The sequence below is a fragment of the Cyclopterus lumpus genome, chromosome 22 (assembly GCF_009769545.1).
Source record: "Cyclopterus lumpus isolate fCycLum1 chromosome 22, fCycLum1.pri, whole genome shotgun sequence".
Classification (NCBI taxonomy): domain Eukaryota; kingdom Metazoa; phylum Chordata; class Actinopteri; order Perciformes; family Cyclopteridae; genus Cyclopterus; species Cyclopterus lumpus.
The window spans coordinates 13,039,296-13,181,058 of record NC_046987.1 but is presented as its reverse complement, the minus strand read 5'-3'; the positions used below and the strand labels follow the sequence as shown (position 1 = coordinate 13,181,058).

Sequence of the window (141,763 nt, the reverse complement as noted above, 5' to 3'; positions counted from 1 at the left end):
TGTTCTGGATTAAAATCATTCCTGTCACCCCCCCACAAAACACCTGCACATCACACAAGAGGAAAGAGAATCAGAGAAAGAAGAGATGGTGGCTTTGTATTCCTGAATGACTGGTTGATGAAATAGAAAAATGCTTCTTGTGGCAGACGCATTGAGTAAAAATCAGCCCATCTTTTCTTGACAGAGTGTTAGAGAAAGGTGGGCCAGGAAAAGAGAAAATCATTGTCAGGAACAAAGCAGCATCCCTAAAATAATGAAAAAGAATGGATGAACAGGAAGATCTACTATATATGATGAATGCACTGAAAAGAGGCTCTCCTGTATTTTCTGGCACACACACACATTCTCATTACATTTTTTGTTCTCCAGTCAGACTGTAAGTAAATGACAAGTACAGTAAACATATGGTTTAGTGTCTTTCTCTGACAGCAGCAGGTCATATTAGATGTGAACTCTAATCCTGTAGCAAAATCTATGGACAGATACAGGACAATGATTTGCATCCGATTCAGGCAGTTTAACTTACCCGTCCATCAGGCTGTCTGTCTGTCTCTCTCTCTTTAGACGCTTGTGAGCCCGTGGATGTATGTAATCTTATTCTGGCTAAATGCAAACAGGCAGTTGCAGATTAAGAAAATCGTATTGGAACAATACTCCATAATAGACTCCAGCTGTATGCCGCCGGCGGGGTGGCACCCCTATTATACAGACAAGTGGAGCAAGTCCCAGGTCTGTGTCAGCAGGATTTAACCGCTTTAAGGTAAAGACCCATCACCAAAAACAGAAACAGAGGTGCCATGTGGAGCGATATGCCATGCTAATGTGTTTCCACAGGTGCAGTGAGAATGCTGAAGGCGTAGAAAAGGACGATTTTTCCTGAGGAAGGTGAAACATTTAAATGGAAATAAATTCTCTACTTTTTTTTCCAGTGTCATCCATCGGTCTTTTAAATTTAGTATTTTCAGTATTCTTACATAACTTAAAGGGTCGAGTGTTGCCTGAATGGAACATTTATCTTTGTTGCGGATATAATTACATCACTAATATTTATATCGTTGTCCGCCATGATGGGAGAAGCTCCAGTCCTCTGTGACAGTCCTCTCTTCATAAAATCAATAAATGGATTGATATTCTCACCTTGTATTTTCTTTTTTAACACCTGCATCCATACTTTAGTTCATGCATGTTCTGGTATTGTATTGCAAATCATCCACATTTTGAATTAACTTTATTACTAAAAACATTGATAGTTAGTGATATCGATTTCAATATAGATACATGGATCTTCTAGAGAACTTCGGAAAACAAGCTGAAGTTCAAGTGCTCAGCATACTATGTGCCCATAGTAGGACAGTCCATCGCACGTGTGATCTGTTTGGTATCACCCATCTGACTTGATGACAGCACTCTGTTCTCCCATGGGTCGATGTCATTGAACACATTGTAACAAACAAGGTGAGACAGAAACTCTGACATGCGTCTTTGTGAGACTTCCTGCTGTGTCGGTTGTCTTCCAACATGACACACTACACAGGATAAAACAACCACATATCTTACACAACACACGTTCTTTGTTCTCTAGGCAGCATATCTGTTCAGTAGATATTTATTTTATTTGGATCAAAGCAATACCTACAATTTCCATTTCAGGTAACAAACTCAAACCTTCAGGATTAGCACAAAAGTGATGATGTTGATGCTGCATGCCCCCTATAGATGAAGAGGAACATACTTAGTACCAGACCTCCTCAAGAGAAATTGTAGGAAGAGGAGCCTTTATTGTGAAGGCAAATACTCACCACTTTCAATGCATCTGAGCCAAGTTGGAAACCTGGAGGAGATTTAAGCTGATCGCTATATAAGAAAAAAGCTTTTACATCCCTCTGTTTCAGTAGGAACGTGTGGAGCATTTTCCAAGAGCAGTGGAGTCCAAATCAAAATGTAGGAGGATATTTGCATCAAGGACAGGCCTGAAATAGATTACTGCACGCTCCTGCCAAACATAATGGGAGGAGAAACAAAAGGCTATAAGCTTTAGATTGGTGTACTACGAACTGTGTATGTATGTAAGTGTGTTGTCTGTGTATGTGTTGCGGCATTTGTTTTTCACTGGCCATCCAACATATTTATGCAGTCCCTTTTCTTGGCAGCGCTTCACCTCAAATGCTATTAACTCCCTCTGAGCGGCTATTCATCATTTGTAAGACTTCCACAGGGTGTTTTGTTTTTACTTTTTAATCAAGGGTTGGATCCCATGCTGAGAAGCTTATTCAGCTGTGAAACAAGGCCCTGTCGTCCATGGCTAACGACACACATCCTTAACAGAGTGAGCTGCCCGCTGACAAATGAGCTCAGCTCGAACACCAGTGGATAGGCCACTGAAAAATGAACACAGGGGCAGAAATGAGAGGGAGAAACCTTGCTTGATAGACAAACACCACCAGGGTCCAAACAGGCTAGCTTAATCTTTTACAGAACACCAGTCCTTTCATATACCACTGTTTGTTTGTACATGTGTTGTAGAAAAGCAGCAGGGTTTTGTAAATGACTTAATTAATGTAATGGAGTATTGTCATTAGGGCTGTTAATAACTAATGAGTACGACAATAGTGAAAAATGCTGATCACCGTTACCCAGAGCCCTTGGTTCAGTCTTAAAATGACTTTTCTTGGCCGTCCAACGGTCCAAAACCTCAAGGTATTACATGTACAAAAATCTAAAATAGAGAAACGCAGAAAATTCCTTTAGAAGCTGAAATCAGCAAAAGTCTGGCATTTTAAGTCACATGATCAACATGGCTGTTGAGATATAGTGATGGTAGCCTGTCGGTTGAACACTTTGGTCTAGCCCGATAGATCTTGACAAATACTTTATTGGATAGGTTGACATGAAACTTAGTAAAGACATTCATGGTTCACACAATGGTCCCTAGCACAACTTTTCCACTAGCACAACCATCAAAATAAAATAAATGATTTGTCCAATTTGTTGTCTTATGCTAATTAGCATGACGGGCAATGTTGATATGCTTACAAGCTAAACTAAAATACTGAAATTAATGAGTAAGTATACATAAACAGTAATAAACCTATTGATTTCTCCTGTAATAACGTAGTGAATTTCTTTAGAATAAGCATTACAGTCTCACAGAACAGCTAGCATAGCAATCGACTATTATTCTTGTTTCTTCATAATTTACAATGAATCAATTTCAATTGTTGACCATTAATTTATATCAATCTAATAATTAACAAATAGTTTCTACGCCCATGTAAACAGTCCACAAATTGCTGTGGGACCTTCATTCAGTGTTAGCCTTAACCTGAGAAATAAATGTCTGTGTGCAGCATTTGCCTGCATTTATAGGCTATATTCTGTTTATAAGTGTATTTCCCATTCCCATTACTGCTACATGTATATGATTTAAATAGTAGAATGCAAATCAATAAGGAAATGGAGTAAACCAGTACAGTTTGTCCTTGATTATTCAGTTATGCGTCTTGAGATATTTGGTACATGATACGCTTTTTGTATTTTATTCCATCCATGACTATATGTGAAATCTTGGCAGTGTCATAAAACACACCAATAAATGGTGGGTCATTGGTTTAATCCTCCCATCAGCCAGATCAATCCCTTTTAGAAATGTACACATTTTTTCAAATGTTAATAGCCGTAAGATTGCAATGGTGTCGCTTAATCCTGCATTTCCCTGGTGAAATGTGTAGATATAAAGCTTTTGATCAAGCACTATAAGAGACTATAAATCTTGAAGTCTTTTGGCTTTGAAAATATTACTCCAGCTTCAAGTGATCATGAGAAAATCCAAGATAGTCGTGAGTCTGACGAATGAAGTCCGGGCCTCCAGGGGGTACTGGTAATTTTTTTGTGGCAGGTTTGTCATGCAAGACAGAAGATCTTAACCGCTTGTAAGGCAGCGAAACGTATTCACTGAATGAGTACATCTCAATGTGTCACCTGGTTTTGTGGGCCGTGAGCAGAGCAATCAGCAGTAGCTGGAAATGTATGACACTTGAGGAGAAGAAGAAGAAACGAAGAACTCCACCGTTCCTCACTGACTAACTGACTGCACAGATATAAATGATCAGATGTATCATGTTGTTCAGTGATTCAAATCAAGGCAGAAAGTATAAACCAAAATGTATCTCAAAATAGCACAGAGCCCTCTCATATTATGTATTGGTCCTACTAAGAAAGAATGCAAACAGTAAGACCAATACAAGTGAAGTGAAGTGAAGTGATGTGCTTCCTATTTCAAAAGGAAATATTGAACTTTGTACATTTTATAAAAAAAATAATTCTTGTTAAGTTTATGTTTACTTAGAACCTATACTTGATACTTCTCGTGCATTTTGCTAATAGTACCTCTGCACTTTACCTTAAGTTCAATGCAGTACTTTTACTTGTAATGGAGCTGTTTCCTATCCAGTAGACAGATCAACATTATCATTCATTGGAGTCTGAGTCTCTGGCCACCTGACCAATATAAATACTATATTTACTATAGTATTGTTCTCCCGAAGGAAATATCTGACTGTGCAGAGGATAAATGTTCCACTATGTTCACCAGCAAGTTGCTTAACCTTTTCAATTAAAACAGCTAAAGTTACAGTGAAGTTGTTTCGTAGGCCGTCACTACGGGCAAACCCTTTAACACACCAGTTTACATCAATAAAAAAGATAAGTAAATGATGTGAATACTTCTCCCACCACTGACCACTAAAGACAAAAACAGATGAAGCTTTGATAAAGTGATAAGTGACTCTACGCTATACGGATATTCAAATTCACTTATTTTTATACATCTCTGAAAACTAGGATGATAAAACAAAGTGTTGTAATATGGATAGGTCGCAGCTGCAGTAAAAGCTGTGCTCCAAAGGTATTCTATCTTTTTCATACTTTCTGCACCTCGTGCTTTTTTCCACTTCGCTTCATGAAATATGTATTAACTTTGTAACAACAAGCAAACTTGATATAAGCACATTCCAAATGGCCAAGTTAAGGCATGAGATTGAGTGCTGTGTACTGAATATATGGTGCAGGATGTCTGCATGCAACATTTAGCAGTGTATGAAGCCTTAAATTGAAAAATCATTTAAGTTGCTAAAGTTAAAGTTGGAACTGTATCGCGTAGTGTTGACCCAGGGCCACAAATTCCACTGTATGATGCAACTACATTACAGCTGTATTGATGTAAAAACTCACACATGCATAGATCACTGTATGTCATACTCCAGTCAGATATCTGATGTGTGCAGTAATGGACAGACTGCACCAGTGTAAGATACAGTCAATAACATCTTAAGCCAAGAATAAAAGCCCTGCTGGTCCATTTCCTGTCTGAGCTATGTTTTATTTAACAACCAAAAGCAGAAAGTAAAGCCTCCGACTGTGTAGATGAAAACATGCGTGCCCTCAGGAAACCAAAAACTACCACTAGAATGATGGTCGACTCAAAAGCAATGTTTTGGTTGGACACAGACCCTGTGGATTATTTAAGCAATAAGGTACAAGAGGCAGTACTGTATCGTCAATAATGTACTGTTTAAGGATGTTGTTCCCGGCAAACCCTTAAACAGTACATTATCGACAATACAGTACTGCCTCGAGTACTTTATTTTTTTAATGATACGGTTGCCTGCAACATTATAAATAGTAAGCTGCCTTTCAGCACAAAATAGTTGTAGCCACCAAACGTTGTGTATTGCATTTCAGTAGCCTAGAGTAGCCTATGCAACAGGCAAACAGCATTGGGAACATCACGTTTGTTAGCCTAGCTAGATCTCGCACCATCTCATTCATTCACATTGTTCATTTTATAAAAGTTGCCATTAAAATAACAAAAATGACAATTGAACACTTTCAATAAAATAATATTAAATTTAAACATTAGGTCTTAACATTCTAAATCAATCATAAATGCTTCGTAGGCACTGGGTATAACAACGTTAGGTTAATAAACGTAACCTATAACCTATGCTGTTTAAACTTAATAAACTAAAGTTACGAGTGACTTGGGACTCGATAGACCAACATTAGGCTGTTGTTAACGTTTGTTTATGTTGATTTGGATATCTTCATTAATTGTGATCTGTGGAAAATGTTTCTCATGTCCCCCCCGTCTCTGATGATATCGCTCCAGACGACTCTTTTAGGAATTTAAGAGGTTTTACTGGCTACCCGCCCTTTGGCTTCATGTGTTCTTTGCCACAATCATTACATTTAAATATGTAAACGTTATTTCTAGAACACAGAGTAGCCCGGAGAGTACTACTGCATTTGTCTGGGGGTTGATGAAAAGATCGTGGAATAGATTCCTTCTCCAGTAAGGATATTATGCTGTCTTTCATTGAGATTTGGTGCCCAGTAGCTTTCGTATTTATGTCCACTCACTGACATGATTTCTCTTGCTTCCAACCTAGCATTAGAGAGAGTTTGCACCAAGGTGCTGCGCAGGCAGTGATTGCTTGAAATGACAACTAACAGTCGCACAAAATCGACCTGCTATTTTGAGTGCGCACTGATATGGAACGCTCAGACATTCTGGCTCAATACAGTACACCCTGTGACTCACTCTCAACTTCAAATAGTATTTCTTTGTCCACACTATTGGCTGTGGCAAGCAGGATGCTGCAACCATGTATGCTTTACTGTAAGCCTTTTTTCCCCTACTGTTCCTATTTGTGTATTTCTATTCCTCCAAACCACAAATACTCTATATTTTGATATCAAATCATAATTTCAATTTTTTTGTTTTTATTAAGTTGATCTATTCCACGATCTTTTCATTAATCCCCAGTTAATGCAGTAGTACTCTCTTTACATATTTATATGTAATGATTGTGGTAAAGAACACAACAAGCCAAAGGGCGGAACACAGAGACAGCCAGTAAAACTTCTTAAATTCCTAAAACAGGCAGGCAGAAGAACAATGCTGGACCACAAAGGCAGATGCAAACTAGATGACCTGGCAGAGAGCCAGCGTAAACGGGTGGTATATATGCTGCTCGCCTAATTGGGCGAAATGAGAATCAGGTGAGTGAGTGGGCGGCGACGGTGATGGGGTGGATACAGCAGGAAAGAGGTTGCTGCTGGGCAAGAGGTTGTGGCTTTGACATTAAGAGTGAGACTACGGTCAAATAGTCTTTTTCGTTCGTCACTGAGTGAAATGACCCAGAACTATTTTAGTGGCAGCCATAATAAGAGCTAGTCAAATTATCTAAATGCAAAGGAAAGGTGTGTCAATGCTTTCTTTTCTTATCTCCTTCAGCATAGGGAACACTGGACCATCCTTTACGAAAGGAAAGAAGATAATGCCGTCCCACAATTCCTTGCGGCAGCAACATTGAGGTGTCAATAATATCCACTGTTGCTGTTTAACTGGACATTATCTCATCATCGATACATAAATATAATTATAGCTGGCTGTCACATGTGGTCCATGCACTTGACATTTTGACAAGTCAAGGCAAACTGAAATTTGAATGCTCCTCACTTTGGATAAAACAAATAAATAAATAAAAGATGATGATGCTGATATTGTGCATATTTGACCATTATTCAGAGGATTATTTGTGGGACATGCTATTGTAAACAGGCATAAATGATCATCAATGACTGGCCTCTGAGTGTGTGGAGTGCTACAAACAGGAGCCTATGAATGTTTACACAACTTTGTATCCTTTTTCAACAAGCCGCGTGCGTGTTAGCTATCAGACTCCTACTCACACCTTTATTACATCCCAACTAGATTGTTGTGATGCCTTTCTCCTTGGTGTACCCACTAAGGGGTTAAAAAGACTACAGTTTGTCCTGAAGTGTTCTCTGTCACATGCGGTCCAGGGAGCACATCCCCCCTACCCTTCAGAAACTGTACCAGCACATTTGTTTAAAGTACTTCTCCTTGTTTATAAATCTCTCCATGGCTACTATACAGATCCAATCTTCTCCATCATTAAACACCAACGCGCTCACTACATTCCTCTGATGCCCATCTCCTCTCCACTACCCCCTCCAGGTCCTGCTCTATGGGCGACGGGGCCTTCAGTGTGGCCTGATCACCTCTGGAATGCTCTCCTTCAGGGTCTGCGCCAGAGCACGCAACTTAAAACTCACCTTTTTAGATTAGCCTTTCCTGGTGCTTCATAATGTGATATGATGTCCACCAGAACATAATGAGATTGGTCATGTGTGCAGACGAGTGTGTGCGTGCCTCTATTTTGTCATAATCCTGCGTCTGTGTCTCTGAGTTTTGCCAGATTTGGCTTAATAGAAATGTGGGACTATTACAAGCGAATCTAGTCCTTGTAACACTTTTACTAGAGCTAGAAAGTGCAGTGAGGTGAACAGATTTGCTTGATTTAACTGAACTCACCCTGAGCTGAAGTGCATTTCAGGAGTTATAAGATTAAGTCTGGCCACAAAGCGTTATACATAAGCGGCGCCAGGAGGGCATTTGGTAGGTTTAGCTACCTGTAGGATAGATAGCTTCTAGCACCTCCAAAATATGTCTCTGGTTTAGTAGAATGGTTTGATTTTTTATATTTTATGGAGACTGCATGCACTTTCCTTCACTCCACTCAAATCGCTCACCGCTTAAAAAGAGTGCGTTGGATTTTTAATTGGGCTGTACCAATTGTCAATGTATTCATGTTTGAAGCTTCTATGAAGGTTTGATTATCTTCTACCCCCATAGCACTATCGAAAGTCAATCGCTGGCGCCGCCACTCGATGTGTAAACCTGCAGGGAGAATGAGGGCTTGTCTGGGAATGGAGAGATGAAAAATCTGTGCCGGCATTCATACTGGAGTAGCAGGCGTTGTCAGTAATCCTTCAATCTAAAAGATAAGTATTATGAATGGGGTTTCGCCTTTACTCAACAGTCTTCATGTATTTGGCAGATTTGCATCCGAATCCACCGCTGCACATGGAAATTACGTTACTTTTCTGAAAATCCTCTCTGCTTTGTAATTAGTAATTAGTGTTGTTGTTGTTGTTGTTGATGAAAACCTTTTTTTCTGGACTAATCCAGTGTGTGTGTGTGTGTGTGTACTGGTGTGTGCAGGTGTGTACAGATGTGTACATGGATGTGCGTGGTCCGTTTCCTCCACACCCGACAGGAAATTAACTGACTGCTGATCAGCGGACATCCAGGAAAAGGAGAGATGACTGTCTTATTAAAAATTTGTCAGATGCTGCAGGTGGTGGATTCAGAAAGTTGCCAGACTGAACTGCACAACATGTCTTTGCCATCATCACTTTGTGGTTTCAACATTTAATAAACACAGAAAGACACATTTCTCCCTTCGTGCACATGTTTATGTACCAAACTAATGTGATCGCCTGTGATCTGATTACCCACCAGAGCAGGAATGGAGTCAGCTATCTGGACTCTCACTCCACTGCTCGTCTTTCAAAAAGGACAGATGGCTTCTGTTATCAAACAGAAAAAAATACTTTCTTTTCCTCTGGAAACTATACAGTAGAAGTTAATGCAACCTCTATTACTTTTTAGTTCAACTAAAGCAGCTTTGCAGAACCTGCAGCTCTAGTACCATATCTATCTTGGCTCAAACACTTCTTCGACAATTATTTTTTATCTAACTCCATTACAGAGAGTTGATTCCTTTTACAGAACATGTTTCGGGTGCTTGCCATAGTTTATTTTTCTATGTAACCTTTACAATGATCTAGACCGTTTTTATTACCTGATCCCAAAAAATTATTTCACTGCACCTTCTGTCTCAGCACTTCCACCACGGCTGCAATCTGAATGAAAGAAATCCAACATCGGCCACTGCCACATTTCTATAGATATGAATAAATCATCATTGTTTTATTTCTTTAGTATGTTGAATTTTATCAACAGAAAAACAACATTTTTCAAGGGCATAAAGTCATGGTCATCCCGAACAGGGTTAAATTGAAGATTTTAAACCTCAGAATAAAAATTATTTAATTTAATTTGACTGAGTTAAAAAATATAGCCATCTTCAATCTGTTAAAAAATAATTTGAGCAGTGTAACTACATCACATTGTATAAGGTGTGAAAGACATTTTGAGCAGAAATCTATTGTGCATCTAAACAACCCTATTGTGAAAATGATTTATTTAAGTCTTTCTTTGTCTTTTTTGTCCATTTTGGACGCTCCAAGTACCACTGACATGCTAAACGACCTTTTGCATAGAAGTCGGAATGCAAAATGCAAACAAAGTTGTCATAGAAGTCGGCAGAGCTTAATGCTCTGATTTACTTTTTGTAGAGTAGACGGAACTGGACATGTGTGTTGAATTTCAAGTTAATCGGTCATGATGGGTGTGACCTTTCAAACCTAAAAACAACTTGGTGGTTCTCTAGCTTTAAACAATACAGTTTCAATAGGGCCTTCGCTGGCACGACGTTCTCGGTGCTCGGGCCCTAATAATAATTTCTCTAAATAATTACAACAACAAAAAACGGAACAATCCCAACAAACAAAAGGAGAACAATGCAAGACAGCAGATGTAAAAGTTGAAGGTTGAAGCTCCAGCTAAACGGACGTGAGGAAGCTCGGTGAAGAAGCCCTCGATTCTCCAGTTTCTCTGTGGTTACAACCTTTAGGTATGAGATCCAGGTAGTGACGGAAATGAAGAGATCAAGAATTTAAGAGGCTTAATGAGTTTTCTTCTCACAGAGACTTTTCTCTCCCTAAGGAACGGGATGAGCTCAGATATCAGAGGGAACTCTCACTACTCACTGCATGTTAATCAAAACCAGTTGAGACAGTTTGGGAACCTGTTGAGGTATTCCAGGCATGCCCAGCGGAGAGAAGACCCCAGGGCACTGAAGGGATTACATATCCCGTCTACTTAGCAACGTCCTAGGAGTCAAGTGAGGAGCTGGAGGACATGAGTGAAGGACATTAGATTTATGCAACTTAAATGGCCAAAAATGGACGGACGGAGTAGTGACAGACACGTTTATAAGCATTGTGCATTATTTTCATGTTCATACAGACTCCACCTTAGATAACCATTATCTTTGTTTACTTGTTTATGAGCACATAAGAAATGTATATTTCCATTGTCCCAATATTATCTACTTTTTAAAACAAATATCAAAAGGTGAACTTCGACACACTTTGAGACTAGACTGCCCGACAAAACCCAAAAGCAGTCGTTTCTTAGAAAAAAGAAAGTGCTGTCATAGCCTTGGTAATTGAGTTTGTTACGTCACGTACATCGACAAGGATTGGGTTGTCAAAAAACAGAGTACAGTTTGATTTAATCTGATTTGACTTTTTACAATTTTATTCTATTAGACTCTGGCTGAGCCGCTTTGAAACTTCAAACCGTATTTTCTCAAATTCACTGTTTCTTTAGTTTCTGCTATCTGCCTTTGTAAGGCAGAAGAGATCAATATGTGAAGATAAAGGTATGCTTTTTATAATACATCTGCAGAGAAAGATATGGTGAATACCTCTAAAATAGTTATAGCGATAGAATATGAATGTTATGTGTCTGCACTTTTCCTCTTTCCCGTTCCCAAAACCTCAAAGCTGCTCCTGGCCTAAGGCTTTGATGGTTGGATAATACTCAACGTAGTTAACCTTGTGCACTACAGAAAAAGAGCGTACCAGGGAGACCAAAATACTGGAGTGTTTTAATGTTCATCCCATCTCCAGGTAACTCATTGCCTGAAATGTTATCCCTGAAGAAAAGAAAATATTAATATTCTTATATATTCATTTTATAAACAATATTTTTGAAGTATGTAAATGTCAAGAATGACTTGCTTTGCCCTTTTTACAGGAAATGATTCTCCACGGCACATTATTTATTTTGTGTGTGAGGATGTGATGCCTCAAAAAGGAAAAACAATGATAACCTCAGTCACCAGTTCCTCCAGTGCTCTAATTAATTGCTCAATAAACAAGCCTGAGGAGTAGCTTCTGAATAAATAAATGCCCATGACTCATGAGGCTAAGATGTGTAGATTATAAATCACAAAGTGCATTTTCAAATTGATAATTTTTAATTGAGATTTGATTAAATAACTGCCCACTTCATTCCCCTGGTTATTGGTAACCTCAAACTCCTGCCACTGATTTCCAACTCTGGAAACAACACGTTTACAAGTGGGTGAAGAAGACGGTTACGTAACAGCTGGTTCTGGTCACCGCGAGCTGAATGTAGGCTGGTTCTGCTTCCCACACTTCTTATCCACCTGATCATTCGGCCACCGCGATGACTCAAAGCTTGTTGTATGGCGACTTGGCACACTGTCACGCCCACACAGCTGTCAGATGAAAGCGTTGTCTTCCGTTATCAAACTGTAAACTTCTAAGGGAATTTAGAAAAATTCAAAATCCAGCATATTTCCGTCAGATTGGCTACAACAGCGATTAGCATGTCGAAGCCAGACCTCGAGACTTTGAAGGCCAACATGATGCAATCTGTGAAACACAAGCCTTCAGTACTCTGCTCCCCTCGCACGTACAATCAAGAAGCCTGAGCCTCAATAATATGTTTAAAAGAGCAGATTTGGACAATTAATGGCTTGTTTGTTTGTAAAATGTAATATCACGACAGAGTTATCCATTAAGGCTCCGGGCTTTAGGAAAATAAATTACACTCTAAAGCTTTCACATTGATCAACCAGATTAATCAGAAAAAGGATCACCAGGAGATCAAACCTAGTAATGGCACTTCCCTGTCTTAGCCGTTGAAGATCCGGACGTAAAAAATCTATAGGTTTATATAACTATTTGTCTTTCTCAATATCTGTTTGTGTTTGGCTTTCACAGTTTGTAAACAACGATGCCAAATGTAAATCTGTGCACGTAGTTTGATGACGGAAATTCAGTGGATTGCAATAGTCAAGCTATGCGACTATGGGGTCAGATCAGTCTCAATAATTGCAAATGCACACAGAGAGATTTACAAATGCAAACACAAAGATTTACAAATGCGCACAGAACAATTTACAAATATGTTCGATTTACAAATGCACACAGAAGGATTTACAAATAAATTAGACTCACAAATGCACGCAGAACGACGTGTTTATTTATTTATCAATCGCACTGCATTTGTTTGTGGATTGCTTCACATGTGTGTGGGGGATTTATGAGACTCCCCTGCCGTGGCTAGATTCGCAAATACATTTTTTTTTTAAACAGATCTGTAGCCAATCAGATGTCGCCCTCTGACCCCATATGCGAGCGCATTAGCAAAGATCGCAAATGCAACCAAAAGAAATTGACTTTCCAGATCCGGGTGCAAGTAGTGAGTGGGTAGAATACATTACCGACAAACAAATACCTTAACGAGAGTTTTGTGTTTATTGAGTTTTTAAATGGGTGCTACAAAAACACAAGCATTTTTAATCAGTCCAGTCATCGAAGTTTCAGTTTAACATTTTCCTTAGAATATACTGACTGATTTCTATATGTAAAGTTGTAAATAGAGTAAACCTTTGCCCATTAAATGTCCTGGTATGGGACAGGCCAATAACAACGGTTTCTCTCCATGTGCGGGCTCGTACGGGGGGCCCACGAGAGGATAAAGTGCTGTTATTGGACGCGGCTCCGGAGGAGAGAGCAGGGAGGTATTACATTATGGAGGAATATAACTCGCAACTGCAAGTCACATTCTGGAGCCGTTTACTGGCGGAAGGAGAACTTTGAACACCATCAGCAGCTGCAGCAACAACTTTGGATTGGTTCTGCTTTAACTCTTTAAACTCTATAATCAGTCTCTAGTTGAGCAAAATGTTTTGAGACCGACTTGTGAATCTACCAAGGACACAATCATTCTACTTGTTTATTTCTCTCAGGTCAAATTGCAGTCAACGCCTCTTCGTCCTTCCACCACCTCATGGCCACTGTTGTCAGCGCCCCATATGGCTACTAAAAGCTGCCGTTTATATGGTGTTGTCCCTATCAACCTATAGTCAATGGAGTCCATGCCAAAGTCATCCTTTTTGTTTGTGGTGTCTTTCCTGATTGGACTTTCCTCCATATAATGTTCCTCTTTTATATTTATGAGTTGTAGTTAAAAAATAATGCCCATATCCGGATAATTCTCCAGAGAAGATAAATAAATCCTCCCAGCACAGATAAAGTGCATTACGAGTTACCAGTTAAACTTGTTTTCCCCTGCAGGTTTGCGCAGCACAGAATAACAGGTCACCAAAACGTATTAGTTATCTCTATGTCCATGTCACTCCAGATGTACAGCTCTTGGTTCGTTTGGTGGTCTACAAACATAAACAGGCTGAAACTAAAAGGCAAAACAACAAATATTGTTATGCTTTGGTCTAAAACAAGAGAACATTAGTACAGATGTGAACATAGCGGCAGGTGTGTGAATGCATGTGTCTATATGTGTACATGTGTGTGCAGAGACATTCCAGTTTACAACGCAACAATTATTTAGATTCATCATTATAAGGGTTGTAAAACCTTGAGGATGCTAAAAAAAGAAAGAAAGCTGAGGACAAAAAAACTATTTCTAGTTATCATCTGGTAAAGTGCATCAAAAGACAAAAATAGCAATACAGATATATTTTCCTGTGGTCTACGGATGCCACTGAAAAAATATTTTACAACCAAATAAAGACGTGTGTTTACTACAGGGTGGCAAAGGCATCGTCTATAAAAGGTTTTTCATGCTGACATAAAAAGAAACTAAATCATGGATTGATTTGTCTCGCAAACAGACAAAAATGTGAATTACATCAAAACAAACCATGGAAAATTGATAAATCTGCCGACATAATTACCACAAGGATCAAACACAGCTGTAGAGCGTGTTTGAGCCTCAATGTTCTGGATTTTACTCTTATTGCTTGTATTTGCAGGCATTGGAAAATGTCCTCAGGGTGTTGGAAGGCTTGATTAAACATTAGCAGTTGTTTTGGGTATTTGCATGTTGAAGGATTTTTCTTTGCACTTCTAAATATTTTTGACTAAATATTGATGAAAATCAGGATAATAAAAGTGATGAAACTGTTTAGCTTTCTGCTCTGTGGTGTAATGAAAAAGGACTCCAACTCCACCAGTGCAACCTATATTCTACCCAGACTCGCTGAAATAATAATAATAATACATTTATTTATATAGCACCTTTAAAAACAGGGTTTACAAAGTGCTCTACATAGAAGCAAGGTAAAAACATATATATATATATATATATATATATATATATATATATATATATATATATATAGAGAGAGAGAGAGAGAGAGAGAGAGAGAGAGAGAGAGAGAGAGAGATATATATATATATATATATATATATATACATATACCAAGTAATGGTTCTATCCGGACCTGTGACCAATTTCTAAGAATAAATAAAAATCTTTCTTTTTCAATACAGTCACAGCTAGTGTGTAGACTGCAGCTGCAGCTAATTCAGTTAATACGGTAATAGCTTCGCTCAATTCAGCCAATGCTGATGGTGTCATTTGCATTGCCATTATATTATGCAATCAAAATGTACTTCATAATAATATGTTGAAGCAAAAAATGTCGCCACTTTCAACATACTTTTCAGTAGATAGGATGACCTTTGGCCCCGATACTGTTAAATTACTTTGTCTTCATTCAGAACAATTAACAGCACTGGAATACAAAATTACTTTTTTAATTCGAGTGAATAAAAAAGTCAGTGTTTTTCAAAGTCATCCATTAACTACAAAGGGAATGATATAGTTTACAGATTTATTTTGGAATAAATACAACAGTCTCACACTGTATGCCAACAAGTCTGGACCGAACTCTGGTTTATCCTATAGCCTCTGAGCTGAGTATGTTTGTGTTGTGTCTTCGTGTGTGTTCAGTACCCTATGAGGCTCCCTGAATCATGTATGAGGTTCATACTTAGCCACTTTCACACAGCATGTCTGATTGGCACGCTCACTTTTAATTGCTCTCACAATTACGCATCTCCAGTAAGACATTGAAACTGCTTGTATCAAAACACCTGAAGGTCCAAGCTGGATGACTGCGGATTTGTCACATGACAAACATGTACCCAAGTGTCAGACTCATTAAGGCCTCCATTCATTCTCCATACTCCCTGATTATACAAATATATTCAGTGGACAATTAAGTATTGCACTCAGAGTGGAAAGTTGGGGAAAGACTCTTTGTCACTGGCAAATGGAAAAACACTTCATCCCGCTCTATTCTAATGTCAGTTTGCTGTCTGTTTCCAGTACCGTATCCTCTTTTATCGTCTTTCCACCACCAACACAAAGAACATGATTTGCATTTGAAGACATGCTCATTTCATGATATTTCAAGAGCCTGCAGGCTGCCTGGAGTTTAGCAAAGAGGAAGACTCACAGCAATAGAAGCTAATTGGGCAGAGGGGCAAGTATTTTTTGAAAATTGCTATCAAGATCATACGTTTTCTCTTTTTTGTTTTGATTCTGTAGTTGGCCTGCTAACTAATGTAGTCCAGTGCTCTTCTATTCAAGGAAACGCGTTGAAGTGGCCTCTAGTGTACACTTTCAGTAAAGAAAAACATGATGCTGTGCACTAATCGGGGCTCTTAAAATGGCAACAACTTTATTCAGCAACGCTGCCCTATATGCTATAAAAGGTTTGGAACCGTGAAAAAAATATGTATTTTTAGTTGCCCCTTTAGAAACTATTTTAGTTATTGGCATTCGTCATAGTTAATGTTTATTTTCATAAATTAATAGGGAGTTTCTGGATAATGCCACACAACTAAATGTTCACTTGCGCTTTAGCTCATGAACTTTGTTTTTACCCGCCGCCATGATTGCAATCAGTACTGCGCATCTGCACCTTCTCAACAGAGATGAGTAGGAAGTGAGATGACATTTTACTTACCGCAGACAAGCTGCAAACCTTATTGTTTAGCCTTCCTCTGTCACTGCATTTCCATACGGTTACATTCTGAAAGAAGAGAGGGTGTATAGGGATGGGATGTATAGATGTGAGTCAAATTCAACCTTCTGGAAACAAATTCCTTTGGCAGCAGTGAATTGAATTACTTCCTCCCTCTGTCACTGATTCCATCTTTCGAATTGTATGATAGGAAATGTAGAAATACATTTCATGTAAGAAAAGCTGCTACGCAGCAGGAACATTTTTATGCAAAGTGATTCACAGTGGGTATCCATGTATCTCAGGTGGCTCCAATGTGCAATCCAAACCATCTTGTATATCGTTTGTGTATAATGAAATCTGGGAAAGAAATTATGGTATAGTCAGTTCGTGCATCTCTAGGTTTCTCAGTTTCAGGCACATTTAAGTTTAAATACTCTTAACTTTGTGTTATCTGCTTTAGTAGTGACTCCAAACACATTTCCTCTAGATATACATGTCTGTGTGATTACTACAGGGAGTTCTCGGTCTTGCCGCTTACACATTGCAGTTCCACACAATGTTTACAGCAGTGAAATTATCGTTTGCTTGTAACCATAGCAGGTAAGACTAATTCAATGCCAACTTCTTTTTTATTTCCTAATGACATTATAAGTAGTCAACAGTAATTGCACATATATCATAATCTTCTCAAGTAAAAGAGCAAATATAGAAAGGCTGAACTTAAGCGTAAAACTGGAAACACAGGAATTAGGAAGTCTTTCCTATCTGAAGATAAATGTATGTGGAGAAGAAGGTCTCTGCTGTAGTTTTCAGGATCCGCCTTTTATTAAATGTATCTTTACTCCAAGATTTCTGATACAAACGAAAACGGATCCTGTGCGAGTTTCACCAAATTTGTGCCGTCCAAGCTCTGTTTGGCATGATATCGTTTCCTCTTTGACTTTGACAAGTTCAACGAATCAAAAGCCAACACCACACTTGCAGCCCATGTGTGATCATGCAAGAATCCTCAAGGACACGTGAATTGTATGTGATAATCATTTCTGAAGCATGTAGTGGAGGCTCTGGAGTTCCGTCATGGACAATTAAACTGCCTGAGGCTTGTGATTGAGAGAAGCTAATGTGATTTGTTATTATTGAAGGTCACCCACATGCTGATGATCTATTCCTTGAGCTAACAATGTATTCACCGTGCTTCTTTTCCATTTAGCGTTGCGTCCAGATTTAATTTGCCCCTTTGGTCCCCACAGATGCGTTGGCCACCCTTAAATGCACTGCCTGCGATGCTGCAATTGTTCTTGCTATTTTTATAGAATAATTAATGAGATCTTTCATTCAAGTTTTCTATAAAAGTGACACATTTTCTTTTCTTATGTGCTCAAGCTTTTTCACCCTGCCTTGTAAATTGCTTTGTTTAATCTCAATCTCAGTCTTGTCAAAGCTTTTGCTTGTTAACACCAACTGTAGTTCCAGTACTTGGGTCTCCATCGTTTATATTTATATTGATGACGCTCAAAGTCCTGCCAAGCGAGTGTAATTCCTTTTTAACTATTGTGTCACTGACAGGGATTTACTGTAGTGTATTATGGGGCATATATACTTTTTCTACAGGAAAAACAGATTACCTAGCTTGTTGTGATTAATGCTTTCCAAATCAAGTCACATACAGAGAAACGAGAAGGAGAGAGGAAGCTTGTGAGAGAAAGACAGGAGGACAAGAGAGAGCAGCGCTAATGAGAATGCAGGAATAGGGAAGCGATAGGAAATGTTCACAGCGCAGACCACAATCAGCTGTCATGATTTATGGTCCGAATTGTTTTTTCTCTCACCTCATCTCTCTTCTCTCTTGACTCCTCCCTTTTCTTGTCTACGGATTAAATAAATATGTTTAATCACCTATTAGCTCGTCCATCCAACCAGTACACCCACTGCAGCAGTAAAGAAGAAGAAGTTGGCAACTTGACAAAACACTAACTCAGAGACTAACTCAGATTTGTTTAAAAAAATATATTGAATACGATATTTTCAATCCAGGATTTGTTTTTGTTTTTAGATACATTCCTACAGTAGAGGTTTCTCCCGAAAAGGGGAATGTATACTAGCCTATGTTCCAGCCATCATATGATGATTCATTTTTGCTCGTCAAATTAGGAAAATAAAACCCAGAAATATATATATATATCAGAAATATATTTGTCATCTGCATTTTTCAATGTGGGTGAAATAATTCACAAAAAAAACAATGCATTGCTTTTTTGTGATGTTCCTATTAGTAACTAGACTTGAAACCAGAAAAGACACATTGCCCCCAGCAAAAAAAGAATTGATCTATGCAGTCAACAGAGTGTCCCCTTCAGCAACAGCCTGAAAACAATGAGATGACACTGTCTGAACCAAACCACCCTTCACTTCTATCTCACGTCTGTCTCTCCAGGGTTGAAAGCAAATTCAACAAAGCGAAACACGGAAATCAGTTTTCTCCTCTCGCTACAGTTTCCAGGCTTCTCTTTGTCAGACAGAACAACAGACCGTTTGTCATTTTGCTCAACAGAAGGGATTTTTCCTCTTTTTAAGTTGCAATCTGTAAGATCTGGACAGAATTTTTGTTCAAAACATTCAATAATAGAACTAACAATATAAAATTAATGTGAAGAGATTATTGGGTTGACATTATGTCAAAGATGTTTATGTTTGTGTTGCAGAGATAGCTACTGAAATTAGCATGCTAACCAGCTCGCTAACTCATGACTGTACATTTAGATTGTATGGATACAGTAATAAATCAAATTCTACACATTGCACCATTACAGTAAATTGACAATGGATGACTTAAATAGAGCTTGCCTCAAGGGAGGCCAAAATAAAATGTATAATATATAGATAATATTCTAGGATTTAGATGATAAAACTGTACCAAACACACTTTTACTCAGGGGACCAGTGTTCGCGTCTCGTGTGAAACCAAAAGTGAAGTGATTTTTACTGATGATATTATTTCCTGTGACGTTTTTTCACAAAGTCACATGGCTCTAGGGCCATAGCTTACGTTGCATTACAAGCGTATCTATTTGAAGGCAAACCATTTAGTGGTTTTGTTGCCTAAACCCTAACCTCCACTGTTTCAACAATGTTTACAACGTGTTACAACGTTAACCAAGCACAAATGTTCAGCATCAAGTTACTACACAAAAGGCTTCTGCCACACACACATCGTCGCCTAAGATTGATCTCCCACTTCTTCTTCTACTACTTCTTCTTCTTTCACCAACACAGTTCATGTCTTCAGGGGCCTCTGAGACAGAACTGAAGAAAAACTTAAACATCAATATCTCGATTCATTCAAGGAAGGGAAAAACCTCAAGTTCGGTATGAAGTTATAGTTAAATAGTGATTTCAAAATAACCTAACCATTCATCCATGCCAAAGCTGCTGCTGCTGGCTATTTGTGTAAATTTGCAAAAAAACTCCCAAATGCGATCTTTAGTTCTCAGTAGAGTTGCTCGTGCTAGTCAGCATTTTTTGCCTTGCACAGCAATGAAGGCATGAGAAGTGAGTGTAAATAGAAATACATTGAAAATGAAGTATCCATACAGGCTACAGACACAACATCTCCACCATACAGCAATGAGGACTCCCTCCAAATCCCTCCCTGAGCTCCCATCCCAGAGGAAACCCTTAGATGGACTACTGTTGGCACCTCTCAGGTACAGAGCATGCAGTTTCCACTAATAACAATGGCAGAGTTACTTTGTATGTTGGGTACATGATATTCGACATATTACCACCTGAAATGACAACTGTAACTAGTAGATTGTATCAACTATAACAAGCTAACTAATCAACACTAGCTCATAAGTCCATGTAAAAGTTTCTTAAATATGCAAGACTGAAGCTGAAGCTAATTGTCAGGAAAAAAGTCAGCATCCTCCCTTATATGATTCCAGTAGAAGACGTGGGAATAAAGGAGCAGCATTGCTCTACTATGGAAAGGTTGAGTCCAGGTTTGTGACAAAACCAGCCCAGTGGTTATTAAAAACGGTGCAAACTAAACAGCCCAATGCCAACACCATTCACGTGAACCATGCCAGTGTTAAAAGCAGTTGATGCGAAAAAAAAATGCATAGATAGTCTGTTGTACATGTCTGCAAGTGTGGGAAAGACATCTAAGGAGGATGTCAGCATACGAATGAGTATTCGAGCCATATGTAATAAATATGCATTTTTCTGTGCAAGCACGTCCTCTGCCTCCATCTCTCATTCTCACCTGGGCTTTCACTTCCCCATGGGTGTTCCTAGACTTTAAAGATGTATGTTGCATGTCATTAGACCCTCACAGCCTCACACAGTGACAGAGAAGAGAGTGGATTGAGACAGAGAGAAAATTGAAACGGCAATGGGAATTTTAAGTATTAGACAGGTAACAAATCACACATGGACACACAGCTGATTATCTGCTCCTGCCATTACCTTTAAGATCTGCACTACCTCTTCATTACTCTCCTTCTGTCACCTCTGTGTTTGAACAACCGCCACCATTCCCGTCTCCGTACATAACTGGATCCAACAAGGGCCGAGACTGGAAAGGCGGTCACACAGATAGCTTCTCACTAGGGTTTAAAAATGGGAGACAGGATTCCCGGGCAGTAGACATCCAAACTATTTGCTGTTACCCGATAAATATAATAACAGTATAACAGGAAAAAAATGTTTTACGTTCTAGAAAGGAAACAAAAAAGGCTGACACATGCAAAATATAGGCTAGGTATCACCACAGAAATATGTAAATCGTTTACGAGTGGCTGCGATCACATCATGCAGTTTTGGCCTCTGAACAGAACATACTACATATAGTGTCTCAGCATAACAGAATTACTCTGAAAAGGCGAAATGTATCCATTCACAAATTAGTTTGGTATACAATGAAAAATAGTCAAATATCACCTCCATGAGGCTGTTGTCAGCAGACAGATCACAGACAATTTTATTTTCCTCGCAACTAAAGTGAAGTTCAAGTTGCGGCCAAACCTTGTCAGGATCTGTAGTGTTGTCGTGTTTCCTGTTTTATTTTGAAGTCCTTGTCTCTCGTGTCCTCTGTTTCTATTCACTTCCTGTCCCTGTGATTGTCTGCCCTGTTCCTGATTGTTTCCTCCTGTGTCCAATCACCTGCACCAGCCCTCTGTATTTAAGTCCTGTTCGTGTCATTCCCCTTTGTTGGTTCATCTTGTCTAGATCGTGGAAGATCGCGTGTGCGTGCGCTTGTGCGCGTGCGTGCGTGCGTGCGTGCGTGCGTGCGTGCGTGCGTGCGTGCGTGCGTGTGTGCCCGCCCGCGTCCGCGTCCTGTTTTTGTATTGGGTGGAGCAATAAAGTTGCTTTTCCATCATTGACGGCGTTTGGGTCCTGTGTTTCGAGCTGCACATAACAAACCTTATGTTTTCGATCAATCGGTTTATGTGTCACACAAACTCGTACACGGTCCAACTACAAACAGTGATGTATTATTGAGCAAAATATTGATTACAGTACATTCTCTAAAATGTGAACGGAGCTGAAAGCAAAACAGAGCTGCTGTCCGAAAGATGCGGTGCACGTGTAAGCATGAGGACAGCGGCATAACTTCACTGATTATTTCAGAATCTAAAAGTTGAGTTTCTTTTGTTTATGCATTATTCATAATGAGCACACGCCGCCTTCTTCCCTTCTGCCAGAGTCTCCTCTCTGCCAGAGTGGTAGACAGAAAAAGAGTCGCCTGGTTGAACTGCACTGTCCTCCGGCACCCCAGGATCCAGCCAAGTCTCATCGAAACATAGGACACTGCAGCTCATTGTTATGTTGACTAACATGAATTACATTCTTTTGCCTTAACAATTATTAATACCACCAAAGAAAACACTTAAACGTTCATGTTTTGCATTTAGTATTGAAATATGTCCAATTTGTCTTGACTGTAACTGAAGTTGTGCTTCTGCTCCTAGGAAAGAACATTTCTAATTTTCAGGAAAAATGTGAACCCCTACTTTACACTACTGTAATGATGCATTTCTAATTCCTCATGATTTGCTTTTTAGTGCTGCAGAAATGAGTCCTAAAACCCAAAGTGTGAGTTAGCATCTTCAGCTTATCTCATCTCAAAGTGTATGGGCTTTTTGAATGGGTGTTTGGTTAAATGCCTGAAATAGTCAAATACATAATTAAATACTCCACTTGTGAATTTTGAAGCATTTACATGTCTTAAAAGATGTGGCTTGATAAGAAGGTAGAGGTCGTCCGAGACATTAAATCCTCATGCCGACTTACATTCTCTTAATTTATTGCTGTAACATTACATGTTAGTTTTGTCCCCCAAATACATGTATATATCTGGCTACTAAATATTGGCCCAATTGTCAATGTATTCTATCCAATCACCATGAGAGCGCAGATCAGGAAAGTTAATTTATTTTGGTTGCATTTGCGATGGTGTTTGTTAAAGCCCTTGCATCGCTGGGCAAGCTGTTGTACTCTGCCATACTTCTGTTGCCAAGCTGTGTGCAAACATTGACTTACGTCACCATTGTTTACTAGCTGTAAAAGAGTCTATAGGGAACGTGGCTTAACATGCACAAATGACACACGATTGGCTGAAAAAATTGATACAAAATAATGTTGTGTGAGCAATACTGGTAGATTTCAGTGCTTATCATTGGAAAATCTCACGTTACTGTTTTGCTCCATCTGCTTTATCAAGCAGCGCAAACTAGTCAATAGTTCGCAAAGTGTTTTATTTAATGGAAGCTTTTCAGAGGCTTAAAATATGGAGTGTGGAATTCCACAAGAAAGTTTTCTTTTTTTCTTCTTTTTTACTAATGATCTTCCACTTACCCTTTAAAAAGCCTGTTTGTCTGGATTAGCTGATGATAGAACAATAAGCAACGCTAAACAAACTATATGGTACTGTTCATGAATTTGTCTGAATAAATGACTAAGAACATCATATACTGTATGGTCCAAATCACTCCTTGAGCTCTGGATCCAAGCAGAATTTGATGATGAACATGCAGAACATCAGCTATTGGGGATCCTAATAAAACCCTAAACTTGTAATGACGCATCTTTCCAGTGCGGTCATTTTATGTAAAGTCATATCTCTAAATATTTTCTTAACCTCTGTCAAAAAAATCATAACATTATGGGTCGATACTTGACACTCGACACTGCACTTCCTTGGGACCACACCCACCTAGTGTGAAATCAATTGGATGAATGGTTGCTGAGAAAATCGACAGACAGACAGAAAGACAGACAGACAGACAGACAGACAGAGACTCATTCTATTTCAGTTAGATATCCCTAACTCGTCAAGAAGTTAGCCAGCATCTTCCTGCTAATGCATCCCTCAGCTAACACACTTTACTTTTGAGTTTGAGAACTAATTCCACCTCCAGAGGGAAATTAGTTCTCTCATTTTCTTTCTTTCTCATTAAGTTCCTTCTGCTCTGAGGGAAAACTCCAGAGAAATGAATGGGGACAGGGGCCAGAAGAAAAAGGTTTCTGGGAAAGACATTATTTATTCCTAGCCATTTCCAGGTGAACATCATGAATACATTCAGAGTTAGGTCAGCATTTTGACATGCCTCTCTAAATGTGTCAAACAGGGGAGGTATTACTATTCACGATATGTGCATATTCTTATCGTGGAGCTTCTGCCGTAAAATAAATATTGTATACTGATCATTACTGTTATATCAATTTTTTTGATGCAGAGGAGGTTGCCCCGTCTGGCCAAAAACCTCAATTTCCGGGCACTTAAAATAAATGATCATAGTCAGAAACACACAGTGTGTCACAAGAAACTGGGTACCATCATTTCAGAGATTTAAAACTTGTAGCAGAAAGGGAGAAAAAGAAATGCACAGAATAGCCCTTTCCACCGTGGCAGGAAAATAAGGGAAAGTGAGGAGATAAATGAGACATGCCTGTGAGCTGGGGGAGGGAACAATCAACTATCAGAAGTAGCAAGGAGGAGATCAGAGAGCGAGAGGGGCTAAAGGAGGAGATCATTTAAGTAATATTCAGTTTCTGGACATCTTAAGCTTAAATAATAAAACAGTAGATGTATACTAAACTAAACTGAGCAACAAGGAACCCAAGAACTGGCTGGTTTTGTGAACTTCTTGGACGACAAGGCAATGAGGAGTGCGGATCCTCGGAGCAGATGGTTTCCAAAGAATCTTGTTCAGCTACAGCCTGGACCTTAAGATAAGTCCCTCCACGGCAACGCTCCAGGCTTTTCCTTCTTTTGCCCAAACAACACACACACTCACAGTAAACTGAAATGGATTGACATTAACTGCTCTCCTGGACACACACTCACCCTGAACATGGGACTGAAATAAACTTCCTGTCATCAGACCCACAAACTTTGACCTGAACTATATTCATTCAGATTGGAAAGGACCTGAAATCTGATTGGATAAAAGTCCCAATTTATATGCTGCACCGGAAGCAGTGCAAGTGAATGAGAGAGTAATGAAATTATTTCAAACAACCTTTTTAAATTACAACACTGAATAATGAATATAAATATGTAATTAAAAAAGATATTATACATTTTATATATTATAAAGATTAGAACATTATAGTTATAATTCTGACGAGCTCTAGGTCAGCAAAGACCTCTGCAGATCATACTGTGTGAGTGCTTATCGGAAATACCTTTTTTTTGCAAAATGACCGTACATTTCTGCATACATCTTTCAACAACATGCTTTCAAATCCCTTTCTGTTCCACTACACTTGCATACATGGACTTTGAGTTTCCCAGAAATCTATCATTGCTTGTTTTCACCCAGAAACCAGATTTTTCACTCATTGATTGTTGCACCATTGTTCCATTTCTGTCCCATACGTATCAAAGAGGTAAGATTTAAGACGTGAAGTGTTTAAAGGACCTCGATGCTAAGTGAGACTGAAGATGTTGGGTGTCTGGGTTGACAGAATACAATTTGAAGTTAGACATTGACGATATGAGAACAGGAGTAGGTTGCCTGCAGTTCTCTTGTATAATTCATTTTAGTATTATTGTAATCAATTATTAATCAACTTATTTTTTGGAATTTTACTTGCTTTTAACATGCACTTAATTATCTAGCTTCTAATTGTGTTCAACCTATTTTTTCTGTTTTTATCCAATTCCCTAGATATTAAATTGTGTTTAAACTTGTTTCTATTTTAATGGTGCTTTATGGAAGATGGAGTCGTTATGGGTAAGCATAGATGTCTTTCTTTGTGAAGCAGTTTGGAGCAAAAGTGCAAACGTGTTTACCTTCGAAGGTGTGAAATGAAATACTTGAAACTTATAAATTGTCCTGGTTGTTTTATTGCTTCTCAAGATGTGTTGCAATGAAAGCAGTTTTACAACAAAGATTCAAGCTTTGTTTTGTCAGCTTGAACTCAACTGAACTTCACTAACCTCAACTCAAAGTAATATTAAGATATTGTTCCATTGTACAAAACCTTTTTGCCGAACATGGAAAAAACAATGTGTCCATTTTTCCTTACGGTTACCAGAGATCATTGCAATAATGGAAACAGTTTGCTTTACAACTTTTTATTTTTTATATATCCATCCATTTTCAATACCGCTTATCCTCATTAGGGTCGTGGGGGCACTGGAGCCTATCCCAGCTGACATAGGGCGAAGGCAGGGGACACCCTGGACAGGCCGCCAGTCCATCGAGGGCACATGTAGGGACATACAACTCACATTCACACCTATGGGCAATTTAGAGATCAATTAACCTGCAGCATGTCTTTGGACTGTGGGAGGAAGCCGGAGAGCCCGGAGAGAACCCACGCTGCCACGGGGAGAACATGCAAACTCCACACAGAAGGACCGCTCCGACCGGGAATCGAACCCGCGGCCCTCTTGCTGTGAGGCGACAGTGCTAGCCACTACACCACCGTGTATATCATTTTTCTAAAGCCTCTCCCGAACAAAAGAGGAAATTACATCTAAAGCTGTCTTATTTTGGTTTTATTGGTATTTGTGTGGAAATAAAACTAATCTGGAAACTTTTCAAATATATTTAAGATTGTATGGAAAACTTGGACAAAGGGACCTTATTCTCACAAAATCCACTGAACGTTTTCTTATGTTGGTGAAAGTGAAAATCTGTATTTCCATTCAGGGGAAAAAGCAAATGCTGTTTAATGGTTTGATGTGGGGAGTTAATTGGCTTCCTCAACAACTCACTCATCTCACTCACTCACATAGTTCCAATTACCTTATGAACACTTCAAATATATTTTTGTTTTTTGCGTTTTGCTCACACTCTCTGTCTCTCCTCGTCATAAGAAAACAGTGTATGTTGTTGCTCTTCAAATATATAATACTGGGTTTTTAATGAGGTTTGAAGCGACCATTAGACAATGTATACACCATCAAAGAATAAAGGAGAGAGAAAATAATGAGAGTGTTAGGTTGCTTGTTTGTTTTGTTTAAAACAATATCTAATTTTTAAACTACTTAAATTTACTTTATTAATACCCTGTGAATGACCATCAATGATCAAACAAACACAGGACTTTAATACAGGGGACCAGCGTTTGTGAAACCAAAAGTTGAGTGATTTTTACTGATGGTGCTAAATCCTGGGATGTTATGTCACTGAGTCACATGGCTTTACTTCCCTAGCTTAAGTTACATTACAAGTCTTCTTATTTAACCAAGTTGCTTTGTTGCCTAAACATAACCACATTAGTTTTCCAACGTTAATCGTGACCATTTCATAATGTTAACCACATGCAAATCTTCTGCGTCTAGATACTGCCTAAAGCAGCACAATAGGACGAGTAGGGATTAGATCCCATTGACTATGAACACATGATCAACACTGGATTATCCTCAGGTCAATGGGTTCACATCATCCTTGATGTAACAGTGAATAATCAAAAGAGCAGTTATACTGTTGTCTCTACCCATTCTGTTTCTACCCCAGTATCAAATGGTAGAACGTTGTACCCTTTTTTCTCAACGTTTTCATCATTAAAAATAAGTAAAAGTGAAGAAAGGAACATCAAAAAAGAGAGAACTGAAAAAGAGGATAAAATGGACAGAGAGCTAAAGTGAGAGGAATAGTAGGTCTTAAAGGCTGTTGCAAGACGACCTCTATGCTTATTGGAGAATTGATTAATGGAGGTAAAGCCAGAACAAGGAAAGAGCAGAGTGCCCTGTGACTGTACTGCAGTGCACACTGGACATGGAGACACTATTCGCTTGTACAATCATGAATGATCGTCAAAGAGAGGCTTCATTATGACTGCAGTGTGTTACTGGAGAGAAAATCAATTCTCAGCAACTCAGTGAGCGTCATTACGAATTATCACGATCAATTTACAATTCTCTGAGCACTCCGTCGGCCTTCCTTATCTGTGCTTATGAGTATCATGTCCCTATTTGTTATAATAAACAGGAAAGCATACCTTTTAAATCATTTTTGCCAGCATGCAGGTGGCTCTGTGGGAGTACAGCGCCTTGCTCCGAGTATAAGGATGCACCGCTGTTCTTGTACACAGCCTCATTAGAGCTGCTCATCACCGCGTGAGTTTCTGTATTCAAACATCTCTCTTTGCCTCTGTATGTGTCATCTAAGATTCCCGGCAAGTTTTGTGCAATGAACAGAAATAAAAACCCAGTTTGGCAGCGGGTTGTCGGTTAAACTCTTCTCATTTAACTGCTCGCTGCTATATTTGGTTTGTCAATGAAGCTCGTCTCTTCTCCTCTGGTGCCTCAGAATGTAATCTAATTAAAATCCCATACATACAGGATTTGAATACAGATACAGTTCACTGTCCAGTGAGATGTCTAATGCCTTAAAGTCACAGTTAAACAGCAGTTAGAGCGTCTTTAGCTTCAGTAAAGTGACGTATTTTTTAAGGAAATAGAAAATCGAATGAAAGATGTCACGATTTGCTGGAGGTTACTTTCCATATTGTAAGACAACAGCATCCACTACAGCACTCGATATTCAACCTAGTCTCAAATACGGCACCCTGAGGTGTTTGTGTGAGACGCACCGGGCTTTCAACTAACTCCAATGTAAACCCATCCACGTCATTATTAGACGCTCACAGCAATGGAAATAAGAGTGTTAAGAGCGAGAAAGTCCTCCAAGGGTCGGCAGGAGGGGCAGTTATTAGGTCAAACCAACACAGGACTGGTTCACAGTTATTTTTGTATCCTAAATCTAACCATTTCACAAGGTTACAACGTTAAGCATGTGCGAACCTTCTGAGTCCAGAAACTACGCAAAAGGTTTCTGCACAAGTGGAAAAATCTTATGTTAAACTCCTGAAGTTCGCAGACAACACAACGGTCATCGGCCTCATCAGGAACATGACAGTGGACTTCAGGAGGAGCCCCCCAACACTACCCCCCCCCCACCATACTCAACAGCACAGTTTTCTGGGATCAACAATCTCCCCAGGACCTGAAGTGGGCCTCCAACATCAACACCATCCGGTGGAAAAAGGCCCAGTGGGGGTTGTGCTTCCTGCGCCAGCTCAGGAAGTACAACCTGCCTTAGGAGTTGCTGATCATGTTCTACTCCGCCATCATCCAGTCTGTTCTCTGTTCTTCCATCATTGTGTGGTTTGGATCGGCCACCAAACAGGACAGAGACAGACGACAACGGATAGTCAGGTCTGCAGAGAGAACTATTGGTTGCAGACCCTTCACACCCTGGACACAAGCTGTTCAAACTCCTCCCCTCTGGTAGGTGCTACAGAGCACTGTACGCCAAAACCACCAGACACAGGCGCAGCTTCTTTCCACTGGCCGTCACTCCGATAATGTTTAGTGTTTTTAGAATGTTCTGTGTTTTTAGAATGTTCTGTGTTTTTAGAATGTTCGGTGTTTTTAGAATGTTCAATGTTTTTAGAATGTTCGGTGTTTTTAGAATGTTCTGTGTTTTTAGAATGTTCAATGTTTTACAACAATGAATCACCTCCATCTGCACTAACATCCCCAATTTATTGTCATTGTTGTTATTTTTTATATTGTACATACATGTTACTACCCTGTTGTCTTTAATGTCTTGTTATATTTATCCTGTCATTTGTAATTTAAACATGTATGTACAACGAGAGCGTACGTGTAACCGGAGTCCAATTCCATGTGCACACATACATGGCCAATAAAGCTAATTCTTATTCTGATTATGAGTAGCTTTGAGATCACGTAGTGATATTAGAAATGTAAACCTTTCTTGGAAGTTTTAAAGAACGATGACTTTGTGAACTCCCATATTAAAAAAAGGACTTGCTCGTGGACTTGTTTCTTCTGTCGAATCACGATGTTCATCCTGCAAAGGTCGACAGCTTTTGGGAAAAAACACCGTCCTTATTTAAAGATACGAAGCAAACCACACAACAAGTTGTTGAGTCAGTTTAGGATTTGTTGACGTTAGCGTCTTTACAAATGTAAGTGGGACTTTGATATTGCTCTGTTTCCTACGCACACTACTGGTCAAGTGTGCTTTTATGCTGCACTAGTGCAGCACCTGTTCGAGGCGGCTTCCACAATGGGCACTTTTCGCTTGTTTATAAAGAAAGTGAAATATTTTGGAATCTCCAGCAAGACAAGCGCCAAGTGCTAAGTCGATCGGATGAACGGTTCTCGAGATGAGTGAAGAACACACAGAGACGTCTAGATTCCTGTTAGATGATGGGCTGTGGTTGGTTTTCATGATCACAATAATAGGGTAGGTTTATGTGACTGCCCCCAAGTTGAAGATGAGTTTTCAAAACTTTACTTTTACATCAAAATAGATTAGCATTTAACTTGAAATTCATCAGCATAAGGTCAAAGGGTTGAAGTGAAAACATTATGTTTAATTTGAGTGTATCTTGAAATAGTTTGAGGGATCCTTTCAGCAATTACTCTTCTTGTTATATTTTGTATATTATAAAATTCACATACAGTATATTCAACATCTGCACACACAAATATTTAGCGACAACCTGCCGGCAGATGGGATGTTATGCAAATGAAGTGCTTCAAATGGTGTTGAGCTTTTACGGGATTGAACTTCTTTCAACTCCAGCTTTCAAACGAAGTCTCTTTCTTTATACTAATAAGCATGAGGACGGTGCAGATTGATGTCAACACTGAAGAACATCTGAAGTCGCTACCCATCCAGCGGACACAAACATGAGCTGCTTGTGCAGAAAGCAGATGGCTAGAAGTTATGAGGAAGATCGTTATATTACTTATGACCTTATAACAGGGAGTGTATAAAAAGAGCTTTTGCGAGTATTGCGTGCTCTGGCAGTAGTGGATAACCAGTACACTCAGGGGGATTTGTGCATTGACATATTTCTTTAGAGCAATTCCATATCTTGCTCATATTCCCAAATGTGTGCATGTATGTTGATTAGTTAGGGAGTAGGAGGGGATGACTGCATATTTGTGTGTGTTGTCTATCCCACAATTCTCTCAAGATTGTTTTTTAGTAACCCTCATACAGTACGTATCACCGGAAGATCTTGTCTGTGCAAAAATGTTACTTATGTCTTGACCTTCCTCAGCTTGTCTGCAGACATTTTATCTGAACAATGGTGTTTTTTGTAGTGAGTAAGGACATATTGGTGTGACATTTGTCCCCTGACATCAACAGCCTCACTCTGTATCTCTCATTACAAGCAAAACAGTCTCATTAAAGCTGCGACAAAGAAATATCATTTTACAGTTCACATTGATCAGGGTTCACATTGATTAATTAGAGGTGCCGTTTGTTCTGGAGGCACTCCTTCAAACGGGGTAGTTTATAGTGTATATATGCGTGTATATGTGTGTGTGTGCTTTGGAGGTGGATGACTGCATCTGAAGCCTTAATGGGTCATGTGCTGAGAGGCTGAGAGGTCATTCCTGAGTATGTGTTGAAATGCCAGTTTTAATTTACTGAGATTTGGCAGCAGGAATGCCTCCCAGATGCGTGTGGAAAGAAGCATTAGATCTACGTGAAATGCACTTGTTCCGCATAGCTCCAGGCTAAATGTCTTCTCATTTCAAGATCAACCACTTAAGACGCTGTTTTACATAATGTACCAGGATATTTATCTGAACAAGATCAGTTCCTTTAGCTGTAATATCACCTATGTTGCCTCTTTATTTGCAGGTATGAATAGAAAGCTGCGCTGTAGCCAACCAAGAATCAATACACAGCAATTGTTTATTGTTCCATGGAGAACAATAATGAAAAATAGCTTCTGTCCTTCAACTTTGATAACCCTGCTCTTTACCCTCCTGTGGAGAATCAGGTTCCATAATCAAAGGGGCAGCGGAGCAACTCGTAGCTCCCTAAAGAACCAATGGTTCCAAAAGATGAGGGAAGAATTCAGAGACAATTCAGGCCACATTCAAACTGTTTGTCTAATATTTCTGAATTGAGAAAGGCATTCGTTGTACTTATTGCATTATCTTGTATTTCCTCTCTTTTGTCTTTGTTCTTGTCTCCGTATGTGATTTAATATGTCAGCTAAAACTTTGGGTCATTTAGCATCCATTTCTTTGTGTTTTACCTTCTAAAGCTGATTTAATTTAATTTTTTCTCTGCCACATACATGTATGTATGTATGTATGTATGTATGTATGTATGTATGTATGAATGTATGTATGTATGTATGTATGAATGTGTATGTATGTGTGTATGGATAGATGGATGGAAGTATGTTTGACATACAAGGAATTTGTCTTGGTGGGTGGCGCATAACATTGGACAATAAGACAATAAGACAAATAAGACTAATAAACTATTTCATCTATTGTTTCATAAGACCAACTGAGATGTTTACTAAAAATGAAAGGTAGTTGAAAATATTATCTCGGCCACTTTACTGACACTTTTCATGAAAAAGATTCCAAAGCTACAACCAACAAGGCAGTTACACAAGTTCAGCAACATGTCTGCTGAATGCCTGACAGTCAACATATTTACAATATTAAACACCCATCGGCAGTATAATCAATAATTAAATTAGAGTTGCAACGCAATAATTAAATTAGAGTTGCAACACTCAGAAAGCTTTTTAAAGCCCATAATTAATGATGAAGAAAACTGCATTCACATCACTGATAAACACAAATAACATGATCGTAGATAAATGGCACTAAAGACCTCAGAAATTACCAGTTTTATTTTAAGAAAAAAAGAGTATTATCAATAAAACGTCCTTTTAAATAAAATAATTGTTGAACTAAAGTAACAAAACATGGATGTGAGATTGACCTTTTGGTGAGATTGATTTGTCATCTGGTATTTCAAGGTGAAGAATGGACTTAAAGATGTCTCTTACACTTTTTGACTGACGTAGACAAGAAGTTCTTAAAACCCTTAACAGCCTCCTCTTCCTGTACGACATTTGCCCTCGAGATCCTTACGACCACTACTACTACATTACTTCATCCACATGCGCTTTTGTATGAGACACGATAGTTTGCAGTGATCATATGCTTAAATAATTTAAGCAACTTGAAAGCAATACATGAGGCTGCTGCTGCTGCTGCTGATGTAATCGCCGCTGTAAAGACTCGTGCTTCATCATCAACGCTCTGTCAGCTTCATTTACATGCCGCCATGCTTCCCCAGAAGACACTCGTCTGTTGAACCAGAGGAAGCTCATTTTGTTGTCATGGCTACTGTGTGCACAGAGAATGGAGAGGCCCACTTCCACTTCCTCTCGTCTTTGGTTTACGAGCTCATGTGAACGTTCGTATCGTGTGTGTGTGCGCGCTATACATCAGAGGTGCTTCATTACGATGAACTTGATAACGGTCTCTGTGATTGGTCGTTCCCGGATCTCAATTTCTGAATCCAATTGGTGCCTCTGAAGAGCCCAATTGCAATCTCTCACCGCCGCAGTCTTGTCTGAATTGTACAGCTGCTCTTATCTGTAAATGACGTAATGACTTCAGCATGACTGAATGAATCGAGTTTGCACTGCTGTCATTCTAAATCACTTCAATTACACTCAGAGGTCAGTGAATATAAACAAGGCGGGGACATGCCCGACTCCATTTCATGTTGATAAAAATGCTGCACAGGTGCATACATCAAGTAAAGTGGTTGTTTATACTCATGACCTGCCATCAACGGCTTGGACAAATGTGTGTTTGTCGACAGTATATTGCAGGGATAAGCAAAATGTGAAGACGGATATGTACATGCATATGGTTTATGTATACTCTTGCCTAGTGATTCCCAACGAAGGTACTTGTAACACAGTATCCACTTTGGTATAATCAGTGGTATTAAATAACATTCTGTTTAAAATCAATTCAAATGCAATTTTTATTTTATTTTAAAGGAAGGAACCACAGTGATGGAAGGCAGATCATTTTACTACGGTGTTATTTGTAAATACTTTTAGTCAGTGCAACTTTACAACAAGGAAATATAATTGGCACTTTAGACATCATGATTGATCATCATCACATCAAAACTAAAGATGAGAACATGTCAAAGGGCTGTACCTCAGTGACCAAGGAGGGCAATTTTCTGTCTATTAATGTGAGGGGCATCAGAAGAGGGCACTTACAGGACATCAGCACGAATACATCATATGAATCTATATCTATACTGAGGAGAAGAACCAAAACTATTGATCTGAGTACAGTGGCCGGTCTATCTATGGACAAATAATGGGACTTAAGTTAAATTCATGTGGCAGTTTTTGTTTTGCAGATTTTATGGGTATCCGAGGTTTGCTTCTCAGTCAGGTCTGCGATTTTCTAAATTCTTTCTTCGGTATTATTCCTTTGACCAAACTCCAACTCTTTTTCCAAATCTCTTTCTCTTGCTCTTTATCTTTTTTGTCATATTTTCTCAAATCAGACTTTTGAGACACATAATAAATGTGTTCAAGGGTGACATCAGCAGAGACCGGAACAACTTTACCCTCACTGGTCAAAGGAGGGAGTTGGCTTCACAGACCCACACACAGAAATGTAGCATCTTTTCATCAGGAATAAATTAGGTGTGATATTCAAACTGTGCACCCCGATGTGATCCTCTTTGCTAATCTGATTTTAAATCTATCCTTGGGACCATAATGACTCAAGAGCATAAGGTTGAGAACAGACTGAGTAGTAATGAGACGTCGCTGAAACATCAAATGAAGGCTTAAAATCCAATCAGCTGGTGTTGGCATATGGGAAAGCCTTTACATCGTCCTCATTACTCACACGGTTGGGCTTTGGATGTGGTATAATCTTTCAGGTGTGTCACAACAAGAGCAGATAAATAAAGGTTAGCGTTGTTCGACTAAAATGAAGTGAGACTTTAAAGTAAAAATGAGTCTTTGCTCAGAAATCAGTCTCTATATATGTGTAGGGTTCTGATGTGTTGGAGGCTACTCAACCACACAAGAACACATTTAAATAGTATTTACTTTTTTGCCACACTAGTGTTTGACGACACACGTTTAAATCCCAGAATAACCGGAGAAAGACAGCTAATGCAAGATGAGCCCCAAACACCGTGTGCGGGAGCTGCCGATGACTCAGCAGGTTTCGACATAACATAAATGACAGGCAACATCTGTTATTATTAGCAAGCTAGGCTAATTAGCTTCCACTTTCTGAAAGGAAGATTCTGAGCCGAGCCTGCTCTTCCACACGCACAGCCTCTCTACTTCATGTTTATATATCGAATGTTGTGAAGGAGATTAAATCACTGACAGTAGATTGTCGGCACTGTGGGCTTGCTTGAAAAAGGGGAAACATTTCTTTTGTCAATGTTTGTAGGCTTCAGAGCTCTGACGTGGTCATGGCATTTAAAAGCACACCAAAGAAGTTGGCAATATATAACGATGCCAGCTTTCATGGGAAATGCTCATCTACAGTCCTGAAGCAGATGCTGTACTAATATGTACAATTTGAAAAATATGCCAGAAAAAATCAGTATATTTTATACATCCATTCTGAGACTGAACACCAAACACCAGCCACTTAAAGGAGGAGGAAGAGGAGGAAGAAGAGGAAGAAGAGGAGGAGAAGATCTCTTGCCCATGATTGTTGGAGCCCATAACAGACTGGGCCCGCGGGACCAGTGTCAGGCAATCATGGTCTTTTCAGTCTGTCTCGGATTGTGTGATTAGAGAACGATTTACTGCAAGCATCATACACAAATCTCTTTTTTGGAGCCGTGGCAGTGATTTCTCCGTCTGTGTGCTGAAGACACAGCGTCCCTCCTCCTCTGCAGGTAGACAGGCGGCAGGTTGGCCTCCCGCCTGATCCTCAGTGGGCCGCTTTTAGGAAGGGCATGTGTGTTTGGAGACTATATGTACATGTGACACAGAAGGAGGGAAGACAAACATATAAAGTGTGCAATGTCTTGCCAGCTTTGGATAATACAAGACATCCTCCACACAGCATAGGCTTTAATTTAGAAGTTGGAGTCACTCAAAATGAAAAATGCCATATGACACAAATACAACTAATCACTTTAAGACATTGCAATGCTTGGAGGAAGTGCAGAGGCAGGTTTTTGTTGATGGACTTCCTTCAAGCGTTTCTTCTCAGTATCAGAATCCAAGTTCAGCAAATAGAGAGGATGTACATGCTGGGTCTGAAGGCGGCATGTTTGATACATCAAAATAATTCTTCACACACCTTCTTTGATGTCAAAATGAGATTAAGAGGAGAGAGCGAAAAGGGAACATGAGGCGACCTCAAAATACAGTTCATCCATTTAAAAAGAAGCCTTCAGAGTTTATTGAGATAACAAACTGAGCAGTTATGAAGATTGACAGTCAACAGTTGAATGATTTCAACAAGCATTACTACACATAAAAAAAATTAACAAATTAAGATCTCTGAATTATATTTAGTTTAAGAATTTAGCAGCACAAAAACACAATGAAGCTGCAGCATACTCAAGGTCCCAGGTACGTTTGTTTAAAGGTCACCAACCTTTTCGTCATGTGCCGATGCCTCTCTAAACTTCTCAAATTGTTTCATTTTAATACTTTTAGAGACCTGTTGCGATGAAAGAGTTTTGAGTACTTTGCAAGAAACAAGGAAAGCCATACACTGGCTCCCCGTCCCACAACGGATCCAATACAAGCACCGGACGTGGGGTGACAGAGCCTTCTCCATATCTGCCCCCTCCCTCTGGAACTCTCTCCCCAAACTCATCCCAGACTGCACTGATCTTTCCTCATTCAAATCGCAAATCAAAACCCACCTGTTCAGAACTGCTTTTAATGTGTGATTGTTTTTTTTTGTTTTCTTATCAGGGTCCGAGCGACTCAAAGTCCCTATTTATTTGTTTTACCTGTATTTGAGCTATTCTTATTTATTTATTTTTAGCTTTTAGGATGTTTTAATTATGTGAAGTGTCTTTGAGTACTATGAAAAGCGCTATATAAATTAAATGCATTATTATTATTATTATTATTATACGAGCAGATCTGTTGACTGTACTTCAGCGCAGCAGTGCTTTGAGCATGCACACACTAACAATGTTCAGCTGCAATAATGTTTATGGTGTCAACACGCCACAATTTGCTAACTAAAGTTAAAGTATATCTGAGGCCGATGGGAATGTCGTTAGTTTTGCAAGTGGGCTTATTTGGTCTGGCAACCTGTAGTGCGAGTACCTCAAGAGAATTAGCTTTTTTTGAGAGAAAAGTCCACATTATCAGAATTGAATTATTTAACTTGACCAGGTTCATTTTTCATTTAAAAAACACACTTTACGAAGATTATATCCATCCATCCATCCATTTTCAATACCGCTTATCCTCATTAGGGTCGCGGGGCGCTGGAGCCTATCCCAGCTGACATAGGGCGAAGGCAGGGGACACCCTGGACAGGCCGCCAGTCCATCGAGGGCACATGTAGGGACATACAACCATTCACTCTCACATTCACACCTATGGGACATTTAGAGATCAATTAACCTGCAGCATGTCTTTGGACTGTGGGAGGAAGCCGGAGAGCCCGGAGAGAACCCACGCTGCCACGGGGAGAACATGCAAACTCCACACAGAAGGACCGCTCCGACCGGGAATCGAACCCGCGGCTAGCCACTACACCACCGTGCAGCCCACGAAGATTATATTTAGTTTTAAATTAATGTCCTCAGTGTAGAAGAAAAACAGTAATCTGTATTATTTTCTTTAATTTAGCGCTTCTGTAATCAACCTTTTTAAAACAGAAATAATTTTCAGCGTTTTTATTTCATTTTTTTGGGATTACTTTGAAGAACCATGATCCCACACCACATGAAGTCAAGTATAACACTGCCATCTGCTGGTAAAAAGGTTCAACTGCAGTTGAAAGACTACTTCGGTTCAACAGGTCACCTGATTTTCATGGAACTCTGGTTCCCATGAAAATGTTTGAATCGACACAAGAATATTATTTAACTGTCTTTAAATGTCTCATCTGTAAAATAAAATGTAGCAAGCGTGTAAATACTGCAAAGGCAAAAACCGCATTGAACTCCCATAATCCTAAAAAAGGACTATTCAAATTGTATATGGGTACCCTTTTGAGATTCACTTATGACCAATAGCAGCTGTTAAGAATTCTTAACTTGAAATCTCCAGAATTCAGTATTCTGTTAATTAAATTTCTGAACATTTTAAAACCTCATGCCAGAAACCATATTCACACCATTTCTGTCAGAATGCTGTGAATGCTGCTGGCTTTACAATATAAACTAATTTACTTTGCCAGAGCAGAAAAAATATTGTTCAGCAGTTTCTGGAAGTATGCAGCATCTTTCCAATTACATGCAAGATAAGGTTTTGAAAGTGTGATTAAAAGTGGTGCAGGGTCCAATTAATGCTGTTCATTAGAACCTTTAATTACACTAATAACCAATGCATGAGTTACGTAGTTATGGCCCTAAATGCTTCGTATCTCAAGTGCATGAGAACTTGAGTTATTCATTACAACTAAACTGACTGTTTGAAAACTAGGCCTGTGTTACGTGTCCCTCTCCATACTTTAAGATCTTATCTATAGTCAACATTGTTATTAGGACAGAACTTAAAAACGAACCGAATATCAACTGTGTGCCGTTTTCAGCCAAGATAAGGAAAAAAAATCAGTACACTTTCTATAAACATTTATTCATCTTTATTGGCCAGAGACAACCAGCTCAAACAAGGACTCCATATTGTTTCAAAACGTCCGTGTATTTTGCAATCTTGCTCTCAACGTTCTTTACTGCCAGCTTGGTCAGCTTGATCTCTGTCTTCTTCTTGCCATAGCGGATCTTAGCCTTCTCCTTCCTCTTCTCCTCCAGAGTGGCTGTGATAGCCTGGTATTTCCAGCCGACCTCATGTGCCAGACGCCCAAGGAGGGCGAACTGAGAAAGAAAGTGTGACGGTCAGTAAGGGGCAGTGAGTCACTGGCAGGTCTAAAGTTAATGCAGGAGATATTACCATGAACAGGTCAACATTTACTGCTGCAGATATTTCTTTAAAATGGGGAATTTCACACACAAAAAACACCACGTTCTTTGATGATGGATTAAAAAAATTAGTTTAAAGCTTTAATATAAAAAAAGCACAACTCGAATCAGTAATCAGATCCAAAAAGCTTTTGTCTCATCAATAAATGATCAGCTTTTGGGGGGGGGGATCATCGCCACAGCCAAGAAAGCACTGGTGTGGGAGGTAAATTAAAGCATTTGCCTTATTTGCAAATGTGTGACCCACAAAATGATATGTATTAAGGTCACCACTGAAATAAAATATTTGAGGCTCACCTTGCGAGTGGGCTTCAGACGCACAATCTTAAGGGCAGCTGGAACAACCATGCGCTTCCTCTGTGGAACAAAAGCCAAAATCAGATAAAGAAAACACCACATCTAACCATTGACAGGATAGCATGTCTCAAATTTTAATTATTTTCAAATAAGGCTGGTAAGGGAAATACATATCACAGAGGAGAGTTAACATGTATAGGTCAAACAGGGAGATATTGTGGCCCTTTGATGTTAATTGAGATTCACCTTGTCATAGGGCGGGGGGATCCCGTCAAACACCTTCAGCCTGTCCAGAGCAGCCTGTCCTCGCTTGGTTTTGTGGGGCAGCATGCCTGGTTAGCAGGAAAAAAAATACATGTTAAAAACAAAACATTTTTAAATAGCAACAATTGCAGTTGTAGCAACGGTTTAATTTGTCAAAGCACAAATTACTCAACTCAGCAATCAGATCCGAAAAGTGTCTCATCAAAGATGATCAGTTTGGGATAAAAAGCTCATCACTGTCAAGAACTTGTGCTGGATCAAATTAACGCAAATATCTCACTTTACAAGACGTCGCACTACTCCATAGTATTTCCATCCAACTCTGGATCATTGTTGGGTTCTCTTAAAAAAAGGTCCTCTATTAGATCAATAGGACATCCAAGCCACATATTTTGCAATGCCCTTTTTACGTTACCGAACTAATAAATATTGCATGGGTTAAGATAAATGTAATGCTCTTTTCATTCCACTTAAAAGCACATTTACGCCTCTTGAACTGAGCTCTGCAAAGAAGCATTGTCTACAAAGTACATATACATTATATTTACACTGTATATGTATGCTACATGCTATGTTTAATAATCTTTCGTCAGTATTATAATATATTTCCATGCTAACGTCACAAACTCGCCTCTAACAGTCCTCCAGAAGATCCTGCTGGGAGCTCTGAAGTGGAACGGTCCACGAGAGGGGTTGGTGTTCATCCTCTTCCGCAGGAAGGCCAGGTACTTCACTGTGGAGGGGTGCATAATACAGACATTTAATCTGAGTTACAAATACTGCAAAGCATTAGGCAGTGGCAGCCATTTAGTATTCAATGTCTCAGATGGTAGTGCATGCAAGGTAGTCTCATGGTCATTGAAACTCGAACAACAGTGGTAAAACATCACTGACAAGCATATCAAGGAGGAACAATGACAGAAGATAAATTCAGGCATGTGCCCTACTTACGCTTGTTGCGGTAGAAGTTTCCGGAAATGTTGATTCCTTCACATCTCACCACCACGACTTTGTGTCCTAAAAAACGAAGTTGATTTAGCGTTTAGACATCAAACAAATCCAGTCATTTTAATGAATACTAGCACCCTGTCTCAGATGGTAGTGCATGTGAGTTTTCTCATGGTCGTTAAACTCAAGTAAAACTGTTAATTCATCATCATTGACTGAGGCAACATATATATGCATGGCTTGAGCAAAAACTGTTCATTCACATTTGACCGTTACACAAAAACTTACCGAGCAGAACCTGTTTGGCCACAAGGGCAGCGAGCCGTCCGAGTAGGTGGCCCCTGCCATCAAGTAGCAGAACCTACAGGTTTAAAGAAAGAAAAGTTTAACGGCGCCGTTTCTGAAATAAACTACTACGTTAGCTTTCCTATCAACTAACTTGGAAACATATCCTAAATCAGACGGGAGCTTCACATTGATACTTGAACGTTAATAAAGTTCCCGGTCAGATTTGATACAATGAATATTTAAAGCAAAAACACGTTCAATAACTTTGAGAAACGTTTTTGCCAACATGAGCATTTCGATAACTGCCACATGTAACTTGCCGAAGCGGACATAGCATTAGCTTAGCATCAACGTAAAGGCACGACGACACGTTAGCTAGCATTATTATTTAAAGTTCGTGGTTATAAGTTTAACACAATGCAGCCTTTACAATTAATGTTACAACATTAGCGCGTAAGTTACCTGGATCTTAAATATGAACAAGACACATGTTTAAGCTAGCCAGCTAACGGCATTGACTGGATCGGGAGGCTGCCATGATGAAGGCATGTACTCAGACAAGCAGTCTCAAACATGACCTGAAATCAAGTATTAAGAGTAACACCGAAAACAACCAAGAGGTACCGTAGTTGTCCCCTGTAAATTATCTAAAAAATATCGGACTCAACTTGCACTAAATAGCTAATAAACAGATAATGATTCCGCAGCGGTTGCACACCTTATTGAACCGGTCCGCCATGATGCGCGAAAAGAAAGACAGACGGGGTTGCTCGTGCTGAAAGGCAGGGGTGGGCGGAAGTGACGAAGTTTTTATTTCTAGTGGGAAGTGTGCACAAGCGTTGGATCGCCACCGTTCGTTTGGAGGGAGAAGTTTACTTACAATATATGTATATATAAAACGTATATATTACATATATATATATATATATTTATAACAATTTGATGCTCTCGTGTTTTTTACTATTCTCAATTTGTGTTCTCAGATTTAAACCTCGAGCTTTGGTGAAAAGAGTTGTTACTGCTAAAAGTGTTGGGTCATGTATTTAGAGCTCATGCACACTCATTTATTTATTTCTGAAATCCTGTGTGTGTGACCTGTGTGCTTCAAGGACAGATTACCAATCGAGCGAAGTGAGCAACTACTTCAGGGCCCTCGTTGGCCCCATATTCACGACACCACTGTGCAAGTTAGTTTGTGGTTATTTGATTTTTTTGGCGGTATGCACTACTAAAACAGAATATCAACTGAAATGACACACAATCACAGGTTTTTGACACAAAAAGTGTGTCAAAATCGACACGGTGCATATTCCTAAATATTCCCATTCTTATCCCTAAGCAGCATTGAAGCAGCATCACTTGGAGGAAATTGACCACCACAAGTTCCAGTATGCACCTACCCAGCCAGACACCTCTACTACTTACTCAGATTGCTCATGAATGTATGGGTAATTGTTCTGCAAATGTTTGAGTTATTAAAATCGTTCATAGAGTAATTATTGTGTTCATGGTGTGTTGTCAATCAAGTTCTACAACTCCCCTAAATATTCCCAATATCAGTTATTCTATACTTTTTACTGTAATTCATTATTGAACAATTTTACCATGACATATATAATATGTAAGGCCTGCAACTAATGAATAATCACTTCATCAGTGGATATGACAATTATTTATCAGCTTCTGTGAAGACAGCATAGCCAAAAATGGTCTGTTGATATATGGTGTAAACTGAAGTTACGAACTTATTGTCTCATAAAGAATAGCTTTAGTGCAGAACTTTATGTGAAGTAAAACTTAAACAAAAGTCAAAGATCCCGCACAGTTACGCTGAGGAACATTACCATTAGTTTTAGAGACTGGTGGAGGACAGAGTCTGTTTGCTGTGTGAGCTCGGGGAAATTGAGAATGAGGTTCACGTTTTGTTTAACGGTACTATCTACGATGGCATAAGGGATGTACTGTTTAGTAAAAGGATTTCAGTTTATGTTGATTTCTTTTGCCTGGATAACTGTGAAAAACTTGAGTTGTTCTTCAGTAAAGGAATCTTTTTTATATTTGATTTGCCAGACCTGGGAGAGAAGGCAGAATGTTTTGTTTAAGATATAGCGGTGAAGTAACCTGTACATTTCTAAATGAACGAAACTATATGAAATGTGCCTTATAAACCCATGAGGGTTGGACACTTTATGTTTTTGAAATAAAAATAAAGATATCTATCTATCTATAGAAACGTTTGTTATATTTGTTTTGTTTCAGAAGAACCATTAAATATTACTGCCAGTGGAACCTGTTTGTTAAAACATCACTAACAATTAATAATAAAAAAGTATTATGCACACAAGTTATCAAAAAGCATTGACAGCACTTCAAAGCCAATATCTTTTAATACAAATGTGTCTACGCTATTTTTCTTCCCACAGCACACCTGTGTAGTCTTTTTGCAATTATTACAATATACAGTAAGTCAAATGCAAATCTTTTACTTCATGATCTCGGCCAAATGCTTGAGTTTGACATTGCTGTTTACTCCCAAGATGCACCCATGCTCACTGGTCCAACAGAAGCCACAACCTTTGCCTCAGAATGTGTCTGGTACAAAGCCCTGACATCTCTCCCTGCAAACAGACAAACAAACATGGTCAGATTTGAGTACATATTGCTCCTTTAATTCTGCAGATTATTAATTTGCTACTCACGACTTTTTCTGGAGCATATTGGTTCACAGTACTGGCCTCCTGCAGGAGTGCACACAGCTGTACTGCAGTGAATGTACACCTGAACAAAGAAAGCCATGTAAGCAGAGCAATACAAACATATTTTCTCAAATCAGTTTATCATCAATGGATTACATTATTACCTGTTCCCTCATGGGTTCCAGTGACTTGGAGTCAACAAAGGTAAACATTTTGAAAAAGAAACGTCTGTAGTGACTGGGTAAGTTCAGACCAGAGGAGTGACCGACTGGAACCAGTGAGGACAAGAAGTTATCATTCCTGCATGGACACCTGGATGAAAAGAAAAATTACATTATTTTCTCTATCACTAATCCTATTGAGCAGAACTGTAAACTCTGACAAAACTGCAACATGTCAATATAAGGACAGTGTTAAATTGGTGTTTTAGTTACCCGTCTGTCAGAATGTCCCACTGCGGCAGACTGTGAGGGTTGGGGCTTGTGGTCGCCCAACAGCGACCAAGAGTCAGGACAAGGTTGGGATCTGTCTTTTCAAGGAGTTGAACCTCCACGTACACAGGGTCCCTCAGTACTTTGGACACAGGATAGTCAGCGTCCGTGTAGTACGAAGTATAGGCCACATCCACTGTGAGAGCAGGAACCAGTTAGCATGACAGCCATCTACAAACACAGCAGCTTGGCCAGGCTGACATTTACTTACCTTCATAACAACCCTTTGCAATGCACTGTCCATTACCCAACCTCAGTTCTACTCTGATGGGTCCCAGAAAAGCAAATGCTATAGGTTCTAGTATTCCTGTTGTCTCTACAACCACAGATTGAACAGTTGTGCCGATGTACCGACACTGGAAGAGCAATCTGAAAAGAGAAAACTGGCATTATTTTGCGTGGTCAGATCTGTTATTTAGATATTACAATATTACTTTAAAAAAGCATCACTGACTCATAGTGACTGTCCCTGGTAATGACTCCACGTGGCCCGGTTTCCACTTCATATGAGGAGAACATTCTGTTCTCATAGATTATAACACCAGGCTCCTCCTACAAAAGGTAAAATAAAATGGCTTTATGGAGTAAAAATGTAACTTTTTTTTAACTGGTGGAAAAGTTGAGAAACTCAAGGTCTTACCAAAACAACGGTGCCACATGAGGTAACAGCAAAGTTATAGATGGCAAATTCTGAATTAGAGTCAACATGTGTACAGCCTGGAGTTTTGCTCAAGAGTGAGATTGACTGGAGATCAATGTTGGGCAGAGTGGCATCTCTCGCCACGACGACAATGAACTGGCCGTCCTTGGTGCACTGAACGGTCACTGGTGGCATAAAAACAAGCATTGACAGGTTTAAGATGTAGATCACCTTTTTGCATCCATCCTTATGGTCAATTGCATTACATTTTTTTCAAAACTCACCTGCCTTTCCATAGAAGCACTGTTGGCCATGAAAGCAGCAGTTTATGGCTTTGCATCCATCAGGAGAGATCTCAGGAAGTCCACATTGGATTCTTGTGTTTTTTGCCACTTCACAACTATCAGCAGAAGGATTCTGTGCGAAATTTGGTTTGAAAATGGAAGATGGGATTTTGGAGCTCTGCTGATTATGATCATCGAATGCTAATTTAGGATTGTTCAAAATTGATGGGTGGCTGTGGTGTTGACCGTGGTGATGACCGTGGTGATGGCCGTGGTGATGGCCGTGGTGATGGACGTGGTGATGGCCGTGGTGATGGCCGTGGTGATGGCCGTGGTGATGTCCGTGGTGGTGGCCATGGCCGTGGTGATGGCCGTGGTGATGTCCGTGCCCATGTCCCTGGTGATGGCCGGGTTGATGGCCAAGTCCCTGCTGATGTTCCTGCTCTTGTCCCTGGTGATGGCCGGGTTGATGGCCAAGTCCCTGCTGATGTCCCTGCTCTTGTCCCTGTTGATGGCCGGGTTGATGGCCAAGTTCCTGCTGATGTCCCTGCTTTCGTCCCTGTTGATGGCCGGGTTGATGGCCAAGTCCCTGCTGATGTCCCTGCTGATGTCCCTGCTGATGTCCCTGTTGATGGCCGGGTTGATGGCCAAGTCCCTGCTGATGTCCCTGCTGATGGCCGGGTTGATGGCCATGTGGTGATTGACCAGGTTGTTGGCTATTAAGGTAAATGTCCTTTATACCAGGACTCACCAACCCTTGGACCTGAGCTTCTACCTCTGTCCCAACTAGGCATGCTAGCAGTGCTAGTGCCACAAAAGAGGCGACACCCCCGTGCTTTGCCATGGTTCAACAGAAGTTTGACCCAGACAGTCCCTAAGTGTACAACTTGCTGCCACATTTATACGTGACTAGGCGTGATGGTTTTAAAAAACCCTCCTCTGAGGCATACTAACCACCAATTACAGCTTCCCATCTTTTCAATAGCCACTTGAAAGCTTCAGGGGTGTATTGTGTCATGTTTTTAAAATATAATTTAGGGGGATGATTGGATAAGCCTTTTGGCAACTTCACCAGATCAGACACATGTCCTATTAGATCAGGTCACCTTTTATTAAAGGTCTTTGTGACCTCAAGAGTTATTTGTCCCCGAATGTTTATTTTGCTCGTGCAAAATGGCAAACATATTGATCTTTTCTTTGGATCTGGAACACATTATTTTCAACATAACCATGTTGCAGTTTCCCAAAATGAGGAGCTTTTAATCCACTGAAAGACGAACATGCTTTGAAGGTTAAAAGAAATCTTTCAATCTAGAAAGACTTTTCTAGACGTAATATATAATACATACGTACGGTATTACATAACAATTGTAGCTTGGGAGGTAACAGATGAAAAAGGGGAGGGTCTTTTATGATATAGTTATAATAACTGGTGTGGTGGCAAATTTACCTTACCCAGTGTTAAGTCTTTTTAAGCTGAAATGACAAATATCGATATACAGAACTTGTCTATGAAATAATGTATTCTTGCAAGTTAATACAGTTATACAGAGTGGCATGGAGTCTGTAGAAGTGAGCACTAAGTCACACAAAGTTATAGAGGGAGTGACCAGGGTAGGGGCTGTAATGGAACATGATGCTTTAGGCCAGTGGCAGACAAAAAGGAATGCTAGGTCAGCATGGTCACAAATAATAGAGATGTATACATCCTGCCTTTAACATATGACCTGTTCACATAAGTACTTTATTACTTAACAGGAAGGAGGATGTGAATGCTACTTAGGTAGCTGCTGCATGACCCACGAGTCACCCCATGCAGGCATTGATATTATGCACAATAACAGTGTGTATACCAGTTCACTTAGATAATAATTTAAAATACAACAAAAATTATAAAATTGCCATTACATTCCTCCCTTTTGATCATACATTTGTCAAGTCAAACATAACAATTCAAGTTGTATTGTCATCAACAAAATGGGTATGACAATTATGCGGCCTAGAAATAGTGAACAACACATTGTGCATCTAAGGCCACATAGTCCGACATGTCGAAATGGGTGCAATGGGCGTGGTCGCTCCACCGTTGGCTGTCGTCAGTGAGTAGGTTATTCTGGAGTTGCTTGTATGGTGTATATGTTATTCAACGGTGCAACAGAAGTGGCACTTGGTTCACGCTTCCTGTTGTGTTGAGTCAGTAGGTGCCTGTGTGGGTGCACTCACCTTTTTATAGTCAGTGATTGAGTCTGTAGGTGCAGGAACCTTTTTACCTTCCAATGGTTTTGGCTCAATGAAATCCATCATACGTTCAAAAGGGTCTTGTCGGAGGTGGGTGTGCTGCCTGTTGAGAGACTTTAACTAGTCTGCCCACATTGTGCGTCGCACAGGCGATGCAGGCATGACTGTTTATGCGCATAGGCCGAAAAAACTTTAGTGAACCAATTTGTTGTTATCATTTCAACAATATTATCCCTTCCTTCATGGGCTTTATTGTGGAATAACTTAGCATAGTGAGAAAAGAAATGCTTAGGGAGACACGGTTTACCATCGGATTTGAGAAATTTACAATGAGCCCAGGTGGCACCAAAATGTGCTAATAAATGGTGACTGTTTTACCCTCTGCAGCTTTACATGCTTATGTAGAGTTAAAACGACCAATTTGGCTGCCTGTGTAGAGAAATGGTGAGCAAGAGAGCCTGTGGATGTGTCAGGTGAAGCACAAGCGTGACGTTTTCTGCTCAAGGAGAATGCGTGATACTGCATGAGGCACGAGGAAAGTTACATGTGCATGACCAATAATATCTCTAGAGCAGACCTGGGAATTGTACGGCCCCTGGGCCACACCCGGCCCTTTGGCTGTCGCTGACCGCCCGGTCAATTAGGAATAAAACGTGAATAAGTGTACATCATGCACAGAATACAGCTCCATTGCATTCATTTTGAAGGCGAATGTTCAGTCTATCGGTCCAGGCCTCCAAAACAGTCTGTTTCTCTAAATAATCACCCACCCCGGCTCTTAAGATAGTGGAGGAAACGCAGCCCCAACCGCACCCATCACCCTCTGTGACTCCATCAACGATGTGGAGTCCTTCCGCTTCCTGGGCTACACCGTAACCCAGTTGCCTTAAGTGGGCGCTGAACATCAGCTCCATCAGGGCGTCTCAGCGAAGGATGTTCTTCCTGAGGCAGCTGAAGAAGTTCAACCTGCGAAAGACCATGATGGTGCACTTCTACTCCGCCATCATTGAGCCCATCCTCTGCTCCTCCATCAGCCTATCAGTTGCTCTGAGAGGGTGATTGGCTGCAAACTGCCTTCCCTACAAGACTTGTTCACCTAAAGGACTCTTGAGGCGGATGGAGAAAGATTGTAGCCGACCCTTCTCACCCTGGACACAAACAGTTTTGAGTCCCTTCCCTCTGGGAGGAGGCAACGGTCCATCATGGCCAAGACCTCTCACCACAAAAAACATTTTCATTCCATCAGCAATTGGGCTCAAATAAATCCCAGGACCCACACTAACTTTATTTAAAAGTGTCAGCACCACTGAATAGGACAAGCATAGTGGATCAGTAATTTGCCATTTTTACTCAAAGTAATTCATTATCAAAGTCACTGGATTTTATTTACCAACTAATCGTTACGGCACTAAAAGATGCCATTTATATACCAAAATGTATTTATACATAACAGGGAAATAAGTAGTTGTTGCCATTTGAAGCATTAATATCTAGTCATTTTCACTTGTGTTTTGCATGGAACATACATCAGTGACAAAAAGAAGAAAGGGAAACAGCTTGGAGTTGCACAACTTTACTCACCATAAACTGTTTTAATAACTCAAGCATTTACAGAACTTCCCATAGATTCATGACCGTGACAGTGCATGACGCAATCTGAGTAGAAAATGTGTCTGGCTGAGTAGGTGAGAATACTGTAACTTGTTTTCTCCAGAGGTTTTCACTCAGTCGTGCTTCAACTTCTAGATTTATCCCTTGTGGCAGTCAATTTCCTCCTGGTGATGCCGCTTCAATGCAGCCGGCTGCGCCCCCTTGTGTGCATATATACAGATACAGGGCTGACGACTCCAGCATTAAGTCGGTGTGATGGGACAGACACAAAAATTCACTACGCAACCAAATTTGATTTAAAGTAACAATTGAATACAGGGTGAGGAATAATATATCTCTTCGAAATGGCCTCAAGTTTCAGCGTGACCCCACACGTTCTCTACGCAGCTTCTGTCATCACATTGACTTCTGGCGTTTATTATTAACATGTAGATTTACCAAATATTACAATAAATTTCAGTCAGGTTTTAGAGCAGTTCACAGCACAAACTGCCTCTGTCAAGGTTATTGACCTCCTTTTAGCATCAGACGGAGATTAGCTTTTGACAGTGTATATCACACCATTTTAAAACCTGGGTTGTCATCAAGGCCGCTGCACTTAGCTAGTTACATCATATTTACCTTTTAGAAAGAATAGTTTTTGAATGGATTTTACTGAGCACTTTTAAAGCATGCCTGGGTCTGGCCCTGAGCTACTTTGTTGAAATGTTAGCCCCATATAAGCCAGTTCGCTGCCTTAGATCCTCCGTGGGCCCATCTGGCTGTTCCAAAGTCTAGGTTTTAAGTCAAAAGGTGACCGTGCCTTTCCCATCAGGGCCCCTCGACCTACCGGAGATAAGGCTCGCAGAATCAGTAACTTCTTAAAACTCATTTTATTGACTTGCTTTAAGTGAAGTCGTCTTATGCAGTTCTTGTTACCCTGAGTTTGTTGGTTGTATTTTATATTCCATTTGCTCTTTGGTTGTTTGTGTGTTTTCCTGCTTTCGTTGCCTTTATAGCATGGTCTTTTCCCTTCAGTTTTCTTGAATGCTTACCTGTATTGACTTTATGCATGTCTATATAACTTGCTGTGCTATATAAATTAGTGATATGTCCTTTCGTGTCGAGGCTTCGAGTGTCCCGAGTAATCAGGAGGATTTTTGTGAAGCACGTATCGAGGCTTGTGTTGACATGTGATGATTAATAAGGTGTGCACATAGTAATAACCATCGTAAAATATTCTCTCTACCCCAGCGTCATCTGTGCCCTGTGAAAGGGTATTTTCATAAGCCTAGCACTGTGGACATGTTATCATTTTAAATAAAAATGTTGTCCCTAGTAACATAAGCACAGTCTGCAATTTCTTTTTTCTTTAAGTGATCAATATAGTTAAACTATGAACTGATATCATCCTTTTAAACAAATGCCTTTTTTTAAATCTATATCATTTTATGGATATGTTGTAAATTGTCAAATTCTTCCTTTTGTCTTCAGCAGGTCAAATTTAGAAATTTCACAAACATTACATTCGATTTGCTTAAAGCTTTAATAACATTTTTAAAAAAGCACAACTTTTATCTAACTTAACACTGATCAGATCCGAAATGTTTCTCATCAATAGATTATCAGTGTCGGAATAAAGTTCTCATCAGTCAAGAAAGTACTGCAGCAGGTAAATTAAATCATTGTATTTATTTGCCAATTCTACAATTCAAATCCACATGTGACTCAAAAGCCTATTTGAGTCGGCATTGAAATCAAATATTTAAGTTCACCTTGCGAGTGGGCTTCAGACGCACATTGCATCTAATCATTGATAGGACAGATATTGATATATGATGTCTCAGATATTGCATTTCTTCCCATTAGTTTTTCAAAAAAGGCTGGTACGGTAAATCTCATCAGACGGCAGAGTTTAATATGTATAGGCCAAACGGGGCGATATTGTGGCCCTTTGATGTTAATTGAGATTCACCTCGTCACAGGGCGGGATACGTAAACACCTTCAGCCTCTCCTCGCTTGGTTTTGTGGGGCAGCATGATGCCTGTTGAGCAGAGATAAAATGCGTGTTAAATACATTTTCAAATAGCCACACCTGCAGTTTTATCAACAGTTGAATCTCAGATATTGTATTTCTTCTCATTAGTTTTTCAAATAAGGCTGGTAAGGGAAAAAAAATATGTATCATCACAGACGGCAGAGTTTGTGGCCCTTTGATGTTAATTGAGATTCACCTCGTCATAGGGCGGGATACGTAAACACCTTCAGCCTCTCCAGAGCAGCCTGTCCTCGCTTGGTTTTGTGGGGCAGCATGATGCCTGTTGAGCAGAGATAAATTGCTTGTTCAATACATTTTCAAATAGCCACACCTGCAGTTTCATCAAAAGTTGAATCTCAGATATTGTATTTCTTCTCATTAGTTTTTCAAATAAGGCTGGTAAGGGAAAAAAATACGTATCATCACAGACGGCAGAGTTTAATATGTATAGGCCAACCGGGGCGATATTGTGGCCTTTTTATGTTAATTGAGATTCACCTCGTCATAGGGCGGGATACGTAAACACCTTCAGCCTCTCCTCGCTTGGTTTTGTGGGGCAGCATGATGCCTGTTGAGCAGAGATAAAATGCGTGTTAAATACATTTTCAAATAGCCACACCTGCAGTTTTATCAACAGTTGAATCTCAGATATTGTATTTCTTCTCATTAGTTTTTCAAATAAGGCTGGTAAGGGAAAAAAAATATGTATCATCACAGACGGCAGAGTTTGTGGCCCTTTGATGTTAATTGAGATTCACCTCGTCATAGGGCGGGATACGTAAACACCTTCAGCCTCTCCAGAGCAGCCTGTCCTCGCTTGGTTTTGTGGGGCAGCATGATGCCTGTTGAGCAGAGATAAATTGCTTGTTCAATACATTTTCAAATAGCCACACCTGCAGTTTCATCAAAAGTTGAATCTCAGATATTGTATTTCTTCTCATTAGTTTTTCAAATAAGGCTGGTAAGGGAAAAAAATACGTATCATCACAGACGGCAGAGTTTAATATGTATAGGCCAACCGGGGCGATATTGTGGCCTTTTTATGTTAATTGAGATTCACCTCGTCATAGGGCGGGATACGTAAACACCTTCAGCCTCTCGCTTGGTTTTGTGGGGCAGCATGATGCCTGTTGAGCAGAGATAAAATGCGTGTTAAATACATTTTCAAATAGCCACACCTGCAATTTTATCAAAAGTTGAATCTCAGATATTGTATTTCTTCTCATTAGTTTTTCAAATAAGGCTGGTAAGGGAAAAAAATACGTATCATCACAGACGGCAGAGTTTAATATGTATAGGCCAACCGGGGCGATATTGTGGCCCTTTGATGTTAATTGAGATTCACCTCGTCATAGGGCGGGATACGTAAACACCTTCAGTCTGTCCAGAGCAGCCTGTCCTCGCTTGGTTTTGTGGGGCAGCATGCCTGGTTAGCAGAAAAAAATATGTGTTAGTTAAATACATTTTTAAGCAACAATTGCAGTTTTAGCAAAGGTTTAATTTGTCAAAGCACAAATTACTCAACTCAGCAATCAGATCCGAAAAGTGTCTCATCAAAGATGATCAGTTTGGGATAAAAAGCTCATCACTGTCAAGAACTTGTGCTGGATCAAATTAACGCAAATATCTCACTTTACAAGACGTCGCACTACTCCATAGTATTTCCATCCAACTCTGGATCATTGTTGGGTTCTCTTAAAAAAGGTCCACTATTAGATCAATAGGACATCCAAGCCACATACTTTGCAATGCCCTTTTAACGTTACCGAACAAATTAATATTGCATGGGTTAAGATAAATGTAATGCTCTTTTCATTCTACTTAATAGAACATTTTCTTGAACTGAGCTCTGCAAATAATGTTTGAGCATGATCTACAAAGTACATTAAACTGTATATTTATGCTACATGCTATGTTTAATAATCTTTCGTCAGTATTATAATATATTTCCATGCTAACGTCACAAACTCGCCTCTAACAGTCCTCCAGAAGATCCTGCTGGGAGCTCTGAAGTGGAACGGTCCACGAGAGGGGTTGGTGTTCATCCTCTTCCACAGGAAGGCCAGGTACTTCACTGTGGAGGGGTGCATAATACAGACATTTAATCTGAGTTACAAATACTGCAAAGCATTAGGGAGCGGCAGCCATTTAGTATTCAATGTCTCAGATGGTAGTGCATGTAAGGTAGTCTCATGGTCATTGAAACTCGAACAACAGTGGTAAAACATCACTGACAAGCATATCAAGGAGGAACAATGACAGAAGATAAATTCAGGCATGTGCCCTACTTACGCTTGTTGCGGTAGAAGTTTCCGGAAATGTTGATTCCTTCACATCTCACCACCACGACTTTGTGTCCTAAAAAACGAAGTTGATTAAGCGTTTAGACATCAAACAAATCCAGTCATTTTAATGAATACTAGCACCCTGTCTCAGATGGTAGTGCATGTGAGTTTTCTCATGGTCGTTAAACTCAAGTAAAACTGTTAATTCATCATCATTGACAGACTGAGGCAACATATATATGCATGGCTTGAGCAAAAACTGTTCATTCACATTTGACCGTTACACAAAAACTTACCGAGCAGAACCTGTTTGGCCACGAGGGCAGCGAGCCGTCCGAGTAGGTGGCCCCTGCCATCAAGTAGCAGAACCTACAGGTTTAATGAAAGGTTTAAAAAGTATCGTTTCTGAAATTATGTTTCACCTAATGAAGTTAACTTTCCTACCAACTTAAAAATACCAGATTGAACTTCCATTAAATAACTAAAAAGTAATGATTACGCAGGGGCTGCACACCTTACTGAACTGGTCCGCCATGATGCGCGAAAAGAAAGACAGACGGGGTTGCTGGTGCTTAAAGGCAGGGGTGGCCGGAAGTGACGAAGTTTTTCTTCTTCTTTCTTGTTGGTAGTGTGCACAAACGATCTATTGCCGCCGTTTGTATGGAGGGAGAAGTTTACTTACATTATAAATGTAATACCTATAAATTTGTATTTATAATAATGTGATGCTCTCTTGATTCCCAAATGAGAATGTATGGTTTTTTTACTATTCTCAATTTGTGTTTTTAGAATTAAACCTGGATCTTTGGTGAAAAGAGTTGTTACTGCTTGCCAATATTGGGCTAAAATAAATATTCAAATGGGCTTTTGCTGAATTGAGGAAAAGACATGTTACTATGTACATGCTTGTGTTTGGTCATGTATTTAGAGATAATGCACACTAGAGGAAACAAAAATGTCAGGACATTTACAACTGAATGTGAAACCTTTGTATTTCCAAAAACAAAAAGTGGATATAATAACATTAACATCTTGGAGAGTGTGCATGTAGAGCTCATGTACACTGATTTATTTATTTCGGAAATCCAGTGTATGTGACCTGTGTGCTTCAATGAAAGATTACCAATCGAGCGAAGTGAGCAACTACTTCAGGGCCCTCGTTGGCCCCATATTCACTGTGCAAGTTAGTTTGTGGTCTTTTAATTAAATTGACATTTGGTTGGCGTTATGCACTACTAAAGAAGAATATAATCTGAAATTAAACACAATCCCATGTTCACAAAAAGCATTTAAACCCAGTATTTCTGTGTCAAAGTCGACACGGTGCATATTCCTAAATATTGCTTTACCATAAATTATTTACCTATATTTACCTTGTCATATCAAAGATGTCAGGGCAACTGATGATTAATCATATCAGTTAGACATTTATTCGTACTCGTTCATTTATGAAATTATTATCCCAAATTGAAGTCTTCAGACTTCAGCTTGTTTGTCTGACCACTAAAATACTGACAGCACTAAAATATAGAGCTATCAATTCCATTTACATAAAAAATGTATTTCTACATCACACAAAGAAATAAAGTTGATGAAGTTGTTGCCATGTGAAGCATTAAAAACTATCTAGATTTTTTCCCCTTTGGTGTTTTGCATGCAACATACATCACACTGTCCACAACAATACACACACCATGGAAACGATAATCACTCTATAAACGGTTTTAATAACGCTCAAGCATTTACAGAACAATTTCCTATACATTCATGACCGTCCTGGTGACACAGTACATGCGGCAATCTGAGTAAGTAGTAGAGGTGTCTAGCTGGGTTGGTGAGAATACTGGAACTGGTTTCCCTCAGTCGTCGTGCTTCAATTTCCTGATTTTTCCCTTGTGGCGGTCGATCTCGCGCTGCATACGTTCAATCTCCTTTTTGTGGTGGTCAATTTCCTCCTGGTGATGCTGCTTCAATGCAGCCAGCTGCTCCTGCTCCTTACGCCTTGTGTGCAGATGGACGGATATAGTGGTGGGTGACAGAGAAGCAGAAGAATAAAGAGTGAGAAGAGAGTGGGAGGGAACAGAGGACAAAGAGGAATTAGGACAGTAAGGGAAGATCTACATTTTAAAGAAAAAATACACATACGATTAGTCCGCATTTGTTTGGTGTAAAAGAAAGAAAGACATACTTAAAGTACATCTCCTCCTCAGCTGCCTGCTTCTTCCCCATGGCTCCACCGGCCTCTCTGATGGACCCTCCACCACCACCACCTTTTCCTGCACCTTTTCCCAGCTCACCCAGCTGAGACAGGGGGAAATGTTTATTACAGAAACAAATACTCTGTAGAGAATATGTTTAAGAGACAGTGGCTATTCAGTTAGAAGCAGTTGGACCACATGAAAATGACCCTATTCTGAAGGTCAGTAGGGCAACAGGATTCTTTGTTTGCGAAGAGATAATTGAGGCATTTGGAACAGACCAGAAACTGTTGAATGTTTTGGGGTCATTGTTACACAGAGGACAAAACCAATAAATAGAACTGGATTCCTTTCCTACGCTATTTTAAAACACGCAGCTACAGGTGTTATATGTAGACAAAACTTGCTGCGATTTAAATGAATCCTTTGTAATTGAGGGCATTGTTGTATATCGGTCTCTAAATTGCAAGTATTCTGACCTACAATCATGTCACCAGCTGCTGTTTACTTACTTGCGAGGCAAGCTTCCGGTTAGCTAAAACTAGTCATAGGCTAATTCATTTTAAATGATTCTCACACAGCGGTATAACACTCAAATTGTGTGTTTCCAGGACGTATTTTACCTGGTCGGATGACGTTCTCAGCTGTGAGGTGACAAAACTCCTGACGGTAGGCCTAAAAAATCTCGCCATGTTTGATACTCACATGTGAAAACACTTCTGACAGGGGATCGTGTCCTTGTCCTCAAAATACGCCACAGGACGGCGCCATTATTAGCCAGACAGGGGGGGGGCGACTCCAGCATGTAGTTGGTCTGATGGGAAATCGAAGGAAGCAACAATTCATACACATTACCAAACACTACGCAACCAAATTTGATTTTAAATATAAGTAACAATTAGTTGAATATAGGGGGAGGAAAGACACCGTGTCCCTTTTTCGAAATGGTATGGTCTCAAAAGTTTCTGCGTGATTTCGCACGTTCTCTACGCAGCTGCTGTCATCACGTTAATTTCTGGTGTTTTAAAAAAAATTTTTTATTAACATGTCGATTTTTACCAAATATTACCATAAACAGATCTGCAATTCTTCTGTTTGATTGAAGCGATCAATATCGTAAAACCATTGAACTGATGAATCTGATGACTCTGCAATCGTCGGGCTCATTTCCGCCGACGACAAGGAAGTTAACCAGCAGGACTTCATATAGGATGGTGCCAGCGGAACCGCCTCCACATCAACTGTTAAAACAACATCCAGGGAATTGTAAAAAGTACATGTGTGTTCACTTGAACAATAAACTGGACTGGTCTGACCACACACATGCACCCTGTAAAAAGAGTCAGAGGAGACTCTTTCTGCTCAGGAGACTGAGGTCTTTTGGAGTGCAGGGAGCACTCCTGAAGACCTTCGTTGACTCTGTGGTGGCATCAGCCATCTTTTATGGAGTGGTCTTCTGGAACAGCAGCATCTCGACAGGAAGAGACTAAACAAACCAGTAAAGGAGGCCATCAGTGTGCTGAGGTGTCCACTGGATACGGTGGAGATGGCGGGTGACAGGATGAACAACACCTCCCACCCCATGCAGGACACTGGCAGCTCTGTACAGCTCCTTCAGCCACCGGCTGCTTCACCCCTGGTGTGTGAAGGAGAGGTACCGTAGGTCCATCCTTCCTGCTGCTGTCAGGCTGCACAACCAGCTGAGCTCCCAGTAGACCACAAAACACTTACATCTGTGCTATATTAATATCAATACACTGTGGAAATAGACATTTATTCTGCCTGTGTATATATTATTGTTACCGTAGATTGTTTACTGCCTATTGTTACATTTGATCTTACTATGTCTTGTGTGCACTTTACCCCTTTGCTTTCCCCACTGCAGGACTAATAAAGGATTATCTTATCTTATCTAATCATCAAACATGGATACTTTGTTCCTGTAAGTCAACAATACATTCTTCCTTTTTTCCACATTCAAATTTAAATAATAATAATGACTTTTTATTTCTTCATTAAGTTCCTCATGACTTTTTCCCGGCTTCTATATTTTTTTGTTATTTAATTTTCAAATAAAGTTGTAGGGACAAAAGATAAATCCTAAAAGAAAAAGAAAAACCTTGGATTTTTTTGTTTATTTTAAGCATATGTTGCAAGTTAAATATTAAGAAAGCCAGTTCACAGGCCTAGTGCTAAATGGATCCTAAGCCCTACTACATTTCTGTCCACAAGTAGTGCATTCATTAAAAAGAGACTGACACATGATTATTGCTGGCATTAAACTGAAAACTCATGAAAACTCAGTAGGTCCATTACTAAAAACTGTTGTGGAAAGACCTAAAGGATGTAGCCATGCTCCGTCATGTTTAGAAACACGTTTACTTTAAATTTTTCACAACTATTAAAAAAAATAAGGAATGCTTTGAAGGATTTTATTCAACGCACTAAAGATAGAATGCAGCCCCCTCGCTGAACAAACCAAACACTGGCTCATGTGGTGAAAGGAACCTTGCGGACCCTCTTCCCCAAGTCCCCTGTCAATACTTTGCTCGCCAGGTAACTCTGGGCTCACTCTGGCCAGAAACCAAGAGAGGAAACTAAGAAACACAGCATCAACTTAAAATTTCAAACCACAGTCAACAGTTTTCACAATTCACATCATACGCCATTACTCAAACTCATTTAAGTTACATATGTACAGGTATGGTTGGAACCTTGTCAGCAAACATATGCTTTAGAAAAAATAAAACAAGTTCCCTGCAGTGCATGTAAAAAAAATGATGTCTAAACTAAATTCAAATGAAATATTCTGCACTGCTCTGTTCATAATGCGTCCATCGTCTGAACAAAAACAGAGGCACTCACATTTTTTCACCATGACTAAGCATCTACATAGATCCTTTTCAAAATTGAGAATTTGAGTTGATGACTAGATTGACGTTTTTACTCTTGAGCTTGCCTGGAGATACTTTTAAAGAAGCAACAGTTGCACTTGAGACAAATCCAATTCTGCCCTGTGTATTTTCAAAAAGCATCGGCTTGAGTGTTTGTTTCCATCATGTCTTTTTGTTTTTCAAATCCGCAATAAATAAAAACTCAGAATGCTGTAGGATTAACCACGTTATAAGCTTAAAAAAAAACTGATGAGTCTCACAGTTGGATGTCTTGTTCACATCACAACAGAAACACAATTATATATGTTAAATTTCAGGTTTTTAAATGAAAGTCTTTTTTTTTTTTATTCTAAAAAAAAGGAAGTGTAAATAAATTGTACAGAAATAGAATAATATCAGAAACTAAACCTTCAGGTCAATCTGCTAAATGTGACCTGTGCTGCAACAATAGTTCTTGCTAAACACACATTGCCCTAATGTATTGCTCTCAGCAAGTGCATATTAGGTGTCTCTGTAGAAAGAGTGCAGACTTAAGTTCAGGCTTAAGATATTGTTTAGGCTGGCTTGTGCTGATATGTTTTGGTTTTGTTTAAAACAAATTTTCAAAAAGGGAACAAAACAGAAAGTAAGGCAAGTAAAGAAATGACTAAAACAAGAGTGTGTGAGTGGTCAGATAGGTAGAAAAAGGCCAGGGTGCATCACAGGGCCAGGAGCGGTGTGCGGAGGCCCTTTGGAGGAGGCAGCAGTCGGCCCTCCCCCTTCCAGCCCCGTCAGTCCTGCTTGATGCTGCCCAGTGCTCTGAGGCGCTCCAGGAGGGGAGGGTGGGAATAGTGCCACATGGAGAACAACCAGTCAGCCACGGGGAAGCCCAGGTTGTCTTTGTTGAGCTTGATGAGGGCAGAGCAGAGCTCGGAGGCTTTGCCCATGCTGCGGGCAAAAGCATCTGCCTGGAACTCAAACCTGCGACTCAGGACTGTCAGGCAGAAGGACAGGAGCTGCAAAGAAAAAATAAAAATTATATATGCTCAAAAATGGACGGAAACTATGTTTATCAATCCCATTCTCACCTCATTGTACGGGGAGAAGATGAACTGGAAGATAATCATCAAGCCTATTAATGTGGGTTGGCTGCCATTGAAGCCAAAAGCTACAAACAGCTCCTTGCGTCCAATCAGAACAGCAAACAGGGAGAAGCACAAGAAGGAATTCATCTGCAGAAACAGAATAAGCGTTATCAGCATCTAAAATGTCTGAGTTTGATCATGTGTAATTGGGCCAACTTATAATTTTGATGCCGACATTGAGGGGAAAAAATGTGTCACCTGACTGATGACGATATTCTTGACCATGTGGCCAAGCTTCCAGTGGCCAAGCTCATGACCCAGGACAGCAAGGATCTCCGAGTTGTTGCATCCCTTCTTGTTCTGTAAAAGTAAATGTAAGGGAACCACTTTTGAATTACACAAACAATCAGATGACTGCCAGGTCACAGGCCGATTGAACATTAATAGTCATATGTGCTGTTGATTCAGTATTGATGGTAAATGTAGTGGATTGATAAAATACATTCCTTAGTGTGCACATTTGACAGAAAAAGCAGAAACTATGAGGCGATTAGTAGATGGAGAAGTCCAAAGAGACAATCCATGTTGATTACTTTGCGTGCTGTTTTACAAAAAATACTATATAAAAAATACTGGTTTGTATGAGTGCAATAAGATCTGAATAAAGTTAATGGGCATGTAACCTTGGGCTTGGCTTTTGATTCATTGGATGTATCCTCTCTCTCTGGCTGCTCGGGCTGTGGCTCCCCAGACTTGTTGAGAGGCGAGTAGTCTTCCAGCAGAGTGTCAAAGAGTACAATGCGTTTGTTCTTAAAGAACCCATAGAAGTATGCGTTGCTGTGCGACGAACGCTTAGAACCTGGATATAGAACAAAACGTTCAAGACAAGTTAAGAGTGGTATATCTACAATCAACCTGCAGAAATATTTAAAAATAAATATGAGTTGTTAAAAAAAACAAAAAAACATGAAACATTGATGATTTCACAGCTATGTAGTCTTATTTACCTTCAACCACATACACCTTAGTAAGGGGGAAGCTTATACTCTTGGCCATATCCTCAATGTCTGTCTTCAGCTCTCCTTCTGGCAAAGGAGCAAACTTGTCGAAGAGAGGAGCAATGTAGTCAGCATAGATTGTGACAAGCACCTGAGAACACAGGAGAAGAAGACAGACGTTGGCGCGTTTTTAGTACCAAACAACCAGCCAATGTGCAATTACCGTTATCCTTTATCACGCAAAGATGCCTTTTCAACAAGTTATCTAATTGTTTAACAGAAGAACACTCGTTGCACAGAGCACCTACCAGAGAAACAGCCAGGGTGAAGAGCCAGGCGTAGATGAAAAAGTAGTCTCCACCTATCTTGATGATGTAGAGGAGCAGCGAGGTGACAGGCAGCAGGATACACTGGGTCACAATAAACTTCTTTACAGTATCCTTGAGGAAGAACCCCAACGTCTGAGAGGAGTAGAAAACATTCATTTAGAAAGGCAATGGTGGAGAATATAAAAATATGTGTGTGCATTTGAATGCCTGTCATAAACTGGTGATATTTTAAGTATCAAATAACCACACTGGACGTCAGATGTGGCTGTAAAAGAGTGTTTAGTTTAGTTCCAAGAGAAAGCTGCTGTGGTTTGTTTAAATTCATATTAGTTACAATCTATTATAATGGTGAGATGATTTTACAGTGAAAGATGGTGAATGAGGTCCTGTTGCATTATTTAATCTTTGCTGGCCATCTGCATGCTTTTCATGTTTCCAATTGTCATTGTTTTGCCAAAATACAGTTAAAACACAACCTCCATTGCAGCTTTGGAGCTCATAAGAGGATGCTAGTGTGACACATCTAAAAAACATGTTGGATCCATGTTGGTTACAATACATTATAGCAATCATGCATGCACGCAGATGACAGCTGCTGTTCTCCCCGAGGAAGGAAACTACAAACATTTAACAGCCAATTTCAGGCCTACAGAGCATGTGTGCTGTGCAGTCTGTCAGTGTACCTGCTGGTTAAAGCCATGCTTCTCCTCTATGACAAATGTGTTGTACACACTCCAGGGAAGTCCAGTGAAGGCACTGAACAGGGTGGCAAGCGTCAGAAACACGAGCGACTGGGTGATCTCGTACTCTGAACCCAATCCTATGCGAATCATCACAGAACCAGCAACATCCCACATAAATGGGATTCCACCCAGGAGCAGGATCAACTGAAAAGTTTTGAGGATAGCATAAGCCCATTACATTCACATAAATAATGAAAATTGTTCAACTGGATATACATGGTGACCTAAACAATATCCCTTTCACGTAAACAATCTGAGTAGTCTGTCCCATTCTATGTCCATTTGAAGTGACATAAGTTACACAAACTTTTTGACACTCACAGCTGACTTATATCAACACATCCTCAGTAACTACTGATTGTGAAAGTACAAGTCAAGTGATTGATGGCTTTTAAATTACTAGTTGTCTTACCGTCCCCTCGGTCTCAGAATAGAGTCCAGACCAAAAGCTGAAGTTGCTTTTATCCAGCTGATACAGACGCGACTTCTCAAATGTTTCGGAATCCATGATCTTCCAGAGTTCCTGTGGCACTTGAGTTGTTGATCTGTATGTCCTCCTCTGTGAAGGGGGAAGAGATCAGCACCAATGTTACACATGAGTTGATTTATACTCTTTGCTCAAGATACAGATTTCAGACATATGGGACATTGAGAAAACTGTACAATGACCGTAACATCTTAAAATAAAATGAATATCCAATTTTCTTAATCTTCCTTGATTTTCTCCAGGTTTATGATCCAGAAAGCACATATTTAATCTATTTGTGTATCTTGAAAAAAATATTTGTAATCCTAATTTATCAACTAGTTTATTTGATGGGTTAATTTATTGTTTCATTTATTACCATCGGAAATTACTTAGGAAAATACACTTAATTAAGCAAAACTACAAATAAGTATTGCTTAAAAAAATAAAACAATGACTTCATCAAACTGTACTTGTCCTGTTCCAATGTTCATGTTGTCAAGTAAAAAGTAATTGGTAACACACGCATTTACACTTTAGAGTCAGCCTGCATCATGTTCTACAACAATATCCTATTTCTTGGGGAAATACACCCAAATCAGAAAAAAAATGCAATTTTTAAAAACTTAAATTATAAGATTGAGAAAGTAGAGGGCTTTGTATCAGTCTCAACATGTATTGTATTAGAAACATGTCAAAATACATGCCTGCAAAACATCCTTCTACAGTTATTAAATATAAAATGAGATTACCAAAGAGAACTTTGTAAGGCGGAAATTGAATTAATTGTCATAGTTTCACAGAGTGAAAAGACATTTCAAAACACTGCTGACCATTCGTAACCTTGAAATTATAATGATCATAAAAGTATATACACACAGTATATTTACACAGGTTTGTGAGTAAACATGCTATATAAAGGCTGTGCAATAACTAGGTTAAACAAATAATGTTGTATTAACTTATATTACCTTTAAATATGCAAACACATCAAAGTAATCACAGTTTTAGTTACCTAACGTTAGCTTCTGTATTAAATTAATTAGATTTAGTCTCTTATCCCCTCAAAAGAACTTTGAGCCGGATGCTGTCAAACGATGAACTTACCTGTCTGTAAGAAAGGTATGCTTCCCATAGATACACCGTCCACGAAAATCCCAAAACGGCATAAAAGATCTGCTTCTCCACCGGCAGGTCCAATATACCTTCAACCATCTTTGCTCTGTTTTTGGTCTATGTTGTTGGAGCAGGGCTGACTAGCTCGCGCGCTAACCGTGGTGTTAACGTCACCTAGCCTGACTGGTAGTTTTAGGCTAGCAGCTATTTATCTTCCACTCTCCACACAAACAGACAGACAACACGTTGAAGTTGAATAAAGGAAACACTGTTTCCACGTTAAATCTACAGATACCGACTAATAATGCAAACTGCGAGATCCATACAGCCAGTTTTCATTCCTAAGGCTTTTACAGCTAATATCATTCCATTCATGCGAGATGCGAATCTGACGGCGAGGTGTGGCAACAAATTCTACCCCCGGGAAACGACGACGATAACTTTAGTTCCGCCACTGATTTAATTGTAGTTACACATTTGTAGGTTAACCACGAGTGTTACATTACATTACATGTCATTTAGCTGACGCTTTTATTCATTTTTGTTTGATACATGGTTAACTTTTACGTTCGGTTTTAACTAAAACGTTTAAAGACGTTATCATTGCTAAACGGTCAAAAACCAAAGAGTCTTGTCGAATAAATGAAACAAGGGAAGTGTAAACGAGTAACGTTAGATCTACTCGCAATGCACTTATACTTTTCAGTTGCTAAACTTCACTTAAGAGTGAGCCACCGAACACACATATGGAGAGGTGTCAGGACAGCGACACTCGTTCGTCACCCCTGGCTTGTTAGTTTACATTTATTTAAATGAATTAAGCCGTTTCTAATTGGCACTTTATGAAATTGTACATCTACAATTGTTGAATAAAGAAATAAAAACAAAAAAACAAGACGCTACCAAGCTGAGTGGGTGGAGCCACATTTCCTGGGAACACCCATTGTTGTTACGACAGGTCAGCTGCCGTACATCATATTTATGATTTTAGTTGATTAATCTGAGCCCCCCTTCTCTGTATACATCCTTCGAGGAACCTCGTACTTGTTTCTCATTCATTTTATTTATGTATGATTTCGCTGGTTTTAAAACAAATAAACTAACTATACTCTTACTTTTATAGTCATTTACAACAATAGGCTAAAATAATGAAAATAAATCATCCTTTTTACTATAATTTGCACTGCAGTGCCAGTGCCACAAGGAGGATCTCGGCCTTGCTGAACAATGTGGTTGGTGTTTTGAGAATTAGTTTACTGTTTAAGGCCTCCATCTTTAAAAAAAAGGTCAGTGAAGACTATTATTACCGCCGCAAGAAAACAATAATACAAAAGACAGAAGTTTTATTCAAAAGAAAATAACCTGTAAGGAGCCCCACCTTAAATGCGTGTAGTATTTTAAAAGAAACATGTAAAAACAATCTCCCACTGTCTACAATATTCCCATGCTGCAATATTGCAGAATTTATATGTGAAACTTTAATTAAACACATTTGTCTCACACACGCAGGTCCACTAAATTTCTGATAACAGCACCTTATTGCGTACCATTAATAGTAAATACTATATTACAAGCAGTGGAATAACAGACACAACACAGATGATTTTAAATTAGTTAAGTGTATTTTCAACTTAGCGAACAGCTCCTACGATGCCATTTCAGTGACTTTGCATATAAAAAACAAGTCACTTACACACTTCAGAAAGAAAAAGGCTTCGTTTCCACATTTATTTCTTTAAAAAGTGTTGGATGCATGTCCACTGCATCCCAACACTGATTTAATAGAAACCGAAGTGAAAAATAATCAAACATATTCCTCTTGTATTTTTTCAGTAAGGAAATGTTTTTTTAAGTCACATTTTCACACAACTGAGAAGGCCTTGCAATACACTACTGACCATTTCTAACAATCTGAAAATCTGTACATCATCTTGCATAACTACAATATATACATACTCACCATACTAACACATAACAGGTGTTATCTGAACGCTTTCTAATAACAGATGTAAAAAAAAGAACAACAACAACAATCCACTTGGATCCAATGTGCACTGTTTAAGCTTGTTTTTGATCTTACTGCTAATATCATTTCTATAATTATTCAGTTTGGCAACTTAAAAAGCAGCCAATCCTAATATTTTGGGAGAAAGAAAAATACTGGTGCAGATTGTAAAAATACAAAGTCATTTGTCATAGCTATGTTAAATTAACTTCCAAGAAGCATTTTGCTGTTGGTGTCTGATGGGAAGAGGTCAGGCAGGCTGGTGCTGCACACTGGTCTCCCCAGGACCACTACAGGTCTGAGGTACTGAAGCTGCTTAATAGCCAGGTCCCCACACCCAGCCAGGGCTTTGTCCAAGATGGATTTCAAGTTTTGGATTGATGTGAAGTCTCTAGTCATAGCGTGGGGCTTCAGCAGCAGGGCATGAGTGCGCCTGCTGCGGGTGAGAGAGATTCCCAGCTGGTTGTTCTCCTTAACAGAACAACTACGTCTGAAAGAGTCTCGCCGTTTCCCAGAAACGGCATTTTTGTCTTTTGGGCTCGTCTCTTGGATGAACCTCAGGAATGAGGACTCAAAGCCAGTAGGCTTGTAGGCGACAATGTCAAAAGGGTGTGGAGGAGGGCTATGAGGCTGAGTGTCTTTCAAGTTTGAAGGCGGTTCAGACAACTCGTTTTTCCGTTTTAATGGCTGGCGAACAAGAGTCGGCAACAGTACTGAACCGTTCGACATTTTTCCACCATCCTTGATGCTCGACATGCCTTGGAAGCCCTCCTCGGCAGTAAAGCGCAGCGAGCACTGTGGAGAGAGGTCAACAGTGAGGGGACGAAGAAGAGGTTTGATTTTATCCAAGCTTAATCTCTCCTCCGGTTTCTGACTGTTCTGTGTTGCTGCAGCCGTGTCTTCAGGTTGCCCACCGGTGCTCGGCTCTCCGTAAAGCACCTCATCTGCACCAACAAGGACGCCATTTCTCTCAACAGGTGGTGGCTCCTGCTCCTCCTCTGGGAACCCCAGTAAATCATGATTAGCCTCCTCCCGTGTTTCTGTCTTGATGGCGTGTAAGCTCATGGGCGCAGGCAGCCCCCCTGTGTTTTCTGGCTCTGCCTGATACTCCATTTTGCGAACTCCATTGGGGGAACACGCTTCTGTGACTGTTGGCACGGTCGACTTCCTCTGAATCAATTCCTTCAGCTGCTCAGCATTAAAAACCAGTTCCGCTATATTCTTAGAAAGCTCTTCCCGACGCATGCGGTGAACTCTCAGGTAGTGACGGTGCAAGCTCTTCAAGTACACAACAACAGAATCACAGTCCTGGACCATGCATGGGTAGGCCACGCTCATACAGCGATCCTGGCACATCTGTAGTGCTTCTTCATGAGATCTGACGGCATAGCGGCTGCAGGGATTTCTTCTCTCGCTTTTATTTTCTCCCGACACTTTCTCTACAGCCACTTCCTCTCCCATTTCCTCTGACTGTGGGGTCACTTCGGGCTTTGGACTTGATCCCTCAGCCTGCGCGGTTGAACTGGGTTCTTCTTTCTGAGGACTCTGTGGTGCGACAATAAGCTTCTTTTGGCATCCAGTAATTGACTTTTTGTGAGTGCTCTGCAGACGGACCACCAGTGAATCGTAATACTCACAGTGACTATAAAGTGTATGCTTTTTAAGTGCATCATTATGGCTGAACACCCTTGTACATCCTTCAAAATTGCATCTTATTAGCTCTGGTGGCTGAGAGTGTGTATCACGAGTGTGACGCACTAGGCTGCTCTTAAGGTGGTAGGAAGCGGTGCAGTTGGCAAAGTGACACTTGTATTGGGGCTGAGGTTCATCAAAGTTTGGTAAAGGCCTTTTCTTGGCAGGCTCTTTTCTGACTTCTGGACTGTGATGCGCATCAAAATCTTTTTCCAACAAGAGCTGAGAGCGATTGTAATGATGTATCAATTGTAGGTGGCGTACCAGGCCTCCCTGGGTGGAAAAAGCAGCATCACAGTTTTTCGCTACACAATGAAAGGGTTTACTGAATTTATCCAATATATAGCAGAGATTACTTTTGGCTACCAGACGTCTTGTCGTTCTGACCTGTTGTTTGGTCGTATCCTCACTTTCTCCCTTCTGATCGTCGTCTTTCTCTTTTCCCTCTACTTCATCCTCTCCTTCCTCTTCAGACTGAGAATGATTGTCAATGTTTTGTCCATTTTCGTTTACCACAGTTGAATTTTTTTTCTCCTGTTGGCATTGCAACTCTTTCTTCCATACTTTTTTCCCATGGTTCGTCAAGAGCTGAGATGTCTGTTGTTTAGGGTCTTTTCCCTCACACCGTATAGATGCACAGCTTATTTTGTCCACCAAAGTCTCACTCAGGTTGTGTATCTGAATATAGTGAGACCTCAACAAATGTTTCTGTCTGTGACTCCTGGAACAAAGCTGGCACACATAAGGCTTAAAAGATGTTGTTTTCAAAGAAGTCAACTTTATGGCCTGGTCTACAGTGCGGCCATGTTTGGTGTTATAGTGTCGGCGTAAGCTGTAACTCTGAGCAGTCCTAAAGATGCAACCTTTGATCTGACAGATAAATGGCTTAGCAGTGGCTAATGAGTCAACACTGCCTTCTTCATCAGCTTCTGTTGCTTGCTCAGTTTTGACTTTAACCTTTTCCTGAGGAAAGGGCTTCTTCTGAATCAACACAACAGGAGGCTTTGCCATGATTGCATGATGAAGAGATATGTGGGATGTAGTAGTCTCAGGGACCTCACTTTTCACACTGTGAGGTGATGAAGAATTCAGGTCCAGTTTACCGAACCCAACGAGAATTTCACTCAGAGTATCATTTTCAGTTTGAAGGCTTAAAGAGTTTGTTTCGTTGTTTTTGGGATGAGTGGCTTGTTTTCTTTCTTCGTCATCCTCCATGGGTTGAACTGGAGTGGAGTACTCCTCTTTTCCCTTCTCCTTACTGTCTGGCTCAGTTTCAGTCTTTATCCCTTTGGACTTTGATCCCCGCTCTTTGTCATGTTTGTGCTCTTTGTTCTCCAGTTTAAGGTGTTCTGGGTGGGCACATTTAAAATGCCTCTGGACATCTCTGGCTCTGGAGAAAGTCATGCCACACTTCTCAAAACCACAGGTGAACTTACTTCCATCAAAACACACCGCAACCAAGGTCATTGTGGCTTTGGGCTCCTTGCTATCAGATGCTTGCGAAGTGGAGGCACAACTTACTGCAGAAGAACTTAGGACTTCTCCATTTACAGTCTCTTTTGTATCAACTGACTTAGGGCGTATTGTTGCCTCACAAACCGTCCTTAGAAGTTTCCGCTTTGCCTTTCTCTGAGCCTCAAAGTCTTCTTCAGAGAAGGTGATGTTATGTGTGGATAAATGCTTCATGAATTCTTTTTTGGATAAATAGTATTTACTGCAGTCAGTGCTAGAGCAGGTAAACGCGGCATCTCTGAAATGCTGTGCTTCATGGTGATAGATTTGTCCCAGGTCGGAGAACGTGACGTAACAATCTTTGAGGTCACACTGGTAGTTTAGGTGATAGCCATGGGTCTGTTTGTGTGTGACAAGTTCATTGGAAGTACCAAACTGAGCGCCACAATCCATAACCACACACATGTAAGGCCGATCACCATAGTGAACTCTTCGATGTTTGCGGTGATGGTATGCAGAAGCAAAATGGCGTCTACAAAAAACGCACTTCTCCCGCTTGTCTCTCACCTGATGAAAATATTTAACACCGTCATCACCTTTGTGCTCGGACTTTAAATGGACATATAAGTACTTGGAATGTTTAAAAGTCCGAGTGCACCCGGTTCCTGGGCACGGATACTCATCCCGGTTCTGCACACTGAAGTGTTGGTCAATGTATTCGAATGTTACATGCTCGTCGTTGTCCACATCCGTCTCCTTCACCGTCTTGGCTTGTTGCACGATGTGGTGCAGCACATCTGGATCATGTGTGGATTTGTAATACTGCATTAAGGAAGGGTCAATGGTGATCTCACCTGGTTCAATATCATCCTCATCCACCAGTCTCTGCCCATCCTCTATCTTTATGTTATTTTTGTTAAGATGCTTTACACTCTGCACATGGTCTTTCAGATGAGGAACAAGATCCCTTCTGCTCTTAAACTTTTCCAAACACAGAGGGCAGGGGTGGTTGTTGTCCTTTTCATGTCTTTTGGAGTGGTGAATGAGTTGGGTGTCAGTGACCAACCTCTTACAAATCTGACAACAGAACCTGTGTTTCTTTGTTTCCGTTTCGCCTGAGATGTCTGCCAAGTCAGAAGACTGCCCAGGACCATCAACACTTCCATCTATTCTCTTTTGATGCTCTGATTCTACTTTCACCGTGATTCCATATGGCTCATGTTTACCCATCTCCCTTTTGTCTACAACCACCTCTTCTTCTTCTTCTTCTTCGGACTCCGGCATCAACCCTAAAAGGGCGATGCAGTGATACTTGAGAGTTTTCCAGTCCCAGAATTCAGGGTCAAAAGGCCAGTATGCTTTCAGTGCTAATAGCAGCTCGCAGCGCAGTGAGTTGGGTATCACCTCATTTTCCTGGTCGTACTTTTGGTCTGGGCGTAAGTAAAGCTCCCGAAGGGACCCAAAGACGTCCTGGCTGGGCCCGAGCAGGAACTCTGTGAGTAGGCAGGCACGCAATACTTCAAGATCCCCTGGAAGTAGGCAGGACATGGTCTTACAGACAGAGATCCTCGAGTCTGAGTCATCCTGCTTTGGAAGTTGCAGGGCTTTGACACAAAGTTCTACTGAGGCAGGTATCCCTATTTCCGCCGTCTGAAAATAAAGTGATGTAACATTAAAAAATGAAATAAATCACACACCGTTTAACATTAAATCACATTCTGAAAGTCTAAAATGTCATAGCAATTCATAGCTAAAAGATATGTACAGACCTGTGCATGTTCTGCATAGGTCAAATACATGATGAATACAAATTTGGTATCAGACTGATTTGCCAAATTGTTCTGGTTTTTTCTGGTTTGTGTAAAAACAATCCAGAAGTGCTGAATAGCAACTTTTAGTTCCTCTGTTTAGTTCATGAGGCTCCTTAGTATCTATATCTACTGCTGTGTTTCTACTGCATGGTTCGGCTCTGTATGGCCCACTTTTGGTACCAGGTCCTTTTCTCTATACTGTGTTTCCATTGGAGATTGTACCCCTTCAGTGTAGCTGTTGATTCTCAGTTGATCATCTCACAGAGGAACGTCTTCACTTTGTCAGTTGTACAGCATAGCATACATATTGTGTCTGGTGTAGTTTTGGTGCCACTTTTGAAAATTGGTCAAGTGAAAATTGCAGTCGCTATTGAGGAAAGCGTAGCAATTTAAAATGGCGGGTTTGTGCAGTATGTCATCTATCCCGGGAGACAATTCTCTCTGATCAGCTCACTTGGAACCTCAATTAAGTTGATACCAAAAATGGAGTTGTTCCATTTGTACCATTTGCAATGTTTGAGAATGGAAACGGAAAAATAACCGAACAGAGTGAACTGACCGTGACAACCTAGTGGAAACACTGCCTAACTGGTGAAAAGGGAACCTTATAGGACCAATGCACCAACTCAAACTAGTATTAAAAATGGACAGTATGGATGTTGGGCTCACCCCTGTCTGAATGACGCGGACCAAACAAAGTAAATGGTGGACGGTTTTGGCAATGGCACCTAGCTGAAGGCATCGTTCCAGAAGAGACATCGATGAGGGGTCGATCCTCTTCTGAAGCTTACTCCACAACAGAGTCAACTCCCTTTGGATAGAAAAAAATTAAGTTATTTTCAAATGTCCTTATTCTTAAAACTATAGCCTCATTCGATTGTCTTTCTGATGACCACAACAATAACAAAGAAACAAATTATTTGTTCAGGCACCTTTCATTTGACCGCAGCCATAAATACATAATGTACTTCACATGCAGTCCACCCAATCTCTTGGCCCCGAGCAGGGACTACTCACCAGGAGCAGTAAAGGCTCTGCTTCTGTAGCTGCTGTGTCAGGAAAGTTGTACACAAGATGAAGGCGGTGTTCTCCTCCCCCTCTGTCTCCAAACTACACGTGATCTCCAGTACATCCTTACAGTCGAGTCTGGATATCTGTTCAAGGAGTAAACACAATAATGACAGCTTAAAAAACAACATGACAGATAACACACCCTGTATGCATTATCTAAATTAAAGTTTGGAAATCACATGTATAATACTGGGTATAATCAATTCCTCTATACCCAGTGAGAAATTATAAATGTAAATTAGGGATGCACCATTGTGATATGCCGGATTGGTACTCGAGCTGAAGCTGACGTTGAAGTGGATGAGGTATAGATTGCTTTGTCAATGTCATTACAAAATTCTGTGTTTTCACCATCAGTTACATTTATTTAGGCATAACTTTAAATGCCACATAAATTACTTTCAATGATTATATTAAAACACAAATCAAAAAAGCACATTATGCAAATCAACACAATTGGATTAGCAATTTGTCATGGTAATGTGGCAAAATAGAGTCCAGATGACAGCCACCTGATTTCCCAATGTTATATAGGATTCTTTATAATGTTAAGTAGAAAGGGCAATATTCAAACAAGAATCAACGTCTTATATTTTGTGTATGTTAATGATTCCCAAAATTACAACTCTATAAACAAGCATATGGTAAAGCCAACACAAAAAACCATGTGGTGAGGTATTAAGATCAATACACAAATACAATATTTAAGCTTTTATATTGTATTTAACTCTTAATAATTCAATATATTGGTCCATTATATGTATCAAAATAAAGGAAAGGTTGGAATACGGGGTTGACCTACGATGGGACATGTGATCCTTTAACAGCTCTAAAAGAATGATAATATATGACTGAACCAACAAGGTTTTTTAACTGACAGCATACCGAGAAATGTGGAGTGGAGACAGACGTCAAGGCCAAACAATGAGTTTATGGAGGACTTATATGGTGAGTTTAAGGAGGACTACTGCTACACAAGTATCTTTTGTTCAAACAAACACAATTAAAATGGCACAGACAGATCAATGCCAACTCATTTTCCTTATAATCAGAAAAGCTGTGCTGGAAAGACAAAAAAAATGCCACAACGAGTCTGTTCCTCAATCTAAAGTCCTCTTAAGTCTCCATCTGCATGTGAATTTGGGGCTCTATTTTTGGAGACGGTGCACTATATAAATAGACAGCTTTTTATATTTATATTTAAAAGATTTGACTTGCAAATATTACCACATTTATTTTATATTACCAGTAGGGAGAGAATTATCCTGTGGATGTTTGTGTGTCCGACTTCTAACAATAGATGGTGCTTCATCTGGGCTCTGCCAGAGTCTGACAGCCTCCTGTGACACCCTCAACACATCCGCCCTCAACACATGTCTCTTCATGCATGTTGACCGGAAGCTGGACATTTCAACCATTTAACTATTACTTTAAACTGTTTAGACCTCTCATTCAATCTTGATTGCAACATCTAGGTCATAGGTCTTACAGCCAACTTAATATGTGGCTAGATTTGTCTCGCCTGTCTGAAACATCGCCATTATGCAACATTTAATCACAGTAGTCAAAACTGACCAAATGAGGCTCAACTGTATGACTATGCTAAAAGAGCATCATGGCAATAACTTAAAGTCTAGTCCAAGTATTTCTCTCCTTGTTCACAAACACAAAGTGGTGCACTACCTCCACGATGGCCTCTTCATTGGGCAGCAGGTGACAAAGCAGAGAGGCAAATGTTTGACGAAAGGTAGCTTGGTTGGAGATGACGCTGCATTCAGTGCACGCTTTGGCCAGCACCACTGCCTTGGCTACTTCCCCCATCTTCTCCAGGTGCTTCACGCGCATCTCCATAAAGCCCTCGCCCTCCAAGCTGATGTATGCATCAACTAGTGACAGAATGCAAAGAAGATTTGATTAGCAAACTACCATTTACAAATAAAATGACCTAGAAAAGTTAATTATATTCCAACCTTCTTCTAGATTGGTGGGCTGGCCGGTGAGGAGAGATGTAAGGACAGGGTTGCTCCACGCTCCTCCCTCTCCTGTGATCTGGAGTAAAGCTTGGAGGTCTGTGCTACCATACTGTAGCAAGGTATCATGGGCAATCTGCAGGAGACACATGCCTTTTTATATCTAAATACAATTTAAAAAAACAATTTGTTCAGTTCCTGAAAATTAAACGAATAACTCAGAAAATCGAATAAATAAAGGCCATTTTCTCCGACATTGTGGTACACACTTCCACTACTACCATGCAAGAGATGATTAGTTTTACAAATTGTCAGAATCAAATTGCAGTTTTAATAGTTTGTTACTCAGGACTATCTAAAGCTACCGCTTTATGGGTTGTCAGTCATTTCTTTGTGTGTTTTGTCATCACATTCAAATATTACACGGCTTCACGGTCCTCAACAAGGGGCAAACAGAACTTAAACACTGCAGTCTGCACCAGCTATCGGAAGGCTTTTGATAACATTTGCTGAGGCACGAAACAGAATGGCCTTTTTCTATACACCACCTCATTTTTCTCGAGGAAAGGTCTGTAACCCATCAGCAAACAGTGTTTTGAAATAAGGTCCTGTACCTGAACAGAGTGGTGGAACTGAACCCAGGCTTCATACGGGATTTCATTCTCAGGCACCGACAGAAGTAGTTCAAAACAGCTCCTACAAGAAATGACAACAAGATTAAATAGATGTATATTAATTAGGATACTTATGGAAAGTTTTATTCCTAACCCATGAAAAAAGAAAAAAAACTGCATCCATGAAGTCTGGAAATTGTAATAACTAGTCTGTGATAGTTCCAAAATGTCAGGTGGTACAACAAAGTATTCTCAGGCTCTGAGTTAACGTTACATATCCATACATGAAATGAGGATTGTTTGAAAAAAGGAATGAAGAGTGACGACATGTTTTTTGGGTTGAATCACATACTTTTCACAGCTGTCACCAGTAGAGTCTTTGTGTAAGACTTTGTATTCAGCTTAAAACACTAAAACATTTGCATACGGAGGTAGGGTAGCCCGCAGCAATGCGGGCGTGGCGATGAACCAATATACATAATGAATCTCTAGATGACCGTATCAGTAGACAATCAGTCATTTCTTTCAGAGATTACATACGTAATGGGTTTATGCTGTCATTTGCTTTCACTGCTGTGAGTTTGTGTGCTGTGTGATGTTATTTTTTATTCATTTGTTTTTATTGTATAGCTTTTAGGATGATTTTTAAAATGTTTTGTTAAGCGTCTGAGCGTCTACAAAAAGCGCTATATAAATTAAATGTATGCATCCATCACCACTGTCAGCCTGTGCATGCTTTTGTAATTATTACTGTATTAATAGAATTGTAATTATTACTGTATTATAGCTTTGAGACGAAACAACGTATTACATGACCTGTAATACACCCAGGTTTTTTTTTTTTTAAATCATACATTTCTATATTATCTATTCAGAATCTTGATTTGGTGGGTAGTTTATAAGAAACCTGAACCAGCTGCCCCGAAAATGGGTCGAAAAGACAAATGACAACCCAGCAATCTGCACATTCATCCAGTCCGCTATATGAAGGGTGTCTCATACTATACTGTATACTATACTGATGTCCGAGTGAAGAACTGAATCATCAAAGTATAGATAAGTGAAATGTATAAAGCAAATGCCTGAATTAATAATACATTAGGCAAACTAAGAATTGTAAGCTTGTGTTGGCTTGGTTCTATTTTTCAGTACTCACAAAGCTAGTCTCTTCAAAACAAGGGCGACTCTGTCCGACTCTGCAGTGAGGTGAGATCGGGCCGCAGCAAAACAGTTTATGGACAGACAGTAGACCTCCAGAAGAGGCAGACCATGCTCCATGGAGTTCCTGCTCCCAGCATAGTGCATCAGTGCCTACAAACACACACAAATGTCACAAAATGTGAACAACAAAGAAAAACAGTTATGTCAAAGTAAATTACTCAGTGAACAGCAGAGACCAGGTGAGAAAGTCATTTGTCTAGATAAACAGAGGTTTCCCACCTAAGGGAGATACCAGTCTACACCCGAATGATCCCAACTGACACCTGTTTGGTGTGAGATGCTCATGATTGGGCCTGAGGGGACTAGATAGTACAGCATGCCAAAAACCTGAACCTTGGCACAAACTGACAAACATGCAAAAAAAATCTCACATTAAAAAGGTTAAAATCTTAAAAATTAAAAATCTCACATTAAAAAGGTGGGACACATACAGTTATATCTTTTCACTTTAATTACTTACGGAAATGTGTAATGATTGCAAACTTAATTACCTTCCTTCGTTCAATAAAATCCAAACATAAAAATGTATTTCTCTGAATTATACTAACATGACACTTTAAAATATGTTACAAAAAAGATATTGCAGTACAGAAAATGTTCTGTTCCCTTATTGACACTTTACTTTGAACAAGGAGTGTAATGTTCGTAGCCTGCCGCATCACACATTAAATGATCACTATCTATATCCCAGAAGTCCCGTTTTCCAGACAGCAGAACCCTTGCTGGTTGCTGCTTATGTCTACAGAGGCACTACATTAATTCCCTTTAGTCTAAAAATATGGTGCCCTCTCAAAGGGAGCCAAGAATAAGGTCTCAACCCTGGAGACCCATGTCAGTGTACTAATTATGTCCAGACTACTTCCGACTTCAACAGAAAATGAATACAACACAAACTTGCTTTAATATCAACCCCAAAAACGCATTTGTCCAAGTCAGTATACAATAAGATGTGTCCATTAAACTAGTTATTTTTGTAGAATTTCCTTTCTAGCATTACTCCAATGTATGACTATACAATGTAAATTACACTATATTTTTTGACATTTCTTTGTTTGAATATACACTGTTTTTGTAATGTGTGCATATCACTGCCAGATATAAATATGCTGTATGTACTTAATATACTGTAAATATCCACCTATGTCCTTCATATAAAAGCAACCAGATTATATTTGTCATTCAAAATGTATTCCATCATATTAGCACTATTGTATTTATGTTACACACACACACACGAAATTACCAAGAGAGAATGATCTCTTTCATGTAGTTATATGTGTACATGCAAGTATCACTTTAGGCAACCTTAAAACAAACCTGAACGTATCGTTTAAAACAACAGGCTCCATCCGAACAGTACAACTGTAAGTGGCCTGGCTAATGAATAACTATTCTCTACTATCAAATTTGGCTGCTGACCAAGTTTTATTGGAAGAAACGTACAATTGCATTTAGCAGTGAACATGAAAGTGCTTGTTTTATAAAGCAGCTAACGTTACCACCTGAAGGTGAACATGAAGGCAGTTCCCCCATTATCACCGGTAATAACATTTGTTTTTACACTAGTCACGATTAAATAATATTGAGAATGAAAAAGTCTCCATTGTTATCAACATAAAAACAATGTCAGACCTACAATATTACACTGTAACGTTTGACATCGCAGCATTTGACACGACAACTTAAGCTAACGTTAAAGCATGCACATTATTTGTAACAACTTCTGAAAATGACCTTACTTTAAATGTCATTTTCGCAGTCGTTACCACATTACGCCGCAACTAGCGAGTAAATTTGGATAAACATGCCGCCCCGCCCCACACAAATGCAATCATGCATGATGCACAAGCTGTGGCAATGGCATGTGTATACAAGCAACCGTGAGGTTTCCCTTTATCACAGTGTGTTTTGAAATCAGACCAAGCTGCGCGAGTTAACGTTACATCACTGAGCTCACCGTAAAAACTTAAACCAGCCAACAGGCAACACATTACTCAGCTGACAACGTCACATTACCATTAGCCCGATGATATATGAGTTACAGTGTCGAAGCGTGAAAGTATATGCATGCGTGAATACGAATAAAAAGACAGCGCAGTAACTGCACGATTACAGACCAAGCCTAAACTTGAACAGGTAGTTAGCTAATGGACCAGCATCCGTCACAGATTAGCTGGAAAAGACAACCGTTGGTGAGCTAACGGGGAGCTAACAGTCGCTCCGCTGCTAGCTACGTGTGTACGTTACCTGGCAGAAGTTGTCGCAGTACTCCGTGGAAGACGCTGTGCATAATTCCTGCTGCCTGAGTACGTCTTCAAATGCTCTCAGTGTGGCCAGCAGGGTTTCCATTGCCACCAGAGTGTCGTCGGCCGTGTCCAGGGCCCGGTCACTCCATTCGTGCTCCGGTTCGACATTATTCTCCGCCATCTTCGCTCTCCGCCACAGCGCGTAAGCAGTGCGGTCTGACGCCGCCTTCAAGTGCTGTCGGAATATTTAAATTAAGTCGGTTAAACTTCACACGAACATAATGGCAAATGGGGACAACTTGGAGACATTAGAAATTAAGTTTATTTCTATTATTTGCTGTTAATGAATACACCTTAAAAATATATATATTTCGTGTAAACATTATGACGTTTCATCCTGGAGCATATAGTTTATTAATAAACGACAACCATATACACTTCTGTTACAGATTTTAATCTAACCATAACTACACCTTCATTGGAAAAGTAAACGAAGAGCGCTGGAAATCATGAGCTTGACCATAAATGTACCTGATAGCTCCACTTGTCAGGGAGCATCGACATGTTTGCGCTCGGCAAACTTGTGCACGATGTAACTGTAAAATAGTCCTGCTATTTTAATGCGTTCCCACTCAATATGTGCTATGTACTTAATTTAATATGAATGAGAGTTAGTTCAGTAAAGAAACATAAAGAATAGGCTTATGCAAATATTAATGTATGTATTTTGTGGTTTGATTTATCCATTAACTTTGTTTACTACTCATATTTCATGATTATAGCATGACATCATGTTTCCTTTTTTGTTTACTACCTTACTACATAGTGATGTGTAGCGCCCCCTACAGTAATGTATTTTGTTTGTACGTCCCTTGACCCGGAAGTACAATTCATTCCTCTCGGCCACGCGTGGTAAAGGTAAGAAAAGCTAAACTTTGTGTTTTTAGAAGGAAATCTGCTAAATCGCTTGTTTTCTTGAGCTGATAATTTCTGATGGACACACATTTCACTGCACAAGACCCGATTTGATGGCGTGAAATCCGTGTCCGTGTTTAAAACGTCTACATTGGCTGATTTACGGGTTTCTACTCCAGGATTGACTATGGGCAAGTCCAGACAAACGGGAAACCACAAAAGTGACGCAAAGAAGCACATTGCAAGGACATGGAAGAACAAACACAAGACTAAAGACCTGGACCAGATCCACGCAGACATGAAGCCTGAGATAGCAGCCGCTCTGCTCCACCAGGAGGTGGACATCGATGTGACGGGATGTGCTCAACACTACTGTTTACACTGCGCGTGAGTTGAGATGAATTGTACCCGTTTGTCCTAAAAGCGGGTTGAATGAGGATAACTCTTGTTGTCGGTCATGATCCTTTACTTCAAGTCTCATCACAAATTGTAGATGAGCTGCACTGACCAATGGTGGCGGAAGTATTTTACTTAAGTAGCATTATCACAGTGGCAATATACAAAGTGCTGCATTACAAATCTTACTAAATAAAAGTGCATTAGCATCAAAATCGTCTTACTGTATTGAAAGTACTCATTATTGTAGAATGACACATTTGAAAATAATGTACATTATTGTTAATATATGTTAATTATTGACTCAGTGTGTAGGCATCACATGTTGCAGCTGGTAAAGGTGGGGGCTGATTTCACCTACCTTCGATACTGCACGTTAGCTTAATCTACAACAATACATCATACATTATTAATTCATCTTTGGTGTTATTAAGCAGAATACCAAGCAGCCCAGATATTGACTGTATTGATTCTGAAACTGACAGAATGTCTTGCGAATCCTGAAAACAACTCATCTTGTTTCTGTGTGACTAGTTGTGATTTGTCTCTTTTGCAAAAGAGATCTTTAACTCATTAAAAATACCTGATTTAAGTTATGATAAAACTATATTTTGGAGTTAGTTTTTAACACTGTCACTTCATGTCTTGCAGGAGATACTTTGTGGATTTGAGGTCCATGAAAGAGCACTTCAAAACTAAAGTGCACAAAAGACGGTAAGGCACCATATTTCACCCATGCATTCTTATATTATACACTCACATTTTAGTGTGGAAAATGGTTTGCTTCGTTTCTGTTCCCTATAACTGCAGTGGCCAAGTATCCCTGTAATCTTCAGAGATTCCCTCTTCGTCTTTCTCCATCCAGGTTGAAACAGCTCAGAGAGGGGCCCTACACACATGCAGAGGCCGATAGAGCAGCGGGGATGGGCTCCTACATCCCTACACCAAAAGTTGAAGTGAAGACACAGACCGTGGAAGAGGACATGGACTGAGGGCTGCTTACTTGAACTGATCAATGCAATTAAAAAATGAATGATGCTTATACTATCTCTTGCTGTCACAGGTGTTGAGTGCATTGTTAAATGTTGTTTTGTGATACACTTTTCAGCTGTTAGACATCTGTCTATCAACAGAATCAGGAAAGGCTCACCTTAATCTGGTTAATGTAATGCAACATGTTCCTATCTAAATATTGAGTATTTGTGGAATGCTAATGAACTATAACATAGAGCTGATATTGAATGCGTTCTTATGGGACTACAAAGTTTAATTAAAGCATTGTTTCCTCAGTTTTTGTGTACCTGACTCCTGTCTACCATGCTCATAACCTGAAAGAAAGGGTCACAAATAGACTTAATTTTAAAGGATCACAAACCAAAAAAGGTTGGGATGAATGGGGTTAAAGGTACTTTAGTTGGAGGCCTTCGGGCCATGTCTTGTTATCGGCAACATCACATTTAAGAAGTTATTGATTCAACATTGTAATGGTCAAACACACATGCCAAATAATGACCGCAGTCTGAATCTATCTTGGGATTTTAATTGCTTGTGGCTGGTATACCCTTTGTTTATCCCCACATTTCAACTGCAGCATGAAAACCCCTAAAAAAGTAAATGTGAAATTTATTTATAACGCGTGTGGAAATTCTAAAGGCTATTCCAGCAGAAACTGAGCCTTCCCGTCCACTGGTAAACATGAAACTACACAAAATAACAGTGTGCATTGGCAGAGAAACATAATTGAGGCTTTTTAGCAGACATTCCTTGGACGAACAATGCAACACTGCCACTTTAAATGTGGCGACTGTGCCAGTAACCTTCACAAAGTTAGAGTGAATGTAAACGACAATTTCCGGTTATTACTTTCAAAATAAAGTAATCGACGCTGAAAGGTCAGAAAGTGGGGAAGTTAATGAGTATGCCCGGGCCGGAACCAACGTTTAAATCCTTTATTTCCAAAAAACCGAGCCGACATTGCAAAGTTGTGAGCTAAACTTTACTGTGTGTGGTAAAATGTGTGTAACCTAGTAAAACACGGCGGAGGAAAGCATCGTGCTTTTATTTTGAATATCCGGGGTTCATCCTGGCTATTCTGCTATTACTTTGTTACTTGCCGCGTTTTATCCACATCCATATGGCTCTAGGTTATATGTGGGAAATAAGAAATCTGTGCTGCTAGCTAACAATTCACAGCTGTTGCCAGCGATTGCAACGGCCGGAACAGACGCGTGGTATCCGGCTACAGGATAACAGAGGTGCCGCTGGAGTTTAAACACTTTTACGGAGAGTTAAGTTTATTCTGAACGATTCCTGCGCTGTGGCTTTTTTTTGGACTCATCCGACGATCATGTCTTTGTCCAAATAGCTGTGTTGGAGGTCGAGGATGGCCGCAGACGTGGATAAAATAATCCCCGAGGATGAGAGCAACGTTTCACAGCGAAACGGGCATCTGAGTCCGAGCTCTGGGTCCTGGATCTTCAGGGGCATCTGGACGCTGCTGATACTCGCCGCTGTCCCCTTTCTCGCCTTTGGGATCAAGTATTATCAAGATGCCCAGTTCCTCCAGCGTCATGTGAGATCTGTGATAACGTTACACACGTCTTACAATTAGTGATCTTAACTTGAAAACAATCAAAAAGGCTTAGAAACCGCTAATGAAATGTAAAATGTCTGTATTAATAGAAAGCTTGCATTAACCTTAAGATGCATTTTATGACCTATATTAAGTGATTACTATGACACTACTTTAGGAATATTTAGTTGCTTTATTTCACTGCTATTCTCCCAAGAAGGTGTGTTCAGGGTCATTATTTGTCAGACATCAGTCGCCACAAAACACCACATCTGCAGTTTTCCACCCATGGTGTTTTATTAGGGGAGGTGGATGTGAGTCACAGCTGGTGAAACCCAACCTCTTGTGTAAACCCACTCTTGTTTACTACAGAGGGTCCTCCAAATTGTTCTTGTACTTCCCTCCCCCTCTCCCTCCATTGTACAGGAGCCAGTAGGCACGCATCAGTCTGAGAAACACATCTGTGGCCTCTGGGCTGATCTTTATCCAACCAGGACACGGCTCAGGGACAAAACACGATAGTAACATGGATATATTTTGTAGCACTCCTAAATGGAAGACCGTGCATCTATAACTGTGTTTTAATTTCCCCATATCTGTGTTTTATGTGACGAGACAGCTCACTGTCATAATTTTGATGATGCATCGAAAATCCCTGAAGCATGTAAACTCACAATAAGGATCAGTCTAACGCATGTGCCCCTCCAATAGGAAGAGAGTGTTCGAAACCTGGGTGCAGAGGGTCTTTTTCTTTTCTCCTCCTTGGATACCGACCATGACCTTTATCTCAGTCCAGAGGAGTTTAAACCCATTGTTGAGAAACTCACAGGTAAATCACATTATCTTTCTTGCCTAATGTTCCATTTAATTAATACCTTTTCCTCTTTCACAAACAAAAACCTTAGTCTGCCTGGTCACATATAACCCCATGTTGCCTATGATCCCTGTGGCTTCCTCACAGGAATTACACCTCCAGTGGATTTTGAGGAGGAAGTGACCCATGACCCCAATGGAGAGACTTTAACCTTGGAGGCTAAAATGCAGCCTCTGCTGCTTGATTCTATGACAAAAAGCAAAGATGGTTTCCTCGGGGTAAGACAAGGCCAAACTGCTCTCTCTCTCTCTCTCTCTCTCTTGACAACTGGATAGTAATCACAGATTAGATTGCATCAAGGGTTTTAAAGATAGTCACACATTTACTAGGATTTACTTTAAAAAAAAAAAAATCACACCTCAAGATTCTTGAGATTATTAGAATTAATGCAATTAATATTCTCTACCTTTGCAATACAATTTCTCTGTCCACGTCAGCTCTTTGTCTATGCAGTTCATTCAAACTATGTAAGCAACCAAGAATTTAATCGATAATAAAATAGCAGATAATTAACTTAATAATAATAATAATAATAATACTCCTTTTAGATTGATTCTATTGTAATACCTATTTTTTTGAGAAGCAGTTCTTCTAATTTTGAAAAATTCACTATAGGCAAATTGATTTTATTTCCGGTTTTCTGCCTCTTGGTCTTGCAGGTGTCTCACAGCTCTCTGAGTGGGCTGCGCTCATGGAAGAGCCCAGCAGTGCCTTTTTCCTCTTTCTCTGCCAGCCAGTTTAGGGCCCTCTTGCCCCCAAAGAACAAGGGGGAAGTGGGTGACACGTGGTGGGTGATTCCTAGCGAGCTCAACATCTTCACTGGGTACCTGCCCAACAATCGTTACCACCCTCCCTCACCAAAGGGCAAAGAGGTATTTTAAAAACTCACCAGTGTTGAGAGTCTTGTGATAATCCGTATATTGAGAGCTGTTCTCATTCTGCTGCAGGTTCTCATCCACTCCTTGTTGAGTATGTTCCACCCACGGCCCTTCATCAAGTCACGTTTTGCACCTCAGGGCACAGTCGCCTGCATTCGTGCCAGCAACGACTTTTATTATGACATTGTGTTCAGGTGAGAAGCAATTTAGGGGGAGACATAAAAGGCCGTAGAGGTGCCTTTTCTCCTTTTAGCCCATTAACTACATCATTATGTATACTTCACATTAGTGCTGCCTAATATCTAGAACATTCTATCAATTTTAATTTTGCCACTGGTTTCAATTTAATATCAGCATGCTCATCATGAGTCCCTCTTACTTTCGATGTCAATGGGGTAATGCCGTTTCAAGTACTTCGTTCCTGTTTTGAAAGCTATTTGTTGTCGAAACACAAACAAGACACTGAAAATGTGAGATTTTAGAGTCAGATGCTGGAGAGCGACTTTTTTAAATGAAAGAAACTTCCAGATCCTTAGTACATGCTGAATTTCATGTTTTTTGCACTCAGGTTTGACTTTCTGACACGTGTGCTTTATAGCTGCAGCTTCAAATACAAGATGTCTGAATTTGAAGAGGTTTTAAAACAGTCCTCACTTACAACGGCACTTCCATGTGACAGTAATGCAACATTAGCCAATAGAAAGCTTTCTATGGAGTCTATAACTGCCTGGATAGTTTGGAATCAATCTAAAACTGATGGTTACTCATGTATAACAGTATATAAAATGGCTGGTTTGGTCTTTTTGAAAGGCTACACCAAAGTTGTCCTGTTACATATTAACAGAATACATATTAAACACGTCTTGTGGTACAAACTCAACTCCTCGTTATGTTCACCTCGCCAGGATTCATGCAGAATTTCAGCTCAATGATGTTCCAGACTTTCCCTTCTGGTTCACCCCGGGGAAGTTCACCGGCAACATTGTTCTCTCTAAAGATGCATCTCATGTCCGTAACTTTCACCTCCACGTCCCCAATGACAGGTAAATCCTTCAAACACACATTGTTCGCTTTGTGCATGCAGTCCCCGCTCCGCATCCTCTAGTTCTAGCGCGATATATCCTGCTGTGTGTCAGGTCTCTGAATGTGGACATGGAGTGGCTGTACGGGGCCAGTGAGAGCAGCAACATGGAGGTGGACATCGGATATCTGCCACAGGTACAGCTGCAGTGATACATTGACACTTCAAAACAGACAAGTGTCTCTATTTCTTTATTTGTGTGATATTACAGCACTTCCTGATTTAGTTCCAGGTCGTTAAGGCAGTTTAAAACTCATTCAGCACAATTTATAACCATTTGGGTGTCAGGAGATCTGTCTTATTATTGTTCTCATCATAGTGTGTCCTCTCTTAATTTAATTTCCTTTTTTTTTTCGGTTATCAAACCTGCTGGATTAGCATTAGGGTCGGGTACAATTTCCTTTTAACTTCAATTAGTCCTCATTAAGTATTTCCATGCCTCATTGAGCCATTTTCACTTTTTCTGAATGGACTTCGACCTAAAACATAACATTTCACAGATGATTAATGTGCTAGATTCTCCAACAAAATGACAAAGAAAAATGCTATTAGAGATAGCTTGTACAAAAAGTCCTGAATGTGTTCACAGTTAGAGCTGCAGGCCACAGGCCCGTCTACTCCCTCCATCATCATAGATGAGGAGGGCAACATCATCGACAGTCGAGATGGCAGCAGCGAGCCGATCCAGTTTGTCTTTGAGGACATCCACTGGACCTCAGAGATAAGTCGGCAAGAAGCCACCCGGCGCCTAGAGGTCACCCTCTACCCTTTCAAGAAGGTGAACATCCATGAAGCGTTTATTCTGACACATCGTGGGCTTAAATTTTGGAGTTTGACAACTGTTACATCCTCATCATACTCCCTCCCAGGTGTCCTACCTGCCTTTTTCAGAAGCCTTTGAGCGAGCTGAAGCAGAGAATAAACTGGTGCATTCCATTCTGCTTTGGGGGGCATTAGACGACCAGTCCTGCTGAGGTGAGATCACTGTGTGGTCATTGCTTAAATGGACTACATCCAAACTATGACGTACATTTCTATAAGAGATGCATTTTTTCAGGCAAGGGCTTCCACAATCTGGGCGCTTGGTGGGGAAATATGGAGTTACTGTAGTCTTTAGTCAGTGGAAACACTTTCACTGTTACCTAGAAGCCTCTCAAATCAATTCTATCAATTTATTATGAGTGAAGATTAGCTCAATTCTACCAGATTATGTTTTTGTTGAAAACAAGACACATCATATAGCATGGATATTTTACTTTCGAATGAATACTTCTTCCTCTTACAAATAAAAAGTTGAATTCATAAGTAATAAAACACATACTTCATCTTTATTCAATATACTCAGTGGCTGCAGCCTTATTCGGTCTGGTGAAGTAAAGTTTGCCGTATTGCTCACAGTACTGACTCTTCCATTAGTTCAGCGTTTTAGCTCAAATTTATATTTTGAACTTTCCTCCACATCTCTGTAGGTTCGGGGCGAACTCTCCGGGAGACAGTCCTGGAAAGTTTGCCCGTCCTGGCGCTGCTCAACCACAGCTTCATAAGCAGCTGGTCTCTCGTCAGAGAGCTGGAGAACATGCAGGTGAGCAGTTAGAGCAGCGTAACACCCGGAGACACTCAGCAAGTGATTAGTGGACTGAAAAGAAGTTTAATTTTCCATTTACAGTTTTAAATGTTCTGCTTTTAAACAGGCTGATGAGCAGAATCCTGTGTTGAGTGAAAAGGCCCGTTTACACCTGGAGAAGTACAACTTCCCTGTGGAGATGATGGTGGCACTGCCCAATGGAACTATTGTAAATATTGTACTCTTTTATCAGCATGCACTTTCTGAAAGAAATCCTGGCTCAGTTCAATTATATGTAGAATCACTCCAGCTGAGTCAAGCAAAGTCATTTAATTTAAGAAAGTGTAATTGTTTTTAATATTATTGTTTTGACCTTGGATTGAGCAAGGTCAGGGGGAACCATGTTCCATCTCAGTGGTACTTTTTAAGGCTCATAATCTTTAATTTAAAAGAAGGAATGCCTCTCTGTTGGGAGTCCCATTTTCCAGTCAACACTGGTGTGGTCAAAAGTCAGACTTAAAACTTGCATCTACTTCCTGTGTTTGGCTTAAGGTCCACCACATCAATGCCAACTTCTTCCTGGACCAGACGGCCATGAAACCAGAGGAGGAAGGAGCAACTTTCAGCTTCTCTGGTGGGTTTGAGGACCCCTCAACGTCCACTTATATCAGCTTCCTCAAGGAGGGGTTGGAAAAAGCCAAGGAGTACCTGGCACAGTAATATGTGTCTGTGATAGAGTCCGAGAGACTAAACAGGAGGAAACAATCATCATTCCTCTGGGCAATGACCCAAGGTAAGGAAAAGCCTCCAACAATTATGTAGAGAAGCTTTCTCATCAGCGTTGGCAGCTGAAAACATATTTTTGCCTTTTGTTACTATTTATTTGGGCGTCGCCCCTGTTCAGAAAGTTTTATATTACATATATATATTATATAACAGTACAGGGAAATGTTGCTTCTCAAACCTAATGATACTGTCAATATAGTATATATTACAGAGATACAAAGCAGTAACAGATATGTTAACACATTTAGATTGTCTCTGTGCGTTTAGCTGATGATAAATTATAGACAGAGGCTCATAACACACCAAATATCCTATGTTTTTTCTTTCACATCCCGGTGTCTCGTGTGCAACATTCAATGACTTGAGTGTGGTTTCCTGCTGCCGAGCGTACCCAGAGACGGGGGGCCGGTGCAGCTGTTGCCTTTAGTTGCGTTTCAGCAGTTTGTGAAGACGTCGCCTGAAAGCTCTCTTCGGGCCGGGCTACGCCTGATGTTATTGCTGAGGCTGCTGGAGGGAACGCCCCTCTCTGACTCGGGACAAAAGCAACAGGAAAATTAAACTGGGCTGTGGCACATAACATTATTTAATTCTGTTGTTTTTTTATTTTGAAACCAAATGTTGAATATTTAGCATTATATCATTTTTTTTTATTTTTCGAGGCAGATGTAACCACACTAAAGAGCTTTGTTTTGAATGTGTACAAAAGCTGGGATGCAGCTAAACAGCTCGAGGTTCATATTTATATAAATCAATGAAACCAAATGGTTATAGTTGTGATTCTTGAACTGAGAGGCACATGGTACTGTGTTCTGTTGTTTTCAGCTGTAAGGGTCCAATCAAAACATTGCATCAGCTCCTATCTTTAGCTAGACAAGTGTAAACCCTTGATGTTTAAAAAAAAAAAAAAAACGTGACAATCTGGATCTACCATTAGCTATTTTTTCCCAATAAGTCTCATTTTCACTTTTTCCAGTCATACAACAAACAATGTTTCCTCTTCAGGACCTAGTCTCCCTGAACACAGGGATTAACAAATAATTTAAATAGTAATAGTTAAGTAGTAATAACAGTGAGAGTAACATTAAGTCTGAATTTAACTTTGTGAAAGTTCATACAAGGTCCTCTACATGTGAAACAGCTGACTGATTTGAGCCTTTAGGGGGAAACACATTTTTTCCCCACAAAAAGATGAAATAATTAAAATGTTTTGTTTTTCTGTACAAACTGAATCGTGTGTTTTTTGACAAAATCTGCAATGCGCTGCACAGTTAAAACAAATTATACAAACGTGTTTAGATGTTTACATGATCATTTTGTGCTAATTTGATTAACTAATCTACTATTCTGTACAAGGTAAGCAAAGTAGACTTGCTTGGTTCGAACATGGAGCTTGTTATGGATACAGTTGAATTGAGACAACACTGCATTAATTTAAAGCTTTATCTGTCACGTTCAGAAACCACGGTGGTGAATGAGTCAGCACTTGAAATGAAGAGTTCAGAATATTAATGAATGAGACTACAATCCATTGCAAGTACAGATGTTTTTCAATTGAAAGGTTTTTCTTTAAGTGGAGCTCTAAATGTGTGTGCACACGATTATTTCCAATATTTACTTATGCCATCTATGACACTAACTGATGCAAACCCATAACAATGATGTGTGTGTGTGTGTGTGTAGTTTTACAATAGAGACATCTATTCATAAGAAGACAAATGGGTGTTTCAAATGTCATTCACTGAACACAGTTATATGCCAAGTTCACATGATAAATTATGAGACATCATGAAGTTACTGATTCACATTAAGAGCAAAGTGCAGTTTCTGAGACTTACTTCTGGGACTCAAAGAATCCAATTCAGGTCTACTCAGTTCACCAAACCAACAGCAATGAGTCAACCATAAAACAGCCTTGTTCAGTTCAGTAAAATCCTCAGCACTAAAACACACGGATAAATCCAGCAGTTTGTAATAGTTTCTGACGTGGATGTTACCATGAAATTAATGAGCGGCTGTGATGTTTTTGCTCGGTGATACAGTAAAGGCCGTCTTGATAAAGCTGATCAGTGGCGACGAGGCGAGTCAAAGAGAAGCTCTGCGACCTTTTCAGGTGAATGTCCACACCTCCAGCTCCATGACTCGGAAGTCGTTGGTTTCTGAGAGGCAACAGTTGTTGAAAGTGTAGCAGGGGCTGCTGCGACCCAGGTACAGATTCTCATCCACCCAAAGACCAAAGTGACCGCTGCAGAAAAAGAGACAGAGTAGTAAAGGGAAAAGACTGAAATGACTATCCAGATTTTTTTTTTTCAGACCAAATAGAAAGGAATATATATTACCTGCCTCCACCAATAGCAAAGGAGTCCAAGTCTCCTTTAATAAAAAAGGAGTTCTCTCCAGTCCATCTGAAGCACTACAGAGAAAAGGCAGAATCAATCACCACAAAACTGTTTCTGTGTCTTAGTCTTGTTGCTTTTATTGTGAAAAATATGTCTCACGCAGGCATCTATTCCCTTTCTTAATGACTGACAACAATTTGACCACACAAAAAAAATTTGAAATATTTAGTAGCTATTTTACAAATGTACAAATGGGCTGAACAGTTTTTAGCTCACCTTGAAGCGAGGATGGAGCATGAAGAGGAACGTCTCTCCTGTGCCGTAGAACGTCTCACTGAGCCTCAGAGGATGAGAGAGGAAGGCCCCGAATATCTGATCAAGAAATGTCACAAGCAACAAGAATTATTTAAAAGATATTACAACATCCAACATTAATATTGGAGGAAACAATGTTTTTTGTTTTTTTTACCTCATCGAGTGCATCCTTGATGACCACGAGCACAGGGGAGTCTGTGGCTCTGAGTTTCCTGTAGAGGGACTTGAGGCTGGCGCCGTGACGGGACGTACTATAAGTCAGCTGCCAGCTGTAGCCAACTGTCCTCGGAGGAAGCTCTTTACATAGCTGAGAGAAGATTAGAGGAGGAAGGAAGGAGCACACACATGAACAGGGCCAGATGTCGAGATCTAAATCTGTGTGTGCTCTTCTACTCTGGCTCTTCTAAATACATCCAAGTGACAGTTTTGAGTGTTTCAGTGTTTTCTAAATGGAGATCTACTCAAAAGAAGTTGCACCACACAAACTAGTTCTTACATCGAGATTAGTCAAATATTCACACCTCCTAACTCCCAAAGTGTAGCTAACTGAACAGCTGACAAAATCTTGTTAATTTTTAAGCTGTATGAAGTGAAGGACATATGGATTATAGTCAAGTAAAGTAAATATGATCTAAATAGAAAATCGCATATCCTAAAGAAAGACAGTATGTGTCCGATTGATATTTGATAGAAATGCTGTATAATAACGATGCAAACAATTGCAAGCTTCACTCTATTGTAAAACTAGTGTGAAAAATAACTTACTTAACCAACATTGTCACAGATTTTATGTCAATTAAATATTAAATATGCCGGGAATGTCAAAGTCATACCCACATTTACAAACAATTGGCAGTTAAGCTTAATATCACTCAAAACCTTTATGTTACATATTTATGTTACAGCCTGTTTTAGTTTGTGTCTAATTGAAAGGCAGCAGATGTCTCCGAGCAACCGATTGATACATTGCTAAAGTCTCAAAGTCCCATTGAAGTCACAATTAATCATCTCTTTTGCGGTCACAAATTCCTATCAATAAGATTTTTCAGTTTATTATTAATAGTTTGTATTGTTAATAGTCAGAAAGCGGTCTCAGGAGAAATATTGGAAGGTTTTGTTGCCGCACCATGATTCAGACAACCACTGCTTTGAAACAAACATGTAGTTAGACACACACTTAGTGTTGGATTTACAAAAAGCTGGTGCATGCGTGTGATGAGTATACTGCAGTAAATGTGTGTGTGTGTGTCCCACCTCTCTGACATGTGAAGTCTCTAAAATGCGGCTGCTTTCTACGATATCGTTGAGTTCGTCAAGGTCCCTGTCGATGACCAGCGTTGGCTTATCGCTCTCTTCCATCAACACCATCTGCAAAAAAACATTCATAAATTATAAAACAAAGTGGTGAGCATGTAACACTCCCACTCTAATATTGTAACTCTTTTCTTTTCCCCACACAAAATAAAAATAATCATAAACAATGCAACCCAATTATAAGTGTGACAATGCATGTTATCTGAATTATTTATTTGCCAAGTACGTTGCACATATGAGGAATTTGACAACTTTCACCCATTCATAACCATTCATATACTGATGGGAGCAGCCACCTTCTATCAGGACTAACTAACATTAGCACACCGTTGGCACAGCTACGGGAGCAATTTTGGGGTTAAGTGTCTTGCCCAAGGACACATCGACATGGGCTAACGGAGCCGGGGATCGAACCGCCGATCCTCATATTGAAGGGCGACCCTGCTCAACACTGAGCCACAGTCGCCCAATGGTGCAGGCGGGACCGTCTGATTTAGTTTACCAGTCACCCGACATGACTTACAATACTGTACCACGTCCTTCTTCAGGCCGGGCCAGAAGAAATGGTGCCTTATTTACACCAAGATGGCCAGCGAGCTGATGGCCATGTGACAGGTTCTGAATGTCACCACGGTATTTAAACAGGATCACAACCTGTGTTACCACCCTCCACTCACAAACCGAGGTGTCCGTTTACACATAAGCACCCAGTGTTCAACAGAATACCCCTACTTCTGCCCTACTGGGCACACTGGGACGGCCCGACCGAGGCACTTGAACCTTCCTTGAACCGGTTGTCACTGAACTTGGGTTGCGTAACAGACCTCTCAACAAATACTTGCGAATAAGTACATTTTTGAGCAAACAATTACTTATCTTCACAAGAAAACTCACAGCACAAGCCAATGTGCCTTCACAATGCAAACTGGGACCTGCTCATAATCCAGGCTAGTTTCAGTTCACTCTCTTCTGAACTTTGCCAGCTAAAGTTGTCCCAACACACTAAAAAATCTCAATCTCACAAAAGACCGGAAAAACGCAAATACATCTACTTGCATCAAAACCAAGTTATTGTCCAGCTGATTGTAAAGTTGAAGAACATTTAGAAACACTGTTGCATTAAGTTAAATTTCCTTTAAACGCTTAGTCTCTTCTTCAAGCTTTCTCATCTCAAGATTACAGTCAATCTCCTTATCCTTTAGATCTCAACGACGCAACTCAAACTCTTTCCTCCGTTTGGCAAAACCTGCCTAATGGGTTCCGTTTTAGGAGATGATCGCGATCACCTCAGCTGACAACAATCACCTCAGCTGACAACAATCACTGGAAATTCTAGCTGATAATAAGCTTGAGATACTAGCCGTAGGACTAGTATGAGAGAGGAAGAAGAGCACAAGAAGTTTGGTCATTTATGTCTTCAGAACATTTATTGAGACTGAAATTAACCTACTCACCTCCCAGTCGTCACCTCTCGAGCTGCGGTGCCTCTGGAGCACCTGCTCGTCCTCTTCCTCTTTGTCCTCAATGAGTACAAACTCCTCTTCATCCCGGTCCGCCTCCCTCTCCTCCTCCCCTCCCTCAATTATACACAAGTCTGGTCGACAGTGTGTAAGGTAGGCATACAGCTCGTCAGAACTGCAGGGGGAAAACCAAGCAATCACTCAAACATGTTGAATAGACAAACAATGCCAACAGCTGTGTCAACACGGCCAGAAGAGACATTAGCTTTTAATTAATTCCATGAATATATTCTCAAATGAGTGATTCTACTCTAACTGAGGTCAAGTTTTTGATCTAAAAAGCTAGTTAAATGAGGTAAAAGCACAATATTTTTCTGAAATAGTATTAGCTACTAGCATTAGCAGCATAATAAATAAATGTTCAATACTCAAGTATTGAATAATTAAATAATCAAGTACAGTATTTAAGGGACTGTTTCGTTACCTCCCAACAGTGTTAAATACTTAGTGTTTGGATGCCATACTCGCCCTTTCACTAACCTTTGTACTTTTACTGAAATGTGTACTGAATGACAATAAATTAGTAGACAGAGAAAGTAAATAATCAACTGAAGTGATCCGTTTGAGCATCACAAGTAGATGGAGTGTGTTAATTTTAAAACTGAAGAGGACCGGTGGTTCAGTTGAGCGCAACAGAGCCTGTGAAAACATTTGTATACAGTTGTTCTGTGGCTCTGGAGGAGCCAGATGATGTCATAGCGATGTTGTGAGGGTTATTTTATTTTATTTATTTATTTATTTTAGCCTGGGTTTGAGGCGTTAGTATTTAAGAGTGGGGGAATCCTAATGAAAGATGCTACAGGGTAGCATTGTGGGAAATATAGGATCAAGTATTTTAGGATACTAAAAGGTGTCACGGTCATGATTGCAAAAAGGGCAAATTCTTCAATCGGACATGAGGAGTCGGTGGAATCCTAAAGAACAGGTAAAAATATGTACAACGACAAATCATTGACAATTATTTCAGATGAGGCCACAACTAAAAATAAAACATACTGATATGGGAAATGAGGAACATATTCTGCCACACAAACAGCAGGTCAACTGCCTCAGCTCTTTTGTGAGTCCCCCAACTATGATATTAAATTGCTGGAGTATCCCTTTAAATCTCTGGTCCATGTATATTTATCTGTCATTAGCTACTTTAGTACCTCTCTTGTGAAAGGGCAAGCCAGGCATCCCTTCTAGGTAAAGGTTGTGACGACCCCAGCTTAAGGCCTCCTGCACCCTTTTTTTTCCTTGCTGCAGACGGCTGAACCCGCAGCCGCACAAACATCAGACTCCCGGGATTTACAGCGGATGACCTCCGAGGCACTGAAAGTAAAACAAAGAGCAAGGGCTGACTTGTGGTAAAGAAGAATAGAAACAAAAAAATAAGCCATCTTTGAGACCGATCCTGATACACATCCGTACCTGCAGTCGGACTCTTCTCAGAAGACATCCCCGTTTCATCAGTGTGAAGCAGATCCGTCTTGACTTTACTCACCGCCTCTTGACCTCCACAGCAGAAGGTGGCAGCGCTGCTCAGGGCAGCCACTCCCAGGTCGCCTACAGATGCCTCCGACAGCACCTCCAGAGGGCTGCTTTCAAGCTCCACCTCAGCCTTCGCCATGTCTATGCTCTCTGCATCCTCCTCCTCCCGAGAGACCTCTTTGGTCAGGCTCAGAGCCAGACGTGACAAATCTGATGCAGCCAAAGACACCAGAGCTGGGAGCGACTCCCCTTTTGGGTTTGGGAAGCCGCCTGCGCCGCTTTTGCCGGTTTTCAAAATCTGGAAAATGTCTTTGCCTTTTCTCCTGATAGGAAATGAATTTTAAAAAATGCTTGCATTGCCTTTTCATTTAATCTGCATGTGTGTGCTTATGTGTGTGCGTGTTAAGTTTAGGAACAGTGAATCATTGCTGACCTCTGCTGGGATGTGTTGAATCGAACGTGTGAGATGTCAGAGAAGAAGGAGACAGATGCCAGATTGTCAACAGAGCAGGACAGGAGGTATTCCTCACAGCCATGTTCCTTCACCAGGGCATGCGTCTTGCACGGGTCAAAGAAGATCTTGTTGGCCGTCACCAACAGGATACCTGAAACTACACCCTGACAGAGACAGGAAGTGCTGATGTTAGTGTACAGATGTCTACTGCTGTAGAGCGTTGAAACCAGACGGACGTGCTGTTCACACCGACCTTACGGTCTGTTATGTTGCGGCAGAACAGTTTGAGGTACTGCATGTCCTCTGGTCCCTCCCCCTGGCAGCACTCTGGTGGCAGAGCCAATAAGCAGAGCTGTCCATCAGGCATCGGCACCGCCTCCACATCCTGTCAGAATCACAAATCGTATCAGCGTGTATCAACAGCAAATTGTGCCTTGTGATCAATTTAGAGCTGGAATGATTAGCCAACAAAATTTTTTAGGATTGTTTAACCATTTAACTCGTCTTTACAGCAATAATTCTTTATATGTATTGGTTCCCTAATGATACACACTGTAATGTTGTGAACACTTTCATTCAGGTTTCCTTTTAATATTGTCTCATACAAGTGAGATATCATGCAACACACTATGTTTAAATGTGTGTTGCATGAGATTTATGGAACACAATTGAAGTTGTACTTTGACTGGTTGTATTTAAAGGTCAATATATATTCTGTACCCAACAACCCCAGAAATACATCCTTCTACTGGTCAGAAGTACTTAGATTGTTTACATTAGTAAAATTACCAATACCACAGTTTTAAAATATTCCAAAAGCCCTGCAAAAGCACAACATCTGCAAAATAGAACTAAAGTATCCTAGTAAAATGACTCTGTAGGCAGTAAAATGTTCCCTGTAACATACATTTGTATTAAACATTACATAATTAGATTCTGAATATTGATGCATCAATGTATTTTATTTAAAGTTAAGTAAGTTTAGTCTACAGGTTCCCAACCTAAGGTTGTGGCGCTGCTTAGAATCACAAAATACCAAAGGTCAGATAATTACGGCAGAAAAGAAGAAAAAAACAATGTTAAACTGCACACATTTGTTTTTTGACTTTCTCTAACCTTTAATTTGGTTGTGAAATAATTAAATAAGTTGACCTCTTTGAACAGTTATTTACATTCAACCATCTGAGAAGCGCTACACTCCAGTCATGTTTTTATGGGGTTTTCTAGTTGGTCTCTAATAGGCCCTTTTCACAGCATCATGTCATTTTGACATGTAATCGCAGGGTGAACACAGGTGTAATTGCTAAAACTGAAAAAAGGTCCCATTCTATTTAGTGGCACAGCCAGCATGAACAATACCAGGGCCCCAAGCCCACCTAAATGGAACAGGGACAATAATTCTTTTTAATTACACCTGTGTTTTACCATGCAATTACATGTAAAAATGGCTGCTGTGAAACGGGCCTATTAATCCTTGTGAATCCTGTGAATTCCTGTGTATCAGGTCCATACTCTGGCTTCCTCGGCCAGGGCCTTGCCAGTCTGCTTTCCCTGTTCCACCGTAACCTCCGGATCTACTTTCACCCCTCATTTACTCCAATAAAGTTGCTTATAGACTTTGTTCAAACCTGTGTACGAATTCTGCTCTTGATTCCTAAATCCATCCAACTTGTCATCAACTCAAACACGTGCGCTCTTCACTTCAATTTCGAAATGCAGAACATGCAGTAAAGGAATCTGTTTTTTTCTTACCAGTAGTTTGTCATATTCTGCTTCTGGTGAGGGAGGCTGAGGTTGAAGATCTACCTCCGTTTCTCGCTTCGGTTTAGGATCAGAGTCTGAGTCCAGTTCTTGATCAGTGGAAGAGTGTTTTCCCTTCGGAATGACCAGCTGCTTTAGAATGGAAGCCATGATAAAGAATAGCTCTGACATTGAAATAGATACAACCCAATGACAGGAGTGACTACTTCCTCTTTCTACAGGCCAGCAGTTCCCCACCACTCTTTGTTTGTAGTCACATCTTAGCTCCATGTCACACATGGGGGCTGTGGCCTATCTTTACAGCTAAAATACAACAATTTACAGTACAAAATGAATATTATCTGCCCGAGTTTGCTCACATGGATATCTTTTTGGTGAGGTATTGATTTCCTGAATGGGTTAAAGATGGAGCAACGCACTTCCTTCCTAAAACTAAATACTTGCAGCTGAAGTCATAAGACACACAGGGGAAATGTTTTGTTCTGCATATCCAGTCAGCAACAGCAGGAAAAGAAACCTGTTTTTTTCCATCCTTTTTCCACACATAACATACACACTGTGCCATCATCTGGTTACATGTAACTCTTACCTCTCTGGGGACGAGGGTAGCAGACGAGGAGGGTTCATTTGAAGTGCAAATGGAGGGATGGTGACCTATTTTGCCCTCTTCTACTGAAGATGTGTTGTTACTGTTGAACTGAGATGAGACGCTGAACACCGTGTCCCCGGGGAGACCCTGAAACACAAACGAAAGAAAAGATTAAAATCTGATGACAAACCAGATCTCAAGAGGTTTTTCTTCATTCATGCACACAATATGATTTTGCATCCATCTTCATGCATGCAGCGGCCTATGGAGGAAATCACAAGTGTGGACTCAAATACCCACTGCTATTTGTTTTGCAGGTCTCACTGCATGCTCCCACTCTAAATCAGTTCAAACATTTGGCAATCTGACGTGAACCTTTAAATATAATAGATCACAGCTGTCATCCGCTGACAGATAGACCCATTGACCTAAATTAGATTACCGGCACTTGACAAATTCTGAGCACAGAGAAACTGTGTGATTTTGTGTGGCAGTGAGCGTGTGGACGTGTCTGGAGCTGTGTGTGCGCTGAGGCATAAACTGTGTGTTTGTGAGCATGTGATTGTACACATACTAACTATATATATATATATATATATATATATATATATACACACACATACATACACATATATACATATATACACACAAATAAATAAATGGATGAATATTACCTTGAACATAAAAACATGCACCCCTGAGACAACCAACAAACACAAGTTGCTCAAGAGTTTAAAAAAGAGGATGTGCAGCTATACTATACTGTCAATCTCAACATACTCTTGCTGCAAAATACATGAAGTTGATTCAACATCTCTCTGAAACGGTTTCAACAAAAACTGGACATTATAATCGTCACAAAGTAAAGATATATTGCAGGGCTACTGTGTTAGAGTACATTACGTTTAGCTTGGTATATTTAATAAACTGGCAATGATAATACAGTATGTGCTTACACTTCAGCTCAGGAACCAAATGGAAACCAAAATGATTAAAGGTTTGTTGACTTTAGGGAGGAGAAGAAGAAGGAAAACAAAAGGAGATTCAGTAAGGAAAGAAAAGGCGATGAAGAACATTTCCAAACGAAGATCAAACCAATTAGACTGGAACACTTAGTTGTGAGCATTAACGCCCTTTCCACACTCATGATAAATACAAGGATTATCTCAGGCGGAAAGAAAAGATTCCCCTAAAACGTGCTGTCATATTTAGCAGCTGAGCAGATACATTAAAAACCCAGCAGACAAATACCTTTGAATAAACATCTGAATATACATTCCTCCGGCTGTATTTGTTGTAGAGGCTCTGAAACAGACTCTGTTTTCCCATGGCGCTTGTGAACGCCTCTAAGAGCTCTGAACCTCAACTCTGAACCTTGGACGCTCTTTATCATATTTGTTCATGACCATAAATTGTGAAACCAATTACCAGCCACAAAAGGCTTGCTCTATCTAGCATACCTCATCAGATCATATATAGATGCAGCAATAAATCTATTATCTGTTTTTCGCTTCCCAACTTCCCAACTTCATGTCTCACTTGTTCCCACAACCTGTGTTCCTCTATGTACAATAGTCTGAAACAAAGTCAAAAAAACAAACATGTGACTCACCCTGCTGCTTGTGTTGTCATCTGACAGTCCTCTCATATGCTCTTGCTTCACTCCAGCAGGGTTAAGGTCCCATGAAGTCCCTGTGAGGGGAAACAACTATTTCTGTCACACAAAAACACCCCGAGTTCCGATGCCTCATCACCTTTTAATACAAAATTAACATAGCTCATTTCCCGGTATGAAAATAACTTTATGCAAATACTCGAAATTGCCAACAGACTCAGTATGAGTATGATAAAATGTAAATTCAAACTAGAAATCATCTAGCATTTTGCCTCTATATATATATATATATATATATATATATATATATATATATGTGCATATAAATAGATATCAAACACTGAAAGCGCACCTTGCAGGTAGTACTGCCGCAGTTTGGGGTTTCTGATGTGGGGGGTGTGGTTGAGAGGCCGGCTCACGGTGGGTTGGTGCTGCCGCTGGCCGCAGGCTGCAGGCCCCTGTATCACTTGCGCCTGAGGTTGAGTCTCCCAGGGCCGCTTAGCAAACTGTGGAGGCTGAGAGACACCAGGAGGAAGCTTGGAACCCAGCCTGAGAAAGAGCAGGACAAAAAACAGATTATATCATGCTGTATTGAAGAAGGTTGCAAATCTGTTTAATGTATTCTAAAAAAGAAACTAAGGTGAAAGTTCCACCTCTGTTTCTGCGTTTGGGTCCTCAATCTTACCCCGTGACAAAATGGCAATCACAATACTATAAAAACCCAAGGTGGCATCTTCAAAGTGCTTGGTTTGTCAAATAAACCAGTTAAAAAATGGTCATACAAGACAAATAAATACATTTCAAAAGCCAGGAAAAATATTATAAATTCAAAGGTCCTCTTACGAGTGTTTGTAGCTTTCCACTACATGGCATGATCTTCATTCTAATTTAATTCATTAGGTTTCCATTATTTCTTGAGTTCAAGATTGAATGTCCATACAGGATGGATTCCCCTTTACTAGTAGAGATTGAAGGATTCATTTGTTTTAAGAATTTGAAGTGTAATTGACTGATAGAGCAGAGCTCACAGTCTGAGTTATTTATAGGGGGAGTGGGTGTTGCACAATGGATAGTTCCTCTTGTAGCTCTCCACCACATGATGCTCTTTGATGGAGCGTGGAGTCCTTCAGTGACAGCGGATGAAACCAGTTGATGAAAATGTGCATTTTGTGCTAAACAAGCATTACTATTTGTATCGTAGTCTGGCATGACACGTTCTTCATGTTAGCCGTCACTCTTATGAGAATAATGAAAGACTGAATTGTGTCTTGCTTAAATCTGAGAAGCAAATGTTATGCCAAACTCGTCACATGTCTGCTTAGAGCTTTCCCTTGTTTTCTCTCCAGTAATCCATGTATTAAGAGGCCTGACCTGGTCTTGACGTTGCCAAAGTAGCTGGTCCTGGTCTTGTCCCTCTGGGGCTCATGGTCCATGGCTCCTAGAGTTTCTGGCCTCCTCACGGACTGAGCCATGTTCTGTCTTTCTTTAATATGATGTTGGCAGTGTTTGCGGTGGGATAAGGGGCTCAACTGGCATCCTTCCTCCTCCTTTTATTCCCCATGCCTACCGTTTGCCCCAGTTACACCTACACAAGACAGGAAATCATATGGCATGAGGTCATTTTATGAATATCAGCCTAGGGCTAGGTAGAAGGAGGGAGAAGGGACAGTAAAACTTCTACCTGCAGCCACATGAAAAAGTGAGCTAGACATCTTATGAAGCCAGGTTGTCAATCAATCAATCAATATAATCAGCGTGTCTGTGTTTACTATCAATGTGAGCTTGTGGCCAAGGTTGCTGACTAGGTACAGTTTACATCTCCCAATAGCTTAATATTTCTATAATAATATAAAGTACAAGAATATTACACATCAATAGGCTCATGGTGCTTTAAAATGGATAGCAAACTGTATTTTAGCTCTTAGCAGAGCACAGCTTCGTTTAGACATGACCAAAGAATATGTTCCTTTCAGGACAAACAGGAATGCATTCTGGCTAAATTCCTGTTTCAGCATCTCATGCAGCGTTACAGGGCTCACACCATGTCATATCTGCATTAGCAGCAACATGCTGTCTTCACAGTACCCATATAGTCATATAAAAAAAGGGATCACAGACCGCTTCCTGTTCATTCTGGGCGTGCAATAATCACCGTGAAGTAACGTTAAGCATTTTAGACGACATTTCAGAATGATCGAGTCTGCTGCTCTGGCAGAACAAAATGTGGCATCAGCAGCTCAACAGAGATGAATAATTCATGGGAGCATCGTGTCAACTGAGCAGTATAATTACAGACCTGTGCCTTGCCCAGGGATGGAGACGGGTGGCGGTCATATGAGCGTGTCCTCATATTGCAGTGTTGTGATATCACTGCAGACAACAGTTACAAGTTCAATATTCAAGCTCCGCCCAGTCAAGATAGATTCCGGTGGGCCGGCTGACAGAAGTGAAGGCGGAAGTAGTTGGGGGTGATACATCTTGAGTTATATACAGTCTATGTTTCTCTTTTGTTTACTTATTCTTATGTTATTCATTTATTTTGTATTAGTTTGGATATTGTGCATTTAATCTATTATCAGGTGTTTTTTCCCAGCTATGTGATGTGTCTTGTTCTTCGCCAACAAAGACTTTTCGTATTCTTATACTCGTATTCTTCTACACGTAGATCTCCACAGAAGATGAGGAAATGTAGGTTGTACAATCATAGAAATACAAATAATAATATTTTCAGATGCAGCATCTTATAGCGGTTGCTGATGGGTCAAATGGATAGATATATTTTATTTATTCAATTAATTAATACATAATTCAGTCAAAATAAAAAAAGTTAAAGTGAGTGCAAGATTTCCTGTCAAATGTCGTGGATTAAAATAACCCATTTTCTAAAGTAAAGTTACAGTTGTTTAGTATTTATCATGTAGTATCTGCTCCCCTCCACCTCTGGGGGCGCGGTTGCACAGGTTCCCATGAACGACGCTCACGGGCCTTCAGCCAATCAAATCCCAGGAATGGGAGGAACAGGTTTTCCGGCCTAATGAGCGAAAACACACAACTCTCAGCTGAAAGACCAAGAGGAGAAGCGGCTGCTCGTGAATAATTGAACGGCTCGGCAGTCCCATTTGCAGACGAAATCTACTGTAAGTTGCGCTCTTGCGGGCGTTGATTTCATTTCGTGAGGGGAAGGGAAACACGGAGAAAAATAGTGATGTCGGTGCCCGTTGAGGGTCAACCAGGGGCCTTTATTGCTGCTGCTAAGCTAACGGGCGGTCACTGTGTTTGAGGTAACGCTAGCTACCGACTGATGATCAACTGAGCAATGGTGTCCACAAACCACCGCACTAAAGCTGCTGTCCAGTCAGTCATAATTCTCCATCTATGGTGTCGTCAATACAACTACATCCAACGTCAGCTGTTTAACATGCAGGACGTTAGTTAGCTGGTTGTTGTTGCCCTGCTCATGAATACATTTATGTGGCCTTAGTATCACGAGGAAAATACTACATGGTACCAACACTGGTAGGAGTTGGTTCGCCAAAGATCATAATGTCTCGCTTTTTAATTGTTTAGCTCCTGAAGTCAAACATAACTACCTTTTTCATAACTATACGTTTTTTTTTTTACTTCGGACATATATTGATCATGCTTGCTTGTGACAGGCCATGTTTGTTGTGTAGTCTCTTGTCTAGTACTCATGCCTCTCTATTATAATGATTATTTACAACAGTCATATAATCATTACGTTTTGCGATGCTTAGTTGTCATTTCTAAACGGTTTCCTTTTTTATGTTGGTGGGTGAAATAAAGCAGTGTTCTCCCCCTGCGTGTGTCTCTCAACACTTGCTCTAACTAATCACACATTTATATTCCAAGAGTTGTCAGTCGTGTGACATGGCATCTGTCCACTGAACTGCTCCGTCATCGGCCGCTGTCGGCACTGTGCGTTGGTGTGCAACTTCCATCTTCACCATGGAAACAGATACAGTAAGCTTGCTTCCTCTGCTGTTAATGATGATCTTTAACACTGTTTAGCTTAACACTGCCTTTCTCACACATGACTGTGCAGGTATGCAAATGGTAGACTCAGAGACTGACGTATTATACTTTGTGTAGAGACTGGGTTTTTTATAATATATGCATTACAGGAAGTTATTCCTATCTGGCAGAATAAGCCTCATGGATCCACCCGTAGTGTTGTGAGAAGAATAGGTTCCACTCTTCCACTCAGACCTCCACAAAGAGCATGTTTCCAGGTAAATATCAAATCCTACATGTCATGCATGTTATATCTTTTTTAAATCTATCAATTGCATTCCCTTTTTTAAATGCAACATTAACTTGTGTCCTTGTGCATCAGGAACTACCGGGCATGCCTGCTCTTCGGCCTATGGATGGCCCCATTGTTCCTACCTTGGCAGACATAGCCTGGATTGTTGCAGATGAAGAGGAGACATATGCCAGAGTGCGGTAAATATCCACTAACACCCTGAGACACACCCATTAAAGTTCTGGAGTAGTGCCAAGTCACTGATCTATAACTGCATTGTTCCAGACTCTATGAGCTTCAATCTTATTACGTGCACATATAGAGCCTAAAGAAATGCAGTGCACTGTTGAACTCTAAGCTGATTTTTGCAGCTGTAGCTAGTGGTGAAAACTGAACATTATAAATTTAACAAAGATAGGATTTATTCTAGTTTTATTGGATTGGGCTGCATCTTCTGAAGAATAGGTACAGGGAAAAAGAGACATGAGATTGCATGCAAGATTACTGTTCAGTAACACTATTGCCCATTCTTCTCTTTTCAGCAGCGACAGTCGACCTCTGAAACACGAGTGGCGGCCCACGCCTCTCCTGGTGCTCCACAGGAACTCATCTGTACCCAACTTCCGCCGTGAGGGCAAAAGGGTGGAGGGCCTTAGGAAGCCTGGGGTGACAGCGCTAAACCGTACTACTGCCCTGCAAGACGAGCTCGGCAGACTCCGTGCACAGATCGCCAAGATTGTAGCAAGTGATTCTGGTAGGTAACCAAATGTACTCTCAATAGAGACCTGTCCACTGTAGATCTTGAACTTTGATTTTAAGTGATAAAGATTTGGGACATGAGAGCTGGTTTGATACTTAACGCGATACTCTTTAATGATACTTCAGATTATGATCCCTGAAGCTGCTCAGAACAGTGTTGAATGAAAATTGCTTTATTAGGCCTATGTTATACTGTTTGTGTGACTGACTGTGATTGTATTGTTGCCAAGTCAGCTGCCCTGATTGTCCGGAAGCTCTTTGATGTCTTGGCATCACTGGGCCACACAAGGAACATCAACTTCAGTTATCGGATTAAATCACTATTGTTAAAGCCTGCTTCCTAAAGTGTGTGTGTGTGTGTGTGTGTGTGTGTGTGTGTGTGTGTGTGTGTGTGTGTGTGTGTGTGTGTGTGTGTGTGTGTGTGTGTGTGTGTGTGTGTGTGTGTGTGTGTGTGTGTGTGTGTGTGTGTGTGTGTGTGTGTGTGTGTGTGTGTGTGTGTGTGTGTGTGTGTGTGTGTGTGTGTGTGTGTGTGTGTGTGTGTGTGTGTGTAATATAATCATACAGTCAATCTGTGAGGTAGGTAATGTGAAGGTAATCCTTGAAGCATTTGGACTTTCAGGGGAGGTAAACAAGAATAAATGCTTGTCTCATGAAGAATTCACATACTGCTAAAGAGAAAATGTAATTGATTGGAGCGTAGACTCTCCCACAGCATTCCACCGCTTCAAATTAAGTTCACATTAGAAATGGCATTTCTCTTCCCTGCTCTTCTTCTTTCTTTCAGACTCCAACCCCGTGACCCCTGACCTGCTCTCCCCTGATGACACAAGTATGAGCTTCTCCATGGCGCCTTTCGAGGCGGCGACCTACCAGCCGGCCGCCACAGCTGCCGCTTCCTTTGTCATCAGTGATGTCACGGAGGAGGAGGAGGAGGAGGAGGAAGAAGAGGAAGATGTGGTCTCTGTAGTGTCGGAGCTTGTCCCTGACCCTCTGCCCCCTGTTTCCATGACGGCATCAGCAACCTTTGACCTTGACAGACCCAGCATGGACTTCCGGGAGGCAGAGGAGGATACAGTGTCGCTATCAAAGTCTACCAGCTTTGCTGATGTTATGGACATCCTGAAGGACATGAACCGCATGAAGATGAGCAAGGACAGGTGAGAGTTGGCAGCTGGACTTCATGCATTTGTCATATAAAGCCATGTTTGCCATACAGACACAAGAGTGGAATCCGGAAAGCAAATACGCCTATTTACAATTTAGTTTAAATATTTATTGTGAAGATGATTCCTTATTAATGTGCTAATATTTCTTTATGAATCATTGTATACCCTCTCAGACGTGGTTTGTATTTTTTGGTGGGTGTCGTTGCAGGTACAACCGAGGCTGCACATCCCTCAGAGAGGAGGACTCAGCTTCTCTAATTTCAGAAGCTCTGAGGAAAAAGTTTGTCCTGAAGGAAGAAGATACTGACGCTGTGAAACGGAAGTAGCCTGGCCACGTGTTTATCATCGACAACCGATCCTGCTGCTCCATGTAAGTCAGGACAGGGTTGTAGAAAGTAGTTTTTTTTTTTTAATATTTTGTATAATGAGCCCTTGAAGGCATGTGGTAGGTTGTCATTGATAATGCGATCAGTGGCAGAATGTTTTTAGCTCACTTGTGGGTTCTTAGTTGTTGTTGTTTTTCTTTTTTCTCCTCATTATTTTAGGCTTTTCCCTGTGGAATATGTACCCATGGATCCACATCTTTGCTCTTCAGGCCCAAGGCAATAGCTGTCAGCCAGAGCTAGAACAAAAACACATTCAAAGTCTAATCTGCTGGTGCAGTGTGAGGCGGATCTGCCAACACTTGATAACAGTAAACGCATATTGCATCCAGTTTATTTCTCTCTGGAAAAAAATACTTTAATGTTACATTTATTTTGGAATAAGTTCTCAACAGACTGCGGTCAAGAAACTTACTCTGTCTGCGCTATTTGGATTTTAGATGCATTTTTTGGACTGTTAAAGGACATCGTGGAGGGGCTGTTATCTAAACAAACATCACAAAGCCCTCTAACATACTTGAAAGTTATCTACAAATGAAACAATTCTCCTGTACAAGCAGAAATGTACTGTTTTGTATCGGTGTGTGTGCAAAACTTCAGATCTTTGCTGTTGGTGTGAGTTTGCAAATGTGCACAGCATTGTGTACATTATGTTGCTTGCTCCACTGAACCTCTTATGCCTGTCCTCTTGTTTGTGATTAATATAGAGATGAATAGTCACTGAACCATAGGACTGATTTCGAAACTGAAATATAAGAGTTAACTGCATCCTGTAAACATCAATAGAAGTGTGCAAGTGAAATGTGCACCCATCATTGTTTGTAGTCATTTGTGTTTCCAGTAAAGGCAATGATGGATACAAGCTTATATACAGGTCTCTTTAGACACACATCTCAGTTTTCCTCTCTGTGTACATTGTTCTAAGTACTCGCCGAAAGCACCTTTTTTATGATGCAACATTACAGAACATTCTGTATGCAGAGTTTTGACAAAGCCATGGGTTAAGTGCTTGTTGTGTGAGTTGCGATGATGACGATGAATATTCTTGTCGCCGCCTTACCACGGATCTGTTCCAAAGCCTGATTTTATTCCCTTATTAGTTCAAGTGCCATGGGTTTGTTTGTTCAGCTCCACTCCTCATTGCTAGCCCTTTCCTGAATGTGCTCTCCATCTTCATCTTTATTAGGATTCCCATGTTTTTCTCTCTCAAACAAACAGGTTGTGTGGTGTTTAAAATAACCCCCAACAAGAAAATACTTGCTCTTAAGTCCCTTTTACTTCCACATGCCACTCTGTTTTTTTTATCCGTCACGTTAATGCCTGCATGACTGGGAGTCCTTGCGTGTAGTTTTGCAGTGTGAACAGTTATGTGTGTGTGTGTGTGTGTGTGTGTGTGTGTGTGTCGCTGTAGGCAGTGGAGTTAAAGTGTGTTTCGTCCTGCTAGAGTTGGCCCTCAACTTGTCCTCTGTAATCTTCTCAATAGTTAAGTTCCTCATTGGACAGAGTGAAGTATAATGTGACTGGATAAGAAAAACCTACTATATGCAAGTTTAAATATATTAATCATGTGTCTTTACTGAAGATGTTAAACCTTACACAGCATACTCTGCCAACTGCATCGCTCGTCCTGCTAATAAATAGAGAGAAGAATTTAGTTGGAGGATTTTCCACGAAGAATTTTTGACTTTGTTTCTCTTGTCATGGCTTCTCACCATTTACAGGGTTAAACCCGCCCGCCACCACATGTATGTTTATTTTATTTTATTTTTGTCATGTTTGGACTTGTAAATAAAGATTGGCTGATGTTTTGAAACTGACCATGCGTTGTTGTCTGTGGGAACGGTTCATTTTGTCCATGCAGTGCTAGCTATCACCACATGGGGACACTGCAGGTGAACACAATTAATATTAGTTTTTTTAGTACTGAGCAACTTCAAATATGTGTGATAAACTTTTGAAAAGTATCACACAAATGACTAAGCAGATGCATCTGATTTCACCAATCAAATGAATTAATGTCAGTGAATTGGATTATTAGAAGCTGTAGAGAAAGGGGGATGGAGTTAATGGCTTTTACACTGAGTTTTAATTATTGTTAACCCACATTCTTTCCCATGAAGATTTGGCCCTTCAGTGAGTCTCGGTCTATTTTTTGTTAGTCCTTGGCCTACTTTGTCCCTCTTTACCTTCCACAATGGACTTCCTACCTATTTTAGATACTGGGAGATGTCTGTGGAGGGCTCAATTAATAGAGCTCAGTGTCAGAACAAGGCTTTGTTTAAACTATAAATACAGGCCTTCAGTTCAAAGTGACACTGCTGAAAGTCCTCTCACACTTGGGGACTTTATTGTTCTGTAAAAATGTTAGTGAAATTAAACTCTTTATCATGACGAAAGGGTGTGCTGTGCATGGCTGTAAATTCGAGTCCGACTGAACTCATGAATCTGATGAGTTTGGACTTGACAACATCAAAATACTTGGAATGTGTTTTTTGGGTTAATAAACGGTGTCACCGTACTCCTGGAGATGCCGAGGAGCACAACAAAGCATCTGTATTTGACGCCCTGTGTTTGGGAAGAGGCCGAACAGACGTTACCATTAGAGCCACACCGCCAGTCTGGCTAAAAAGAATTAAGCAATCCTTTCTGTGAATTTATTGTATCTCACTATGTTTGAACATTTAAATGAGTGACTTTATTACTTGAGTTTGACTTTAGACTGTGACTTGCAAGGCCCCAACGTTGTCCCAGCTGGTGATGTGTCTCCACCAAGCGGCAGTCGCTCCAGTCAAGTTCCCGCTGTGTGATAAGTGGCAGTGAAGCAGCAAACACGCCAACAGGTGGAGTATCAGTCACACTGACGGGTCAGTATGGCCCCTGCATCTCCCTGAGCCTCAGAGCTTTTGATCAATGTCTCCTTATGTTGCTGGAAGCTCTTCACAAGTAGACCTGCCACTGGAAACGGAAACTTTCCTCCAATGTTTTCTAATTTAGCTGCCCAGGGACCGCCAGGTTTCAAGCTCATTTGTTACTTTCAGTTGCAATATGATCAAAGGAATTGCTTTTTGGTGGAGAATTGTATTGAAGTTGTACTTTGGACAGAAACATAGTTAGGGTTTGTGGATTTGAGTAATCTGTCTGACAAATGTTTCGAGCAGGGTTGTTGATTGTGAAGCAAAACCAGGGGAGCCCAGATCACTCTATCACGCTCATCGAGCAGGTGTTATAGGAAACATGTCACAGTGGGTAGCCTATTATTTATTGGCACCCTTCTGGAAGTGAAAGGAAATGCTTTCATTCACGGTTCACGTCTTAAAATGCTGCACAAGCATTTCCAATTCAAAGTAATAGTTGAAAGTGCACGATGTGTTTTCCCAAGATAACATTTCTAGCTTTCCAGAAAGCAAAAGACAAATGATTCATCAGTGAAATATACAGGCAGAAGTTTTGAACGCCTGATTGAAAACAAATTGAAACCGGTAGTTCTCATGATCTTTATTTTATTTGTGCATTTTAACATGTTATTTATCATTTCCCTTCACATACAACTTAAATATGAATTATTAAACAAGTCGCATGCCTCACCGTACTTTCTTTAAAATAAATATGTCCAAATGTTCCAAAATATACGACACTGATGAAATATTGAACATGTTTGCCCTTAAAATAAAAAATATATATGCCTTTATGTATATACTAATTTCGTGTCAACATTTAATCTGTGACACTCAATAGACCAGCTCAATGTTGAATACATTTAGATATCTGGGTACAAGTTCATTTAACACAAGGGTCCCTCAGTGGGGTTATGAAGTATGAACTTTTTTGGCATCAATATGAAGGTTTTATAGACTGAATGGCCTTCAACTTTGGAAGAGGAAATACCAGAGGCCGAGTGCACTGAGCTTCATGATGATTAGAACAGCTCCAAACTCAGTCCTCCTCGTCCTCCACATGAGATGAAGTGAGCCCCAGAACCAAGAGCTGCCCTGATCCCCCGAAATACAGCTCAGTATGCTCTTCATTTGACTAAAAAGGCCATTGGACTATTCTAACACACCGCTGCAGCAATTTGTTAAGTATTCACAGCTAAATTACCCCGGTTCGACTCCACACTAAGTTTAAAACTTTGGCCAGACATTTCAATAGTTTCAGAAATAAAAGCAAAGAAAATAATGAATGTGTAAAAACATAACAGCTTTTGTGTGTGTGTTTGTCTGCGTGTTGACTTTAAGTGTCATCATCTCCCATGTTGTATCGTAGCAACAATCAGCTGATTGAAGCCGAGACTGAGTGGATGACAAGGGTCTGGGGGAACGCAAGCGATGCATCTGTTGCTGCCCCCCCGCCCACCCATCCCTCCCCCACTGTCACCCACGCATCCGCCTGTGTCATCAAGACACACAACTAACACTTATGACTCACAACAGGAACAGCGCCACAAGGGCGGCTGCAGCTCCATTGAATTCACCCTCGTTGTTTCTATTTTAGGACCTTTGTAGTGTTTCTGTCTTATTAGTAAACATGATTGCTCTGTGATGCAAAGTAAATTGCGTCCATAAGTGGAGCTGCTGATGGGGCCTCAGTGCGGTGTTGAGCTGCCTCTCACTGTGGACCTGTTGATGCTTTTTTGTGTGCTGTGTTAGAGATCAACGTGTTTCCTGTGAAGCAGATGCAAATATCTGTAATTCAGATAGCTTTGATTTAGGCTGCTTTCCTTAATCCAAACACTGCACCTTAATGAAATACAGTAGTTTGGGGAAATATACTTATTTGCTTCCTTGCTGATAATTTGATGAGAAAATGAAAACCTCTCTCACGTCTCATAACAAAAAAATTGACACCGAAACAACCGACTAGCCCTGTAACAAACTAACAAAACCCACAGCTCCTCTAAAGCTAAATAATGAATAACCTTTTCTCGTTTTTAGTGTAAACATTACATATGGTGCTTTTGTGTGCATTTCTTGGCCGGGAGCAATGCCTTCGCTCTTAATGCTAATCGAAGCTAATGCACTTTTGTCTATAGCCTTTTATTTAAATGACAAACATGAGAGTGGTATCATTCCTGTTATCTAACTATTGGCAAGAAAGCCAGGACAATATTTTTTCCGAAATGCCAAAATAAACTGTTATGCCTAGTTTCCACAACACGACTTTAGCTCTGATTTTCCACTCGCCAATAGTTTTTGTTTTCATGACAAGGCGTAGTTTGGGGACCTCATTGGGGATTCCTCTCGTGTGACCACAACAACTTCAAGATTCCCTATTACAGGACATAAAGTTCAATCTGACGACTTTTAAAATTGGGTAGTGTGAAGTTGACTTTAACGGTGGCCTCCAAAACTTAGGATGGAAGAAGTGATGAATCGGATAAAATGAAGCAAAAGTGAACAGTGTAGTGACGAGGGATTACAGGCTGATGGAATCTGTGTTAGGACAGCACAGCACCCAGATATCTGCAGTGTGTTCCTATCCATCATTTATGCCATTAATTGGAGCAAATTATCATCATGGCCTTATTTCAGACTGCCAGCTCCTCATGGGTGGCAACTGGCTAGAGAGAAATGGTTGTATTGTATAATGAGGACCCAAATAGCCTCTAAAAAGTTTGCAACAAAATAAAAATGATCCCTGGTTTATGGTAGTGTTAATGAAATTCAACTACAAAAGGGGAGACAAAGAAAATAGGCTCATTCTCCTTTCTCCCTCTTTCTCTTTTCCCTCAGCTCAGAGTCACTTTTGATAAGAAATTGATAAGAGCCAGTTTGTGAGTCCCAGATGGTACCCCAGTATCATGGCCTATGTGTCAGCTATTCATAAATGATGCAGATTTTGTAGAAAAAAATACAATGGAAGAGGTCAATATGCTCTCCAAGTACTGTAACTACATTTGTCATACACTATTTATATATTTATGGTGGTTAAATCAAATAGTGGATTGCAAGAGTGCTGTTTTCAGCTGACACTGGCCTGCTGTGAGCCCTGTTTAAGCACTACATTTCAGTTTATTGTGCTTTAGCTGTGAATAGTTCCACATAAAACTGTGATAAATCAAATAACCACAATTGCTACAAAGACAACAGGAGTCTTCAGACTCGTACTCAAAAAAAGCCATTAGAGATTGGAGGTAATTGGTTTAGCACCACCATCAAATTCTAACATTATAGGTACATTTGGAATGTGGTGCTTGGATGGTTACAACCAGAGATGAAACAAATGGTGCCAAATATATGATTAAAACCGATATGATTAAAGGCAGGATCAGAATATAGAAAACAACATAGTCTTCATCATTTCACTCCAAGGCCTATGGTTATGGGTATTACATCCCTGTTGCATCCGACTGGCAATGCTCATAAATACACTTGAGGAATGTCCTTAGGTGTATAATAAGAATCTCCAGAAAAGTGTAAATGTATAGAAATCAAAGACAGGAAAGAAACAGAGAGATTACTGACTAGCTCCCATGTTACCATAGGAATTGGCATAGCAACCAATAAAGCCAAGCTATAGCATGTGATTAACCGTATGGTTGGATCCCGTCTTTAATAAATCAGATTTCTTGGCCGAAGCAACATGTGGTATGAATAAAACAGCTCACTTCAGGCAAACTGTATGAACAAAAGACTTGTGGTTCTACATTAATTGCATGTTTGATGAAGTATTCAGCCAGTGATCAAATTTGAGGTAAAAAACAACATTCCGACGACGGCTTTTGATCCAGAATTTTTGATGCATCGTAGCCTAATTCATAACTATCACGAGACAACAAAATTTTATAACATTAAAAAATGCTTTGTTAATAAATGACATCATATGAATACATACATATATCATGAATTATATATTTATATAGTTCTATATTTATTTATAGTATAGAATATATTTATATGTTTATATGATGTAATTGTTTTTCTGTCAACCAATTCCATTGAAAAAAAACACAAAACCAAGAATAAATTGATCCTGTGTAGTTTATTTCTTTGTGCCATTGACCTCCATTGTTGTTCATATTATATTTCTTCACTACAATCAACACGGGCAGAAGATGAGTTTGAGATAATCTCATGTACATTTAACCATACATGTTCTATAAATCTTATCTATAGAGTAGATAAGATTAACAGTGAAGTTACACCCTGTTTCTCCACTTAAAGAGGGGGAAGAAATTAAAACAGAAAAACTTGGAGCATTAAATGACGTCAGTGGTGGTGAAGTATGTTTATGTTATCAAGTATAAGAATATTCAAATATAAGCTTTATTATGTTTATGTTTCTTTGACATGAATTGATTGATTAACTTATTAAGTAACGGACGGTTGCTTTTTAAAAGTAGTTGTGTGTTTTGCGGTATGAAGGTAGGACTACTTACAGAAGACAAGATTGTAAAGCTGGTTATCAACATAACTCAATAAACTTGATTCCTTGTACAGGCACAGAAGGAAGTTGTGTTTATTGAGCAAAATATGTTGTATGTGTATAGCTCTGACAAAAGGTCAACACGTCTGAGATGTGATGCGCTCAGCGAGGCAGCTCCGGTTCTGTGCTGTTTTTAGCCTCGGCACATTTGCGCTGACCAGCTGGAGTCATTGCGTCATATGGAGGAAAATACAGTGATGAAAGAACAATGCCCCAATCTGAACAGCTGCAATCACTAAGATCAGTGTCCAGTGAGAGAAATGGACAGTGTTTGTTTAACATGTCTGTTTTAAACCTCTGAAGTGAGAGATGCTGAGAAAAAGTTAGCATTTCATAATCTTTAGATTGTTAATATCAATGTTCACACACATTTCAATTATATGATGATTTTAAGAAATACACATAGTCACATTCCTTCCAAGAGTTTATTGAGAAGATCATATGATGAGATGGCTCTGTCTGAAGATAACAAAATCCACCTTAAATGTTCTTTAATGTACACATTATATCTCATTTGTTTAATTTCTAACCGGCTGCTGGTTGTAGCTTCATATTTAACAGACACGAGAGGGCTATCGTTCATCATCTACAACTCTATAATAATAATAGTGTAAATGTTTTGATTAAAGGTGGTATCATTTTGAAATAAAAGCCAGTCTGAGTCATGAGAAATTATAAATTATTAAAAGTTATATTGCCATATTTTGTTTGGTTATATTTCCATATTCAATAACAAAGGTCTCGGGTTTGTTGGGCCATTAGATACCCATAATTTGACTTTTTAACTCTAAAGTGAAATTTCTCATCTACAAACACACACGCATGCACGCACGCACGCACGCACACACACACACACACACACACACACACACACACACACACACACACACACACACACTCATACAACACACACAGAGCATCCATCTATCTCTCATTACTTGTTGTGTACCCTGCAGAGACTATTCCTAGGATGTCTCATAATAGGATGGGCTAATTAGCTTTGGTTCTTAGGGAATCCATTTGCCCATTACTGTAACACATGCTGTGTGTGTGTGTGTGTGTGTGTGTGTGTGTGTGTGTGTGTGTGTGTGTGTATAATGTCAGGCTGGGTCATTGGTAATTGCTAACATTTTTAGATGGCAGGCATTAAAGGGCAATGTCTACCACTTAATATAATTTGACTCTTTATCCATCACTTTTCAGGACATATGATCAAAGTTTTCATTATCATGCTTCATCTATTTGCTGTTGTTCATTACATTGACAAATAGAAATGCTTTGCAATGCAATATGAACCATATACATTATAGAACTGCTGCAGTGTTAAATTAAAAAGCATCATGGTACAAAAGCTCCACTGATACAATACAAATTATAATAACCTCCAAAATTAGTCACCTTCTCATCAATTTCCCATGGAATTGATAACAAGTCAGTGTTGTATTAAATCTAAAAAAGCGCAAATAATGATACAAATGAATGGATCATTAATTATGATACTACAATAATAAGTTAGCTCTATAACTTCCACCATGAATATGATGACTTTGTGGGATTCATCGTTGTCTTCTTGGCACCAGAAACTGATGTGATGATCTTGTGTGTGAGCAGGAAACTCAAGTTAGCTTGAGAGAGAGACAGAAACCATTATGATTTAAAAACAGATATTTCTCAATTACTACAGCTTTCATCACTCGTGCTTGTTTTCTCAAAAATGCATTGTAACATCAATTGGCTAATGTTAGCATACTAAAACACAAGTAGCATTTGCTCGGATTGTGTTTTTCATGCATTTATATTATCACAATCTAAGTACTTAATGCTTGACCCATTAGCTCTGAATAGTGAGCAATAATTATTACCTTAAAAACAAAAGGCAATATTCAATGTACATTAATATCTTTCTTATGTTAGATTGGATATGCTGAATCCAGTTTGATCAAACCAGACAGCTGGATATCTTTTTAATCTTCCAAAGGCAGAAATAAGCTACTGTGATGTTTTTTTTTAACCAATGCAACACCTTTACGTGTGAATTCATTACATATGCAGTGAGGCACTCAAACAACCATTTACAACTCTGTAGAAGCGACCTTCAAACAGCTGGTGAAGCACAGTTACCGCAGAGCATTATTCACACAAAGACACACATGTTTCAGCACATCCTAATATACACAACCTCATCGACGAGTCTGCCAACACACCAGTAATTCCAAACGTGATCCTGACAACATCATGGTAAGTGCACAACATAGACATTGTTGTCGAACAATAAGAAGTTTTAGATTAATAAATCATTATCCAATCGACAAGTTCCTCACAGTCTGCACTACAATTCCACTGACGAAGAGGTTGAGTCCTCTTAAGGTCTGTTTGGTTTGACAGTTCTGTGGCAATCAGACTTTAAAAATGATCTGCAGGTATTCACATGTTTACATGTCCTCACAGTCCCTGAGTAAGTGAATATATGAAAACGACCAGAGCAGGTTGTAAAAACCAAACTGTGAAAGCTGTTTCTGGAAAGTTTGACGACGATCCTCTAAAGGGAAATGTCTGCTGGAAAGGAATGTACAATCTGCTAAACATTTCAAATGCATTTCTACAGACAGGTGGCAGGTAAAGAAGAGGAAATACCTCAATGTTAGAACAAATGGATGGAGCTCACACTGGTGTCTTTAAGACTTGTGTTAAAGTCTCGTATTGTTTATCAACAGAAATCATTATTGTGAGAAAGAAAAGAAATCCTTAAAAAGACGTTGTTGAAACCTCCCACTTGGAATATTCTCCGATACTCTGTCGTATTCTCCTCCATCGCTCGGTCTTCCTCTCTCGTCTTTTCATGCCCTCCCTCCACTACGATGGTCCAGCAGAAGAGAGAGGGTATTATAATGTTCTCTATCAGTCTGTCATTCCCTCTTTTCACACTTTGCTCTCTCTCTTCTTGCTTCCTGGTACAACTGTTCATGCATTTCTGCTGACTCACAGTAACCACACACGCACACACACACACACACACACACACACACAGACACACGCACACACACACACACCACGTGGACATACATGCACACGTCCGACATGTTCTGGTCGTCTGGCTCTCTGATTAACTCGGGGGATTGTCTTGTGCACTCTCCAGGTGGTGGGCTACCATGCAAATGTGTACGACATCAGCTCCTTTGTGGTCTCTCAAAGTTTCATCTCAACACCAGCCTTACAAAACTCAAAAAGTACTGAAGCTTGTGACGCCTGCCTCCTTCCTCTCGCAATATAACTTCAAGGACATCACATCCCAGGGGGGCCTTTAGGAGGCAGCGTGATGTATCACTACAGCGGGCATCACATCCAATCTGAGGCCGGTGATATTTCACTGCAAACGCTTCAGTGTCTTAATGGTGTTTGGGTCCTGAAGAATGGCTTATCGACGTGTTAATATATATGACAGTGTCATTGTTTCTTTGGCAGACTCTTGAGGGATTTCAACACACAATACTGCCCAATCTTCTCTTCTAACTCCCGGAAAGAAACCATGTTGAGTTAGTCATTTAAAAATTCAGTCTAATTTTGGTCAAAACAAAACTTCTTTCTGTTCTTAAATGCAACAGTTTCCTCTCCCTAGTCTTGATCATACTTGAGTGAAAGGGGAAAGCCTTGCTGTCCATATCATTTATTTTCAGGAACAACCTCTCAGTCCATGTCAATTAGACTGAAAACGAGGACTTCCCAAACAAAATGTATTTAAAAAAAATATATATATATATATAACAAAAATATATATATATATATATATATATATATATATATATATATATATAATAAAACACATGAAATGACGTGGCTACCATGTTAAACATCGTTTTACTTTGCAGTGATTTACTTTGACCATGCGGTTTGTTTTTTTACACTGAGAGTGTCTTCCCTCTGAATCCTGGCAGGACAGAGTCGTTGTGTCACATTTCTCCTCCTTCCACATCCTTCCCTCCCTTGATCGCGTACAGCTCTCCTCCCATCGGAGGGTTGGCAGTGTGTGGAGCGCAGCGTGGACTTGGAGATGTCTTGGCAGCATTACGCACGACGACACGATAAACGCGACAGCCTCGTTTAGAAGGACGGGGGCACTTTCAGGCGGAACTGGACTGGCTTTTTAACTTTTTGATTTGGAAAGCGCTATTTCAGCCTCCACAAAACGTATTTTTCTCATCTTCTCTTTTACGTCGGATGAAACACGGATCTTTCCCTTCGCGACAGCAGCAGTGGGGCTGAATGACTTCCCCTCTTATCCTCAGGTCACGGTGACTACAGAGGAATGGAAAAGATGTAAAGAGCTTTAGGAGGAAGCAAACTCTAATGAGCAACAGTTTTTTTTAAAGATCCCAAAAAGAGAGGATGATCCCACCGGCCAACATGATTCAGGACGAGAGTGGGGGCAAAGAGGACGAACGAGACCAGAATGAGACTCCCAAATCCCCGTCAGCGAACGCCAGCCAGCAGGAAACCAAGGTATGACCATCCTGTTGTTATTTATTATGTATCATCCCGGGTGATATACTGTGGGATCCGTACTGTTCATCAGTCCAACAACTCGTATGAATATAGCTGTGCAAACAAACTATGACAGGGACATCGACTCAATTGTTCCCAAAAAAGAAAAACATGCATGTAAACTATGTGGCTTTTTAAAAATCAATGACTCAGTTTGATCACCCTTTTAAAGCAGCCTCATTAGCCTAAACTGAAGACCTTTATGGAGGATACCATACAAGCTGTAAAAATAAGACAGATCAAAACACGTTTAAAGGGCCATGAAGGGTCACTACAGACTCATCATAAATACAAAATACCTCAGTGTGTAAGGATACCACTAGAATAGCATCATGATAATGTACCATATAAGAAGAAAAAAACCTGTAAATAAGTCAGTTTAAACCCACAATCGAGCCCCCCCCCCCCACACACACTCTTTTTATAACTTTCATATAAATATAGTGGATGGGGGGGTTCTCTAGGGAAGAGGCCACAACCTATAACTATTAGGGATTTATGGTATTTAATATTTGTATGAATTGTTGCGAGATCAATGACTGTGTGACGGCTATTTAAAGCTCTTGATGAACCTAAACACATGTTCATGTGCTGTAGTGGTAAAATAAGTAATATGGTGTTCCTAATATGTGCATATTAATAAATAAGTGCAATATGGGATTGTAATTTCAATTTGGCTGATGGAGGAAAGATGGATGGAGGAAAGTAGGCTGTGTGGTAGAGATCCACAGCTGCTGCCTCAGGCGTTTTGCCATCTATGTCGGTCATATGTTGCCCGGACTACTACAACAAGCAGTACAATATTGGACTCGTCGTAATGCCAGTGGATGGCTACATCAGCTCTCCTCTCCTGTCCCGAAGTTCATATAAATGACATATGAGACTCATACTTTATCTTTATTAGTTTCTGAATGGAAAAGGAAAGGAATCACAGATATGCCCTCTTCTTTGTATTGTGTCTTTTAAAGCGTGTGCATGTGCGCTCTTACTTTGGCACATCTGGTCACTATGTGTTTCAAGGGTCCTGGCTGACATTTCACATAAAGTCTCTAGCAAACAACCACACTCCCTTCCAGTATATCACTTTATTATTAGTAGAACACCTCAGAAAGACTAAAAAGTGATTATATAATTGTTTAATCATCCATACAGACAGTACAAGTAGAATGAGTTCCACACAGTGAAGCTTTGTTTGTGTTTTTATTCCTCCTTTAAGAATACTGTGAGGCCTGAACATCAAAAGCGCAAGGTGAGCCTCCACTCTTGTGTAAACTGTAGCGCACTGTTGATTTTAGTTCATTGTAATGTAACAGCATACCTGCATGTACATAAAGATAAAAAAAGTTGTTTTGCGTGACAACTTTTACTGCTCTTTAAGATAGATCACTTTAGCGACATCAATGCCAGATAAGGTTTCATCCACCGTCACTCATGTTTCTAGAGGGCACTCTTTGTATAGGCTGCATCATTACATATATTTATTAACAATGGTTTTATACAAAATCTTATGCCATAGCTGGCTTTTATTGTATTGTTTTTATTCCTGCATTACCTAGTCCAGACCCCATTAACCTTCTCTGCTTCGGATAGAACTCAGCCCCCACAGATTTGGTGACATCAAACCCAGCATGATCTCCTCAATGCATGCACATCGCCTCATTTATTAATTTAGAGAGATCTTTATTTAAGTTTAGATATAAAATAAACACCTTACAGGAAATATGTACAGTATCCTTTACCATTACAGCCTTTTAAAATAGGTACAACACGTTTAGAATGTCCAGACAAAAATGGCGTATGTATATAATTCACTTATCAAGACCTAACTGCGTTAACATTATTGTGATGTGTGACCATTAACTTTCTTTCCAGGGTGTGTAAAAGCCATGCAAGTGAAGAACGACAAGAGGAATATATGTGTGCTGTCTGTTGTGCATTCATGTGTGTGGGTGGTAATGGTGGAGAAAGGTTCCAAATGGATTTTTTCCACAGTGACCCATTCAATTGATTTATCCTCACTATAGCAAAGCGTCATTCATCTAATTGTTTAGACGTTTTAGCCAACAACATCAACAGCTCACAATGTACGGTTGTTTTTTCACTTAATTGTATTGTGTTGTTCAAGTCTGGGATTTCATGTGAGTATCTCAACTCCGAATCAGTTATAAGTTATCACTTATAAACAGTGTATGTGTGTTCATAGATAATACTTTGGAACAAACTGTACAGAAAAACTGTAAATCCACACAGTTATAAATGTAGGCCTGTACTGTGTGCTCGGATATAAGAAGATACTTAGGGGTCCTTCTTTACCCATCAGTCACTGGAAACATAATATATTTCTTCAATCAGAGACCTGCAGCCACACATCAGCCAGAAACCAGAACCATTAAATCAAATACAGTACAGCTCAAAGATTCTTTATTGCGCGTTTGAGCCCAGGATTAAGTTGGTTTCATGGAGGAGGAAGTACACACTGAGAGGTTAAATGAGGGTTGTCAGTGTGGAGTGTTATGAATAGCATTACTGTAAAAGAGGAGCCTAAGGAGATTGATAGAGGCTGCAGCCAGAAATGTCGGCACAGCGTGTGAGAAAATAGTGTTGATGTGATGCATTGCTCTCACCAGGAAATCACATTACCTTCCAGGTGGGGAACCTGAAGGCTTTTCATTGCACAGTGATAAGTTGCTCCTCTCAATGGCCTTTTAACGGCCATCGGACACTGAGACATTTGCCGGAAGGTTTTAGAGATTGTAATATATTTAGGTTATTACAGGAACTGATTCACGCCACTGAATTCCTCTGTCCTTCTCTCTCCTTTCAATTTTCAGTTTCTCTCCCTTGCTCCATTTTACTTCAACCTTTTCTTCTCTCATTTTCAGCTGCAGAGACTCAAGCGCTCCTTGTCCTTCAAGACCAAGACAATCCGCAGCAAGAGCGCGGACAACTTCTTCCGAACGAGCAGCGACAACAAGACGGAGCTGCTCTCAGATGTGAGCAGCAGCACGGGCCATCTCTGCAACATCGGGATGGCCCCGCCGCACACCACCCACCTCCCCATCCCTCCGGTCCCTCCAGCCATTCCCTCCGCACCTCCACCCACATCGCGCTCCCAGTCACGTAACCCGCTGCAGGTAGACTCGGCAGGACACTGCTTCATGGAGCACATCTTCAAGAAGCCCACGTTCTGTGACGTCTGCAACCACATGATCGTAGGTACGGTTACAATGCCGCCCGCCTTCATTATTGTGATCAGAATACCAAACAGGGCACAGTGACAAGAGACGAGGAGGAAGCAAGGTACAAAAAGAAAAAAGTCCTGCGCATTATCTAATGAACTTTGCAATCACAGCATTGAGAATAACCTTTTCATAATCAGACCTTCATCAGATTGTCTGATGGAAGTTATTAGTACAACTTTTCTGTCATCAGTATGCAATGATAATGCAATAATATGCATATATGGTATGGACACAGCAGGATGTAAGAGGTTATAGTCTCCGAAAGCACCAACCTTTGTTTTTATATCCGAGGTATTACGTGTTTTATTCAGAATTAACAAACAAGGCATATGTATCCAAACACTCTCTGGCATTTAGGCACCTGACACCTGAGCATCCAACCTGACCTGCTGACGGGACCAAAGTGTCTCAGACGTCCTTTTTTCCCACACTGAGCCAGGTCCCTCCATCTGTCTGCTCGGGTTTCAGATAGCCAACAATAGTGCCAGCTCCTCTTCCTGTTCTCCCCTCGCCAGATGTTCTGGTTTCTCTGGCCGCTCCGCTCCTTGCTACCATCAGTACTGAGGGACCATTAAATCTCAGGGCCTGCAGCACGATAATGACAAGGGCGGCCTGTACCATCTGCTCAACAAGCCCCTGATTATATATTTATTAGCCTGTATACAGCATGTGTGTATATACTGTATACTGACGTGGACATTAGTCTGAGCTTGAGATCTCCCTCTTTTAACCTGACAAAAGTAAATTCAACAGGGCCTTTAAAGTTCTTAGTTGGGAGATTGAGTCAAAACTCAGTTACAGACTTGATTTAAAATAAACATGTCAAATAAAAAAATAAAAATGACTTGATATACCTTATATTAGCGATTTTGGACATTGTAGGTTGTTTAACGAATCAGCATATCTGAAAGCAACTATGCTCAATATTTTAATATTAACAATGTATCAAATATGTAATGTTAAAGGGGCTTTATAGCAAGTTTCAGCTCATTGTTTTGGTTTTCAGGCCCACAACTGTACTCTGTTAGTTCACGCTCACTGCTCTCATTAACATTGTTTCCAGCCACAGCAGGCGACTTTTATCAAACAGCAGACAGACAACATTACAACTAGCTGATAAACATGGTGGAGCGTTTAGCAGCAGAATATTTCTCCTTTTATTATCTGCTGGATCCGAAATAAGCCACTGTTTTTTAACAAATCCGCAAATTCAACTTCAAAGTTGATAATATTTCAGTGTTGTGCTTCCAGCTGATTTTTCAAGTTGCCAAAAAACCTGTACACTTACATGTTTACAATTCTCTTGAGCAGACAAACATGTGTTACCACGGGTTTCTGTGTTTCCCACCTCTGTAGATAGAATGCATAGAGGTGTTACATCACATTTGACACACAGTGACTACAAGAAACACAGATGAATGCTCTTCAAAGGCTTGATAAAAAATCCATGGTGGCTTAAAGTAAAACTAAAGTTCATCCCACCATAAAACATATTTCTACACATTTATGACCATTGTTTCTTTACAATAGTCTGTTGGTGTGGCCAGTGAGACGCATCCACTGGCCGAAGCCTTGAATGGGCCTCTGGTGGTCTGTTCATAATAAAAGTATGATGTAAGGCCTTCCTGGCTCTGTGATAGGTGCTGAGTCCTCCGGTCCACTCATAAAAAAAGATGCTGCCCTCTTCTTCACTTATCCTGCTTTAATGAGAACACAGTGCGGTCAGCAGAGAGACAGGGTGTGGAAGTTGTTTTTGTGTGTGTGTGTGTGTGTGTATGTATGTGTGTGTGTGTGTGTGTGTGTGTGTGTGTGTGTGTATGTGTGTGTGTGTGTGTGTGTGTGTGTGTAAGTGTGTGTGTGTAATGAGCTGCGATGGTGCTGTCAAAGTCTGACTCTGTGTCTTAGAGTCAAAAGGGCAGCACACAGGAGAGAAATACATAGTCGTGGTGGAGGGGCTCAAACTAATAATACAAGCATACTATGATTATTAAATCATAAGGGCCGGTCATTAGAAATCGATGCATGTTTATGGAGTTAAAACAGTGCAGTAATTGTGTTTTAACATTGATAAAGGTGGATAAGATTGTGTTACGTGGAAGATACTTGTAATGGAATGAATATTAGTGCACAGCAAACTAAATACACATTTACACATTTCAGTGTGCACAAAACCACATTGTTGGTTCACTCAAGTACAAAATACGATAATATGATTTTCATTTGTTCATCCTGTCGATAAAACCAAACATAATATAGAAATACGCCACTGAAACTAATATAATATTTTGGGATTTCTACTAGAAAAGAAAAATGTTTGATAACTGAAATGTTTTTTTTGTTTAACTTTGCCCAATAAACACAAGTAAACAAGAAAAGATAAATAATATAGTATAGTATATAATCTGATATGGTGATCTGTAATTGGATTACATGAATATACACTCACTTTACATAGAGGCAATCTCATAATCAATGTCACTATTTTAGTCAAAAGGTTGTTCAATTCCAAAAGCAGCCTAATATGTAGATTAATAACAATATGCTAATATTGTAAAAGGCAGCCTGGAAACATTAAACACCCACCATATTCCTAGATGAGGATCCTTTATTGTCTTGTAAAAAGCCTATACAAATTAATTGTGTCATCCGTAACAGAAATGGCTGAATTATATTAAAGTGCTCACTGACTCATTCATTAGGTTTACTAGATGAAGCAGAACTACATCAGTAAATATTCGATAGAGCAATAAATATATTACATATTATATATATATATATGTATATATATATATATATATATATATATATATATATATATATATATATATATATATATATTATATTGTTCTGTAGGTGTGTATCTTTGTTTTAAAACCTTTTGTTTATAAGAGACCAGCACACACACTATGCTCAGTTTAACAGGATAGTGCTGTCCATATTTAACCAAGATCAAGGCCAACACTTAATCTGCTTGACTCTGCTTTGTCACAAGATACAAATAAGAGGAGACTCCTCCAGTTTAAACTCTTTCCGGCCAATAGAAGAAAGGTGAAGCTCCAACGACTGGCCACAATGCACTCACAGTCCAGCACACTCGCATTGCCTGATTAGATCTCTTTCCAGGACTGTGTGATTGACACTTCCCTTCACTCTCCTGTTAATTTAGATACACTTGTGAGGGCGGTATATCGACATTGTCATCATTGTGATTAGGTCATAAAGTTAAGCACAGCTTCACCCAACTTCAACCCGAGCAGCCGTCTAATCAGCCAGAGTAATTACAAACACCTGTGTGGGTGGAGAGAGCCTTTAAGAAGAAGAAGTTAGGAGTACTATTGCAACCTAACTAAGACGTGTATTCAGTGTGCCTATCTAACCACATTTCCTGTATTTATTCAAGGTTACGCTCCTATAGTGTTTTACTTCATTACACTGCCTAAATGCTTTGGGGAGTGCTCAACTGTTGTTCATAAAAGCAAGTGTCCTTGTTGTGGGGCCCACAGTGAATTGGAAAATAAAAATGCTCTGATAAAATACAGACTGATGAAATATTGATTGCAGGTCTTTGCAGCAAATGGCTTATTAAATAAATGTCTACATGAGTGAATGTGAGAGTTAGCTACTTGTGCCTGACAAAAGATGAAATATAATAATGTGGGGCAGAATGTAATATTAACTTCTTTTAGGTAACAATTTCCACACAAAGAGCTTTATAGGATTATACATTGTACAGTATAAGTAAATAATGTATGACGGCTGTATGCAGATGGAAAATGCAGAAATTTAAGCTGCGATTACAAAGTATTATCACTGTAAGTCAGTAATCACTGATCCTACATCAACATTTAAGGATTAGACAGTGATTTACTTACACAATCCCTTAAATGCCTCAAATTAAAGCATCCAAATGTCTGGATTAATTAATAAGACAAGTTGATACTCATCACGAATGAGAAAGTAATCTCACTTGATTAACTTGCACTAATCTGTGCTATGAAATCCCAGCGATACACATGACGGTTTGGTGGACCCTAGAGAGAAATAAATTGGAGGGGTGAGAAGTCAAGGTGGGGTAGTAGACAGATATGACTGTGATGCTAACTGAGGCTTTACTACTTCACCCTGCATTAAAACACACGATGCACAAACATATCAGACAAACACACAGCTACTGTGTAAGAGGTGCATACTAGCTCTTTCTGCCACACTTCCACTGATACCCCATTGATTCATTTTAGTGTTACAATTGACGGCTGACATTGTCTGCAATGTCTTAAAAATGTCTCTCACACCGTTGCATTATTAAAATGTAGTAAAGAATTTTTAAACTGCATGGGCGCCAGCGTGGAAAATGTCAGCTGAAAAGAGTTCTTAAAAAGTTAAAAGAATGGTTCACATGGTAAACGTTTATATCTGCAAAACATTAGCTTGTCACCATTGTGAAAATGTTAGCAGGTAGTTGTTATATGTGTAAGTAACTGTAGTCTCACAAAGACGCTGTATGATTGTGAACTTGTAGCCCATGTTACATCCCTGGCAATCCCTGACCACAGATGGACACATAACAAACAGCTTTGTATTCAGCATTCTAGGCCTTAGTTCCCTAATTCGCTCGATGGGTAAATGGGATATTTAGTGGGAAAAAAAAAAACCTGCTAATGTCCGTGAGAGAACCTAATTAAAGTTTTAATTAAAGAGTTTTTGTAATGATGATGGTTATTTTCACAGAAAATCAAGAGGCGTGAAGTAAGAACGGTAGCTTAATGGATCGATGTGTGGCGATTGTAAAGAGTGTGTGCAGCGTGAGAGAGATTCTGTTGGGTGAAAGATTGTGAAGTTGAGGAAGAAACACTGTGTGGGAAAAACATTTGAGGCAAGAGGTATGGGAAATCTGGCAGGAGTCTTGTCCTTTTACTGTTGTATAAATGAAGAGTAAACTTTAAAAGCAGAGTAGCCAAGAAAGAGCAAATGCCATCGAGAGCTGTCACTCACTTTCCCCACAGTTGTAATGTCCTGGCCTCCTCTCCAAGCCCGCAGGAAAAAGCACCTAAACACACACACATGCACTAACGTCATTACCCAACATTACTGAAGGACGTCGACAATGTCAGTTTCTTGTATCAGTCTGCGGAAACACAGTGGTTTGTTCCCTTCGTAGCTGTTACGAGTTAACATGGAGGCATCTCATTATTCCCGCATGTTGGAGTGAGTAAGCTCAAACAAGCCAATCAACAACTCGTCGTCAAGGGCTTCCTTTGCTTCCTGCCCCTGCGTATTCAGAGAGACAGACAAGAACTTGAGTCAGGGTGTCTTGAAGATGACAGAATGAAACTCACAAGTCTTCGTTGAACATCACCATTGACCTGATTTCGAGTGACCTAAAAATTGGTCCAGGTCATGCTCATTGCCTCTGCTCCTGCTGTCGTTGCTTTTTGTGTCGATCTGCACCGACCAATGAGAGGTTTAGGCCAGGATCTCATTTCTCTCGGTTTCCGTCTCAGGTTCACTAAGTCCACCAGCTCTGTGGCAGTCAGGCTTAGCCAAGCAACACAAGAGCTTAAAATGGGGAATAAGATCCAGTTTTCCACCCATTACTGAGTTCCTGTCCCTGCTGCCCAGCTCCAGATAGCCGTGACAACAGTTCACATTGCAGCACGTGAAGAGCAAGCAGAGATTTTTTTTCCCCTGTTTGCTAAGTCTACATGAAGGGCTTTGCACCTTAAGTGCACAGTGTCTTGTGTTTGCTGTCTTGTTCGGGGATCAGGTGTTCTACTTGATTTCATAGTTACAGTGTTATCTTTGGTCACTAAACTCAATATGCTGCAATTGAGATTTAAATGCGGACAGTGTGTGCTTGCCACAATGCCCATTCTCAATGCACACAAAAACGTTACAAACTTGACAATTGTGAACAGCGTTGATAATCTTTCAGTGAGGATTAACTCTCTGATTATTCTCCCTGTGCTCTTAATGCACACTGATAAAAATCGATGAATCCTTTGCACGTCCGAATTTTCAAATGCATGCATGCAGAGTGTAGGCCAGGCCAGGGCACATGCTCATTGACTGATCAATAAAGAGCTGGAGGTGAATATCTGCCAGACTCTAACTAATAACAGCCCTGGGTCTTGTTAACACTGTCATCTCTTGCTAATGTGGAATGACTTGTGGCAAATGATACACCACTGCTGGCTGCAAGTTATGTTTTTAGTCATGTTATGTGTAACATGATAATGGTTTAGATTCTTAGGGACCCTTCTTTAATTTTGTCTTTTGTGAGGATCATTTGAAACATTATCCTTTTGAAAAGAAAATTATTATTATTATTATTATTATTATTATTATATATTTGGTCTTACACTGCACACTTCCACAGTCCAGTAACAGCTGGAAGTCAAGGTCAGCCAGTCAGCCACACTTATTATTATTTTAATGCAGAATATCTATTAATACTTGGTGTTTTAAGTTCTGGCCACGTCACTCCCTCCTAGCAGTAAACAACTACTGTAATGTAATTAAATGTAAGATGACCAGCGAAAATCTGGATTTCCACCAGTGAAAAATTACTCCTCGTTCACTAATTATGGCAGTTTTAAACAATTACTGCTGTAAAACATTCATCTCTCACCTTTTTGTTGTATTTCGTTCTGTCTCACAAACACACACAATGACAGAACCCCGGCCCAGTGATCATCATTAAAAATCGCATTGAGGCAATCTGTTGTGGTTGCCATGTGAGCTTTTATTCTCTGCCAACACCTTTCTCTTTACAATTTCACATCTCTACAAAACTAGCGTTTTTAATTTTTGTCTCCTCATCCATCTCTGTTACTTATCCATGTGCATTAATGCGCGCAAGCATGCTGAAGGTTTGCTCTTGCAGTGTTGCATAACTTTGGTTCTCTGATAAATCAGATTAATCTTCATTTATTCCAGCAACTGTGAGTCACGTATAAATAAGGGAGGCTGAGCCTCACACAGGCAGCAGTTTGAAATGGGTTATCATGGTGTTGATAGCACCTGGTCAATGACAGACAGTTTGTTTGAAATGGTTTTGCAGAAATACACATCATGTGTCACATTTGCTAAATTTCATCCCTGATAAAATGTTCCACATGTCCCTTCACAGGTCTTCCCTAGTGCATACTGGGAAAGACTCCAGAAACCCTAGGCTACAAATAAGCATGTAAAGACAATTAATTAATTAATTAGTGAGACCGCGTCCTGAACAATATTTTCTTCTTCCTGTTCTCCATGTAATTTTCTGTTCACTTTGAGGCTCCGTTTGAATCCAGTTGCTGCAGAACATATCTGAACCTGTTGCCTCTTTTTCTGTGTGTGTATCAGGCACGACCGCCAAGCATGTGGTGTTCCTGGCGGGAAACACGGCAAAGCATGGCCTCCGTTGCAAAGCCTGCAAGATGAGCCTACATCACAAATGTGAGAATGGAGTGGGACAGCAGCGCTGCATGGGCAAACTGGTAAGATGCATGACACCAAATAATACAGACATGAAGAAGTTCAGTACATGTGTCTCTTTGCTGTCAACAGTTTGGGAGCTTATACTTACTATGTCAGTATGATAGAAACCAAAACAGACATATTAGATTTGGCTGTCTGACCGTTTCCCACTAGAATGTGCTTATTCAGAAATCACACTTTATGTGAGAGTGTGCTGGTACATCTGTCACCACCATCCATCCTCGTCATCGTCCTCATAATCGTTATATCATCACTCTGTCTGTCTGAGTGTTAGATAATAGCAATGCAACGCACTATTTACAGAAATGCTGACCTCTTTCTCACCTCTGTTCTGCCATGCTGCTGTCAGCATAAACCATTGAAACAGAATCAATACAATCACCCTGAAGCCATTTCATAACCTCTATTGAAGATGTCCCATGTGAGAGTGGTATGATGTGTTTGGCATTTCACAGTCTCAGCCTGGGTGTCTGCTTTTTTTTATATGCAAGTCAAGCATGGGTTGTTTGTGGAATAAAGGGGTGTAAAATAATATTCTGGAACAATTATCAGATCATTAATTATTCAATTTCAGGTTTTATCACAAACATGGGAAAGTTGGCCTTATTGATGGGTGGTCGACTCGTTAGTTTGAAGCATCATGACCCCTTGACAGTTGACGAAATGCCTTTATACCCTTTATGCTTACCCTTTTAAAAACCTCAATGAAAAACTTTTTATTAAAACTTAAAATAATGATTGATTGTTAAAAAAAAGTTAATGGTGATATTAAAGAAGCAATTCCCTTTTTATGATAAGTTAAGCTCGAGCTGATTTTAAATGTGCTTACATGTTGACACAAAGAACTAAAACCAAACTGCCTTTGTTAAGGATGACCAGGTTTTGGACGCAGAGGCTGAGACAGGAGTAAAGTCACTGAGGTTTATTGGAAATGTCCAATAACGTAAGCAGGCAGGTAGACAGGCAGGCAGACAGAACTCTGGAGCTGGAGTCGGGGCAATAATCCAGCTGCTGGTCCTGAGCAAGAAGACAGGCACGGTTAGGGCATGGGATCAACAGGACGTTTTCAGAATCTAAATAGTTACGTCTTAGCGGCAGCTAGAACTAACTTGAACTGAGTCTATAGTCCGGACTATAGTCTATAGACTGAGAGCAGGAGTGGAGCTTTTGAAGGCAGCTGGTCAATCAAGCCCCAACTCCAGCACACCAGGTTCACATCAGCAATTAGCCACCTACACACCAAGAGAGAGATAGAGAGAGGAAGAAAGAGAGAGCCTAGAAGGCAGGTGAGGAGGAGGGCATGACAGCCTTATTGAGTAGGGTGAATTTATTTAATTGTTATTTGGTACAGTCAATGAGTCAGCTTTTCCGTGGTATTACTTCATGACCACGTTCTGTCATAACCTCCTCACTTAAAAATCTTTGACTGTGAGATCAAGCCTTGTTATCATTCATTGTATATAATTTTCCCTCCCAGCAACCAACTTTCTTGGGGCCTCTCCTCATTTTTGGGTGATGATAATTGAAATTGTTGGCTATAACCATCTTCGTCCCTCATCATTTGTGAACCTGCAGTCAAATGTAACCATTTGGTTTGGGATGTGGTTCTGTTGGGAAGGGCTGAGCATTTTTACTGGGGAGGATCCAGTTACACCAGCGATAGGCAGCTCCAAGAACAATTTTCTACTTTCATAGTAGTCCAGCAAACTGGCAGTCAGGACTGAACTGGGACTCTTTAGTCATTCGCACACATCCCACACTGAGGAACACGACATTGTAACACTGTCAGGGAAATGTATGTGTGATTTCCTACCTTTTCCTGCCTTGTTCCCCGCAGTATTTGTCTACACCACTATTGAGAAATGGCTGGATTTGTAGAGGAAATTTGAAATAAGCTGAGTTTGTGATAATCAGCAGAGAATAAAGTTTAAGATGTCCTATGGAAGTAATACTAACTTTACAGGCGGCCCTGTGACATCTCTCCACTAGATGCCTAAGGGACGAGGCTTGAAGATATGATCGGCTTTTAGGAGTGGAAAATGAGGTTGAGAGGTCAATAGATAAAAAAGGAAGTTTCCCCAGTGGAGTACAGCTCTAAATTCAACTTACTCTAAACTTGTAGACTTCAGCAGCCATGCTTGTTTCTCTTGGCTTGAGAACTCTTTAGACAGAGAAATCAAGTTACGTCATGCTCTGAATCTTTATTAACCACCAAACCTGGGTTTTACCATTTATTCACGAGGAGTCTTTACTTACTGAAACAGTGACAATGAATTCATAACACAACAATCAGCTAATGATACTAATATTTTATGATTTTCAAAGACTCTGTGGAGGAATAGTTCGTTTTTTCAGTGACATTTTTAAACTTACCCAGGATGTAGAGCACTAAGATAACAAGCTGACCACTCACTAAAAGTAGTTGCTTTAGCTTCTCCTGACACAGTTGTGGTTTAGATTCAGTCTCGACAACTCCAGTAACAGTTTTTCCAGTCTGCAGCCACAGGATCATCCATAATTATTTATTTCCCAGGTGCCCAGTGTATACGACACAATAGTTACTTAATTTCTTGGTGCTGAATCTTCAAAATCAAAAATCATGAAGAAGACAGCTCTCAAATTCAATTATTTGTTCATGCACAGATTCAGTTGTAAACTGATAACAGTGTTTGTTTCTGTACAACCTTGGTATGTATGTACATTATTCTGCGCTGCCTGAAGCATCCGTGCATGAATAAATAATTTAATTGACTTTTGATGAACAGAAACAAGCATATTGTGAATTAAAGACACATAAGAACCCCAACAAACCTACAATCACTGCTGTCACAACAACAGTGTATTAAATGAAGTCACTGACAGCAACAGTGATGTTTTGCCAAATTAACCAGATTTATTTATGTTTTCCCTCAAAAGTCTGACATCTCAGTTCTCCAGATGGGCCAGAAGAGATCAGGGTGGGATATTTTCACCTTCTTCAAAAGTGTAAAATGAAGAATGAATCCCGATCACTTGAATACATTAAATGTAAGCAAACAGATAAAAAGCAGTCCTATGAGATGTAGGTCTCCAATGCTGATCCTCGCACCCAGTAAAGAATTTAAATGGACACATATTTATCCAGGACAATCTCCAGAAGAAGAAAAAATGCCAAAAAGCTGAAAAGATATATGAATTAATTATGACCCAGTGATTGAGGAGAATTTCAATTTTCCTGTCTATATTCTTCAAAGGATTCAAACGAGATGGGGAAGTATTGATTGGACGCAGGTTGGTAATGGATATATAAATTATAAATGTTTTAGGGCTTTTGGAGATGGAGGGATAACATGATGAGTAAAACAAAATTAAGACAGTGATTTTAATAAAAAACTATTCCTATCTGGTATGTGAAGCACCTGACATTCGACACATTCTCTATTTCTGTTGTCCATGTTCAACTCTGTATGGAACAAATGAGATATTATTTACGATGCACGATTTAGAACTGTCGTGCTTAATATTTTGTCATTCGAATAATAATTTGATGTCTGTTTAACATTAACAACAGTGATGTCCGACAACCAGTAAGGCAGAGCTTGATCTTGTCTGTTGTGCTCAGACTAAAGAGAGTTATGTGCAGTATTCAGCGTCGGGCTGCTGTGGTGCTGCATATTGATTTGTCTTTAAAGTCTGTCGCTGAGCTCTTTGGTCCCTCTCTGTCTTTCAGCCGAAAGGCTTTCGACGGTACTACAGCTCTCCATTACTGATCCAGGAACAGTATGGCTGCATCAAAGAAGTCATGCCCATCGGTGAGCAGCTTAAATCTCCATAATAATTTCAACTCTGTGTGGGATGACATGCACTATATGAGAAACTGTCCTTCACTCTTCCAGAACCCCTTATCCACTTGAGCTGTTTTACAAGATTTACCGACCTGGTTTTCATAGTATTGTAAAGCAGCACATGGATGACTTACTTGCCATCATGTCTTCATTCTTTTCTAAAGCCTGTGGGAACAAGGTGGACCCTGTGTATGAGGCCTTGAGGTTTGGGACGTCGCTTGCACAAAAGGCCAAGAGGGCCAGCGGCTCTGAGTCTCCACACAGAAACTCGGTAAGAAAAGGATCATTTATCATGTTTGTTTTGACCCTGTCAACCCCCAAAATACCGGTCACTAAAACGTTCTGTTTTATTTAAGTTTTCTTTTCATCAAGCTATAATGCACATACAGATTGTCACAATCCAGTTGATATATTATACTTGTTATATTTCGTCCCACTAGACAACAGACATACTGTAGCTGATGGTCTAAATAGATACTGCTGCTGCAGGGCTGTAAACACTACCAATAAAGGCAGTCGGGTACAGTCAGTGATGAAGAGAGAAGTTGGTGCGAACACTCATGTTAGAGCTCTGAAGATGGACGAAACCGATTGTACCGTACAGCTACACTCTCCAGCCTCCTTTCTGTCCCTGGAGAATACACAAGGAAATCTGTTTTTCACAGCTTACCACTTTTAATGTAATCTAAACTGTGTATGCAGTCTGGATACGCGACTCTGTATGATGACAAGTGAAAGCTGTTGGGTTTAGGCCATCCTGTCCTGTGCAGCTGTTAGTGAATGGACGTGTCTGTTGTGAAGGCTCACAGAGACAATGTGATCTCATCAGGGGTTATGATAATAGTTTCCAAATGCAGACTTAAAAACAGCATGTTTGCTACACTACAGTTTTCTCCAAAACAGCTGTTTGGACTGTGAACATGTGTGAATCTTTAGCTATTTTTAGCTGAATTGCAGGAGTGAATTTCTGTCTATCTGTCATTGCAGTATATATCTCTATCTATCTAATCTGTTTAATCTCTTCTATCTGCTCTCAAATCATCTTTGAATGGGATCTGCAGACCAGTGACTTGGATCAAGTTCCAGAGGAAGTGGTGGCTCACAGCAGCAGGCAGGAGCTGACGAGAAAACACAGCGATGATGGTGAGTATCTTTTGCGGTACACTGTGCATCTGGATTACAGACATGTCGCCACAAGTTGTCAGTTGCAACATTAAATGTTTCTCCTCTGAACCATCAAAGATTCGTACAGAACTGAAGGACGTAGGTCAATAAAACACTATCTTCAAATAAATGGGATAAGACAAGATTTTAAAAAGCCATTATTGCCATTAATATAAAAATATACAACTGCTATAAGTAGAAACTATACAAGAATGCACAAGACAAACGAGGAAGTGACAAGTTAGATTGACAAGTTACACGATAAAGTCTAGTACGTTAACAGTGTACACCAGAATAATATGTCCTGTGATTATGTAATGATACTTTGTGTTGTCTGTATTAATATAGCAAATAGAACTATACTCTATGATGTGGTAAAACAGTATATGATATTAACATGGTATAGTATTACATATAGTACAGTAGGAATTATAAGATACAGTATATGGTGTAATGTAATTGTAGTAATAACAATAGCCATATTAATACATTATTGTACAATATAGTTGAATATACTGCATAAATATACATAATACAATATGCTGCAGCAGTATAACAGAATTTGTGACTCTGATTTAGTGCCACCAGACTTGTGTTTCCAGCTGCAGACAAGCTATCTCACCAGTTAATTGCTATGAAATTTGCCTTTTTGATTTGTTGTAATTATTCATAGAAAAGATTATAATCTGCGCCACCTTTCTGGCACAGTTCTTAAAGTAGCAAGAATCAGTATGTTTTTCTAAGTGTCCAACATATAATGTAAAATATGCAGCTTTTTAGAGGCCACAAACGGGGCTTTAAACCAAATATATTGTTTATTGTATATAATGGTTGTTGATTTCTCTCTGTAATTAGTCTATTTTTTGTAACTTTCAGTTTTCAGAGTTATTGAGAACGGGACAGACCATTACCTCCAGCCAGAGAGAAAACCTGACAAAATGCTGGTAAGAAATGAATCTGTCTAATTACATATCTAAACCAAGGAATGGCAAACTTAAACTGTCCTGTCAGCAACTCTGGACGTGAACTTTTCTCCTCACTGTTCACACTGATTGTTATTCTGCAGCTCAGAGTCTAGCAGTAACGTGTATTATTGGTGCAGTCTGAGAACAGACTTTGTCCACTGACCAGGGCCTGAACTCTTTGTGGTCTCTCTGAGAACTGATACCCAGCCAGTCCGTTCTGTGTCTATTAAGCATGCTGCACTTTGCCCCTCGCCACTGCTGAATTTCCCAGGACTCTAAGGGAAAACTCCTCTTCCTGCTGTAACAAATCATACACGATTTGACAGGACCACTGGCCTGCACTGATAGAGAGAAGCTTTGACCTTACGTAATGTTTGGATCTGCAGCTTTGGGGTCTGCGCTACTGTTTTTATTCTCTACAGTGAAGATGCAGTGCTGATGGTGCAAAATTCATGCTTGTGAGAGAAAAAAAGGTGATATCTTGGCACCCACTGCAGAGTAACGATGAATATTTCATGTGCATATTTCCAAACTGCTCTTTTCCTTTCTATCTTCCATGATGGGGTTTGTAGTATCAGTGCTATTGGCACACATTTTCTATGTGCAGCCATCTATTCTGTTTACTTTTATAGTTTAACATGTTTATCTCCATTGTCAACAATGGAAAAAGACCACAGACACTAGGACAAACACAAAAAATGACAAATAACCATACAAGGATAAAAAAACACACACAGGCATACACCTATCTTCTGCAATACAATCTGGCAGTCCAGCCGACCATTTTGGGGAAGAGATGTGATGTGCATTGTGCTGCGTTATCAGGCTGGACCAAGCACAGCTGGCAACAGGCCGTTTGTCTGTCAGCCGACAGGTCCATTAGCTCAGGCTGGTGGACAGACAGATGGAGGCTCTGCAGGCTAATGAGCAGAGAAAAACGCTCGAAAACAGCTTTGCCAAAGAAGGAGCCTCCGATTTGAGATGAGAGGCTCACACGCACAAATGGAACACATGCGGTCACACACAGGATCCCCATCTGTTCACTCTTTTCAGGTTTAGAGTTAAACAACCTGAGATCAGTTGACAGTAAAATAGTCTGGCTCATGCTGGGATTTATTTTTTGGGTTGGATTCTCTGGGAAGTTTGATTTAGTTGTTGGTGGCTTTTTGTTTTGTTTTGTTTGTCTGTTCATTTGAGGCAGCTTCTGCTTATTCAGACAAACTGCTGTTGCTTTTGTTATTGCAGGAAATGTGAAATGTGTAACGTCCAAAAAGCAAAACGACTTTGTTTTTTTAAATTATTGATTTCTAAAATTAGCTCTGGAAGCTGCACAAATCAATATTTTTATAAAACAGTGGAACAAATGACTATGTGTAGTGATAATGGAGCATTTAGCTGTTATATAGCAAGATATTCTTCTCAGGAGTTGGTGGAGCAAAACAGGGCGAGAGGAAGAGTGAATATTGGATTTGCAATTGCCAGTTGGCAAGAAACATGACTTCATGAAGCCATCCTTGCTCTGTGTTTGCTGGATATGTAAATAGAACTTGGCTGACACATTCATCACAAAAGAGGTCATTTTCACGGCTTACTACAGATTTAAAAGAATGAACACTGCTCTTCCAATTCCTTCTTTCTTGTTTTTCTTTCACCACATTCCCCCTCACTTCAAATACTGCCTTCTTTTCAGATAGATCAGTTAGAAAGGACGCAGTTATCTCAACCTCTTGCTCAGCCTCTCAAGGCACTGAGCAGCTCTTAGTTAGCGGTAATGGATAGCCACTGCTTGATGTTGTTGTTTTCACCCAGAGGCCACAAAGGCAGTTTGCCTTACGGCTGCTTTCAACTTAACTCTTCCATCAGGCACATTGCCACGTGGATGATGCCCGGAGAGCCACAGAAGACCAGAAATTGTGTCTCATCATTAACTGTACAGCACCACAAAGACCATTAGTGTGTCTTAAAAAGTCATTCTCATATTTTTTGACAAGTTATCATTTGAAGGGATCATTTCAGGGACACAGCAGGCAGGATTCAGACTCAAGGTATCAGTGATGAAATAAGCCGACGCCCACCAGCTTTGTGTGCAGGTGTGAGGAGCCCCAGAATGGAGGCTCGTCTCCCTGCTAATTGTGCTTACACATCTCTGACAACTTCTTCTCCACCCACACCCCTGTCCTGTTTTAACTTCCTGAGCGTTGAAACCGCCGCTCCTGGTTCTCCCACTCGTGTTGACGGTGGATTAAGAGGAACAGATTGCAGAACAACTTAAGCTGCTCCACAGACTCGTAGTGTTCTGTAAAACAAAGGCGTCTCCTGCCTATGTGAATGCCAAAAGACTATTTTGAGAATTCACAATAGATAATATAATGTTTATTTAATGTGTGACTGCGAGCTTTGTTTAAATTGTCAGCAATGTTTTCCTTTTCCCAAGAGACTCAAAACCAAATCTGTGTGTCAATGTGTTTTCTTGCTTGTGTGTCTCCAAGGTGGAGCAGATCCAACTACAGAAGGATGTCCTTAAACTCAACACCTATGTGGCCTTGTTCAGCTTCTCTCCCCAAGACAGCCATGACCTGGACATGAGGTTAGTTTACACACGCCACTTTGTCTTCTCCCAATTAACACCTTAATCATAATATACTGATTGCTTGTATAGGCATTGTCTGCCATGCACACACAACATAAGATTAATAAATGGACTCCGTCAGTCACATTAATCAATAATGAACTTCTAATAAAACTAGTGTTTTATCTTATGTAACCAGTGTATTAAGTCAAAAAAATAAAAGAATAGATTGATAACATGCACTAATTAGCTTCCTCTTTGTAGGCAAGGGTCCTCGAAGATTAATTCCTCTGGAGTGGCCTCATTAATAGTTACCTGTGTGTGCGTCATAATGGTCTATTAATATCAGTTAATCTCATGTATTCTTGGATTTATCTTTAGAGTCTTTGGAAATAAGTCTATTTCTAGCTCCCACGAGGCGTACACAGTGTACCAGTGGTAAGCGGAGAGATATCATTTTTGAATGCAGAAAAAAACACATTTAAAATGATGAGATGCTTGATTTGTGCTGGTAAATACCCATTTAACTAAAAATATGGAGAGAAAACCACAGAAAGTACTTTATGAAAATAAAAAAAACATTCCACGTCAGCCGTTGTAATACAGAGTTGGAGACATCGGGAAATTCCTACAGCAATAATGTTTCCCACTTGGAAATACAGAAATGTCAACAGATCTCTGGCAAAAAGGGCTGCTGCACCATCATTATTAACACTAGCACAATAAGGTCAATAGGTTCAAAGAAGCTATGCACAGTTTGTTTGTATGTGGTTTAATAATAATAAACAATTGTATACAGTCGATGGCAACAACAGCAGCAAATAAGCTAATTGGGCTATTTAGTAAATCTGGTGTGACTAAGGCAGTGAAGCTAATATTGTACACACTTAGTCTGTAGAATGGACTTGAGTCTATGTTAGTATCCCCAATACAATCTGAAACTCAGGCTACAGATAGCATCCCATTCATTAACCAGGCTTGAGGGCATCGTCTGTGACGTGCTTTGAAATAGGCCCTCAGGAAGAGAGTATTCATCATGAGCAGTCCTCCAGTCTAAGTATCCATTTCTCAGAAATCCTTTGAGGATTTGAGGATATGACAGTGCACTTGCTCTCTTCCTCTTTCTCCTGCACACACATACCAACACCCACGCACACACACACACACACACGCACACACACACCCACGCACACACACGCACTAAAGCTTCCATCGTCAGCCATAATTTATTATTCATTGGCTTCTCCTCTACCTATACCTGATAAGTTCACCAAGCTTTGTTTCAAATGTATTCTCTTATGAAAAGCTTCCATCAATGTTTTTCTCCTCTGGGTTTTGCTGCAGACAGGAACTAATACATACAATGCTTAGACATTAAAATACAAATGATGCGAGAAATATCATCTTTAATCAAAAGGTTCAGTTTTCATTTAAAGTGAGACGATCAGGTTTGTGATTAGTTTGAGTTGCAGCCACTTGCTCTGATTACCTGATTACATTAAACTATGTGGTGATTGTAATGATGATGAGTTCTGCACTTTGAGAATACAGAAGTAGGAAACCCACTCTTCCTTTTTGTTATTTAGGAGACAATGATTTCACTAACCGCTTCTCTCACTTTCATGGTTCTCGTTTTCATAATTTACCAGATTTGATGTCACAGTACTTCTAGGAGATGCTCATACGGTACATTTCCTGTTATTCTTTGAAACAACATGTGTCTACTTTGTTTTCACCTTAGAAGTTTTTACAATGTCAGGTGCTGTGCTTTTTCTCACTTAAAATAAACAGAGTTTTCTGAGTCATGGCGGTCATATAAAGCAAAGGACAGTCAGTGTTGGAACTGAACCACAGGAGGAAGAAAAAAGGGAAGTTGCGTAAACTAACATTTGGCACAACTGTGTGTCCCTTTTGATTTTTATTGGTCAGATTAGCCGACGGCTTTGAACAGATGCTAATAATTATGGTACATGGGGTCAAATGATTCATTCGTTTCCTGGATAAAGAAGAATTACTCACAGCAAACAGGATTAAGGTGCATTCCAATAAGAAAAAAACACAAACAACTTCTCTAATGCTCGACTATACGACATATGTGTATAAGAGGGCATCTTAAAAAGACCTGGTGGATAGGTGGAGCTTTTCGGTGTTGCTTAGTTCACCCTTTGCCAAGCGCAGCACCCCCTTGTTTGTGTGGCTAAGAACATCGGTTGACAATTTCACACACACATATATATATATATATATAATGACCTGAAACTAAGACTCCATGTTGCACATGTTTCTAGATGAGAACAAACAAATTAAACCCGTTTGCACATTTACATTACCTGAAGGCCATGACACATACATGATGTTGGTTAAAGGCTAAGGCTAATGCTAATAGGTACGAGGTAAAAAGTCAGTATTCTCCCATTTGATGACCCATGATTGGTGCATTGACCTTTTATTGTAGGATAATCATTAATTTGATATAATTAAAATGTGTTTGTAGACATGTACCACCAAAGCACGGAGCTAAGGTGGGCTATTGGGACCTGCTTTGTGGAGGGAAATTGCTTGGATTTATCTGACGATGCAGATGAGAAGATAAAATGTTCTTGAATAATTTGTACTTTGTTTTGCTCGCTTCTGCAGAGCTGGAGACAGAATTTTGTTGGCTGATGACTCCAATGATGACTGGTGGAAGGTAGGTACGAAACCAACATATTACCCCACATTAAAAAAAATGGATGGATAAATTACAGGAAGTCGAGCTGTAAATTATAGGAGCGAGGCAACAGGCTGCCTCGGGACACAACTGCATGACAGATAAATTAGGGAGACAAAAGGGCCAAACCGTGACTGCACAGAGGCAGCCGGCTGCCACCAGACCATGAAGCAACTCGCATTTGAACTCTGTCGCTGTTCTCTACAGGCTGTAGATAAACAAAGACATCTGGCCTGTTTGGTCTTTTAACAGTGATACTTTACCTGATGTCACACATGCATCCACAGTACTAGGTATAGGTACTGCAAATGAAGACATATACAGTATATCTTCTTTATGTCTATGAACTAGCTATATATAAGATAGTATGATCCAAAATATAACTTTATACATGTACTGTAACCAACTCCCAGATTCTAATCCTCTTAAGTAGTGTGCAACCCAACCACAGGGTCAGCTGTTTTCATGTTTGCTGATTTTTTTTTCAGGGGGTAATTGAGGACAGGATCGGTTTCTTCCCAGCAGCCTTTGCTCATCAGCTGCGGGTTGAGGACCAAGTGTTCAGGTGTAACAGGACATTCATTGGCTGTAAAGAACAAGGCCAGATCACCCTGAAGGAGGGACAGGTATAAATGCTTCCCTTAAGATAGTTTATTTATATTCTAAATCATTTCTGACCCATTATTATGGAGTTTCTGTGTCAATGTCTGCATCTGCAACAACTTATTGTGGAATTGTTCTGGAAAATCTCACATTTAAATTAAAGACAACATGTGTGTAATGTATTGTCAATATAAGTCAGATGCCCACTGAGTTCCTGTAAAGGTTTTTTTCACAAATATATGCTAAAACTGGAGAGCACCAAAGTCAGAAATGTTGAATTACGCATATTGGCTTTTTAAGGAAGAATCTCTGCAACCTTCTGGTGAATAAATGCCTTTAAAAGAAACTGCCAGATAAACCTGAAGCAAATAACAACTTAGTTAAAACCAAACTTTAGCAAGCTTCATCACATGAGCGTCCTCTTCAACATGGGTTGGAGTAGCAGTAACCTTGGACATGATGACACCCCAGCCATTAGAGCACATCCAATTCACATTATCCAGCAGCTCTTTAGCCTTCTTATTACCCTCGTGCATCTCCCACGTAGCCTCTTGCCTCCTGCAACTCTGCCCTTGCATGTGCTTATTCACTGGAAAGCTCAACTGGAGTTGGCTGACAGGGGATCCTTCCAAAGAATTACCATTAGATTAGCACTTCTGGTATATTGGCTGTTCTTAGATCAGGCTCCTTTTTCCACAATGCTTTCCAGGGCATGTTGGAACTCATAGGAGACTTGAAGTAATCCCCAGTGGAGATGAAACCACCAAAAATAAGATGCGCCTGTGACCCGCTGGCTTTCTTTTCCTGTCACACAAACCCAGGGGGAGATACTGAGAGTACTGAGAGCAAGCATGGAAATACAATGTGTTCTGGTCCACCATGAGGGCCAATGACTGAGTTGTAAAGAAAGAAAAGTGTGGTCACTTAATTCCATATCAGTCATTATAACAGAATGTATTCTTCATGTATCATCTTTAAAAAACTTTTCAGAAAGTTATATTTGCACAAGAACCTGTGTAAATACTGTATGTAAGTAGTATGTCGTAGAATAACTTTAAAATCAACATTTAAAATAGGTGACTGGCCAAATACTTTCGGCCACATAGTGTATTTCTAGTGAAAAACTAATGCCCCAGTAGTGTATGTACTATAAAAATTCAACATTAAGTTCTATACTGCATACGCCTACTCACATTTGGTCAATCAATGACTGCAACGAGAGGGGGTCGAATAAATCATGTTGTTTTACAGTTCTGGATATTGATATAGCATCGATTTGAACTCATTGGGATATCGTGAGGCTATACGATTTCAATTGTGGAGATAAACAGGATAATGTCAACGTAATTATGAAGTTTAATTTATATTGGGTTTTCAAACTCAAAAAAGCTTCAAAGTAATGAAATATACTGTACAATCCATTAGTGTAAATCTTAAGCATGACTCTTACGACAGGTCGGAACCACTTGTAAATTGTATTTTTAGGCCCATTGTGTCCTTCAATCAATTACTCACATATATTGAAATGTTCAATCAAATGTTTTGTACTATGTTTGACTGTACTTGTCAACTTTACGTTCTTTTCTTTGGAGTTTTACCACAACAGTGTGTTACATGTTCTGCCTCAGATCTGTGTGAGCAGTGAGGGCGAACGCGGCGGCTTCATCCGAGTGGCGAGTGGAAAGAAGAGAGGCTTCGTGCCCTGCGACGTTCTGGAAATCATCTGAGACAAAGAGACAAATCAAGAGCGAGAGAGAAAGAGAGAGAGAGATAGACGATTAGTCATCTGGAGGTGAGAGGAGGAGGGAACTGAACCTGCAAAATGGCTAAAAGAAACCAGTGCGGTCATTCGCCTCATCAGGAATTTGGAGTTGGACGTAAAAATTATGATGGTTTTGTGAATGAGAACTCCACTTGGTTAGTGTCAGTACCTTCTTCCCTCTCTCGCAACACAGACACAGACACAGACTGAGATTTCACTGGATTTGATTTCATTTATAGAGCCAATATGTGTGTTTCTTTCCCCCTTAGTTTTATTCCAGCTGTTTAGATTTTTAAAGGGGAACTGCCCATCTGGTTGTTTAAGCCAAAGAAAAGGAAACAAGCACTTACTACAATGATTATGTTTCAAGGTTTCAGCGCATACAATGGCATTCCTCTTAAATATAGTTTAGTTTCTCATGCTTTTACAAGAAAAAGCTTATCAGATATCAGATATCAGATTATTGTGGATGACAAAATCCTTTGATGTCAGATGATGAAAACATTAAATCAGAATAAACAACATACACAAGACAATAGGAACATTTACTTTCTTTGAAGCCTCAAATATCCCTTGAAATCCATTTAAGAAATGCAGTCCTCAGACAGAAATTGAAAAGGTTTGTGTTTCAAGTGTAAAACAGCACATCAGATGCAACAAAGAGATGTGTGGGAGTATTTTCAGAGGAGTTTGACATATTCAAAGACTCAAAGTCACCAATTCTCAGTGGTATTCCACAAGTTTATATATTCCATTGAAAGCAATCGAGGATTTAATTTAATGACGATGGCAATATACATTTTATCTTCATTAGAATCAGAAACAAAGATGTGAATTCAAATATGTGTCAGTGGACACACAATTATAAATGTTGCATTGTGTCCAATCTTATTAGATTATATTATATTTATGTTGAAAGGCTTGTCTTTAATTACATTTTCTTTCTTTTAAGTTGGTTTTGTCAAAGAGTTTACAGCTTCTTTGCTATAAAAGGGACCGAGAAGGAAGGAGTGCTCTGTGACCACTAGGTGGCGTCTGTAAGAACATGATACATTTCTAGTTTGTGTGTTGACTTTAAATGTTATCACTCTCATGCAGTTTTCCTCTTTCTCAGCATTTGTCAGTCCTGAACAGCACTCCCTGTGCAGACTCCAGCTAAGTGTGTTGATGGAGAGGTGTTGC

General features: G+C 40.0%; 10 protein-coding genes, 1 long non-coding RNA gene and 4 other non-coding genes across 21 annotated transcripts; 4 read left to right on the top strand and 11 right to left on the bottom strand.

Annotated features, from left to right (window-relative positions):
* Positions 1-38,974: 38,974 nt before the first annotated feature.
* Positions 38,975-42,569, bottom strand: rpl13a (ribosomal protein L13a). The gene is made up of 8 exons (XM_034563525.1): positions 42,557-42,569; positions 41,850-41,947; positions 41,132-41,204; positions 40,847-40,912; positions 40,527-40,628; positions 39,878-39,963; positions 39,632-39,691; positions 38,975-39,229 (listed from the first exon to the last, which is right to left on the bottom strand). Exons 1-8 carry the CDS (start codon positions 42,567-42,569, stop codon positions 39,020-39,022), a joined length of 708 nt encoding a protein of 235 aa, XP_034419416.1. The 3' UTR covers positions 38,975-39,019.
* LOC117725504 lies at positions 40,712-40,792 on the bottom strand. The gene has a single exon (XR_004608944.1). It is a non-coding gene; the product is annotated as a small nucleolar RNA Z195/SNORD33/SNORD32 family (small nucleolar RNA).
* On the bottom strand, positions 40,981-41,062 carry LOC117725502. Its single transcript, XR_004608941.1, has one exon. It is a non-coding gene; the product is annotated as a small nucleolar RNA Z195/SNORD33/SNORD32 family (small nucleolar RNA).
* Positions 42,570-43,657: 1,088 nt separating the features above from the next.
* Positions 43,658-45,935, bottom strand: LOC117751593 (zona pellucida sperm-binding protein 4-like). The gene is made up of 9 exons (XM_034563524.1): positions 45,489-45,935; positions 45,243-45,375; positions 44,959-45,143; positions 44,773-44,870; positions 44,530-44,687; positions 44,262-44,454; positions 43,992-44,139; positions 43,834-43,909; positions 43,658-43,749 (listed from the first exon to the last, which is right to left on the bottom strand). Exons 1-9 carry the CDS (start codon positions 45,933-45,935, stop codon positions 43,658-43,660), a joined length of 1,530 nt encoding a protein of 509 aa, XP_034419415.1.
* A 4,808-nt stretch (positions 45,936-50,743) lies between these two features.
* Positions 50,744-52,239, bottom strand: LOC117725396. Its single transcript, XR_004608923.1, has 5 exons — positions 52,170-52,239; positions 51,868-51,951; positions 51,608-51,677; positions 51,306-51,389; positions 50,744-51,115 (listed from the first exon to the last, which is right to left on the bottom strand). It is a non-coding gene; the product is annotated as an uncharacterized LOC117725396 (long non-coding RNA).
* A 1,027-nt stretch (positions 52,240-53,266) lies between these two features.
* Positions 53,267-53,347, bottom strand: LOC117725503. The gene has a single exon (XR_004608943.1). It is a non-coding gene; the product is annotated as a small nucleolar RNA Z195/SNORD33/SNORD32 family (small nucleolar RNA).
* Positions 53,348-53,535: 188 nt separating this feature from the next.
* Positions 53,536-53,617, bottom strand: LOC117725501. Its single transcript, XR_004608940.1, has one exon. It is a non-coding gene; the product is annotated as a small nucleolar RNA Z195/SNORD33/SNORD32 family (small nucleolar RNA).
* Positions 53,618-55,100: 1,483 nt separating this feature from the next.
* Positions 55,101-56,359, bottom strand: atp5if1b (ATP synthase inhibitory factor subunit 1b). Its single transcript, XM_034525655.1, has 3 exons — positions 56,216-56,359; positions 55,583-55,695; positions 55,101-55,395 (listed from the first exon to the last, which is right to left on the bottom strand). The coding sequence occupies exons 1-3, from the start codon at positions 56,282-56,284 to the stop codon at positions 55,254-55,256; spliced, it is 324 nt and encodes a 107-aa protein (XP_034381546.1). The 5' UTR covers positions 56,285-56,359; the 3' UTR covers positions 55,101-55,253.
* Positions 56,360-58,010: 1,651 nt separating this feature from the next.
* Positions 58,011-63,641, bottom strand: zmpste24 (zinc metallopeptidase, STE24 homolog). The gene is made up of 9 exons (XM_034525454.1): positions 63,194-63,641; positions 62,033-62,179; positions 61,561-61,764; positions 60,857-61,009; positions 60,558-60,699; positions 60,234-60,409; positions 59,809-59,910; positions 59,554-59,697; positions 58,011-59,481 (listed from the first exon to the last, which is right to left on the bottom strand). The coding sequence occupies exons 1-9, from the start codon at positions 63,299-63,301 to the stop codon at positions 59,257-59,259; spliced, it is 1,401 nt and encodes a 466-aa protein (XP_034381345.1). The 5' UTR covers positions 63,302-63,641; the 3' UTR covers positions 58,011-59,256.
* An 889-nt stretch (positions 63,642-64,530) lies between these two features.
* On the bottom strand, positions 64,531-77,859 carry rlf (RLF zinc finger). Its single transcript, XM_034563150.1, has 9 exons — positions 77,816-77,859; positions 77,286-77,519; positions 74,974-75,128; positions 73,818-73,899; positions 73,204-73,339; positions 72,917-73,119; positions 71,180-71,316; positions 70,832-70,973; positions 64,531-70,001 (listed from the first exon to the last, which is right to left on the bottom strand). Exons 1-9 carry the CDS (start codon positions 77,846-77,848, stop codon positions 65,412-65,414), a joined length of 5,712 nt encoding a protein of 1,903 aa, XP_034419041.1. The 5' UTR covers positions 77,849-77,859; the 3' UTR covers positions 64,531-65,411.
* znf593 (zinc finger protein 593) lies at positions 77,516-79,885 on the top strand. Its single transcript, XM_034563151.1, has 4 exons — positions 77,516-78,202; positions 78,379-78,586; positions 79,247-79,309; positions 79,461-79,885. The coding sequence occupies exons 2-4, from the start codon at positions 78,387-78,389 to the stop codon at positions 79,585-79,587; spliced, it is 390 nt and encodes a 129-aa protein (XP_034419042.1). The 5' UTR covers positions 77,516-78,202; positions 78,379-78,386; the 3' UTR covers positions 79,588-79,885.
* A 726-nt stretch (positions 79,886-80,611) lies between these two features.
* selenon (selenoprotein N) lies at positions 80,612-87,579 on the top strand. 2 transcript variants are annotated; one of them, XM_034562584.1, is made up of 13 exons: positions 80,613-80,850; positions 80,961-81,167; positions 81,879-81,996; positions 82,129-82,259; positions 82,701-82,913; positions 82,989-83,113; positions 83,825-83,962; positions 84,056-84,137; positions 84,590-84,778; positions 84,870-84,975; positions 85,470-85,582; positions 85,692-85,793; positions 86,117-87,579. In XM_034562584.1, exons 2-13 carry the CDS (start codon positions 80,979-80,981, stop codon positions 86,282-86,284), a joined length of 1,674 nt encoding a protein of 557 aa, XP_034418475.1. In that variant the 5' UTR covers positions 80,613-80,850; positions 80,961-80,978; the 3' UTR covers positions 86,285-87,579. The 2 variants fall into 2 exon arrangements, with proteins under 2 accessions (XP_034418476.1, XP_034418475.1); XM_034562585.1 differs by having other exon boundaries at positions 80,612-81,167.
* si:ch211-15d5.11 (nuclear receptor coactivator 7) lies at positions 87,330-100,159 on the bottom strand. 4 transcript variants are annotated; one of them, XM_034562580.1, is made up of 16 exons: positions 100,024-100,159; positions 99,099-99,312; positions 98,080-98,276; positions 97,725-97,804; positions 96,113-96,259; positions 95,515-95,655; positions 94,016-94,147; positions 93,742-93,926; positions 93,249-93,631; positions 92,987-93,149; positions 91,770-91,950; positions 90,256-90,369; positions 89,156-89,308; positions 88,963-89,058; positions 88,687-88,760; positions 87,330-88,592 (listed from the first exon to the last, which is right to left on the bottom strand). In XM_034562580.1, exons 2-16 carry the CDS (start codon positions 99,197-99,199, stop codon positions 88,457-88,459), a joined length of 2,283 nt encoding a protein of 760 aa, XP_034418471.1. In that variant the 5' UTR covers positions 99,200-99,312; positions 100,024-100,159; the 3' UTR covers positions 87,330-88,456. The 4 variants fall into 4 exon arrangements, with proteins under 4 accessions (XP_034418471.1, XP_034418472.1, XP_034418473.1 ...); XM_034562581.1 differs by having other exon boundaries at positions 95,515-95,652; positions 100,024-100,135; XM_034562582.1 differs by having other exon boundaries at positions 95,515-95,637; positions 100,024-100,135.
* A 506-nt stretch (positions 100,160-100,665) lies between these two features.
* Positions 100,666-106,116, top strand: mtfr1l (mitochondrial fission regulator 1-like). Of its 3 annotated transcripts, XM_034562587.1 has the most exons (8): positions 100,668-100,864; positions 101,598-101,708; positions 101,870-101,977; positions 102,082-102,191; positions 102,534-102,745; positions 103,535-103,907; positions 104,125-104,286; positions 104,462-106,116. In XM_034562587.1, exons 2-7 carry the CDS (start codon positions 101,694-101,696, stop codon positions 104,240-104,242), a joined length of 936 nt encoding a protein of 311 aa, XP_034418478.1. In that variant the 5' UTR covers positions 100,668-100,864; positions 101,598-101,693; the 3' UTR covers positions 104,243-104,286; positions 104,462-106,116. The 3 variants fall into 3 exon arrangements, with proteins under 3 accessions (XP_034418479.1, XP_034418478.1, XP_034418477.1); XM_034562588.1 differs by having other exon boundaries at positions 100,666-100,864; positions 101,891-101,977; positions 104,125-106,116; XM_034562586.1 differs by having other exon boundaries at positions 104,125-106,116.
* Positions 106,117-115,763: 9,647 nt separating this feature from the next.
* stac (SH3 and cysteine rich domain) lies at positions 115,764-141,283 on the top strand. The gene is made up of 11 exons (XM_034563394.1): positions 115,764-116,218; positions 119,143-119,481; positions 126,864-126,983; positions 130,694-130,775; positions 130,973-131,079; positions 131,870-131,951; positions 132,849-132,916; positions 135,427-135,524; positions 138,144-138,195; positions 138,705-138,842; positions 140,448-141,283. Exons 1-11 carry the CDS (start codon positions 116,105-116,107, stop codon positions 140,544-140,546), a joined length of 1,299 nt encoding a protein of 432 aa, XP_034419285.1. The 5' UTR covers positions 115,764-116,104; the 3' UTR covers positions 140,547-141,283.
* The last annotated feature ends 480 nt before the right edge of the window (positions 141,284-141,763 follow it).

What these genes read in the sequence shown, in the direction of transcription:
- rpl13a (XM_034563525.1), bottom strand. An exon ending in AAACTTCTACCGCAACAAGC is followed by an intron (nt 40,629 to 40,846) that starts GTAAGTAGGGCA and finishes ACCCCTCCACAG; the next exon opens with TGAAGTACCTGGCCTTCCTG. An exon ending in CTTCTGGAGGACTGTTAGAG is followed by an intron (nt 39,964 to 40,526) that starts GCGAGTTTGTGA and finishes CCTGCTAACCAG; the next exon opens with GCATGCTGCCCCACAAAACC.
- LOC117751593 (XM_034563524.1), bottom strand. Translation starts at nt 45,935, where the DNA reads ATGGCCATCAACCCGGCCATCAGCAGGGACATCAGCAGGGACTTGGCC. An exon ending in TCACCACGGTCATCACCACG is followed by an intron (nt 45,376 to 45,488) that starts GTCAACACCACA and finishes AATTTCGCACAG; the next exon opens with AATCCTTCTGCTGATAGTTG. An exon ending in ACCAGGGACAGTCACTATGA is followed by an intron (nt 44,688 to 44,772) that starts GTCAGTGATGCT and finishes TTCTCTTTTCAG; the next exon opens with ATTGCTCTTCCAGTGTCGGT.
- atp5if1b (XM_034525655.1), bottom strand. Translation starts at nt 56,284, where the DNA reads ATGGCGAGATTTTTTAGGCCTACCGTCAGGAGTTTTGTCACCTCACAG. An exon ending in TGAGAACGTCATCCGACCAG is followed by an intron (nt 55,696 to 56,215) that starts GTAAAATACGTC and finishes CCCCTGTCTCAG; the next exon opens with CTGGGTGAGCTGGGAAAAGG. An exon ending in GAGGAGGAGATGTACTTTAA is followed by an intron (nt 55,396 to 55,582) that starts GTATGTCTTTCT and finishes TCTGCACACAAG; the next exon opens with GCGTAAGGAGCAGGAGCAGC.
- zmpste24 (XM_034525454.1), bottom strand. Translation starts at nt 63,301, where the DNA reads ATGGTTGAAGGTATATTGGACCTGCCGGTGGAGAAGCAGATCTTTTAT. An exon ending in CATACCTTTCTTACAGACAG is followed by an intron (nt 62,180 to 63,193) that starts GTAAGTTCATCG and finishes CCCCCTTCACAG; the next exon opens with AGGAGGACATACAGATCAAC. An exon ending in TCACCCTGGCTGTTTCTCTG is followed by an intron (nt 60,700 to 60,856) that starts GTAGGTGCTCTG and finishes CTGTGTTCTCAG; the next exon opens with GTGCTTGTCACAATCTATGC.
- rlf (XM_034563150.1), bottom strand. Translation starts at nt 77,848, where the DNA reads ATGTCGATGCTCCCTGACAAGTGGAGCTATCAG. An exon ending in AGTTCCACCACTCTGTTCAG is followed by an intron (nt 73,340 to 73,817) that starts GTACAGGACCTT and finishes TGTCTCCTGCAG; the next exon opens with ATTGCCCATGATACCTTGCT. An exon ending in CAGAGCCTTTACTGCTCCTG is followed by an intron (nt 70,974 to 71,179) that starts GTGAGTAGTCCC and finishes TTCTATCCAAAG; the next exon opens with GGAGTTGACTCTGTTGTGGA.
- znf593 (XM_034563151.1), top strand. Translation starts at nt 78,387, where the DNA reads ATGGGCAAGTCCAGACAAACGGGAAACCACAAAAGTGACGCAAAGAAG. An exon ending in CACTACTGTTTACACTGCGC is followed by an intron (nt 78,587 to 79,246) that starts GTGAGTTGAGAT and finishes CATGTCTTGCAG; the next exon opens with GAGATACTTTGTGGATTTGA. An exon ending in ACTAAAGTGCACAAAAGACG is followed by an intron (nt 79,310 to 79,460) that starts GTAAGGCACCAT and finishes TTCTCCATCCAG; the next exon opens with GTTGAAACAGCTCAGAGAGG.
- si:ch211-15d5.11 (XM_034562579.1), bottom strand. Translation starts at nt 99,199, where the DNA reads ATGGCTCAGTCCGTGAGGAGGCCAGAAACTCTAGGAGCCATGGACCAT. An exon ending in ATGACAACACAAGCAGCAGG is followed by an intron (nt 96,260 to 97,724) that starts GTGAGTCACATG and finishes TTTGTGTTTCAG; the next exon opens with GGTCTCCCCGGGGACACGGT. An exon ending in TCAAGGATGCACTCGATGAG is followed by an intron (nt 89,059 to 89,155) that starts GTAAAAAAAACA and finishes TTTCTTGATCAG; the next exon opens with ATATTCGGGGCCTTCCTCTC.
- mtfr1l (XM_034562587.1), top strand. An exon ending in GATTGTAGCAAGTGATTCTG is followed by an intron (nt 102,746 to 103,534) that starts GTAGGTAACCAA and finishes TCTTTCTTTCAG; the next exon opens with ACTCCAACCCCGTGACCCCT. An exon ending in ATGAAGATGAGCAAGGACAG is followed by an intron (nt 103,908 to 104,124) that starts GTGAGAGTTGGC and finishes GTGTCGTTGCAG; the next exon opens with GTACAACCGAGGCTGCACAT.
- stac (XM_034563394.1), top strand. Translation starts at nt 116,105, where the DNA reads ATGATCCCACCGGCCAACATGATTCAGGACGAGAGTGGGGGCAAAGAG. An exon ending in GAAAACCTGACAAAATGCTG is followed by an intron (nt 132,917 to 135,426) that starts GTAAGAAATGAA and finishes TGTGTCTCCAAG; the next exon opens with GTGGAGCAGATCCAACTACA. An exon ending in AGCCATGACCTGGACATGAG is followed by an intron (nt 135,525 to 138,143) that starts GTTAGTTTACAC and finishes TCGCTTCTGCAG; the next exon opens with AGCTGGAGACAGAATTTTGT.